The 144,179-nt window shown below is 47.3% G+C and overlaps 3 protein-coding genes and 1 pseudogene across 5 annotated transcripts; all 4 read left to right on the top strand.

Annotated features, from left to right (window-relative positions):
• Nucleotides 1–44,180: 44,180 nt before the first annotated feature.
• On the top strand, nt 44,181–82,414 carry LOC149342895 (uncharacterized). 2 transcript variants are annotated; one of them, XM_089545401.1, is made up of 4 exons: nt 44,181–44,622; nt 75,509–75,637; nt 78,364–78,585; nt 80,361–82,414. In XM_089545401.1, the coding sequence occupies exons 2-4, from the start codon at nt 75,525–75,527 to the stop codon at nt 80,944–80,946; spliced, it is 921 nt and encodes a 306-aa protein (XP_089401527.1). In that variant the 5' UTR covers nt 44,181–44,622; nt 75,509–75,524; the 3' UTR covers nt 80,947–82,414. The 2 variants fall into 2 exon arrangements, with proteins under 2 accessions (XP_089401527.1, XP_089401528.1); XM_089545402.1 differs by lacking the exon at nt 44,181–44,622 and adding an exon at nt 70,908–71,044.
• LOC149342896 (zinc transporter ZIP3-like) lies at nt 54,400–59,199 on the top strand (annotated as a pseudogene). The gene is made up of 3 exons (XR_016283082.1): nt 54,400–54,547; nt 56,823–57,352; nt 58,370–59,199. The product of XR_016283082.1 is annotated as a zinc transporter ZIP3-like (transcript).
• Nucleotides 82,415–86,847: 4,433 nt separating the features above from the next.
• LOC149342894 (uncharacterized) lies at nt 86,848–92,403 on the top strand. The gene is made up of 4 exons (XM_089542255.1): nt 86,848–86,908; nt 87,607–87,777; nt 88,472–88,696; nt 91,087–92,403. Exons 2-4 carry the CDS (start codon nt 87,632–87,634, stop codon nt 91,880–91,882), a joined length of 1,167 nt encoding a protein of 388 aa, XP_089398381.1. The 5' UTR covers nt 86,848–86,908; nt 87,607–87,631; the 3' UTR covers nt 91,883–92,403.
• Nucleotides 92,404–96,687: 4,284 nt separating this feature from the next.
• On the top strand, nt 96,688–110,882 carry LOC149342893 (uncharacterized). The gene is made up of 5 exons (XM_089542254.1): nt 96,688–97,029; nt 103,619–103,670; nt 105,898–106,068; nt 106,758–106,982; nt 108,532–110,882. Exons 3-5 carry the CDS (start codon nt 105,923–105,925, stop codon nt 109,199–109,201), a joined length of 1,041 nt encoding a protein of 346 aa, XP_089398380.1. The 5' UTR covers nt 96,688–97,029; nt 103,619–103,670; nt 105,898–105,922; the 3' UTR covers nt 109,202–110,882.
• Nucleotides 110,883–144,179: the final 33,297 nt, after the last annotated feature.

Genomic DNA, 144,179 nt, shown 5'->3' with positions numbered 1-144,179 from the left:
AAATGAGCTTGGGCAGGGCACGTAATGCGAAGGCCAGATAACCGGTGGTCTATAAGAGTAACGGAGTGGATTCCGAGAGAAGGAAAGCATAGCAGGGAGCGGAAGAAAGTTAAGAGGGCGGATGAGATGGGTGCGGGCAGCAGCTGGCAAAGGACAGGATTAATTTGAAAGGCATGGGAGAGGCTTTGCCCGGCAGTGGGCGTAGTCAGACTGATGATGATGATGATGATGGTGCAGGTGGTGGTTCAGGTGGTGGTTCAGGTGGTGGTGCTGATGATAGTGATCTTTCTTTTATTTTTATTCTGTCGAAAGAACACAGGAGGTAGGGTATTGAATTGTGTTCACCGGCATAAAAGTATTTTTGACTCTTGGCCAGTTTTATTTTCAGTCGTCAACAATCTCGAATAGCGTGATTCTGATGTATTCTTTTCTTATGTGTTTCAGTTTAACTTTTCAGGCTATTCTTTTTGCTGGCCGACAGTTATCGGAAGTTTCTATGATGGACTGATGTGTTTTCTGTTCAGTTCTTGAAAATTTTACCACAGTATAAACTACACTACTGTTGAGAAATTCTTACCGATTGCTTTCCATTTATGCTTCTAATAATTTTGCGCATATTGGTTGCTTTATTTAGTAACGCAAATCTGCAACTCTTGTTTCAACGGAATAGAAAGCTAATTTCAGAGACTGAGTACAACATGGAGAGAGTGCACTCCCCTCCCTGCATTACCCATGCCAACACCGACGGTGAGGCTAGGGAAAGTTAGATGTAAGAAGATTCGTTATAAGCGTGTGAGTGCATATAAAGTAGTATAAAGTAGTCAGTGATGGGGTATGCTCTGTGCCCCCCCCCCCTCCCTCTTAAAAAAATATAAAAGAGATGCCCCCTTGAGCAACACCACTTAAACTTCATATATATATCTGCCCTTCCTGCCCTGCCCATGCATCCAACTCGATTTTTGTGGTTTGCATGACTTCGGAGTAATTGGTTAAGTAGGCAGTATTCACCACTTCTTCCTGCCGGTCGCGGTTATTGTTTCTTTTTTTTTTTGGTATTTCACAAGATCTTCACCGCCACCACAGTTCGTGCAGTGGGCTAAATCTTGACCGCCGCACGTTTCATCTCAAAGTGATTGCTGCAATGAAGTCGGAGTAATTTCATCTCACAACCGGCTTTTCGCTCAAATGAACACTGCGTAATATAGTACCATACGATTACACTCGCTGTCTTTCGTACTGCTGAATTTGCGATTTGTGCCCTTCCACACTAAAATCCCTCCTATAATTGAGAGTAGAAATAATGTGCGGTTCTCTACGGTTGGATTTGGTAGAGGGTGAAGTGGTAATGGCAGCGTTACTTAGATTTCAAAGAGGACACCAGTGGAGTGCTTGAACGCCTTCAGAGCCAGCAGCGACATCCGTGGCACGGCTCACCGGTGAGCGCTCGTAATTCCGTTATTAAGTGCCACAGGCCGGAACGCTTTATTTGTGATTCTTTTCCATATGTCACACCCCTTAGCAAAAAGTATGCGACACAATAGTAAAAAAGGTAGGAAGTTCCTTAAAGTCGGTTTCAGAAAATGAGCAACCAGAATTTTGGCAGCTCTTCCGATTCTACACCACGTCGTGCCAACTAGCTTCTAACCAAGCTTCGTTAAGCGATCTATACAGCCCAGCGACTGCAGAAACATACACAAGTGAAACATTCGCGTCACGTATTCGCTTCTTCCCCCTGTCCCTCTCTTTTTCTCTTACCCGTTGCAACGTACGAACGTTGCGGTCTGTATGCATTCAAACATTCTGTACGCGCAGTAACATTCGTTGTGCCGTCGTGTTCCTAAGGCATTCTTTCTCCTGCTCGCCATTTTCCAGGCCCGGGCAGGGACCCAGCTGAGATGAGGAAGGAGCTCTATATGGACCGAGAGATCAACGCTCCCGGCGCAATAGCGAGAGAGAGAGAGAGAGAGAGAGAGGGGAAGGGAGCAGAAGGAAAATCATCAGGCCAGGCGTTGAGCCACCGTGCGAAGAGCGGCCATTGCGACGCGCGGTCCCCAAGCGGCACCCGAAAGCGTTCAAGCCAGTAGTGGAACAGACAGGCCTCGTTTGTATCAATAGCGTGTGTTCGTTTTGAACGCCGCCGCCGGTGGCGCTACTGCTGTGCCGCGTGGCAAGTCTCGCTAGCGCCTTGACCGTGCGCTCGTGTGGCCGCATCCGGACGCCCGGCCGGCATTTGTCTTGATAACAGCGAGCACCCGAGACGATGATCAGTCGCAGCAGCCGGCTGGCCGTTTGCGAGGACTCTTTTTAAACGAGCCGATGGGGCCACCAACCGAAGGAGATGGGATGGCTCCCGAGAGGAGATTCCTGAGCCGCGGGAGGATTCATGCATGGAAAAGGGAGCTTTAAAGAGAAGGTTTATCACTGAAGCCAGTACCGTTTCTGTCCGATGTTCATATGTACGATACATCTATGCGCGCGTTTATTAGGTGCGTGCAGAATTGCGGGGTGACCAAAGTGTTCAAAACGTGTCGAGGCACCTGCAGGCACGATGAGGTCGCGACAGAAAAGCCACTAATTGGAATGGAGGAAGAAAAAGAGAGTAGAAGCTCCTCCAAATACCACGGCCCGGGGTGGAAAGCGTGGCGGAAGTCACGTGGTTCTAGAGGCCATCTTGTTCGGGCGCTCTTGGCAACGGGCGCAAACCGCGTTGTAGTAATAGCCGGAGTAATCGCAGACCTTTTAGAAGACGGAGCGACGTCAAGCTGAACAGCGATGCAAGGTCCGAAATGACGGCTTCACAGGACAAAAATGGAGGTGGTATGGGGGAGGCTAGAGTAGAAGGGGGGTGGGTGGGTTGCGCTGTTACTTAGTCATAGATGTCAATTGAGACAATACCGAATGAGGGGGTCACGCGAATTGAAGCAAGCAAAGGATGTGGAAGAATCGCTTGACCGTCGGCAGTACCCGCCTTATAAAATTTTCTCGTTTCGTAGTTTCGCTTCTCTAAGCAGGCCCTAAGATGCAGATGAAACGTGACAGAGCCGCATAGCTAATTCTATGTTAAAACTGTATACTACCCAAAAGACGAAAATCGCTTCTATGCAGCCCATTCGTTTAAAAGCAGTTCGAAGTTGCGCGCCAACTTTGGGTCACGATGATCTTCTCAACCGTGACTTCGTTCCCTTATTCAGGCGCTTAGAAGCACGAATCGCACGCAACGCAAACGCCTTGCCTCGTAGGCACAGAAGCGCTCACTCCTCCTGCTCTAACAAAAACGCGGGACGCTCACACTCAAGTGGCTCCACGCAACAATTCATCGTGCCCGGAAGGCGCTGTCACGTCTTGGGTAAACACCAACCACCTGTTCATTACCGCCGTCGGTCCACATCGATTGTCAGGACCCCGCACGCAAAGGAACTTCGTCCCTAGAAAAGCGGTGACACCATGTCACGCTCGGCTTGTTCTCGAGCGCCGGGAAGAGCAGTCACGTATGGAATGCGCCGCCACGCCAGCTCGCCTGCTAGCCAGCTTCCGCCCAGCGCGGATCGTCGGCATGCCGCCGTCCCTCGGAAGAAAGATCGATGCAAGAAGGCGACCCCCCGGCACCGGGGCTCTCCTCTGGCCATTCTTGATTAGCGGCGCCGCGACCCCCGAGGTCCATCCCCTGGAATGCTGTCAAGATCTGCACGTTCCTGGCACACCAGTCTCGGACTCTGCCGTCTTCCCGGCGATCGCCGCTGCGAGGGCGACGACGGGCGAGACGAAATAGAACAAAACGTCAAGTCAAGCAAAAGTGCGAGCAGACGGACGCATGGCCACGGAGCGAAGCACGATGGTCCTTCCGAAGATGGCTGTTCAATGGCTCGTGGCGAGTGACTCTGCCTACGTGTCTATATGGGTGGAGAAGAGAGCAGAAGAAGAAGCAGAAGAAGCGGGGACCTCCGATTCAGCGGCCGGTCGCGTAATTCTACGTCTGCGAATAAATCTATCGCGCTGTGTGATGCCGCGCGGCTAAGCGAATCACGCGGCATCAGCTTAAGTGAGGCACTTGTGAGTGGCAGTGAGTGTGAAGAAACGAGAGGAGGAGGAGATGAAGAGAAGAAAGAGGCAAGAATTTGTCGACACACTCCGGCGATAGCCGACTAGCTCCATTCCCTATTTCTTCTTGTCGTGGTATGATTTTGTGCTTGATACACAATGCACAGCTCCGAAACATGTGGCTCATACAAGCGTTATGTACAGGATAATTTCCGCAAGGCTGCTAATTACTTCTGCTTTTCCAATTATAGTGCCGATGTAAGGGAGCGAATGAGGTTTAGTCATCAATACTCTGGTAAGAACAGCACGTGATCCACTACAGGTTTTCAGGCAGCTGACATGATGATGACAGGCCAATAGCGGACGACATCTTTGTAAGGACATAGCGAAGAGTAGTCTTTGGATCAGTAGATTTCGAGTGTTTGCAGTGTGCGGCGCTGGCAAACAGGGAAATAATGTAGTTTTGCTTATCGGCTAGGATTACAAGCGCTCAATCATTCATTCCGCCTTCTTAGCTTACAATGATGCCTTTTCGCCTCAAGTTGTTCGATTGCATTTGATCACTGGCATGTGTCCTGCAAGTAGCTGACATCCACGACAAATAAAATAGCTGTATTATTCTTTTTCTGGTCTGGTTCCGGACTGTTCACCGTTTGAGCAAAAGCCGCTCGTGTAATTGTTTCTTAGATGTTTTGAGTGCGTTCAAGATAGCATTAACGTAGTGTTTGTGCGTGATTATTGCATTCAGCATATGGCATTTAGCAAAATGCATCGAGCACATTTGTTTTACCAAAATACTAGTTTGAATGCATCGTAAACCATGCACAAATGCATCATAAACTTAGGATGTGTTCACCAAACATTAGAGTTTTATCAAAATATAACACGTCATGTCTTAATCAGCAACGCGAGGGGGAATTTTCATCAGTAATACTTCAGACACTAAACTAAAAAGTCATTGTAAAAATGCCTGATACGTGTTATGTCTAAATTCACTGACTTAAAATCAAAACCTCGTGACACATTCTGTAAGGGGCAACTTCAGTACGACAATCCCTTAATTCATTCCTCCTTTGGTTGAGGACGCTGTCCACATCTGTAGCAAAAAAGTAGAGCGGTGTCCTTGAAACAACGTCAAAACGAGTGAGGTCTTCTAGTCGTTGAGCAAATGTCAGGTTCCCCAGTTGGTGGTCCCAAAAACGCAGGAATCTGAACCAGACGGAACAGGGAAGTCTGTACAAACAAGGACCACCGAGCTTGCGGAAACGCCTGGGAACTGGCCGTCAGGTTTAGACAAAGGTAAACAAAGACCTGCCACCGCAGCTGAGACCGCGGAGGGAACAAAAGGAAAAACATCGGCAGGAAGTGTTCGAGAGCAACCAAAGACAAAAGGAACCACAAGAAAACGTTGTCCTTAGTTCCCGCGTACAAGCTTGCCCGCGGGCTTCTTTAGATCCCCATCCTGCCTCTTGTCTTAGCAATGCCGGCTTCAAAATCTGCTCGGTATGCAGTGCACGGCACTCTACAAAGGAAGAAAAATGTATTTTGCCCGCCTTTTTAGATCTGTTCAAGATCAGTATTCATTTTATCTCGTGACCAATTTGTTCTTTTTTTATGAATTTTGCAGCCATGTTGTTAAATTTTAGTTGTTAATGCGCGATCACAAGTCCTGCTGGAAGTGCGCAGTCTATCGCTTTCCTTTCGTGAAAGCAATGAGAATGTTCTCATTATTTGTGACACGTTTACAGAACCGTCAAAAAGGAATCAGCGGTCGTTTCGGTAAACAAGACCTTGCGAGATATACGGGTCGTAGGACGAACGTCTAAACAGTGTCTTTGAGCTAGTACACGAAGTTGCGGAAAAGCTCTGTTTGGAAGAACCAGGCTGCCTCGCTTTCGAGATGCTGATGATAGCCCTTTTCATTTTGGTTACTTTGTATTCTCGCAGAAAACTATAGCTTTTGGAATAAAAAGCTGGTTTCAGACATAAATAGGCTCTCATTTCGGCCTTACGGTCATGTGGCTCGTCAGTTCAAAAGCAGGCGGCAGGCACCAATGTGATGCACGGGAAATAAAAGTAAAGAATTAAAAAAAAGGACGACAGCGGACTGGTCAAAAGCAACGGCGAACGAAGGTGTTATGTTTACGCTGGCGGGTGTTTGAATTCCGCTTTCAGCTGAAGATTTTTTTCTACTTGGTGTCAAAGACGCCTGCCAGTGCTGCAACGAGGGACCCACAGAATACCACGTGACTTAAGAGAACATAATGCTGGGCTAGTTGGTAATTCATTGTAATATCAAGGCGCCAAAAAACCAAACACACTCACACAACACACTGACCCTGTCCCGTTCTCTTGTCTTGTGTGTGTGTGTGATTTTTTGGCGCCTTTATATTACATTATCACGTGATGTGGGGCTGCAGGGGCGACAAGCCAGACAACTTGCAAACACACTACACGAAGGAGCAGTGAGGGGCCACTCTCTCCAGCTCTAAAACATGACGATCCAGCGTAACCTGGTGTCCCAGGCAAGAGAAACAGCCATGGCCATTGGAGTCCTGAAATAAGGACTCCACTCGTAGCATATGCCTTCGTCTTTGTTTTGATTTACCAATAAATGTTTCTACTAGACTACTTCGGAGATTTTCGGTTAGGTTCAGTTTCTTGTACGACCTGCGGTTCGGCGTCAAGTTCTTAATGTTCGGTTTCAGGTTCAGAGGATGTTGGCAATAAGTTTCTGAGAACGATAGCTACAAGCATTCCATGCTTTAAAAAAAACGCTAAAGACGCCGCTCTAACCTTTGAAAGTTCATCCAGCAAACTGAATAACCCACAAAGAATGTTTGACTGCACTCGCATTTCTTGTACGAAAAGCCACAGCAATCCTCAAAGTTTGATCTTGTCAACCGAAGCAAGCTAAAAATGGACGAAAGAAGTACGTGGGAACTCTCATATTCAGTTCTTTTATTATGCGCCGGAGTCTGTCTCACCAACGCGTAAGACACTTGTGCAGTCTTAGGAAGCAGTTTAAGCCTGGGTTGGCTTGAGAGCAATAAAGTGCAAATTGAAAAGACCGGACAGGAGGGGTGTGGCGCACACTTCTCGCTAATATATATGGTATCGCAACCGCGTGCTGCGCAACCGGCGGTCATGCAGTCCTGTTATTAAAACGCGGCGCGAGTTGCTTTGATGGGAAAGTAGACAACACATTTTGGCCCTTCAGTGCGAGCTCTTTTTGTTATGTTGCTATTTCCTGCGCAGGTTCAAACACAAATGTAAACGGGGCAAGCGACTTCGTTCGAAATGTACACTCATACGTTGCTCGAAGAAAATGAGGCGTACGTTGTGCGCATATGCGACAGCGTGGACAGCGAAGCAGCTCATGAGCGCACCATGAAAATTTTGTTGCGGATAGTACAGCTGAACTCAGGTAGGACTGCAGGACCCCCTGCGTTTACTTCTCTTACCATTGATACCAATTCACCCAGGTTCGCGCGTCGCCGCTCTTTTCTCAACTATGAGCATTGTGGCGGCAGAAAACGGACCTAACAGTAAAGCGTAAGCGATTATGGCCAGCAGAAATCTTTTTTTTTAATAATGTCATGGTTCGCAATAATAATTTTGCAAAACAAGGCAGCTGACGAGAAACGCAGAACCCAAAATTTCCAATAGTGCTGCGGACATGCCCAGAGGGATGACCAGAGCGGCCTGCCAGCAGTTTGTATGTGTGCAGCCCCCATGGTGTCAGAGCCTTCCTAAGAACTACGACTAGTTGAGTAGCCGGAATAGGGGAGTAGTGCGTCCAAAAATGTCCGCATGAGGTCACCACAGAATATCACTGGAGCATCCAGCTACAGCCGCTGGCCAGCTTTATGTGTTTCCTTCGTCGGTTCTTGGTCGTTCGTGGTTGTTCACTTAGGGCTCTTCCACCGCCTATTCGTCGTCATTCCGTGTTCGCGTAGAGGGGTGTCTTGCTTCAGTTTGTTTTCCCGGCGGGGCTTCGAAAGCGGCCCTGCGCTGCACGTGAATAATTTGGAGTGGTTCGCTCAAGCCACCTTTGCGACAAACATTTTTATTATTACCAGCGACAATGAGTCATGCGTTGTTTTTTGAGGGACAGTGGAAGCACAGGGGACGCGTCTGTGAAATGCTCGCCAAACGTCTGCTGATTTCCGTACGGACGATCGCCAAACTTTAATGTATGACAGTGGAGACGCTGGTAATCGTGTGGGAACTTCCACAAAAGCTGGAAAAGAAAGACGCCGAGACATGCACAGGACACTGCAAGGCTTATGCGTACGTCGCATGATGATATTCCTGCAGCGAAAGGGTATTGGCTGCCTGAGTTCCATCGCTTCGTAATGGAGGCCGGAATGATTGCTGCACCTATTTGCGCATAACGCTCGGTGTAGTGTAGACAGCCGACTGGGGTGCATAAGATTCTGAGTTCCTCGCGCACAACGGAACATACATGATCCTTCAAAACATTCGTCTCGCTCCAGTAAACTTGTAACACGTCGGATAACGAAACAGTGGGCACTCTGCTGGAGCTCTTTCATCAATGGTTGTAAACCACGGTTTTTAATGACTTCTGCCATGGTAAGCAAAGAGCTGTTCTTCGATGCCAGGCATGAGGTCGCATAGCTTTTTCCCGTCCGTGACAGTGAGATCGGCACGCTTTAAGAGGCGCGCCATAGCTTACACGACTAGCTTAGCTTACGGGACATTACGCGACTTGAGAGGTGCTCTGCCCGCTCACGACAATCACTGCTAATGTAGCTTCCATGAGTCGACGCTGGAACCCGCACCACAAGGACAACAGCTCATCGATGTTTTAGAACCACATTCGTGTGTCGTTTTCAAGACTGAACGCCGCAACTTTGCGGCGACATTCCACTGATGTAACATGGCAACTCTTTCGTAGTGCAGCAACCAATCTTCCTTCCACACCTTCAAGGATGCCGACATGGAAGGACCTTCGGAAGGGCGGTGGGGGGAGGGGGCAATGCAGCATTACTTCAGTGAGCGTCAAGCTTTGCATCGTGTCAGTATCTGTCCTTGCCGTGGATGCTTCAGGTGGGAAAAACTCGGTGGTAGGCCTCGTTGTCTTAGGCTCGCATGGTGAATATGTGTGTCCGCGGTCCCAGGGCTTGTGTTCTCGTTAACGGTGGAGGGACGATGCATAAGGTGCCGTCAACCCAGCACCTCCGCCAGTTAGGCACGATGTTGGTTATAATAAAAGACTTCCCTTTATCTATAACAACCGAGGCAGTTTTAGCGCACGTTGTCGAGAAGCAGAGCAGAACATCAACGCTGCTTGTCCAAGCATCACGTGACAATAACACATTTTGCAGTATTCTACACAGCCACTGCGGTGGCTCATGAGTTATGGCTCTCGGCTGCTGACCAGAAAGACGCGGGTTCGATCCCGACCGCGGGGGTCACATTTCGATGGAGGCGATAATGCCAGAGGGCCATGTACTGTGCGATGTCAGTGCACGTTAAAGAACCTTGGGTGGTCGAAACTGCCCGGAGCCCTCCATTACGGCGTTCCTCATAGCCTGAGTTGCTTTGGGACGTTAAACCTCAATAAACCAATCAGGTATTATGCACGGCTTCCGCACGGTATGGTATTCCGCATGTAATCCTGCCCGGCAGGCACCACCCCGTGTCAGGGAGCCGTTTCAATGGGCTATTCGCACTAGGATTCAAGAAGTTGACTGGATTGTGAGTGCTTTTGTCAAGTATCTACGGCCTTGGTCTCTTCAAACTGAAGTTCTTTTTTTTTTTTTTGTTCACCGGTGACGAGTTTCCTTCTAAAGTTAACACTCAGACAACGGTACCCACTTACGCGACGTATTTCATTCACCTCTGCTGCGTTCCAAAGGTAAGGCGGAGCAAGGGGGCCCGACATTATGCGAAGTCTCAAACAGCTAGGGCTGCAGACACAGTTCGCGGCGATGCGCCTCCAAAACGTGGGGAGAAGCGAGTCTCGCAGTAGCAGGAGGCGCAGTTCGCGAGGCACAGAAGGAGCGAACAAATCTGGTCCGACACGGCGAAAACCGATTGAGCGGGCGGGCCCCGAGAGCGACGCATCAGATTGGCAACTCGAATACATCTCAGGGAGAGACACAATGGCTCCAAGAAGGGGTCGGGGGACCGCGGGTGGGGAAGGAGGAAGCTGAGGGAAGTCCCTTCCGGAGGTGGCCGAGAGCAGAGCGGAGAGCTAGCGAGCACAATAGGCTACGGGCAAGGCGAACCTCAGTGCTCGCGCTACAGGGTGGAGTGGGCTGGAGTTCTATACGGCCCGCGATGGGCCATGCTAGGAGAACGGGAGGGGAGAAAGGGAAGGAAAGGGTGCCAGAGGCGCGCAGCTCCATTTACATTCCAAGAGCGCAATCACCAACGTTCGATCGGCCGAGGAGGGACCAGAGCAAAGCCAAAACGACGGCGACCGGCCCGGAATCCAGAGAAGGTCAAAACAAAACGGGCGCTCCGCCACCGCCGCCGCCGCCGCGGGAACTGCGGGAACGAGCTGGAAGAATAAAGAAAGGGTGGTGGGGAGGTTTCAGTGTAAAGAGAGAACCAACGAGGGAAGTGGCGACTCACAACTAGCCTGCTAATCCAGTTAAGCCACGCCTGCGACCCTATAAGGCCCTAATTCAATTCCGGATGCGAGGGACCCCTCCCTTTCGGCGCCGCCGCTGCCGCCTCCGCAACGCGTTCTCCCACTTTTTCCCATACTTCCTTTCTTTCCCCTTTCTTGGTTCTTGTGGTGTCCGCCTTCCTATTTTTCCTGCTCCTTTTTTTTCCCTATGTCTTTCCCCCTTTTTGAAGCTCCTTTCGCCGCGTGTGTGGGGGGCTGTGTGCCACTCCGCGGCTCCATGCAGTGAAGCTCGCTTCTCTTCTCCGATTGTGCGCGGCCGCTTGCTCCTGCGGACGGACGACTCCGGTGGCTACGGGTCGCTCTATTCGAACACACACGCACACACGCACGCACGCATGGAGCGCCGCCACTTCGCTCATCGACGTGTTTGCAGAGCTAACTGCGCGAGCGTTTGCATTTCTCAGCGCTGGAGGAAAACCCGCCCGTTTGCTAGGCGGAGAGCGCCGAGGGCTCCCGGAGACCGAAGCGGCGTTGGTGCTCAAGAGAAAGAAATCAGAGATTGCTCCTTTCCCTCCGGCCGTCTCTCCCGCGTCCCCACGCCTGTCTGTCCGTCTGTGTGCGCGCGGGAGACAAATTTCCCGCTTTCCCGAAGAACGTTCCCGGTTGCGCGCTCTCTTAGCTCTCCTGGGTGTTTTCCTTCCCGTGCGTATCTATGCGTGTTGCGTGAAAAGCGTTGAAAATCGGAGACAGTTCACGTTGCGAGAGTGTCGTCTGCTTAGCCGCTTTCGGTGCCCGGGGCTCTTCGAATTGGTGAGCACCGCGTGTTAGACGAAGCTGCTTCCGCGTCTTCACCCCGCTTCTAGAGGACGAGTCAACATCCTTCTTTACTTTCCTTCTTTTTTTCTTCTTCTTTGCCAAGTGTATGCGTCCTCCTCAACTTGTTTCAAAACACGGCGGAGTTGTGACGGTGAGTGGCTGTGCGGTACTGTTGACTTTCCGCCCTTCGTTAGTCTAGGGGTTGGCCCCCTCTCTGTGTCTATATCTTGCTTCGGATGGCGAGTGTCCGAAACCAAATTATACACGAAACAGGGGGAAGAAGGATACCATGGCCATTGATCTTTACAGGGAAGAATTCCTGGTGCAGCGAGTCCTTCACGCTTCCCTCAACACCCTACTCTACTTGTATTCACGTGCATGCAGAAACAAAGGACACTTTCTGGCTGAATAAGCGAACATTGACTGGTGTATTGATTTCTGTAAAGCAGCCTATTTTTATCCCCCCCCCCCCCCCCCAACTTGTCATCCCATGCACCCGACGGGCTCACTGTTTTTATACGTTCATCCCAGCGAGAACAGTTGCGAAGTGTTTATCGCATGCACGTGCAATACCGATAGCGAAGTAGTAACTCCTCGGCATTAAGGATGAATCCTACAGAAAATTGCGTCCGCCTTGCTTGTGCGGGAGAAACAACGAACACGTCTCGCTCGCTTCTCTCGATACACACGCGCAGGATCTTCCCTTGCGATGCAAAACGGGTGAAGAAAAGGGGGGTTGGCGAATAAGCAGAGCGGAGACACAATTCTCGGCACCAAAATCGCGACACAGAGCGTCCTAAACAGCACAAGATGAAGGCAAGTGAGAATAAAAAAGGGAGGAGTATTGAGCTACCGGAGGAGCCGGAATAAGCGACGGGAAAGCACCGGCGCGCGTTCAGGAATCCCCTTCCTTGATCCTCCGGTACACACACACACCGGAGGGCATGGGTGTCAAACAGCCTCGTTGTCGGCGCACGCCAGCGCCGCCCTCCTTCTCTGTGTCGCCGCAGCGCAAGCAGCGTGGGAAACGTTACCAGGGAGCGCGAAGCGTCCGACGCTTTGAGACAGCATCTGCGAGCGCGTGCCGATCCGTGGGGACGACTAGACTCGTGTTTTGGGGGCGCCGGCGCCTCGCACTGAGCGTGGCAAGGGGAGGAGTGGAGAAGCGGGTGGAAGCGGCAGGCGCAGCTTCGGATGCTTTCTCTTTCAGAGAATTAATCTCTCCGCCAGCAGAATACCAGGCGCGGCAGCCATTCGTTCTCCCACATCTCGCTTTCCCACCTTTTCTGCATTGCCTTTTCTATATTATACCCTTTCTCTCTCCCCATCAGCTGGATGTAGCTTCATAACTCACCGGCCGTATGTTCCACGCTGATTTGCGATTGAGGGACAGGCTTGACTCGTTTCCGCGTGCCGCTCAGTTGCATGCTTCTTGTGCAAGCGTTCTGGTAAGAGAAGTACAGGTTTGCTGCGTGGTGCACGTGCTTTCAGCAGCTTAAAGCGACACAGAGAACAAATTGAAGTTGGCTTGCGTCGATACACTGCAACATTCTAATGACAATGGGATCACTCTCGCCGGAAACGATGCTATTATAAGATGTAAAAGAAAAAAAAAACGAAATGAATACAGGTGCCGCCATCACCGGCCGATTTCGCAAGTAAACTGCGTGCGTCGAAACCGAATTCATGGGCGGATCCCAGAGGCAATGCTATGCCGTCATTTACAAACTAGGCAACGGCGGCAACTAGCCTTTCTTGATTTGGATGTCTCGTGTTTGAATCAAGTGGCGGGAAACATTTTAATTCAGCTTTTTCTGTTGAAATGCCCTGAAAGAGCCAAAGATATATTTAGTGAGAACAATAAGCATGCTGTGAGGCGCCGGTGTGGGCCCTGTTTTCGAAATAGTCATCGAAAGAAAACTACGACGCGCCCTTTTACAGCTTCGTTAGAATTTTTTAGCTAAATTTTCTTTTAGTTAACATCCATGCCTTCCCTCTCCCTCTTTATCTCTCTCTCTATATTCGAAAACTTCAGGACAGATTTTATTGTTTTCAAATAATTTTTAACGTGCATTATTTCAATCGTTAGGGAATCGAATAGAAGGGTATTCGATTCACTATTTGAATATTTCGAATATTCGCACACCCCTACCTGGAAGGCTTCGTCAGAGTGCAGGAAATAGCATGGAGTTTCCGTGGGACTTTCAGCAGTGCTTCCTCGGCGCCAAAGAACATGACATGCTTTCCAAGCAGAGCTACAACCCAGCATACTAACGATACTAGAAATGCCGCGAGGTAGCATTCACACATACCGCCTTAATTTGAAAAGGCCGCAGTTCCAAAATAATAACGCGGGTATTTTAATGTTCATGGTTGACCTTGTAGTCTAGATATCGGCTGCGAACCTTCACCATGCATTAGTTATGTACTGGTGTAAGCCTAAATATGAGCTTCGGGCGGTGCAAGCGATGTGCTTACCTGTCAAAACCGAGTGGGCAGGTGTATTGTGACCCTATAAAAGAAGAGTGCAAGCAACGTCACCCGAACAAAATAAAAACAAAATCCACAGGATACCACTGAATTTTACAGGTGTGCTTTGTTCCTTGTTCGCTTATTTCTAACTGTAAGAGGCGCGTCATTTCTGACTAGTCGTAGCCGCTCAGTGGAAACGTTCAGCAACTGATCACGACGTCACAATCTCGATCCGAGCCGCAGAGGTCTCATTACGGAGTTCGAAATGCAGCAACATTCATCAAAGTTCATTATTGAGTACCTCACATTACAACAGTAAATCCGGAGCCTTTTAATATAGCGCATGCCTTACAGGCGCTTCCTTGGGGTTTATAGCTACTATTAATTTTTGGTCATTTTCTCTCTGCCTTGGACACGCCCGGGTATTCCCTATTGATAGCTCTTGTGATTATATTTTAGGGTGCTAAGGTGTATGAGGTGTATGAGGGACAACTTACAGCAGCTGCCTTGACTTGGCGTTCGTTTCTCGATGCCTTATCAGCGATGTACGGTGGTTTTCGGATATTGAAACCCGCGGCAGTGACCATATCCCTACATATCTGACCATTACTGGCCTTTCCACATGCACCTCTGCCACACGCATGCGACGCATCGATTGGTCAGTGTTTCAAGCACTTATGGAAGATGCATCAAGAGAAGGTTCATCCGCAAGTTTTGAAGGGAAAGTTAAGGAGGCCATGGAGAACGCGACACGGTTATTCACCCCAATTAAAAAGTACACGGAATTCGATATGGAATTGCAGCGCCTGCGATCACTGCGGCGTAGGGCCGAGCGTAGGTACCGACGCACAAAGTCGAGTCTTGACCTCAGAGATGCGAGGCGCATGCAAAAGAAAATTCAGCGCAGAATTCAAGCAGTACAGGCACAACGTTGGAGGTCATTCTGTGAAACGCTTGATCCACGGAAACCGTTGTCACGCATCTGGAATGTAGTTCGTGGCCTTCGAACATCCCCACACCAGCTGCACCCTTTCAAGTCTCTTTCACTCTTCCAACGACGTGGCGAGGTCGAGGTAGCTGAGGATTTCTGCGCTAGGGTAGCAGGACCATCTTCCCCATCTGCGACGCTGCATTGCAGCGATGTTCCTGCTTCTCGGGATTCTCGGATGGACCTTCCCTTCTCCGTGGAGGAACTTGATTCTGCGCTGGCTTGTTGCAGACGATCATCATCGCCGGGACCCGACGGTGTGCCATACACTGCACTTGCGAACCTTGGACAAGAAGCTAGGCGTGTCCTTCTGGAGCATTACAACAAATCTTGGAATGAGGGCACAGTCCCAGACGATTGGAAGTCCAGTCGTCTAGTTCCGCTCCTGAAACCAGGGAAATCGCCTCTTGACCTGACATCATACCGTCCAATTGCGCTGGCTAGTTGTGTTGGCAAAGTACTGGAAAGGATGGTACTTACACGCATTGAGTGGTACCTGGAGCGCTACCGCATATATCCGGATATAATGTCCGGGTTTCGACGTGGACGCTCTTCAATCGACAGCGTGGTCGACCTAGTGTCATTCGTCCAGCGCCAAAAACATTTGAAGCGCTTGACCGCGGCGTTGTTCCTGGATGTAAAGGGCGCATACGACAATGTAACCCACCAGGCTATTTTGGACGCTCTGGAAACTGCCGAGCTTGGTGGCCGCGTATTATGCTGGATACGTAGTTATTTATCCAACAGATCTCTCTTTGTGCAGACAGAGGAAGGCCCAACATCTTCTCATTTCACTTCCCGTGGAGTCCCGCAGGGTGGAGTGCTCAGCCCAACGCTGTTCAACCTTACACTTGTCGGGCTTGTCGATATACTACCACAGTCGGCGCAACTCTCAATATATGCGGATGACATCTGTATCTGGGCATCTGGAGTTACGCGCCCACAAGTTCGAGCGAGACTTCAAAAGGCGTCAAGTATTCTTGCTGCCTACCTTCGCCAGCAAGGCCTACAGATTTCAACCGAAAAGTGCTCGCTGGTTGCCTTTACACGAAAGAACATGTCTCCTTATACCGTATGCATAAACGGCACAGCAATACCCTACGTAAAGAGCCATCGGTTTCTGGGAGTAATCATCGACCGAAATCTATCATGGACCCCTCATATTTCATACATGAAAAAGAGACTGACAGCGATTTCTCACGTTCTCGCCTTTCTTGGGGGAAAGTCGTGGGGAGCATCGGTGCGGTCGATGATGCAGCTCTACAACGCCTTATTCATGGGATTTCTTCGCTACAGCCTCCATGTACTTGGAAATATTCGAAAAACAAACATACGAAGTCTGCAGAGCGCTCAAGCTCAAGCTCTCCGGACTTGCCTAGGATTGCCAAAATGTGCCTCTACGGCCGCATCTGTACTTATCGCCCAGGAGCATCCAATCCCTACCTACTTAACAGTTGACGCACTGAGGGCACATTTCCGGCACATTTCCCGGGTTCCCTCTCACCATCTTGCCAGTCTTCCTATTACCAGGCCGCGCACATCGTTTACAGACGTCACTGACGCACATCCCGCCATTCTGCCGTCCCAGTTTACACCTGCCTCTAGACCGTCCTCGCCACTTTGGAGCCTGCATAATCCCCGTGTGCTTCTTTCGATACCTGGCATCAGGAAGAAGATAGACTTATCGCCGACAGAACTACAACAAGTCACCCTTGAATATTTACATGAGCACCATGCAAACCGGGTGCACGTTTACACCGACGGCTCAGTGAACCCTATATCTTCTTCTGGCTCCGTCGTCATACCCGCAAGCACTACAGAAATTAGAGTTAGGACAGGTCACCGCACTTCTTCGACGGGTGCAGAACTCACCGCTCTTCGTGTCGCCATTGAATGCATCAGTCAGCAGCGCCCTCAGCGGTGGTCTATTTTCACCGATTCGAAAGCTGCCCTCCAAGGCTTACAAGCTGCTCTTCGCCGTGGAGCCCATGAACAACTGGTCGCAGAAATTCGACAGCTACATCACTCTGCCATCAACAAAGGGCATGACATTATCTACCAATGGCTACCGGGGCACAGCGGCATAGCAGGTAATCACCGCGCGGATGAGGTCGCGCGAACTGCGCACGACGACGGCGATTTTGTATCGATCCCCATTTCGAGATCGGATGCAGCGAGCAGGCTTCGCGCACTTGCGCGGGACATCACGCTTGCCGCGTGGAATTCCGGCCAATTTTGCAATTCCCGTTTACAATCCTTGGACCCAGACCTGAAGCTCCGGCTACCATCAGGCCTACCATGACGAGAAGAAACTTTGCTGTGTCGCCTCTGGCTTGGTGTAGCGTTCACCAATCACTACTCATTCTTAATCGGTATGGCTGATAGTCCTGCATGTTCCATCTGCGGGCAAGACGAGACCATAACCCACATTCTTTGTGACTGCCCTGCCTACACCACCGAAAGGCAGTCTCTCAGCCGTGCGCTGGAGCGCCTAGATACACGCCCTTTCACGGAAATGAAGATTCTCGGCCCCTGGCCGCGGCGGTCGTCGGCGGAGAAGGCCTGCAAGGCACTGCTCCGCTTCTTGAGAACTTCTGGCCTGCACGATAGGCTGTGATTTTAACGAACAGTGACGTTTTATAGTGACTTCAATTTTCTGTTACTCTCCTTTCTCTTTCTTTTTTTTATCCCCTCACTCCCTTCCCCCCGTGTAGGGTAGCAAACCGATTATTATTTCGGTTAACCTCCCTGCCTTTCCTCTTCTATATCCTCCTCCTCCTCCTCCTTGGCTGCTTTCGTTACGTTGAGCGTCCGCTCAGCTGTGCATGTCCACCTGTGCATAGCATACATACAAAGAGCCCATGAAGGGTTGATTGACCTTTGAGCCCTTCCCATGGCTCCCGCGATCCCCTTATATAACGCTACGCCGCACTCGCCATAATGCTCCCACTTCTACCATGGCTCCGTCGTCAGTCGATTGCATGGTGGCCCGTGATCGCGCTATCTGTCACACGGTCGCTTATTCTGAACAAGATGGGTGCTCGAAGCGAGTACTCGTGGCTTCTTTGAAGGCCGTCCGGTAATTTTTTAACGCGATGACATTAAAGGCCTCGTTCTCCAAAAAATCCTGTGTCGGGTGGTCGGAATCGGCGTTGCGAGAGAAAAATCACGAGCATGGTTCTGGCAGGTGGTCCCCAGAGAGCAACCTAGGAGGCAGGTGGGTCACCTGGGTCACGTGACATTGCGGCATTATCACAACCTGCCCACCATGGCAAATGGCAGTTAAATTAGCGATTGGTCGCCCGAGAAGAGCAACCAGGGCCGCACAAAGCCCACCGCTGGGAGCACCTGCCATCGCAGGGCAGTGGCGCATCGCTTAACCTCTGCACCACTGCGCGAAGAGGGGTATGAGGACTCCTAGGTATATATTAATATAAAGTCGAGAATGACCTTCTACATAAATGGGAACTAACTCATTACGCTATCACGTCCTACGCTTAAGGAGGAGCTCAAGTTCCCCCTCCAATTTTTATTCTTTTTATGGGCACTTTCTTTGACAATGTGACAAGTTCTGTGACTGTTATTAAACCCTCATTTCCGAGTCAGCGCTTAAGGTGCCTTAATCCTCCTTGCTTCATTCGCTTGTTTACGCAGTTTTTTAAAAAAAAAACACATAGTGACCTACCTCGTACAACGAGGCTAAACTGGCTTCCCTCTCCACACTCTGCCGTAATAGCGGTGTCAGCAGGCCATCAGTAGGACGGGGTAAAGTGTAAGGGTATGCGAATAGTGCTTTTTCGAAACCAAATCGAATACGAATAGGCTATAGATTTGCTACCGAATAGTATATGACTAATGTATTTAGAAAACGAATCGAATACGAATCGAATATTCGTGTGATTGTTCGCTACTTGAGCGATTATTCGTACAAAAGGAATATTCATCCTATATAAGGAAGCACTACCGGCGACGTCATCAGTCGAGAAATTACAGCTATAGCTGTCTAAAGACGCAACACGAATGTCCACTAAGGGACACACAAGACGAAGTTTGTGTATTAACTCTTACCTTCATGTAATACGCATAAGAAAACTACCTTTTCCTACAGATGACAACAGCGAACAAAGTGGTGCTAAATCGCAGTTGATGGGAGGGACGAGGGTTTGAGTCATGACCTCCGAGATCAGGCACGCCAGCAGGGTTTCTCATACCTGGTTGAACCTTGGTCCATCACTCAAGCTTAAAGGCCATATGTGTGAGCCCTATGAATGTCACCATACGTATGGACTGTCGGGGTGATTAAACCCTCCTTTCTGCACAGACCGCGGCAACATGCTATGCGGTGTCAGAATGGGCCTGCTTTGGTAGCAGTGGTCGAAAAACTAGGCATGTCCTATTAGAGCTTAGTGCGAAGTATCCGAAAACTAGAGAACTAATTCTTTTCGATTCAAATAATTTTCGGCATTCACCATTCGATTCTTTCAACAAACGAATACAAGAATATTTGTTTCGATATCCGAAAATTTTGAACATTCACACACCCCTAATAAACTCCAGTAGATGCGTGCTCATTCTTGATGCGTGCACGTAGTTTCCTATGAGAACAACGTTCAATTGTGTCGCTTCACACAAATACAGATCGAGGGCATAAAATAAATAACGTTCTTCAATAAATCAGCCAATATACGCACTACCTACGGCTATCTAGTTTGATTTAGGAATTTGATGTTTCGCCCTAAAGATGGCGTACAACATTAAAGTGAACCCCGCCTACTAATTACGAAAAGGGCAGACAACATTACCACTAGCCTGTAGACGATCCTCAGTGTGATCTCGTGTGTGAGCCCCAAATGATGAACCACAGAGGGTGAGGCTCAGTGGTGTATACCTCAAAAGCGAATCTCGGAATGTGAACCTCAGCGAGTGAATCACAGTAAATGAACGTCAGTTAGCGGACCTCAATGAATGTGCACCTCAGTGGATAAACCTCAGCACGCTAATGACAGCAGGTGAACTTCAGGAATGAATGTCAGCGAATAAACCACAGCCCGCTAACCCCAACAGTTGAACCATAGCATGTAAACCTTTCTGTGTGAACCAGAGCCGACGAATCCAGCAAATTTTCCTCAGCGGGTCAGTCTCAGAGGGTCGGAACCAAAGCTGCAATTTATGACATGTTGACGCAGCTTACTGTGCAGAAAGTCTGCTACTGTTAGTTTAAAGGGTGAAGCTCGTCTTAAAAAATTTTATTAATCAAGTGACATTTATGAAAGCATCAGGTAATATGTATGTTTGTGTGCTCAGTACAAATATGTTATTTAATTTTATGTAAAGCAAGTGCTTGTGCACTTATTAATATGTTAAGCAACCTTTTGCCGCCAGCTTTCAGAAACGTTTGCTGCTGCGAACTTTTAGAATGCAATCAAGGCGGAAAGCTGGGCTAGTTGGTTTGACATAGTTAATTAAAAGACTAGCGCATAAAACTAGGACAAAGACAGAGAAGGAGACAGGACGAGCGCTAAACATCAACTAAAGGTTTACTACACCAAACATGTACTTAAAACACTTCAGTGGCACATGCGCACACTGAGTTACAAAAAACTAATCAAGAAGTGGCAAACTGTTTCGCAGATACAAGGTTTCTTTCATGAAAGTTAGAATGCATGCCATTGGATTTTCTTGACATCAAGATATACAATGACGGCAAAATTATTATTCTGCCTGTCATACAGGTTCAGTTACAGAATTTTGAAATTGCCACGTCGCAAGCGGGAAAACAAATTTGTATTCCTGTTCCTGAAGTGACAACTTCAAAATCCGATAACTCAGCGTCTATGACAGGCAGGGTGATAACTTTACCTCATTGCGTAGCTTGATGTCAACAGAAGCCAATGGCTTACATTAGCAAGTTTGCTACCGCAAAATTTCATGAAAGTTCGCGAAAAGTTCCATTTCTATAACTTATAGCTTTAGTGACAAGCACTTGTTGTACACAAACTTAAATAACATATTTGGAATCAGCACGCAAAAACACATGTTCCCCGAAGACTTCATAATTGTGACTACATTAAGCAAAGTTTTTTTCTGACGCCCTCTTCAACCTTAAATTTAATTTTTTTAGTATGTTTCTTCATTGATAAAAGTTTTTGCTGAGACCCTCTTCTACCTTAAATTTATTTTTTTTTCTGTATGCTACACTCACGAACACAAAGAGGAGAGTCCAATTGTGCTCGTAAGACCCCCTCTCCCGGCTTATAGCACGTGCGAAGCGTACAGTCACCCCAGTAACTTCTAAAGAACAAAGCTTGCTGTTCTCCCTCAGCAAAATATGGTCATTGCGCGAGTTAGGTTAACACCGATATGCTAATACACAGATCTTCACAAATTAAGAAAAAAAAGGAAAAAATGCGCCGCAGTGAAAGGTTGCAGCACGAAGATTAAAAATTCAGAGGTGGTCAATTTGATTGATGCAGAGAAAATGCGAGAGCATTCTTCGCTGCCTTCTCTCCCTTTGGGCTATCGTTCCGCAGCCTGGAGCATGAACTGTACTACTGCGACCACTAGCGCGGTACTTGTATCTTCGCTAAGCCCCAGTCCTCATTAGAACCCCATCACTGTCGCGTGTACTTACCAAATCGCTGTCGTCAGTTTTCGTTACAGCCAGTGTTTTATTATAGCAGGCGGCAAGTAAGCAGGTGATACACCGGCATTATAGCCGGCGTATCATTAGAACCAGTATCTCATTTTAGCCAGTGTTATAGCAGGCGGAGAGGTGGCAGGTAAAGTGTGGGAAACCCCCCTGAATTCCACCTGCGACTTTTGGCAGGTTGAGGCTTCACGCAGACACATACGCCTTACAATTATCGCTGTCATGGCCCTCCCAGTTCTCGCGCATTCAAATAAATTTCGGGGAACAAGGCGCTACTGTCGGGGAATGGTCTTGGACCTAAAGCTATTTCGATAATTTCACTGAATGACAAGACTGAAAGCGAAGACAATGTTAAAAGAGCGTTTACGGACATCACTTCTACACCCTATAGTACCAGGTAAACAACTGGGGTCCGCTAGAGCAGCTTCTAATAACCTACCACCTGACAGCGCCTGTCTAGGGACTCACCATTTTATAACGACAAGATGTTGAGATCTCTGCGTTCACATCTTTTTTTTTTATATCTACTCAAATATGTCGGTCGATAATCGGCAAAATCTCAAAAACGAGAAGAATAAACTTGTCTTTTTTCATATAAGTACCAACGCAGCAATGATTGGTTTAAACTTATTGTAATTAGGTCGTCTTAATGTCGTCGCAAGATCATCACATAGCTTTATTTCCTTCTTGATACCTGCATGCCACAGCAGTAGCATGTGAGTAGCGCCTGCGTTCGTGACTGAAGAATGACCGAAAGCCCAGCAGACCCTGGGTGAACAATTAAGTTCCTGTCGTTCGTGCGTAGCGTCAGATAAACTTTTAGCCCAGCATAATTCACGAGCATACTGTGAAAAGTATTCAGCATTTCTCAATTAACTTCCGCCGAAAAACGCTGGCCCTTAGTTCGCACTTCCGTACTTTTCGTGTAATGCCAATACAGCAGTGCACAGATCTGTTGTTGCATAACTTCCGCCCTTTCTGAAGAAATCTCAAATGGGAACGCGCAGAACATCCCATTTTTCTCTGCCGTAACAGGAGTCTCCACGCAAAGTGCCAAGTGGAAAAAACGACGTTATTCTTCTTGTTAAATGCTCGAATCGTATTGTCTTCCGCCGCCACCTCGTCCGTCGTCTTGGCGTTGTTCATCTTCCGCACTGCGCATCGGCCGTTCGTCAACAAGCGCGGCGGACAAGCGGAGCCATGCGGGTCCGACTCGGCGAGCCCTAAATGGCCGGCGGCAGCGAGCAGCGGGCGTAAACCTGATCACACGCTGCGTTGAGCGGCGCACGCTCAAAGCACGGGCCGCTCATTCGGCCGCGCGCTTGGACGAAAATTAACTCAGAAGGCAGCGGCACGTCCGTCGCCGGGCTTCCCAAACTCGCTGCAACTCGCCGGAACAGTTCCGCTCGCTGCCGCTCCGACCTCTACCACCAGAGGCCAAGTTCGCTCCCTTCGCCTCCACTGTTTCCACCAGCCTTCTTCGTACTTTTTCTTCCTCTCTCTCTCTCTCTCTCTCTCTGTCTGTTCCTTTTCTTCTTTTATTGCTCCTTTCCAAGCGGAACTTTTCTTTCCCCGTCGGTCACTTTTGCTCCTTTTTCTTTTTTTATTATTATTATTCTACTCGTGAGAATACACGGCAGCAGTAGTGTCCGCAGACTAACCCTCTTTTCCCGCACACTCGTTTGGCCCTACTTGGTCCCGCCTTGTTCCGTGCCTCTGACCGGTTGGCCTTTCCCGCAACGCTCGCTTGTGCGCGCGTCTGTGCGTGCGTTGGCACCCAGCGCCTGCTAGTAGTGGTGGTGGTCGCGGTGGTGGTGGTTTCTTTTGCTGCTTATCTCCTTTCGCGCCGCTGCTCCGCCGACCAAACCTCTGCGGCGGCTCTCGACTTTACCTACACACGGTTCTTCTTCTTCTCATTCTTCTCGCCGCCGCCGCCGAGGTGCTGGCGTCGCCGCTCGTGGGACCACTGAGCCAATAGCGGACAGAGGTTGGAGCGCGATGCCTCCGGAATACAAAACAATCGCGTCGATGAACCACTGCCAGCACTCTTGCGCCTCAGTCTGCTGCTTTCTCTTTTCCTTTCCTTCCCCTCCGTGCCGCTCGGGTAAACCTAGGCACGAAGCAGACGCGGGGAAAGGAAAAGACCGGATGCCTCGACGCCTCATATATATATACACACTGTCTTTGCTGCGTTGCCCGTTGTTTTTCTTGCTCTCATCTTCACCGCGAAGACAAATCTGGCACGGATTTCTGTATATAGCAGGAAGAGGGAAGAGAAGGCATGCCTTGTTTCCATGTCGTTCAACGAGATTTGAAACGTCCAGGCGGATGATGAAGTGACGAATCGCAGCTACTTAGTACAGCAAGCACTGCCTGTAAGATGTGAACGTAGTTGACATTAGTACACTCGTGCCTCGTTTATACGACCCCCGTTAATATGGACGACTCGAATTATGGACAATTATTCTGGGGACAAAACTTTTTGAATGCACTTATGCTGCGTTAATACGGAAACTCGCTGTCCGAACAATGTACAGGGTGAAAATGCACAGACCCAATTTGAGGCCCACGTATTTCTGTCGCGTTAATATGGACAGCAATGTGGACAAAACCCGGACTGACCAAACCAGATATTTATGTTCCTATATTTTGAAGGCAGGAAACCAGATAAAGGCGAAGTGAAAGTGCAAATTTGCCTTAGTGATGAACCTTTATTGTGCTTTCGTGATTTACATTGCAAAGAAGTACAGTTTACGTGCCTTGCGGTTTGCCATATTGCATGAATTTATTTGGAGAAAACTATGCAGCTCGTACTGCTTTGCCAACCGCTTGAAGAGCTGTCAGCAACTGAGTACAGATGTGTACAGTGGTGAGCAGCCTTGTCTAGAGCGCTCGGGCGGTGCACTTCCTTGCAAACAAATCCAGATTTTGTGGCAGCCTCTAGGGTCCAGCTGCAACGCTTGCACGGAAGTAGCGCCAGATAGCCTCGTAAACAAAGCAGGCACGAAAACTTTGCCCTGTAATGAGGGGCTGCTCTCTAATTTCGGTTTTTGTTACCAAGTGCGCACTGCTCAAGCGCTCTAGACAAGGCTGCTCACCACTGTACATACTCATGGTTCATGGGACCTTAACAGTTGTAGCACGAGATAAGCCATCATATTATGAGACACCATCACGCATGTGATATAGAACTAGGGGCTTCGAATAACGCCGCATTATTTGAAACATAATAGTTACAGGAATAATGCGTTTGGAATTCTGAAGGTTTCGTCTAATTTCCACTTCACTGCCTACCACTGCAGAAGCAGAACTTTATTACAAAGTTTTTTCTTACTATTTTTAACGATTCGTTTTTACGGACGAGTCGCCTTATGGACAGTTTTCCTCGGGAACCAAAGTGTTCCTATTAACGAGGCATAAGCATATCTGGATTGGTTTGATCTTACTGAAGACCGAATTCACCCCGCTTCCTTTAGCAAAAAGTCAAATCAAGGCTTAATAAATTCATAACTGCTACAGCATGTAAACGTGTTAAAATATGGTTTGTAATAAAAGTTAAGAAGATGCAATTGGATACCGAGTAACAAGCAATGAAAATGTTGTGGCTTTTCACGTATTAGCCAAAATGGATGGCATGATTTCGTTCGGTTAGGGTGAAAATATTCGTCGTTCCAGACTGAGAACTTATGCGATGCAACGCTAAACTGTCCTTCTCTCACTCACTATTAATGCTCATCTACAGAAATACTTTTCTTCTGCAGCTTGCAACTATAATGAACAGCAATAAATGCATCGCAAATTTTCATTAGAATGGCACTCAAGGGCAAACCCGCACAACACTTTTACAACATCTAATGCCACACTGTACTCTGCGGCTAAACAAAGAAAGCTAGAAAACGGGAATAGAACTAAGTCCCCTCATTATATTATAGCATGTTCTCTGAGCACAATGATATAAATGTATTCAGGTTCAGCAAGGGGCATCGTCGAAATTTCTGCCCCCCCCCCCCCCCCCCCCTCTTTCGCCCTCCTATGTTTTTTCCTTTGTGTCCATCTTTCGAAGTGCCTCGACTTCCCCACCCTTCAATTCCATAATGCTCAAAGCACTATTTGTTACACCCTTCAGAGAACTTCCGACTTGAATATCAGGCTTTCAGCAGAATTCTGATGAAACTATCTTCGTCCCCGAGTAAACGCGGCTGCACTATTACACACCCGGGGAACGAGATGACACTCCAAATTTGATTACGTGTATTGCTCAGTCAACAGAACTATAACTCGGTTACTCATCGGAACTCCGTTTTGCGGCCAGCGAAGACTCGGGCTAAATGGTTCCTTCGCCACGTGTCGTCGTCCTGCAGTAGCTCTATATGAAGTCCTCGAGAACCGAAACACCCTGTACCAAAAAAGCGTTCACTTTTTTTATTTTTATTTTACTGCTCCTGCTTTTCATATTCTTGTCATGTTAGCTCTAAGCCAGGCCAGTGACAGTAATGACAAGTGTATATCCTTCATGAAGAGAAAGTAAACACCGTGGGCGAGAACACACTGCTACGGTTTTTGTTCAGTGCACTGAAAGTTTTGTTCGCTGAGTTTTCCTTTCACATACTGCGCTTTAGCATATCTTACTTTACCACAGCGTGCCTAATTAATTTCTTGCTTTTGCTTTTTTCCAGATAAGTCATACATTGTGGCAGCCCAACTTTCGGCGAAATGGTTTGCTGGTTGTGTGATATGTCCTGTTCATTAAACAAACGGAACATGGATCTTAGGTTTATTACGCAGACTATGAAACTTGCCGTCCTAAGTTAGCTCTTCCTCACTGAAAGCTTCTGGAGTGATGTGCCTTACAACAAAGGTGAAAAGTGATAGTTAATAGGACGATGAACATCGTAACTGTTTGTCCTCACTGCACATCGTGGACTCAAGACGCCTGCTAGATATCTGCAAGATCTATGCGTCGAATTTCTCATTCTATGCCGTAACGGGAATTGAGCACCCGTGGATTGTCCATACAGGTGACAGTACCCGTTCGACGACGCTTCCATTCAGTTATGACGGGTAACCTTGGTGCAAGGTTCATATATTTCCCAAAGCTGACACGTTTTGTTGTCCACGTCGAAAAACTGCGACAGGGGTATACTCCAGCCGAGACGGAACTATATGGAGGCAAAATAAACTTGATGCGAAGATATACTGATTCTGTACTAACATTATTACGTCATAAAACGGTATACAGAACGTTGAAAAGCAAATAATCGATCTGGCTAAACTGAAAGAGGCTGTGGGTCTTGGCAAGGGCGAAGGTGCCCAACGCTTATCAATAGCACAGAACAACATGGTTTAATGTATATTTAAACTATGTTTTGCTGGAAGCTACCAACCGCTAGCCACGAGCTTCATGGTTGTTTGTGAACAAGTATCTACTTCGCCCAATGCCATATTACCAGCTTTCACTATGCACTGACACAGAAGGGGATGTACAACAAAAATATACCAGGTGTTTCAGAGAAGCCGGCAACAATTTTTAAAAATAGAACTTTTCATTTGTATTGAAGCTTTCTGTGGCATAGTAGTACCGGTCTTGGTGGCCGTCAAAAAACAACTGAATGATATTGTCTACTAAAGTGTTAATAAATTCCAATAGTTAATTTTTAACTATTATCGATCGGCGCCTGATTGCACTTAGCGACTTGTAGCCGGCCGTTATCAGTAACCATATGTCGCTCCATTCGAAATTCGCGCGCCGGCAATAAGGCCTAGAGCGACATCAGTGAACGCGTCACTCTGCGACGAACGCACCACGCGACGATCTCTGGCCAGCCCGTGCAGCAGTGCTATATTGTACAAGATAGCGGTGCTCCCCACTCCTCGCCATTTCGCTGCTTGAGCGCGGGCTGGGGCAGAGAATATCACGTGACGCTTGCGTCATGGTGTGTCGCCATTTGATGGACGTCGCTTTGCACTCGCCGCAGGCACACTGGTTTTCGAATGGCGCAAGGTATGGCCGAAATTTGTTGAGCCATAGCGGCGAGAGTAACCACGTTTTTGAAAATTTTAAAGACTGATATGGCTATTACTAACGGCCGGCTATAAGTCACTAATTCTGAAGAGGCGCCTACCAGTAATAGCTGAAAAGTTAAGTTTAGAATTTAGTTAACCACTTTAGTGGTTAGCATCATTCGCTCGTTTTCTGGCGTACGCGAACACTGGTATCGCTATGTCACAGAACGCTGCTCTTTACCTCAAAAATCTTATATTTAAAAATGATGACGTGCTTCCTCTCGACCGTGCTCTGGAGGAATTAATTCATTAGTGCGTACGTCATATCACAATGTGTCTTCTGTAGTCTATTGTATCTCGCTAAAGTATGGCAATAACCAAGGATTGGCACAATATGCATCAGTTAGCCCCGGCAAAACGAGTGAAGTGGCCCGCGCGATGGGCGAAACCTCTTGCAAGCCTCTGGCACGATTTCGATGGAAAGAGAGTCCAAAATGCTTGAAGATTGCATTGCTCCAAAAAGAGCAAACTGGATAAAATTTCCTTCGTTATGGGACTGGCTTGTGGAAATTATTCAAGATAACACCGACCAGGACACCGCCTTCAGTAGGGTGCCCTTATGATTTAAAAATGTCTCTTACTCTTAAGGAACTTAGAGCCTTTTCGTCTTTCCCCAGTAAAGGTGCTACAAATAAAACATCAGTGGAGCGGTGCTGACGATAGTTTATCGAGCTCTTGTTTTCCAGAGCTGTTTGAATTCTTCCCATCGAATCTGACTGACACATACGAGCCACCCACCAAGATCTGACAGTACGGTGCTCTGCAAGCTTCATTTTCAGAAATATTGTCATGAAATATGTCAGATCGTTGAGGCGATATCGACACCTGATTGTAACTAGCTCGTATGTTGTATAAAAGAGAGAGAGAGAGAAAGGATAGGATGTAACGTCAAATCACTCGGCACAATACACCAAGGGTTAACCTTCTGCTCAGCGTCGTTATTTCGGAAAGAATTTTTCGGCATCTGTAATTGCAAACATACAGGCACGCAGTGGTGCTAGAGTACTTGGGAAAATTGTGAAAGAGGCGTGTAAGAAGCGATGGTTCAGTATTCAGGCGAAAGCCTTTAAGGGCTCATCCTGTCGTCCGTTAACAAAGCGTGTCACACGCGTTTAACTCGGGAACTAAAAAAGATAGAAGAAAACCAATGGTAGCTTCAGATAGAGTAGGAAAAAATGAACCTAGAAGCCAAGTTTCATGACTGTAGACTAATTAGTTAAAAATTATAGGCCGAAATATCGAAATTGCGTTGAAATAGCGCGGACGTCAATATAGCCACGGGAACGGTGTGCCGTCACATCCACTGGAAGCCGTCACGACATAGTGAAAATGTTTACAGAATTGTGGGAAAAACGTCGGATTTGTGTCAAATTAGATGGAAAAAATGTGTAATTAAGCGTAGTTAACAGTTAAGATCCCCGAAATATTTATAATTTGGGTATCGATATAGCCACGGGAACGTTGTGACGTCACATCTACCGGAAGCCGTCACGGCATAGTGTCCTCGGCTTTCGCCTCTCAACACTTTAGTTGCCAAAGTGTTGAGAGGCGCAATTTTTTGGCCTCCGTGCTTGTGTATCATACTAGGATACTGTACCGACTTTGCTATCAGTGCCGCTTATCAGTCCTCATGCAACGTCGAAGCCTATCTTCTTTTTCCCTGGTTCACTCCAGAACCGATTACCTGTCCTACTCAAATTTGGCGCGGAAAGACCTTGCCGGTGATTTGACATGCCAGCGCCGAGTAGCGGGCCGCCCCCTGTCGGCTCCATTTTGCACGGCGGAAGCGATCGTGCGGCCACCTACCACGCGATGGTGCCACAGCAGACCGGATCCCATTCGCGACCATTATCGATGCTGCCGCCGGAGCATTGCTCACCGGTGCATTCATAGCAAGCAAGGGACAGTCCATCGCTTTTCAGACTCGCAACAAAAAAAACTAGAAAAAATTCTGCTCAAAAATGTCAAGCGATTCCCAAATTTCCTCTTCACGTTGCAGTTTCGGTCCACATAGCCTAACGCGCTAAACTGGTTAACGGGTGATAATTTATTTCGTACTTTTTGTTTTTTTTTTCGCTTTCAGGCTCAGTCATCATATATGTTGGGCTAACACCCTAGTGAAGACTGAAAGCTGTGGTCTGATTATGCGAGCTCTTCTCTGTCCTCTGAGTTTTTCGCGCTCCTCCTTTTTACAATGCTAGCACACTGTCGAAGAACACTCAATTCTTACTCATTTAAGTAGTCCAATGGGTCATGATGATCTGTTTTTTTTTTTTTACTAGCGCAAGGGCAGCTTTGGCCAAAGAACGCCACAGCAGAAAGTATTTTGGTTCTATTTTCTACTTTTGCAGGAATTTCACTTCAAAGAAGCCGAGCACCAGGCCGGTGGAAGGCTTGTACGAACTGGAAACCGGTGGGTGACCGGCGGCACTAAGGTTCCAACCCAGCACCTCCAGCATACGAGGCGGATGCCCAAACCACTGGGAAACAGCTGCAGTCGAGAAGGTGTAAACTCTTTTACCCGTCATTCAAGGACGTGGAGCTTTACAGCATGAAGTAACCTTTAAAGCTAAGAAGCGGGCATTAAAGTTTTTATATATTTTTTTAATTCAATGGATTTTTTTCGGTGAACGTTTCCGAATTATTCCCAGTATTATTCCGATGTTATTATTATTCCCAATATTATTTCACGTGCTTTTGTCTGGTGGCGGATATATCCTCCTTTCCAGTTTAAACTGATTGGTGTATTCGTGAAATGATATGAATGCATCTCTCGTGAAATTCGGGGACTCAACCCGGCTCACTGCTCGGCTGACATAACCTCGAGCCAACTCGTTTCCCCACTTCCTGGGGTGTGCCGGCCCCCATATTAGCTCCACCTCTCAGTGATAACCCAGTCTTGATGTCTCAGGATCAATTTCGTCTCCTTGGAGATCATACCTCGCGCGAAATTGTTTATAGCGACTTTGGAGTCGTAAATTATGGTGACTGCTTTGGTACTGACCATTGCCGTGGCGACAGCCGCCCCCTCGGCTGTCCTTGAGTTATTTGTTTTCACCGAACCAGCCGTTAACGTTTCACCCGAGTCGTTCACACCCACGGCCAAAAAGGAGTCGCCTCCTTCGTATTTAGCCGCGTCTTTGTAGGCTGTGTATTCCGAGCCGTCTAGCTTGGCTTCAAGGGCCTTTGCTCTTGCTCTCCTCCTGCCTTCGTGAAAAGCAGAGTGAATGTTTTTTTTTTTTTTCAATTGGCTTAATAGTGAGTAATTTCCTCACTTCGGTCCGTAGTTTTGCCTGCGCGTTTCTTTTAGGGATTCTATCATCTAGACCCAGGTTGCTCAGGATCTTCCACGGTCCACCCCGCGGGTGCGGGGTGGAAGATCATTGTGCAAGATCCCTCATTGTGCAAATGTATGTGCCTCGCAAAGTTCCGTGGTGGTGTTGTAGACACCAGTTTTAAGAAGTCTTTCGGTAGGGGAGCAGTGGGGTGGCCCCAAGGCTGCTTTATATGCCTGCCTAATGATCCCCTCCAGTTTGTCATTTTCCGCCAGCCCTAGCTTGAGGTAGGGCATGACGTATACTATTCTGTTTATCACAAAAGCCCCAACCATTCGGAACAGATTTCTCCTCGTCTTTTGTTAGCTGCTCACATTATGAGCGTGGTTGTCATGTTAATTGTCGACTTAAGTCTTTTTATTGTCTCTGTATTGTTTCTGTTGCCTTGCATTGTCAGCCCCAAGGCCCTTATTTTGTCCGCTCTGGATACCGGTGTCGTATTTATCTTTACCAGAATATCTCCTGCGTTGGTATCGCGTTTGCTCTGCCTTCCGGGTCACCAGAAATTCGGGCTTGCTTGGCGAGCATTTTAATCCTGCCCATTCCGCGTATTTCTCGACAATGTAGGTCGCCTGTTAGAGATTTTTTTTTCAATTTCACCATCGTTGCCTGTGTGCGTCCATATTGTTATGTCGCCCGCATATAGCGTATGTTTTATCCCTTTGACAGTGTTCAATAGTGGAGGTAGGTTCCTTAACGCCAGGTTGAATAAGAAAGAAAACTTGTAGTCCTTTCTGGGCCAGGAGACTTTACGGCATTTCTGCCCTTTCATTTCCGGAAAATTCACTACCGCAAACTGTCAAGCGAGTTGGTGATCAACAGAGGAAAAAAAAAGGGGGAGATTTCCTCTAGCGCACTTGCTTGGATGGAGAAGTTAAACTTTAGGTGAGAGTATTTTATGTCTCTCACCACACTTTTGGGCTTCTTAACTTCTTGCGGAGTCATTATTTTAATTACCTCAGACAAAAGCAAGTTAGATGCATGGGCTCTAAAACGCAGCATTGTGGCGTTGGATAATGCCGTTTTATGATCACCCAGGTGCATACAGCTTTCAAGTTCGCATCGTCTGTGACAATGTAGCAAGCACTTTCTCAATGTCAAGTCCTCCAGTAAACTTATGAAATCTCTGCAGATATTTATTGTCCTCTTGGCAGGCGATCGTGAGTTTCCATGGTAGTGTAGATGATTAGCCCGACTTACCCACAAGAAAGTTCATCACACTCTCTCCGAGCGCACTAGTCCAGCAGCTGGTGACCAGCAAACGAAAATTCCCAAGGCGCGGGGATTTTTTATGCTTTCCTCATCACCCTAACTGTTAAATTCAACCACCAGGAGTGGCCTGCCTTGCGAATGCCTTGACGGCGACAAGAATAGGACCCTTCAAAGCATCAAAGCTTCCAGCTCCTATCGATTCTAAAGAATATAGCTTTCCCATTGGTGTACATTCTTAATGGAAGCGCTTCTTCATACTTTTTCTGGCAGTTCATTGCAATTCGATCGCCATACGTTTCAATACAGGTATACTGGTCGTCTTGTTCGTAAGTTTCTTTCTTATCCTTCGTGCCATCAGCTTTCTACAGCATACCCTCGGATGTCACAGTTTCATTGCTTTGGCCCTTGGAGCGATGATAAACAGAATAAATCCTTGAAGCGCTGTCTTGTATAGACTGAGCAGGTTGCCTAATATCCAGTGGGAACCTCTTACACCAACAGTGTTTCATCGAAAGCGCATTCCTAACCTCACCATGGCTGTGAGTTCAGACGCACCTGCCGCCGACGCCATAACCGAGGAAGCATCTGTCAGTGGGAAGGCAAAGCAACACGCAATATCAAACGCATGTGGACAAGAATTCGCACAAATGTATTTTCTATTCAAATTCCAACCATGCCTGGATAATAAATTTTGAACATATTACTGTTTCGAAACTATTTCCAATATTTCCGAAATTTCTGGGCAAAAAATTTCTCTCTTTCATCGTTTTTTTTTTTCCTTCGTTAAACATTTCCGCAAATTTTACATCCCTACATGCTGCTGCGCTTGCGAAGCAAGGACGTAGTTGGTCCGGTATGCGTTCACGCTAGTATGTGTCCGCTGTGCCGCAACTCTCTGCTTAACCCTTGTCATATTTGTCAGGCAGATTTTTTTTCCCAGCCGTTATGTCCAAGGCTGCAGCTTCATGGGTGTTTTGCTCGCCTCCTTAAAACGCGTACCGTGTTTTCGCTCAAAGGGCATGTGAGCTATAAATATGTCCCCCGCGTGCTCTCGGCAGTTATGTGAGCGTTGTCGAGGGTCGAGAGCAATCTCAAATTGTTTTCCTCGTCACCCTCCGTGAGAAAAAGGAACGTTATCTTCACAGCTGTCAAAACACCGCAAGTCCTGGTGATTTCCTCGCATCTTTCGAATATTGTCCCAAAATGGGCGTCCTGGTTGCCGACCTGGATGCACCTGGAGCGTGCGTCGACTTGAGTGTGTCTTCCTTACGTATGTTGTTTTTTTTTGTTGTTTTTTTTAGGAAGGAAATGTCTTCTTCAGAACTGGCATCATTATAAGGCATGTCTATCTTTTACGGCGTTATTTTTTTTTTAAGCATGAATCCTGTAGCATAAATGACGTCGGAAGTAAGAGAGTTACTGACTGCGCTCCCTCGAACGTTGCCACCTTTCGTGAATTGTGTAGCAACAGGGACACTATGGGCTTCTTTCCAAGTTGATTGGTTTATCTAAATCAGCGACCTGATCCCAGCGGCCACAAAGCTTTCAGTTTCTCACTCTTTACGATTAGATTTGCAACTTCGATTTAAGTACGTATTGTGTCCGGTATGTACATACTTAACTATAAATGCCTCATATGACACAGCTGCACTCGCCGCGACGGGTGAGGGGCTTTGGCGCTTGGGTTACTGATCCCAAGGTAGCGGGTTCGATCGCAGCCGCGGCAGACGTATTTTAATGTAGATGAAGTACGAAAACACCCAGGTGCCGTGCGATGTCAGCGCACATTAAATGACCCAAGGAGGTCTAAATTACGGCGTCCCTCTCAGTCACAGTCCAGAGTCGCTTCGGTACGCTAAGACCCACAATTCGCAATTTGCGTAGTTGCAATCCTGAAGGCTTGGAGACACCTTTGCATAAAGCTTGACGAAAGGTCAGAGAAAGAAGTGTTGGACATGCGCCTGCAACTTTCTTTTGTCTATGTTCATCTGAACACGAACACTTGAGAACTATATTTCAATCAACGAAGACAAATCTAATGTTTGCTCAGGTCTGAAGAGGCTATAATAAACGTCTATAAAAGAGAGTTACGATACTACTCAACTAACAGCATGCTTCTTTCTAACTCGCTACTCCCTTTGATAGCACAACTGCTCGTTGGGTTGAAAATATACATTCACTGTTACCAGAAAAGGGGGTATGCGGAAACAAAATGTTCTGCTATTTGAAACAGAGCGCATTAAATTAGGGGTGTGCGAATATTCGTAATTTTCAAACAGCGATTCGAATTTCCTCCTATTCGATTCGTCGAACGAATCATGCATTCGAAATGAATCGAATGGGTTCGCAAGTTTTTGAACATTTATCGAATAACTGGCACAAAGTTCTAATAAGGCACGCCTAAGTTGTCTTCGATAACCGTTTCAAGAACAGGCCCACTCCAGCGCGCACAGAATACAGCCGTGGTCGTTCTGCGTGCGATGGAGGGTTCAGCTTTGCGAGGCGGGCATTGCGGTCGAGGCGTTCGTAATGCTCCTACATGGCTTCGAAGTTTGGGCGACGCGACAACGTCCAGGCAGGATCAGTAACCCTTACTTTGATGCTCGATCCTGGAGGCCATTGTTCAGACATTTCTTTCGCCCCTCTCACTACGCTAAAAGTTCGCGTTAGATTGTTCGCTGTTGTTATCCGTACAAAAAGACATTTTCCTGTCCATAGAACTAACATGAGGGTCAAAGTGTTAAATACTGACTTCGTGTTATTTGCACCATACAGTATATCTGTTTTTCTTCGCGTCTTTTGACAGCTGCAGCTATAACTCCATAAGGTATAGCGCCATACCGCAGCGCCGCCGCTAGCACTTCACTGTTTTATACGATTATTTGTTCATAACGCATACTCGCACAACTAGCCAACATTGGAAAACGTATATTCTTCTCGTTTTTGACCTTCGTATTCGATCTTAAATTTATCTTCGAATAATTTGCTCAGATATTGCGGTTTTCACAGCCGTATTTGTGGAAGTCGGCGGTAATCGGCCACTGCCAAATATTCAGATATTTCGCAGTATCTATGTTCCTAATCGAATTTTAATCCCAATAACGAAACATTTTCTATTCGTATTCAAAATATAGAATATTCCCAATCCCCGATAAGCCTTTGTTATGCATAAACGCACACAAACGAAGACAGACAACGACGTTGGGGTTTGCTTAATTCTATTGATTGCTTCCGACAATCAGCTGGTTCTTCAAGCATATATTGACCTTTATTGGTCACTTTTTATTCGTGAACACACTCACGAAACGCCTTTTTTCACTGCTTTAGAATGTTCCGAGAAAGTACCTCAGCATGTCAGTCAGACGAAGTCTGGGCGCTCTGCTAATCGTTCATGGTGATCTCAAAAAGATCATCGTACCTTTGAAGTACCTCGTGATGATGTGCTAAGGACGTATCTACACTGTAAACACAAAGGAGTAAAAACTGTGTAAGCTATCCTCTAGCGCACTCCCTTTCATAAAAGGAAGTAATCTAGAGGCCAACTTACGCACTTTTCACTCCAATATTGGCGAATCCGCGTTTAGAGTTCATACTGTCCTTCGGCTGTGCACTCTTGTCGCGGCCATGTACTCTTCACGTGAAGGGATGCGTTCAGCGTGCCCTTGGCCTGACGCCGCCTTGGAGTTTTTCTACTGTTTTCTTTGTCTCCTATTTCTCCTGTTATTATTTTTTTTCTCATGGATGACTCAGTCAAGAGACGTCGTCTCGTGTCACGTCTGCACAAAGTGTGTCGACATAAGCTGCACCTGTACTTGCCTGCTATCTTTCTTGTCCACGCTGATAGCGAGAAGCTTCCGGGAACCCATGCCTCGCCGTCTTGGCATCACAAACAGGGCATCCCGATTCGCATGGCATGCCGCGCGTATCGCAGCAAGGTCAACGCGGAAATTCTGCATATGCAGAAATGGTTCCTTATTATTATTTGCGCAAGCTTACAGTCATACGCAAGTTTGTACAAACTACGCACGCAACCTCTATATCTGGCTAGAAGCCAGACTGTATGATAGCGTTCAGGTCTTTGGACCCGTTGCTCTGTGGAGCGATTGGCAAATGCTTTGATCTTCCGTGACGCATGTGCTAGACACTCCACAGGTGGTATAAAAAAGTATTCATGGACATGAAAAAGGTTACTATTATTTGATCATGACGTTTTCCAAAATGCTCTCCAAGGAATTACGGGAACTTTTACATTTTTGCCGGGCATTTCTCTAAAAAAAATTCTTTTCATTCGTTTCTTTTTTTCGGGTGCTGTAAAGATTACTATCCTAAGGAGTGACCCGCTCCTTCACTGCCTTAGGTCTTGCCAATTTTGCGAGAGTGAAATGAACGTTCATTAGAATGCGGACTCCAGCAATGGAGACGATGACTACCGAAACTTGTGAACAGCTGCGAAAGAAACATGGACAACATAAGAAAGCATGCACAGTGTAGTAAAGTTAAACGAAATACTTATATTATTCGCTTAAGTGCATATACTGTAATTTACGCTATGCTATGCGGTGTTTCATTGGCGGTGTTGGTCGGCTGCTGGCCCAAGGTCGCAGGATCGAATACCTGCCAGTCGGTAGAGGCGAAATGCAGAAATTCATGCAGCCCTAAACCACACCGCATCTTACCATGCCATACCGATCAAGCACGTTAGTAAAAACACTTATAATGCCTCGCATGCTATGCGTAGACAGTCCATCAGCCTACGAACCACTCAGTAAATACTAGAAATTATTTAGACATGCAGCAGATTTTTGAGTGCATATGATGGCTTAGTCTGCGCATGCGCATTTAAGGTCGTGTTGAAGAAGTTACGAGAGTTGGTGCAGCAGTTCCTTTCCACTGAGCGAGCTCTCATTTCCGTAGGTATATGACATTCAAGGTTCTGGAAGGGTTTCATGCCAGGGTGAGAGGGGAGAATGATGGGGACGGAGTGGCCAGTTGATTTCTTCCGTCCGATACGGTGTCTGAATGACAAGCAGGTAACAACAATCGTAGCCCAGGTGCAGGACCAGTAACGAAAAGGAAATTTTTCAACTTGCATCGTTTTGTCCTATTAGAAACATGTCCTCCTTCAATGTTACGTGGATAAAACTTTCAGTTTGCAGTGAAGTTAGAGTGACCGCAACTATATTCAATATGTTGCAATTATAAATCCGCAGTTCCCTCGTCGCAAATTTGCCGCAATGAAAGCGGCGAAACTAGATGCTCGTTGACTTACGAAGAAAGGTACGGCCAATAAAACAAATCTGTAACAAATGGCACCTCAAGGTCATGTGAGAGCACAATTCAAATGAAGCGCCAAATATTTTCATACTAGCTTTCGGACGCTCTCCATCAGTCTTCCATGATGAAAGACTGAAAGGGGCCAGAATAAAAATCATGCAGAGAAAAGCGAAGTGGTAAGGAAAATTATTTGATTGCTATAAGTGCTGCCTGGCAACAGCCACATTAAAAAAAAAAATTGCTGCTGGAGCACTCAATAAGCACGCTGCTTGATGTTTTACGGTTGCATCATTATCTAAGGAACCCATCCCTTGCGCGTGTACAATAAATTTTCAATTACCTCGTGCCGTTCAATCAACAGTTGCGTTTGCGCAAACGTTTTGTTGCTTCATGGCCTTTCTTTTTCCACTCTGTCCTGAAAGAAAAATTTTCTTCTCAGACCCCCCTTCCATCAGAGTGCGGGAAAGTGTTCCAACTTAACCCCAATAAATCAATGCGCCTTCACGCATTTTCTGCCCAGCAAACAAGCTCTGGAGCTTGAAGCTTGAAGAGTTCATAGACCCCTGCACTTACCTCACACTTCTTCATGCGCACTATATGGAAATGTCCCGCCATAATTTAGTGCTTAATCACTAGCCCTTGTTAGCGATTGGCATACTTAAACATTTCCGTGGCATTGGGTATCACTCGCTTAGCTCTGAGACCTGGAAGTGAAAGAAACATGGCGTAATATGAGGTGCCATACTCTACTCGTTCTAGCGCTTGAAACTTATCTCTTGCACAAAAAAAAAAAACAATGGTGGGCTCCGAAGAAATTTTAAGGTTCCAAGGGTGGTCAAGCCTAACGTTTCTTCAAGGGCGACGGGTTATTCAACTCTCAGTGTCAAAAAGACACTGACCGGAGACGACTACATGGTATGCCTTCACACTCACTAGAACAGCGAACAAAATACACAGCGTAGCTGAACGGAGGGCAAGTTTGTAAGCTGTTGTGTGACTGACGCTGGAAAAATGTAGCCTATTCTAGTATAGTGGAAATAACAATGCTTGCACAGTTGGTAAACCGTGGTTTTAGGGACTGCTGGAACGTCAGGAAAGGCAAAGGCCCTCTAAAGCACGTGGGACCATTCTTCCCCCCCCCCCCCCCCTTCCCCCATATTTTTCGTAAAGCGCACGGTTTCCATATTTTCACCTCCTTTTGTATCCTGCTATACAGGTTAACAATAAGCGTGACGATGTGTTTCTATTTACGCTGCTATATTTCTTTGTTTTCAACCTCAGAAATTGATTCAGAACGAGAGGCAAGTTCATCGCATGGGTCGAGCTATGCACTTCAATTCCCCTGCACAATACTGCAATGTTTCCAGCTTGTTCTCTCAGTCAAGGAAAAAGACATCTTTTCTACATGATCCTCTTGGCGTAGCCTCATTTCAAAAAGACAATGTTTCTCTGTAAGTGCGGCACAGACTTCCTAGAGCGTCTGTCGGCTACCACGCTGCAAATAACGTCGCTGTATTCACAGCAACACGGCCTAGAACGAAAAGCATGTGTTCAGGGATAGAAAGAGCCACGAAACGTGACGTGTCACACCTGACGTATCAATGGAGCAGAACAAAATGAGTCAGCTTGTGAATTCGCAAAGTACGGGATAACCGTAAAATGAATAACGGAACATCCGCTCAAGAATCCCACGCACACGTGGACAAAGGGGTAGTGGCTTCGTCTGTCTTTAATATCATTTAGTTCTGTTATGCTTATGCTTATAAATCAAAATCTTGGATTTATACCAATACCGACTGAGTGTTCGTTTTAAACTAGAAACCAAAAATAACATAAGTCATATTCGACGTCTGGAAAATCTGAAAGAAAAAGAAGCGAGTTACCCTTTTAGAGAGCCTCAAACCTGGTTGGTGCCTACACCACGCATAAATACCGGTAAACAGCGCCTGCAATATAGACTTCCTTCTCTTCTAAACACATACAAATCTGCCAATTTCAACTTGCTTACCTGCACTCTGCGTGAGCTGCGTTGCTTATACATAGACTGCGTTACAAAATGATTTTTTTTCTTTAAACTGCACTAAGTGATGTTTTTTTTGTTTTCTTTAATTTGTATTGTTTGATTCATTGTGCTTTTGTTGTACTGCTAAAAGATACTTAACTTATGCAATGATGTTTGGATGACCATGTAAATTGCACACATGTACAAACTAGAGGTAAGATTTTTCTTGGTGTTAATAATGTGTTTTGCTCTGAATTGTTTTCTTTTGTTTTTTGTGTTATTTTTTGTCGCCTGTCACTGCTGCCCGGTATAAGGGGGCTGCGGCTCAGTCAAGCTGTCTATGACAGCTTTTTCTGCAGCTCCTCTGCCACTTTTTGAGGCAGAAATAAATTGATTGATTGATTGATTGATTGATTGATTGATTGATTGATTGATTGATTGATTGATTGATTGATTGATTGATTGATTGATTGATTGATTGATTGATTGATTGATTGATTGATTGATTGATTGATTGATTGATTGATTGATTGATTGATTGATTGATTGAAGTCGTAAACCGAAACCCCGGCCACTTCGCGCTGCGTGCCATATATGAATACACTCTTCATTCCAGCCCGTACAGGAGCGTTAGAACTGTGATTATAACCAAGGAAGGGCACACAGAGAGCCAGCAACGAAGTCGCAATGGAGCTTCTTCGTATTCGTGCCACACTTACTTCTGAGGACCTCTTTCCTTCGGCAGCACTCCAGAGTAGATAAAGGGAACTTAGATGTCAAGTACGCCCTTTATCTCAATGACCGCGCGTCCCAGTGGCCAGCGAAGCTAACCATTCTTTAATCCCTTTATCATCGCGTTATCACATCCCTGACCAGTGACGCACCCTACGCGCCCCCGCAGACCTGAGCGGCGGCGACGATGCCTGAAAAGCAGCAAAGAGAGCAACCCATCTCTTTACCCTTGTGCTGGAGAAAGCGTCAGCACACTGATAAGCGCAGCATGCTGCTGACTTCGGTCGCCTTGAGAATGGCGTCCTACTCGAAGTGATAACCGCGGCACCTGAATAAACCGGAACAGGCGAATGGGTCGGCGCTTACGCAGAGGCGAAGAAACCGCTTTCGTACAGTATGTTTTCAAATAAACTAATTCCTTCAGCTGACTATGCGATCCTCGGCAGGGTTCGTGTCGAATGCAAATTCGCTCTTGAAATGTGTGTCGATATGCGTCAGTTTACATCGACTGGAACCGCCGCTCATCTGCTGACTCGAAAGACGTGGGTTCGATCCCGGCAGCGGCGGTCGCATTTCGATAAAGCCGAAATGCTAGAGGACCGTGTGCTGTGCGATGTCAGTTTACGTTAAAGAGCCCCAGGTGGTCGAAATTTCCGGAGCCCTTCACAGCGGCGTCCCCCGTAGCCTGAGTCGCTTTGGGACGTTAAACCCCCATAAACCAAGCCATCATCGATCATTCTCATTAACATAGCCATATCTATGCTTCAATGTTCCTTACCTTCACCATGTTCATAATTTCCGTTTTCAGCTTGGTCTACCTGCACGTGGCACTGGTCAGACTGTGAACAAGTGACGTAGTTGCCAAAATTTTGTCAAGGAAAGGCACAGTCAGTGCGGCTGACTGCAATTCTTTATTTCTGTGCAAAGCGAAAAAAAAAACAGCTCTAAACAACAACACAGCACATATATCTACGCATCGTTTTCTAATCACCGATAGATTAAAAATATTACTTTCAACTTACCTCATGCACAGTAATAACTCGAAATAACTGTGCTAATAATAGCATGCCCCTTGGAAGGCTGTGAACACTTCAGACACAAGACAATAGCTGTGCTTGCTTTTTGACGTCTTAGCATATCCAGGCACCACCGGGAACCCACAGCTTGAAAAAGTTTTGTTCGGGGCAATAGGTGGTACTCCGTCCAGGCTATATTTAGAGACTCGAGCAGCAGGCCGGAGTGACCGTTGCATCCATAGAAAATTCAGTGCCTTCTCGGCGACATTTAGCATACCCTTGCGACCTACATGGCTTATCTACCACTAGGGCATCTTCACGCTTTAACAAACGTTAGTCACTGTATATCTTATTATCATCGTTATCATTTCTGATTTGGTATCGCAAGATTAACTGTACAGTCTGCCTGCGTTGCCGCCCTTATTCTCTTAAGACAACCTCCGCGTGACCACGGGACCAGATAAACTGCACTGGTGAGCGTTTAATGTGCTAAACTGCGAAGAAAACATTGGAGCGTGCCAGGCAGTATATTCCCCTTTGTCGTGTCTTAGCTTTTGCCCGGGGTAACAAGCGAGGACAAAGGCTTAATGTGTATCAAAGTGCTGGCGGCAGCAACTATTTGCCGTATTCAGCATAGGCTGTCTCACAATTTATCACCACCGTTTAGATACTGACAAAGTTCAGAGGCATACATGAGTAAACCAAAAATCGCTGCAAAACACGCACAAAAGTAACTTGGGAGTCCGTTGCCTGACTTCGCGGGCGGGTTTTAATCTGCTTGCCCTTCTAAAACGTGTCCGCTTATCAGTTTACGCATGACTGCTGATATGAGTCACAAAGTACTCGCTGTAAACGTACGCCCACTACACATTGTCATGGTCTTGTCGCTCAAGCCTTGCCTTTGGCGAGCTTCGGCGATAGACCTGCCGGCATACATACGCAGATTCCGAATCGTCCCACGAGCGTTACCGGTGAGGCAGACTGCTTAAGATGGTATACACGCCTCACTGTAAGAACGATTGGTGAACGCTACAGATGCGCGCCCTGTCCCTAAATTTCAGTCCAGGCGCAAAACGGGCACGAAATGTGAAAAACAAGCAGCCGTTTGCTTTCATGTCGGCTTTCAGAAGCGGCATGCCTTTCGTCAATACTGTAGCTCTTCTGTCATGAAGAAGCAAAGCTATAGGTGCTACCATTGCTCTTGTCCGCTATATGAGGTATCTCCACGATACGTCACTGGCGCCATTTTGGTATTCAACGCCCAGCCTCAGCGCTGCAAGCCAAGGATGGGGGATAAGCCTTATTAGACACGAACCTTAGCCTTTCGCCGTGCTGCATGGACCCCGAAATGTCGGCCACTATGGCTTGAGTGAATACCACCTCCTATAGAAGCCGGAGAACCCGCAACGTAGCTCTTTCATAAACCCGCTCCTACGCTTTCTCATATCAGGGTTTCGAAAGAAACTATTGAGCTTAGCCGCTTGGAAAAGATACCAAGCGGCAGAGACGTGCAGAGTGATAATAATGGCTTAATTACGAATAAGCCCTACCATGCTGCTGCTAAAAATTAGGAGCGTCATTATACGCCGTGGAAGCTTATCTGTTCCTGCAGGTCCAGTTTTCTTAAACATTACTTTTAACTGTGAGGCAACTGTGCAATATTGAGGGATACTATTATGAACACATTGATGGATAGGTCTAACATTCCGATGCGTAGCAAAATATTGCTTTCAGATTTTTTTTCGGTGCTCGCACCGAGCAGCTAAGAATGTCATAGAAAGACAATTGGGTGCGTGTTTGACAGTAAATAGCAGAAATGTGCAGGCGCCCCAAGAAGAGATCTGCGGATATATTTGATTGTTATGGCGCACTCTTACGATATTGTGTTCAGAAAAAACTTCCCGTCGAAAAAAATACGCTTCTCTAGAATTTCTTGGTATGGAAAACTTCCGGCGCTGTCATCAGTGATAAAATTTCGCTGACGGCAGAAAGTACCGCCCACGATGGTATCTCGGTATGTAGGTCGCACAAGTCGGCGTTCGTGAGCTGCCAATTTAGCCGAGACTACTATCTACGATTGTTTCGAGACCACAGCAGAAAGCGACGTAATCGCTTCCGAAGCGTAAAGCGATAATGTGACCTTTCATAACCTCTGCACTTTTGTTCGCAGCGAACTGACGGATGGCAAAAATGTCGACCACAGGATATAGGGTAGCCCCGTGCAGCAGACTACCTTCTAATAGGTTTCATCCCTTGCCAATGGGTGTCCCTGAATTCATCTGTTTTTGGTGGTACTGTTTATTCGGTTCATCATTAGCCAGGCTTCAAGCAGAAAATCCTGCCTTCTGTTGCCACTGCTTAGGCACAATTAATCAGATTAAATCGGCAAGTGACGAGGACTATATAATCTGAAGGTGACGATTGAAACTGGAGTGAAAATGCTACTTCTTGAAATTTGGCCTTCATAGTACGACAATGAAAAGGCGGCGGCTTCCGTCAAATTAGTTGATATCATCCGGCAAGTCATCAGTAAATACCTACCCTGTTTTAAACTTCAGCTTACAGACCGCCTCCGTACATCTTTATTATCTGGACATTTCTAAACTAACAGCCAAAATCTGATCTTGTATTTCTCCTAACAAGTGTCGATCTTGATCTAACCACGTAAACAACGAAAAAGCTCGGTATAAAACTCCTAAACTGACCAGCCACAAAGAACAAGACGTATGACATCTACGTCAAAGTTTCTTTCTTTTTTAGTTTTATGGTTGAAAGCCATGCACCTCTAAATGAACGTGGCTGCCCTAATTTTTGAACGCGCGACTATGCCGTACCACGATAACACTCCGCCAGCTACAAGGAAGCCGTGTCATCGACCGCTCTCGGTGCCGTACATCCTGCGCCATGGACACGACACAGACGCTCGTAATTTCATCGACGCGGGCAGGAGCCGCAGCACGCGCTCGAACGCCAGCTGACGTACTTCCCGGCGAACACGAACGTGAGCGGCCGCGAGACCCGCCACCTTTCACGCCGCCACTCCCCCCTGCGGTGTCCAGTTGAGTATTCGCGCTCGCCGAACAAGCGGACGTCTCTTCAGGACACAATGGCGGCGTCCGAAACCTCCCTCCCGAGACAGCAGCAGCAGCAGCAGGGGCGTTGAAGAGACAAGCGACGAGCATCAAATCTGGAGGACTCTGTGATGACGAGCACGAAGGAGGAGAAGGAAAGAAGCGGCGTGCGATAACGGAAGGCCTCTTCCCTCTCCCCGGCAGCCAGCCTTCCTCCTCCGTCATTCCACGCGCCCGATAAGCCACCGACGAAACCGTGCCTGCCGGCAGCGGCGATCTCTAAATACGCCCCGACAAGCTTTGCAGACGGCACGCAACCTCGCTCCGGGGAGAGACCGCTACATATACGGGTAAGAGCACTTCGTCTTCTATCGCATGTACCGCATGGAACGGGGCTCGCCGTCGAGCCACTCCGTAGCTACGACGCTACGCCCTACGCCGCCGCCGCCGAGGCAGCTTGCGCACGCCGTCGGCTGGCGCGCAGCCAGCCTCTCCAGCGAGGCGCGCACCTGGCGCGACCGGCGCAGCAGCAGTTGGCCGTTTATATAGGCGGTTTGTGCGGACGGAACGCAAGTTGGGGCTGTGCGCAAAAGGCTCACCTCCTTGCTCGCTCGTTGAGGCGCGCGTTATCTCGAACGTGGGGTCGGCCGCGCTTAGGCTGGCGAGGCCTAGCTAGCTGGCCGCGGCGACGCGCTGTCGATGATATACGCCCCCTCATGGCCCGACGAGTGTCCAAATGCGCCCCCACTTAAAAGCGTGCTGTGAGGTAACGCGGTGAAGAAATTCCGAGCGCTGTTGGACCGCTTCCGAGCTGCGCTGACCGTTCGCGGCTTTCGTAATTTAAGCGTTCGCAAGGTCTTTTAAAGAATACCGAACGAGTCCACATCTACCCAGCGAGATAAAAAAGCAAGGAATAATGCCGCCTTTCGTCCTTAAGGCTAGGTTTAAAAAGAAAAGGTAAGATAAGTAACCTTGAAGAACCTCACCGTGAATTATAATTAATTTGGAGACGAATCGAACCTCACAGTGGAAAACTTTCCTCAGTTTTAGATTCTGGAAACACGTCTCACTCGTAGTGCAGTGACCAGACAGACAATATATTTTTGCCCAGAGATATACAGTGCGCAGTCACGTGGCTCAACTCGTACGTCGTCCGCCGCGCTCAGACAGCTGCTCTGTTGCTGTGGCGAGCTGTGTGAGGACTTGTTTTCTCGGTCTTCAGTCGGAAGTGCATTCAGTCAGTGCCTTTTAGATGAGATAGACGCGACTTACCAACGACATTTACCAGAAATATAGAAATGACAACGAAGTCGAAGAGTATCGGGCGCTTAAAAACCACAGCCGCACCAAATATCTGTTTGCTCTTTTGTACCCGCAATAACGTGCTTCACAGGGGAGAATCTTGGGGGAAAATGTCGCCCAGAGGAAAGGACGGCTTTCCGAGCTGCAGAACATGCCCTTAATGTAGCGCGATGTAGTCTTTCAAATGAAATAGCTGGCTGGAGGAGTCAGGAAGATGAGTCATTTCTGAGAGTCATTGAGAAGGACAGGGTGGAATGAAGTTTTATAGACCTTCGAACATATTTCCATGCGTTGGGTCACGCGCACTTAGTGCCGTTCGCGTCTCCATTACCCGTTCTTTTACTACGTTATATGCTGTCTGTTCAATGTGGCGCTTCCTATTAGGCTACGGCCTCGGTACGTGTTTAGAGATGCTACTGAAGTTGCCTACTGCAAGTAAAGTAACAAGGTCAGTCCTCTTCTTGAAACGCGCGTTTAATATTTAAGTGCCGCGTAGAATGCCATCAACCATTTTACAGTTATTAATTTCTTGAAGTTCTGCTAGTGAAGGTCAAGCTTTCGCTTGACCTTCATGTAACGCTTCATGTAACGCGTAGTGCGCGATGCCTAGCTATGAAATTTCACCATCAGTATATCAATGTCAACGTTCATAATTTTTACCAATATAGCCAAGTGTAGGCAAATTTTTACTACCTTTTTTTCTTTCCTGAAGTTGACTGCTCTCTACTTTAGTAGTACAAGCGACAAAAATTTTGACCACGAGAAAATTGAACAGCTTGGTTAAGGGAACTAGCGAACATTTTTGAAGCCCCTTGCTGCGCCCGTTTCTTCATCGTCGTGGTCAGTGTTTCATATGACGAAAGCCCAAGGCGGGAGATAACAGGAACGAACAATTTAAGCAAAAAAAACAAAAGCTGTTTAGAAAATAACGCTGGTAGGAACAGTTGCATAAGCAGAAAGCAGTGGTTCACGATAAATACGAAAGACGGTGCGAAGATGAAAGGCCTCTTACGAAAGTCAACTGCGCAGCAGTTCCAGGAAGGGAAAATTAAGGGATTGTGGAAGAGCGTTCAAAAGGGAAGGGGAGGGGGGCGTTGTAGCTGCCGGGGTAAGGCGTAGTAGGGGGGGGGGTCTTTAATTTTCAGTGCCGAGCTTTGGATTCGTCATCTGTCCATTACTGGGTGACCTAGTTCTGCAGCGTTACGTTTATCGTCGAAAATCAGTCATCACTAGTTGATGTGACAGTCATCGAACCGGCACTTCAGAATGGAGTGACGTTATCGGTTAGGGGATTGGCGTGGGGCCAGTGCGCACGACAAAAGCGCCGCCCCTCCTTCTAGTTATTGTCCTGCGCCTGCCCGCTGGGCCTCGCTATTCTCCTATGCCCCTAACCGATAGCGCCACCCTATTTTAAAACTCCCCAGCGTTCATGTTCACATATACAAAACGAAGTTGGATCAGCTCTTTTCAACTTTAAATGTGGCGCGAATATATGCATCTCGAATAGCCAGATTATTGTTGAACTCCCCCATATCAAATCATCGCCGCTGACAAAGGCACTGAAATCAGCGCATATTTCTGCTGTTCGTGTCTTATTAGAGCGCGCTATTCGTATTTTAATTAAAATAATGTAGGAGATCAGTTAAACTAATCGGCCTCCAAATGACAGGGCTATATGTAAATCGCTGACAACAGCCTTTGTACTGCTGTGTACCTAATCTGCCTCATAACTACAATCATCGTCATAATTTTATGATACTTTCTATATTTTTTCTCTTTTTACAGCTGCACAACTCAGTTATTTTTGTACTGCGAATTGCTTTTTCATACAACAGTATAGCGTATGTAATAAGCTAGAATCGCCCCGCTAGTTTCTTCTGACAAGCGTATTAAAATACCGGAACGAAGCCTGGTCGGCTGAACATCGCTCATTTAATGCGGTTCACAGCTTGCCGAAGATGCGAGGACGATGAACGACACACAGGGGTGGAACAAACATCGAGTACGGAATCGGGCAATTTGTCTTGTATACATGGTAATGGAGGACTTCATACACGAAGAGACGATGCATAGCGATATACACCGGAAACATACAATAAAGAAATACGAACACAATTTTTTTAGTTACTGCATTTATTGATTTTTTTCGTTATACAAACAAAACTAAAGTATATTTTATACATCTGATTTTTCAGCCTCTCGCACCAAGGAATAAGAACCAATTAATATGATCGAATCCACTCTGCACTTTTTGGCCGTATTACAACATCGACTTTCTCTACAGACGTCTATAGGATATCACTGCTGAAAACCGCTAGAAGAAACTAATCCAACCCTCCATTCCGCGTAGCTAGTCGGCCAGTCTGATCCGAGTACATAGTACAGGTCAACCGCAGACGGTACGAAGTTGATTTTAATGGCAAACCCTTACTATATAGAGACAGCAGCATGGCGTAGAGCTGTGCGCTGCGGATCTGTTTTCGTCGCGATGAATGCCTGCGAACATAGTTAGGTTACCATTGAATGAGGTCAATTTCCGCGAAGAATACTATCTGGCTTGTTCAGGGGCCGCATGCATAATTTCCTGTCTTGCACCAGCCAGGCAAGCTGCGTGGATTGCCATTACACGAGGCACATTTCCGGCCGCCGTCGTTTTACCGGAAGCATGCACAAAAGCCGGGACAGCATCAGCCACACGCAGCTGCAGCGACTCTTTCCACCAGCTGAAAATGATATTTCGCCATTTTAGCACTCGGAAGAAAAAAAAAGAGAAAAGTACAGCTTAACAGAGTGGGCCCTGTGAGATATCTTACATTGTGGGAGGTTTTGTCATTAAAAAAAAAGGAACTATGCGGAGTTCCAGCTTCGGTTCAACGCACATGTGCTTGGATCTCGTAGAAGTATTGAGAAAGAAGCTCTGAATTCAATGCGCTGCCTATGTGGCTTATGCGCCGTTGGCTGACACTGTGATAGCAACAGCCGGGGAGGAAGTCGCTCACGATGCTCACCTGCCGCGAACTGTTACTAAGGGTAATAATGAGTGCGACGTCTTTGAATAACTGCGCATGAAAGATGATAAACTGTAGCTTAAACACTAAATCCTCAATAGAACTTCGAAGAGACTCTTTTCTGTGTGCAGTTCTCTTACTGCAGCACACTCAACGCCACTCAGCTGCATGAGAATTCCATATACAAAGAAGTTAAAAGCGTTCTCAAATCACTACCGCAGCGGTGGTCTAGTCGTTTGAACATCAGCCTCGCATGCGGGAGGTGCGGGGTTCGATCCCCTGTTCCGCCGGGTACCCACCGGTGATACAATGGGTACAAGCTTTCCCTTGGCCTGGTGCTCGGCGTCTTTAGGGTTAACTGCTTGGGAATTGGGTCTTTAACCCTACCTTGAGTATAAGAAAAACCTTGTGTCATGGCGCTCTATGACTATTGACGCCCTTGCGCCATAAAAATTAATCATCATCAGCGTTTTCAAACCTAGGACTATAGCCTAGGACTATATCAAAAAAACGCAAGTTAGAGAAGGTGCATAAATTAAATGCAGAAATCATCTGCTTGCTCTGCAAGTATTCGCGAGCTGTATAAACTGTACACCATTGACGTCACATGGCCATACCTACTCTTAGCAAAACAACACGGATGAGCCTTGTTGGTGTATAAAGCATTTGGAAGACGGACTTGTCAAGCGGAAAGCACGTGCTGAGTTCGAGGGCTGTTTTCATCTATCTGCCTACGTCAAGTACGATATACTCACCTTGTTATATGTGCACAATGCATGCATAAGCCATCAGGTGAGCTTGTTTTACATATATTTATGTATAAATACTTTATAAAGAGCTGCAGTGACCCTTATTACGCTGATTCAGAATGCACTTCTGATGTTTCTGTGCATAAATTTAACTTCGTAATACCCATGAGAAATATTGCAAATACATGCTATCAGGGTTCCACATAGAGCGAGTAAACAGAAACATGCGCAGGAAGATTCCGACGCCTGAGGATGCCGTTCGCTATGGAATCGCAGCCGCTGTCTCTTGTATACGTGCGGAAAAAAAAGTACAAAAGCTGATTTTCTCACCAAAATAAAAGTTTGCCTGGCACCGCGCAGAACGAAGGATTGTCGAATCGCCGTATCGTATTACTACCGAATCACCGCGTCGCCCAACTTCAGTGTGGGCGCTCAACAAGGAATGATCTTTCGCTTTGAGAGAAAACGTGTACCTTTTACCGTAATTCAGAAAACTGGCTGCTCTAATGAACGCAGTAAAAAGTACTTCACTTCATATGGGCTATTGTGTACAAATAGATAACCCTTCCTCCTGAATGCAAGCGCCACAGTGCACAGGCCCCTTCTCCGTCGAAAAAGAACCCCTGCGCTGGTCTCTACCACTCTGGCTTCAACTAAACCAGGCAAAAAGTTTTTAAAGGCTTTCAAAAGAAATGGAGTTTTTTCCTTTACTCGAGTGCTTCTATCGATCATTATGCAAGAAGTCAGGTGTAAGTGTATAAGGAAATACCGAAACTGAAACTTCCGCTCTTGTGTTTACCTCCCCTTTTGTAGGACCTCTTTCTTCTACACATAGATAGCAAAAATACGGAGTCACGGTGCTTTTAATTCTGCATCCGAAAACTAGGCTTTCTTGTTTATTACTGGCCTCTGCGGCTGCGTTTCGGGGAAGCGGCTGACACAAAATAGTTACTGAACCTTTACTCAAAAACCAATTTACCATTTAACTCAGAATTTTTCGCGGCTTGTAAACTACAAGTATGTACCGCAATAGGAATATGAATTTTTCCGGAGCGCTTCATTGTGCATAGCCATGTCTCGTGGCCCCGAGTGCCTCAATACCGAATAACGGTCCCGTTCCCTCGAATCGTGAACTATGAAGGCAAAACCGCATGCATGCAATAATGCTTTGAGGCGAGCCGTCTCCCGCCCACGTGACATACTACGTCCTTTAATTTTTTTTTGTCTTTCTGTTTATATACGCCCGGACAACTTGCTGTGCCTCTGCAGCCAAGGCTGCAGGCGGGAAAAGGAAAAGGGCGGGTCTTTGTGTCCCTGACGCGGTGAGCGGTCTACCTCAGCCCTACAGCGTCCCCACACCGTCTCTCCAGCTTCTCCCTTCATCCCTCCGGTGTATAGACTGTCTATAGACTTCTTATAGACCTACTGCCTTCCGATAGAAATTTCCTTTTGTCTATTCGTAGTCTATAAATCGTCTATACACAAACGTTTTAAGTGTATGGCCATAAATCTATGGATTGTCTATAGTGTTTGTATTGCCTATAGACTAGTCTATAGGATTTGTCTATAGAAAGTCTTAATAGACTTAATAAACAAAAATATGTGTACAGTCTACAGACTATCTAAAGATATTTTTGTAAGGGCTAGCCTGAACAATGAGCAAACCATTCCCCACAGTACGGGAAAAAAGGTCTGTCTCTTTCCATTTCCTGCCTAGCCTTGGCTGCAGAAGGAGGAGGTAGAAGAGGAAACTGATGCGGGTTAACGCATGCGAGCACTCTTTTTTCCTGAGATATTACGCTCCCTACACGTCTCTTCTCTCCTTTAGGCCTTCGTCCCCTTCCCCACTTATTTTATTGCCGTAACAACTTCGCTCACACGTGCAACTCCGTTGTTCACTGGTCCACTGCATGAAGCGCTTTACGCTAATATGTTTTCCTTTTGCACTTTTCCTTTATCCGAACATTCCTACTTCCTTTTGTAGTCTCGTGCATTGTTCTATCCGTGCTCGTTGGACGAATTGTTTTCAGCCTTATTGTATTGTCGGCACCGCCAAGGAGCGTTAAGAACAAGTGCGGGCGTCTGACTTTCTATCTTCCTTTTTATCGCAAGAGCTCCCAGTTTTCTCGAGTATAGAACGAACGCAGCTGTTCCTGCTTTCGCGGCCTCCGGCAAAGAACGCCTTCGAATCTTTATCTAACAGTGACCCGATCCGCACGGCTGCCAGCAGTATGTCGTTGCCCGGCGCGAAAGAACACAGTAAGGGGATGTCCCAAGTGAAGAGCTGAGAACATTGAACTTTTCGTATCTGTGTGAAAGAAAAGCAGTACTGGGCATGAAATGGCGATGAAACACGGTGTGGACTCTCATCCTCTCCACTCGACCACTGCCGTCTTTGTCAGTTCAAATATATGAGGGCTCTATTCGTTCAACAAGAACAGAAGGCTACATCCATTATAGCGCCTCCATTACCTAGTGTGACCGGGCTGGCCGCTAATGACCGTATCGTTACTGTATTAGGGTGAATTTAACGAGTCTTCTTTCTTTAAGAAATGAAAAAATGTCTGAATTGCAAACAATATCTAGCGCGTTTTGTTGGTTCAAACATAATGCGCGGTGTTCGAGTTGGCGTCCACTTTTGACTGCCAGTGGCGTACGGGTAAGCAGATTACAGGCTCTATTATAATCCACAGTAGCAGCCTCACGCACGGCTAGATATTCGATAGTTTTGTTGGCACTGCCTATTTGGCCAAGCCAGTCAGCACTGTCTTTTTGAGGCTTGTAACCAGTCATGGTAGCGATTCGATTATTTCAATGTAATGAATTGATCTGTTGTAGTTATTTGTCAGTATAATTAACTAATTACTTTCGAAATTTTTATTATTACGAATGCACCGCTTCCTTTTGCCGCAAGAAAGCTCTATTCACTCGATTAGCGGGTTGGGCCTCGAAAGGAGGACTGACGTGATCAAAACCTGCGCCGCCAAGCCAACAAAGTCGCTCAGGTGGAAAAGTGTCGATGCGCGCGCAGGCGTGAGTCGCCATATTGACGGTGTGAAAAGAGAAAGCTATTCAGCTTCTTGCGCTGCGTACGCCCACAGACACACCGAAAGGCGATTTTACGAGTTTCGAGTCGTACTCAAGGCTGAAAAAGCTTTTCATCGCGTACAAACGCTGGCATCGATAGCGTCTGCGAAGCAGCTATTCAGCTCGGCAAAAAACGCCTGTTTTTCAAATCAGGGCAAATATCCCACTCTCTTTGAAACTGAGCTCCTCCTGCTTGTAGCAGCTCTGATCTGTCTACTCCTTTGTATGGATGAAAACTACAAAGTCATTCAAAAGTACTTTGTATCACTCACTCTTCGAAGTATTGATGTAATGTCATTGCTTTTTGCGAGCAATAATTGGTAATTTTTTAAAGCCATTGCACTTTTACGATTTTAGGAAAGTAGTTAGGCAATTTTGCCACGTATGCTTATAAAACATATTTGAAAGTTCGTCAGCGTTGTTTGAAAGTCCAGTGGCAGCTTGTGGCTGATTGTTGTCCTTTGTCGCCGCCAGTGAATCCTTGATTTGTCGTCGAGACGACCGACCCGGCTTGAGCCAGAGCGGAACTCGTCGGCAATTCAGCTGCTGTGGTCCGGATGGCTCGATGGTTTCCACTTCTTTCGTTACGGATGAAATTTAAAAAAAAAATTATTAGGATTGCTGACCTTCCCAAGGTAGACTTATGGGTGATTGTAGCGCATCTTTCAATGAAGGCGTTCTGTAGTCGCCGATGACTGAGCCATGCAGTGCATGGTCGAAACAGTGAAGTGGCTGACCGCCGGAGGTCACCGTCTTTTTCACGTACCTTGATGAACTAACTGCAGCTGACCACGGTTAATATATGACGTCAAGCCTGCTTGGCTTCCCTCATTTACTGCAGATATGGCGATGATGATGACATAAGAGACGATATGAGTGATATATCATATGACTGCATACGCACATACGTGCTGATGAACGCTCAGATATACTTTTTTATCTCTTAGATATGAATGATGAAATGGCACAAGCACGCAGTGCCGTCATGAAGCATTGCATGCTGTAGATAATTTCACGTTCCTCTATTTTAATGCGGATTTTATACGAAAAAGACAAACAAGTGGAATACATGCGGGCACCAGGTTGGCAACGGATCAAACGGCGTGGTCATCGCTGTACTGTCAGTACATATCAAAAGCATGTCTAAAGCCAGGCTGCTCTTAAAGGAACACTGATGATAGCTCCACCCATTTTTTTTCCGTAAAAATTGATTCTCAGGGTGGTTCTTGCTTTCTACGGGGGTGCTTGTTAGGCAGAAAAAGATGCACTTTGGGTGACTAAATGGGACTTCAAAATGGAACATCTCTTTCCCCGCCTCTTGATTCGATCTCGTGACACCAATGTCCGAGATGACTCCGTGATCACAGTTCAGAAACTAGTGGCTGTGTAGCCAAGCCTCAGGGATCCGTGACTTAAAAACTTCATTATATCGCTGTGCTTGCGAAAATGGCCGGTGGTTGCGACACTTGTATCTTCTTTCTTTTTTTTACCTTTTCGAGCTCACAAATTTTGTTTTTTTTTTCTGTAAGTGGCTTTTTTTTTTTTTTAAAACGCGATGCTGCACCGACTTCATGCTTTGTGCGGAGTAACTTATATAAATTTGTCCACATTGCCTTCGCGACCGAGTCGAAATAGTACCCTCGCTGTGGCCCTTCAATTGCGCTATCTAATAAAGCTGAGGACATCATGTTTTTCTTTTATTCAGCTAATTCTGCTCAGATTAGGAGCTTCCCAAAATCTTTTAACATGTCCCACCAGAGCACAAAACCAATTTTAAAAAAAAAAAAACGGAACTCCCACTGCCGATTAGGGTATTATTTCCAGAAAGTAGGTAGGGCATTCACATCGTCCGCCGTTTCGTCCGCACATTCCCGTGCTGAAAGAAGGCGTATGCGGGGCGTGTTTACTTCAAACGTGCCGCATGAGCAAAAGCAATTCCGATCGGCGCAGTCAAGACTACGCTACACAATGCTTTAATCTGGCGCGTGGAGATAACCTGGCCGGCAGAGCAAACGATACGCCCCGCTCTTTCCGCTCTCCTGTTTTTACTACCACCGCACTCTGAGCTCACTGTCAGAAACGCACTCGGAGCTCCACACAACCCGCTCGCCCCGTCATGCACTATAAAGGTATTTCACCGTTTCGGAGTCTGCTTTTCTGATCTAGCGCATTTGTTACCTCATAGTTTTAACGAACAAAAAATGGTTACCGAATTCTAAAGGGGTGTATATAAAAACGCCGGAACTGCAAAGGAGGTTGCGTAAAGAGTCATTCAAGCACGGAATTAGTTGTTGCTCATGATATTGCTCATGATATTGCTCATGCTCATGATTCAGTATGGTACCCGGCATTGCACTCACTGAGCGTGGCAGCTAAACATTCATCTGAATGCTAAACGGTGACGACGACCCACATCCTATCTTCTTGTCAGAAAACTTGGGCTTCTGGTTGCGATTCATTGCACTCCATTTATTTCATTATGCACTTTAGCAAAGTGAGTAAAATTTAAAAAAATTACCTGCTTGTGCTAGTCGTAAATACGCCCTATTTTGTGTATAAATGCAGTATTTTAGGCTCTGCATTTAGATCCACGAATAAAATAGCGAATAAGCCCCGCCGGGGTGGCTCAGTGGTTACGGCGCTCGGCTGCTGACCCGAAAGTCGAGGGTTCGATCCCGGCCGTGGCGGCTGAATTTCGATGAAGGCGAAATTCTAGAGGCCCGTGTACTGTGCGATGTCAGTGCACGTTAATGATCCCCAGGTGGTCAAAATTTCCGGAGCCCTTCACTACGGCGTCCCTCATAGCCTTAGTTGCTTTGGGACGTTCAACCCAAATAAACCAAAATAGCGAATAAAATAGCGGCCTCGCATTTTCCATGCCGTGATACGTTGAAACTACGCGTGACTATCTAGTGACTAGTATCATGGTTTGTACAGAGAGAAGTTGGTTGTTTCAATTCTAAGCTGGAGGTGTTGGTCTCGATTGAATATGCAGCTGAACAATTTTTCTAGTGTATGGTTGGAAATGCGTCCCTCACTGCCATTATTCACTGAGTAGATGCTTGACTGTTGTTTACCCAGACTTGAAACAAAGCTGCATGTGTATTCCAACTGCGCATGCGCAACTTTAGCAGACGGCGAATCCGTCATAGCACCCTCAGTTTCATGCAAACGGTTTACCTAGACTTTGCTTGTCAAGTCTAGGAAAACAGATTGCTTGAAACTGAGGGTGATATTACGGATTCGCCGTCTGCTAAAGTTGCGCATGCGCAGTTGGAATACAAGTGCAGCTTTGTTTAACAACGTGGGGACTATTCTCTCTCTGCAAGTAATTCGCCTTCGTTGCGCAGCGCGGGCACGGGCTTGCTCTCTAATCACCGATTAACAATTCCTCCCCAATTTTCTTCGGTTTGTCTGTTTTTTTTTCACATTCTATCGTGATGGCTTTTCGATGGACACATAACCTATGATTTCCGTTTCCTTCTCTTTACTTCGTTTCGTTAAATTATTTCGATATCACGAAATTTATTTTGTTAGTCCAGAGCATGTTCCTTTCGTTGCAAATTTTAATAGTAATACATCTGCACTTAGGTGGTTAAACTGCATGGGCATATTGGCGCGGGTGCTGCTTTTGTGTAACACGAGCTGTCACATCCAAGTCCACTATTTTCAAGTCAATACACTGGCAGTACAAGCCTAATGCGCAGGTGTCGCGGAGGGACTTATTTTGTAGCGAGAGCTACATTACCCGCAGTCTCGCTGTTTCGCTGTGGGCCTTCGGCGCCACTTGTGCGCATGTGCGAGGAGCCGAATGACGTCACAGCTGCCGGCGCCGCGCACCGACGCCGCTCGCCTCCGACCGAGATAGAGAGACTGCGCATGCTCGACACGCAGCTGGCGCGCCGTGCTCTACTGCGCATGCGCGGCAAGGGGAAGAGGAGGAGGGTCGCGGTGTATAAATGATGTGATGCGGCGGTGGCAAAAAAAATGGCGACCAAGGAGAGCGAGGCCGACGCTGTGCGGCGTAGGAGACGGGAGAAACTCCCGAGTCGTAGGACCATGACGATAGGCAAACAATCTAAACGTAACCAGGGTTGTACCGTGCCTATCGCTACGTATATCCTGGCATAGCTCAGCTAAGCCACTGCCAATTTTTTTCTCAGTCGGATTTTTTTTTTTAAATCACGCCGTGAAAACTACACAAGACTGCATAAAATTGCGTAACCCCCGACTGCGCCTACCAAGCCGCCTGAATCTTCTTTGCTCCTGTCCGTCTGGGGATTTTTCCTGATCCGTAATGGAAGAACGGTGTCCAAGGTCAGTCCTGGCAGCTTGTCTAGCTCTAGTCATGCCCACAGTGTTGTAGGCGCTACCTGACGCGCACGTCTCCCCTCTTTTTCGCAGATCAACCAGATCGGAAGTACCTCTGACGGACATCGCATTTCTTATTTTGGACCAGAAGACCAGACGGACGTCTCCTGAAGAAAACTCTGCCCGAAGACACTAGTCACCGACACCTACTACTGCGAACGCGGCGGGGACTTACGAAATCAGCGAAATATGGCGTTTCAGTGGGCTCAAGTTGTGGCTCCTCTCCTGCTATTGTTCGGGACGCTGGTCTCTGGTCTACTTCCCATCTGGCTCATCAAGAGACTCAGCGTGGCCAGGTGGGGCAACAGAGCCTTCTCCTTTCTCGTCTGCATTGGAGGAGGCGTACTCTTCGCCACGAGCTTTTTGCATCTCCTGCCGGAAGTGCGCGAGGGCTTCGAGAAATTGTCCACGGAGTTTCCGGTCACTGAAGCTGTCGTCTGCTTGGGCTTCCTCGCTGTCTACGCGCTGGAGGAAATAGTCCACGCCTGCCTAGGCCACAGTCACCACGCGTCCGACCATGGTCACTCGCATACAGGGACAGTAATGACTTGCAGGTAAACAAAGTTATTGTCTTTCTGCGTTACGTGTTCAATAACTATGTATTAAATAGCGAGTTTTAAGTATTGGCCATAGTCATGGTAGAAATTGTGTTCATTACTTCGATGGTATATAAGCTTCACTGTCTCCCAAATTTTTCGTGCTTCATTGTAATTTTGCTCAAAAACAAGACAGCCGTATACCCAGTACAAGCTGAACATTTTAATTAAGTAGGCGTTGTTCGAAGTGTTATCGTATAGATCACACTGTTCCTTGCAGATCAGCGCTTGTTGCAACGGCCCTAATAAAACGCAGGGGAATAAAAAAGATGCGATTTTCAGGTGCTAAATCCGTTTCGGTAACTTCAAAACCGCGAAGTCTCATTCTTCTTTTTGTTAATATGTATCGCAACTACTATATGACCGTCAATGTAAAAAGAATCTTACTTGTGATCCTAGGTCCAATACTCCAGTTACGTGTATGCCAGAGAACATTATGTGGCGCTTTTCCAAAACCATGGACCAGCGAAACGAGTGTAATGTACGAACTAAGTGATTAAAAGTTTTGCCGCCTCCTCCTCTTAAATGTAAGATGAACAATTTCAAAATATATTCCGCCTATTGGCATCTGTCTCCACGAATATGCAAACAAAATTTTAAGGCAAAGAATAACCGCAAAGACTTGCGGGAAATTTCCTTTTGTTTAGCTCTAGCCAAGACCCCAGAAGTGCCGTGAGACAGCGCATCTAAGGAGGCGGCGTGATTACGCACGGCTATCGTTGAAATGAGTGTCACATCACGTTCTCGCCCCTTAATAAGCGATGGAAAAGATAGAAAAGTGATAGTGCAAAAAATTCGAGCGTCTGGCTTTCAGTTGCTGCATCTCGTTGATTAAACGTGTATTTGCTTCATGGAGCGCATTAAATCTAACAATTCAAGAGTTTAAGGTGTTCGCTTAATCGATGCCTGAGAGACCAGTCGAGAAGCTTATACAACGCGCTTATACCACGCCCTTTTTTTGTTTTCTGTTTTCTCAACCTGCAGTCAAGACGCTGAGCAGCCTCCCCCGGCGCAGGAAAACAGTGCAGAGCGCAAGCAGAGCTTTTCATCCGACGTCATCGGCAATCAGGACACCCGGACTGCGGAGCGCGTTTCGCTCGGAAGCGTCCTCATCGTAGTGGCACTTTCATTTCACTCCATCTTCGAGGGTCTCTCGCTGGGACTGCAGTCCACGAACCAGGCGACCTGGATCATGTTTCTCGCCATCTCCATCCACAAGTTCGTCATCGCGTTCGTTGTGGGCTTCGACATGAGCGCGTGTAACATGAAGCGCCGCAACATCTTCATCTACATCGCCATCTTCTCGATCATGTCACCGCTGGGCGCCCTGATTGGGGCCGTCACCAAGAACAAACTGGACGATTCGCCTGTGGTCGCCGGACTTAATGGTGTCGCCACGGGCACGCTTCTATACGTCACCTTCTTCGAGGTCCTGCAAAGGGACAAGAACAGGCAGCTGACCGGAGTGATGCAACTGCTGGCGGTGCTCCTCGGATTCTCCATCATGTTGACGCTAGTCCTGGTTTTACCTCACGACTGAGTTGAAGACCATCCCATTGTTTGTTTTCTCTTGTAGGTTTTGTTGTTGCACATATATGCCAAGTGGCAATCCATCGGCCGGACCAGATGGTTGACGCGTACCTGCTGTTAAAAATGATCGCCATCGAACAACTTTTACACATTGTGATATAAGATGTCAACGAAAATGCAGCTCATTTTTTTTTTCTTTTGGACTAACGTGATCGCGTGCAATAAATAATGCATCTCTTGGAACTATCGTGATCGCGCGCAATAAATAACTGTGAACCTTTGAACGAGTCATTGTGCTTGATTTCTGCCCACTGTTGGCATTTCAAACGTTATTCCCTGCACTGTGGCCTCTTTCTAAGGGAGTCGTTTCAAGTATCTTTTATTGCAGTACCAGATTTTCTGGTACTGCCAGGTACCCCTGTTCGCTATTCTATTTGTCAGGACAGCTTTTCCAGCCGTTCCGAAACGTATTCTTTTTGAACAACGTATAGTCACCGAGGAACTCGGGGCATCTCCTCAGCTACTCCCGAATTTTCGGCCTGGCTGAATCGAACATGGAACAGACGGCGACGAAGTATACGCTGCTTGCGGCGATTTTGAGATAGAGTCGAAACTTAAACATTTCTCGCGGCGTTAAATCCCTTTCCAATTAAGGTCCGACTGTAATTTGGAGTGAATACAGGAACGTTTACATCGTTCAACGACGCTCTCGCAAATATGGCACCACAGAAAGCGAGTCAGATTCTCGCTGATTTCTTTTCTGGTTGTCGTCTGCTTCGGTTCCATGTCGATCAAAGAACGGTCTGCAATGAGTGGCGACGCATGGATGGGAGTTTCCTGTTCGTCGATGAGTAAGGAGTGTGTGTTCTCGACTAGATAAGGCAGGTTTATATCGCACAACGTACATGGCGCTTCGTGAATGGCCCGTAACAGTCTAGCGAGTGCCAATTTTCACTGTCGAGACAATGGCGAGAATTTTCTCGAAGTTCCTTCGTGCTTCGGATACGAGATTTCACGGAACATGCTGTATCTTCCTGCGCACGTCATTCTCGATTTTTGTTTCCGGATCGTGCATATCCCAGAGCTGCCCGGTGATATTTCTGAGCTAGGCAAATCGAAGAAACCAGTTATGTTGGTATAAGCTGCAGGAGAGAAATTTATGGGCCTATAATAGAGGCAACATGCACGATACGTAGCTCAGCCACTCTGTTCTGTGTGACAGCAAATTCGAAATCATTAACCTTGCTTTAATGTCTTTTTTTTTTTACAGCGCAGATGTTAAACGCCCGTTTCCGGGTTGAGTGGCGTCAGATGATGCAACGTAAGAGATGGAGGAGAGAAACCAGGGAGAAGGGGAAAAGTAAGAGAGGAGGAGAGAGGTGGGCGTGGGAGAGTGTAGCCCCGATTGGACAGCAAAAACTCATAGGGTCCGGAGATAACGGATACGGCAGCTTCCGGCGATACCCACATACACACATACACAAACTTTATTGACCTATCTGTGGGAAAAAAGTAGTTTGTGCCCGCAGAACCACAAACGCTTGCGAGCGGGACAACATTGAGTGGTGACTACTAATAAACGAACAATAAGGAAAGACCATCTTTATTCAATGGACATGATACTGCAAAGCGAAAACAGTAAGCATAATTCCCATTCTTGAACCAATCAATAACCAAACTGATAGTAGTAGTAGTAAAAAGACTTTTAATCAACCATAATTTACAGGCCGAGCATTTCGACCGCCTGGGCGACCAGAAGCCGCTGTTCTTCTTCCCCTTCAGCGCCAAGCCAGTCGAGCCAGGTGGTGATGGATAGAGAGGGTGGGGGGAAGGAACCCGACTGCTGAGCAGCCGGGCAATAGAATAGGCAATGGGCCAGGTCCGCATAGATACAGGGGCAGTTGGGACAGGAAGGGTCCGATCGATAGCGATAGAGGAAGAGGCGGGACGGGGTGATAACTGCATTCATCTGAATGTGCCGAAGAAGGCGAGACTCCGGCACCGTGAGTGATGGATGAGGGGGAGGGTAAAGGCGTTTGTCGAGGCGGAGCTCAAGGTAGACCTCTTTTATGGTGCGGCGAAGGGTGAGTCTCCCACCGTCCTCCGAGGGCTTGGGCCAGGGGATCAACGGTGCCCGGAAAAGTGTGTCGCGGGCGAGCTGATGGGCCAGCTCATTGCCGTCAATCCCTGAATGCCCAGGGACCCAGCGGAGGAAAACGATGGAAGGCTGCAGTGCGGAGACCGCTCGTTCGACCTCCTGTTGGAGAGAAGGGGTCAGGGTGCGTTTCTGTATGTGGTGTATAGCGGCTTGTGAGTCCGAATAGACTGTGTACTCTTGGAGAGAGGGAAGGAGGGAAAATGACTGGAGGGCATGCGCAATGGCGAGGACCTCGAGGGACAATGCGTCTGGAGGGTGTAGATACGGCCCGCTGGTGTGGGTTTCAGGAGCAGGGAGGTGTGGATGGTACAGGGCGTAGCCGCAGGAACCTCGAGGAGCCACGAAGGAGGCATCCGTGTAAGCTACACCCTGGGTATCAAAGAGAGGGGAATGGTGCTGTGCGGCCGCATGACGACGTCCGGCGTGCAGGACGGGGGACATGTTGGTCGGGAGGGGAAGGATACGAAGATTGGGGGCGGGGGTGGGAATAGGAGAGGTAAACGGGGAGATTGGAATGGGCGAGATACCCGCTTGAGTCAATAACCACTGACCCTGACGGGTAAGGGAAAGCCGGGCAAGCTGCGAGTCACGATGGAGACTGAGAAGAGAACGAAGAGGATGGAAGAGGCCTGTGGCAAAGAGCTTAGTGGTAGAGGTAGTGATAGGAAGGTTGAGAGCTGCCTTGTAGAGGCCCACAAGAGCAGTCTCGAGAGCGTTAAGTTGAGTCTGAGTGAAGGAAGCGTAGGGTGCAAAGTACAAGACCTTGTTGAGGGCCAGCGCGTGGGCAACTCGGCACGCGTGAGCCTCGTGGAGACCTGAGCGTCGAGTGACCACGCGCCGCAGGAGGTGAGTTACAGAGTGGCAGGTGGTCTCAGCGCGGTGAAGGGATTGCACATTCTTAGCCGCATGCAAAGGGAAGCCAAGAACTTTGCACTGTGTGACGACAGGAATGGGAGAGCCAGAAAGGTGGAGAGAGACGAAGTGGTTGTGTGAGCGCTGGTAGGAGGAATGGCTGAGAAGGAGAAGCTCGGATTTCTCAGGAGCAGGAGAGAGGCCAGCGGTGGTGAGAAAGGAGTCGATGAGATCTAGGCCACGTTGCAGGGTGTCCTGTACGTGACCGGGAGATCCAGATGAACACCAGAGAGTGATGTCATCGGCGTAAAATATATGATGCAGGTCGGGAATTTCAGCTAGCTGGGAGGCGAGAGGGGCCATAGCAAGATTGAAAAGGGTAGGAGAGAGAACCGCACCTTGAGGAGTGCCTCGGGTGAGGTTGTGGGGGTCGGACAGATAGGTGTCGACTCGAAAGCGAGCGACACGTTTAGAGAGGAATGAGCGGATATAACAGTACATGCGGGAGCCACAGTCTAGGGAGGCGAGTTGGGAAAGGATGTGGTCGTGGCAAACACCGTCGAAGGCTTTGCGAACATCGACGGTCACAAGGGCGTGAATTTGAGAGGGGGTAGGTGACAGAAACGTGTGCTGGAGAACCAGAAACATGTCCTGTGCACAGACGTGGCGTCGGAAGCCGATGAGAGAATGAGGGAAGAACTCCCTCGTCTCGAGAAAATTAGAGAGGCGAGTCAGGGCCATTCGCTCAAGGGTCTTACCAACACATGATGTCAGGGAGATTGGGCGGAGGTTAGAGAGAGAGGGAGGCTTGCCCGGCTTTGGAATCATAGAAATGAGGGAGGAGGTCCAGGAGCTGGGCAGGCAGCCGCTGTCCCATGCATCATTGTAGGTTTTAAGGAGGAATTCTTTGGCGCAGTCAGGAAGGTTGCGAAGTGTGGTGTATGTAATGGCATCCTCACCGGGAGCCGAGCGTGTAGCATTAGCAGCCAGAGCCGATTCGAGCTCCCGGAGAGTGAAGGATTGGTCCAGATCGGGGTTAGGTCCACCGCAGTACACCGGGTAGGAGGGTGCCAGAGGGGGCGGGAGATAGAGAGAGGCGAGCTGATCAAAAACATCGGAGGGAGTTCCTTGAGTGAGGGCTTTAGCTAGAGTGGGAGCAAGGGCAGGCTTAGTGCCAAGGAGGGATTTGAAGAGAGACCATGTGGATCGCGAGTGCAATGCAGAGTCAAGACGGTCACAAAGAGCACTCCAACGAGAGTGCTCGAGGGAGGCGCAGTGGGCGACGATCTCGGCCCGCAAAGCAGTGATGCGGGAGGAAAGTTGGGCATTGTGTGGTTGGGAGCGAAAGGAGCGTTGAAGACGTTTACGGCGACGCCATAAACGGAGAAGGTGAGGATCTGGGTCTTGGATTGGGTAACGAGAGCGAACGCGACGGCTACTGGACGTGAGCGCTGCAGAGATGCGCGACGTCCAGTCGTCGTAGGATTGAAAGGAGTCGGAGGCGAGATTAGTGCGAAAAGCATGCCAGTCAGTGTGAATAATCGGATGACAGCGAGGGATGTGGGAGAGAGAGGTGGTGATATGGATGAGAAAGTGGTCACTTAGAAGAGTTTCGGCTGTCACCTGCCAGTGAAAGGAAAGTGAACCCCGAGAGAAAGTGAGGTCGGGTGTCGTAGGGCGTTGTGAGGCAGTGCCCGCTCGAGTAGGAGAGCCAGGAGTATTAAGAAGGGTGAGGTGGCGTTCCTGGGCCAGACAATGGAGGAGGCGGCCGGGTTTGAGGGTTTTTGGGTAGCCCCAGAGTGTGTGAGGGGCATTAAAGTCACCACCAAAGAGGAGATGGGAGGTAGAAGAAAGAGAGTGAAGGAATTTGCCCAGAGCAGAGAATAAAGAGGAAGTGACAGGGGGGTTGTAAAAAGACAAAAGGACGAGTGAGATGCGGGAAGAAGGGTGGTAATAAACCACACCAACTAAATATTTAAGGAGGGTGGAGGGGATGTCAATTTGCTCTACGAGCACGTCACTGCGTACATAAATAGACGCAAGTGGTGTGGCCGTAGTGGCATGGTAGGCGCGGTAGCCTGGGACATTGCGGGCCGTCCGGGTCTCCTGGAGAAGGAGAAAATGAGGTAGGGAGGGGCGGGTGAGTAGATACTGGTGGAGGGGGGTCTTATTGTGACAAAGATTTCGGCAGTTCCACTGCACAATCTCGAGGTCCTCGCCAAACGCCATTATGATAGAGGAGAGGAACGCGATGGTACGCGTTCCTTCTTTTTTGCCGGGGGCAGTGACTCATGGACGGATTGAAGCATAGATGCAAAGGATTCCAATTGCTTTGATTGTGCTTGGAGGGTGGTAAGGATCTGGAGAACCGAAGTTTCCAGCTGAACCAAGCGAGTGTGATGTGCCTGTGTGGTGGTTTCTACAAGGTCAGCCAAAGGGGCGACCTGGGCGCTGGAGGAAGGAGTGGTGAACGTGGCAAGGTGCTCATTTAGCTTGCTAAGCTGGGAGGTAAGAGAGGAGGTGGTTGTCTGGAGGGTTTGAGTCAAGGCATGTATCTGCTGTTGTAGATCGTGGGAAATGCGCTGCTGCTCTCGCTGCTGGCGTTCCAGCATTGCGAGCCGGAGGTCGAAGGAGCGGTTCTCGTCAGTCAAGGATGGAGAGGGTGGTGTAGTGGAAGAGAGGGACGCTGGCACCGAGGATCCTTTAACTATGGCGGCATAGGAGCCTGGTGGTGACGTGATCGGAGATGATGGAGATTCATGATTAGAGGAGGAGGAGGAGGAGGAGGAGGGGGGAGGGTTGGTGGGTTGAGTGGCCCGGCGCAAAGCTAGGCGTCGGAGGTATGCAGCTTTAGCACACTCGCGTTGCTTAGCAAGGATGAAGGGGCAAGTGGGGTCGAGGGAGGGGTGGGTGTTCACCTGGCAATGAACGCACCAGGGCTGGGCACACACATGAGCGGAAGGGTCAGCGGGTAGAGGAGCAGCACAGCGACGGCACTTGGCCGGAACGCTGTGCTGGGGGCACTGGTGGGCGCGATGGCCTAGAGTGAGACAACGGGTGCAGGTGGGAGGCTTAGGTTTATGAGGACGGCACCGGAAGGCAACGCGTTTGAAATAAACAAAGTGGGGGATGACGGTGCCAGCGAACGTTATGAGCACTGATTGAGTGGATCCCATCATGCGAGCAGCGAGAATATCTGTTTTGAAAGATTCCAGGTCATGCATGAGGTCATCAGGAGTGAAGTGGCCCCCGACGTTATGGATGACGCCGAGGCATGAGATGGGAGGATGGGGGGTGTAAGTTTTGATGGTGACAGGCTTACCATGAATCTGAAGATGCGTGACAGAGAGTAGGAGGTGGGCGGTGAGAGGAGAATGAGTCTTTAGAAACACAAGGCTTTGGGCTGGCTTGGCCTGAAGGGTGATGTCGGCACTGGTCTTCGAGGAAAGTTGAGCAGCGGAGGCGACTGCGGCGAGTACGTCGTAGAGAGGTAGCTTGGGGGTGAGGGTTCCAGGGGGAAGCTGGATGGCAACTGTGATGAGCTCGGCGCGGGGTCGGGCTGCGGTGGCAGGCTTACGGTTTGCACCGATGGTGGTCCAGCCGATTTCCTGGGAAGGAGTGTCGTCTGCCGGGGACGTCGTAAGGTCCATGTCTGAGTCCTCAGCCGGAGTCTCAGTGTGCGACGCGGGTGTCGGGCTTGAGGTCTTGGTGTCAGTGGGACCTTTGGCTGGAGTAGGTGCAGCGGCTCCAGCGGCGGCGACGAACGCAGCCGGCTGCGACGCGTCTATGGCCCCGAAGCCCTTGGCGTCCCTTGTAGCGTGGAGTTGGCTAGGTGTGGACGCTGCGCCGCCGACGAACGCTGCCGGCTGCGCCGCGGCCGTCGATCCGGTGCTCCCAGCGTCGCTCAAGGCGTGCAGTGCGGCAGGAATGTGATCGGTTGCGTGGGCGGCGTTGAACGTACCCGTTTGAGAGACGGCTGTCGACGTGGTTGGAACAGGACCCGCGGTGGCGGCATCGGTGGGTCTGGGCTGCAGGGGCTTGGTCAGACGCTGCATTGCGGCGGTGGAGGCGCGGCGCGTTAGGTTTAGCGAGGCGCCGCGCCGCTTCACAGTTTTGGAGACGCTTGGAGGGCCAGTTCGGCAGCGGGCCGTGATGCCGATGGTTTTCACGTGCTCCGGGAGCTTTCCTGGAGCGATGGAGTGTAAATCCAGGGGCGGGCGAGGCCCTGGACCAGGCCAGGGGCAGGTTAAAGCAGAGCGCGGTAGGCAGCCAGCTAACCAGGGCGGCGCCACCTAGCGGAATCCCACCAAACTGATAATTATACAATCAAAAGAAAGGAACTATGTGGTCACTGAAAAGAAGAAAACGTGGTAAATATAGTATGCAGGTCACAAGAGAACTGCAATAAATTTATTCAAAGGGATTCATAAACCAAGTTATCTATGCGAATTCTTCAGCCTTACTAAAATCAAATCGCGGAACTTCTTTAGGCAGCTGGTTAAAATAATAAGGAATACAAACGCATAATACTATAACAGAGCTTATAAACCCTTCCGTGCTGGCGTACCTATATATATATATGGCATGACCACGCCAAACTAAGGTAGTAAACACGAAGACCTTCGTTGACTTTGAACTTTGGTGCTCATTTTGACAGGTCTTTCGATCTGCAAAACGCGCAGTGCCGTAAACTCATGGCCAGCACTACAATAGCGTGTCACACGAGTATCAAGAGGACCAGTAGCGTGAACTGCCCAAACATGACTGCACGCGGTGCGTTTTAATTTCTTAGCCGCCGGTGCTTTTACAGCCCAGCTGTTCATGCTCCAATCTGTAGGTTGAGTGACGACCGTCACTGAAGCCTCGAAGACGAGGATGAGAGGAGGGGAGAAGGGGAGGGGATGAATGATGCCGCATAGAGTGTGACTCCGATTGGACAGGTGGCGCTCAGGAAGTGGCTTTCGCAGTTGCTGACTTGGAGCTAGCTCAGCCTTTGTGCTTCGTGATTGCAGTCGGTGACTTAAGCCAACATACCGCATTCGCCGACGAGCAATAGTTTTATTTATTTATTATTTACCTATTTAGTAATACTGTGAGCCTTCTTCGGGCTCGTACGGAAGTGGGTCAAGTAACGTGTACATATAAACAGCATGAATAAAAGCAACAACAGGAACACAGTGGAACTGGCGATAATAATCGGAGTCAAGTGACTTCATTTTCTTGCGCGAAAAAAACGTTCAACTTTCCCTAAGGAGTGTGCGAATATTCGAATACCTTCAATATCGAATCGGATGTTCTCCTGTTTGATGCGCTGGACGAATCGAATATTGCATATTCAAGATTGTTCGAAACAAACTGAATACGATATCAAGCTTTCTAACAGCTTTCGAATAAGTGACACGAAGTTCGGGTCGGGCATATCGTAATTTATTCGACAGCAGTTCTAAAACCAAGACCCACTCCTACGTCACAGAGAAGGCTGCCGCGATTGGTCAGCGCTTTAAGCGCCGCCACGCGGTCCATTCGTGTCCCTCAGACACATGACTTCCAAGCCTGTTGACCTCCATGACCTCCAAAAGGGTTGAGCCAGGTTCTGCAACCGTCGCCTTCATGCCAGATATCGGAGGTCATAGCTCGTAACTCTCGTCTCTGTCATCAACTGAGATGTGGCGGTAGTTTGCTCGTAACGAAAGGCAATTTTTCGATGCGTAGGGTATGACGGCCGCAGAGTTAATATTCTGGCTTCGGACTACATCGGGAGAACACTATTGCATCTTTCGACAGCTAAACCTTTACCTCCACGTGTTATAGCACCGCCGATAGCGCTTCGCTGTTTCGCGTGATTTTTTTTATCCGAATATTCAGTCATTCGCCAAGTAGCGAATAATAATGTAATTATTCGAATCGTATTTTATTCGGGTCTTTCATTATTCGATTCATATTCGATTCAGTTTTTACCTGCACTGTATTCGTAATCGATTCAGTACCGAAGCTAGACTATTCGTATTCGATTTGGTTTCGTAAAAGTACCCCTAAATATCCCCACCCAACTGCGCTCTCTATTCGTATTACTGAGAATCATAATCGTTGTCAATTTCGCGTACCTTTCTCAATCGGACGAATTTATTACTATGCTGCACGCGTATGGAACGATATAAACTCGCGCACAGTGGTCCATACACTGAAAAATTGATTTAGAGACGTAAGTGAAGCCATTAAAGGCGTACGATGTACTATGAGGGCTATTTTTAAAGCGGTGTATAGTGGTATGTTTACAAACCATGTCAGTACAGAAAAAAAAATGAAATTTTTCGCTATCACCACACGCACCGTGAAACCTTCCACGCAACTTCCTTTTTGGCATAGTTCAAGTATAGTGCAGCAGGTCTAGTTCAATTATAGTGTATGCAGAATACAGTTAACCACAGGCTTCGCCAGTAAACAATAAACAAGGCGAGCAAGTAGACTGCGTCATTGTATGAATTTATTTCTTTTCGTTTACTTCTTAACGGTACTGAGTTGCTGCCGCAGACATTAAATAACAGCGTTTCAAGTCGCGCCCTCTGAGAATTATTCTCAGCTTGCAAGCATACGAAGTCGCTGTACAAAGGTCAGCGGCAACTACAAACATGCACCCACATCACCCGAACAAAACAGCCATGTTACAACGAAAATAAAAATTCACTTACTGCCGAGGTGGAATATCCGGCTGGGAATTACCGGTGATAAAGACGTGAATATCTGTCCAAAGCAACGCAACAGAAAAGTAGCAAGAACAGTAAAGAACTGGTACAGTTATCTCCGTGTCGGGTTTTTTCACTACTGATAAGCCCAACCAACATTGTGCTGCTACCTGCGATAACCAAGGGGTAAAGTCGAAGTTTAGCCATAGCCTATATGCTAGGATATATACTATACAAAGTCGCTGCGTACGTAGTGCGTGCCAGCTCGGGTCATGATTATGAGCGCGATGTGCGACCTCATGCCTGACCGAATATGACATCTGTTTGCAAACACACGTCATTTTGTGCGTGCAAGAAAAATTTACAGAAATTTCTTTCTTCGCGATTACAATGAGCCATCCAAAACTGTACAGTCCATCGTATGCTGTAGGTACCCTGCGTTCAGACATACGGGAACAGCATGCGTGCGGTAAACGTTTTTAGCATACCGGAGGCGTTTTAGCAGAGACGTGTACCGGTTTACCGCATGCCTCCAGCGCACGCGCCGTGACATGGGTGGGGCCAGGCGGGGCGCCAATCCGCGTGCGCCGGAGGCATGCGGTAAAACGGTACCCGTCTCCGCTAAAACGTCTCCGCTAAAACGACTCCGGCATGCTAAAAACGTCTACTGTCTGGAAACGTATCCATGCAAAGGGGATCGTGTGTGACGCGTACAGGGTGCCTAACATGTGCCTATCGCCTTCGTCACGTGACGCTCATTCCGATGTAACAGTTTAGGTCGAGTTTAGCTGTATGGTTTAGTTCTTGAGGTGGATGCTAGTGGCGAAAATTTGAGTTGAGCATTTCGTCGTGTCACTGCTTACTTGTTTCCTTTTCAGTGACTGGACCTTCATTTTTTTCTGACGTTCCTCCGGCGCCAATTTTTAATCTTGCGGACAAGGGCGGGGAGCGACCACGCTATTGTTATACAACAGTTTCTGTCGATTTTCTTGTCGCAGAGAGATAGATATTGCTCCCATTTATTTATTTCCCCGCTACCGCATAACGGAGCACGCTGAAATGCTGGAGGCGAGCAGAAAACCGATGTCTGATCAGTATCCTTCAAGTCAGCTGCCTGCTAAACCATGTTGTGCCTTGAAAGACCAGCTTATGAGGTAAAATCTAAAAAAACAAAGGGTCATCTCTTTTTCGTTCCAGCTGGCGGTGACTTCCAGCCGCCATTGTGTCCCCCGTTCCCGTTCGTTCTGGGATCACTTTCTTATGACACTTGCTGTACCATGATGCCATTCACGGCTCGCAGCTATGGACAACCGGGAAAGCACACGATTGTCCTCTAGCTCATGTGTTTTGAGTCATTCTTGTAGGAGAAGCCAAGACGAGAGTACGGTGTCTATTTCAGCCGGAAGGGTAGAGTATCATGATTCAATCTCTATGTCACATTTTTCCTTATTTTCTAGGGAAAGGCCCAATGTAGTGTCTTGTACGGGGGGGTCTCGTCCTCTGCTTGGATACATGCCTCACCCACACTACTGCCTACCTACCGCTCCCTGCCTTGCATGGTTCCTTCCACACGAAGATCCTCATATCTCTGTCACTTGGGCGTCAACAGGCACTCTTTGCGCAGCTTATTACACTAGCCTATTGTGCACGCTTTGCACTTTATCACTCAATGCCGTTCCTGCGAGAAGGTTTGCCATTTCGTTCTTTGTTTCGAAAGCAGTCTCGGTGTTAGTTTCAACGTGCTGTGTTTGGAAACGCAATACGGTCAAAGCAACACGAGTTGCCAATACTGACCAAACCGGCAGAACTAAAAGTTGAAGGCAAAGAAAAACAGCTTTTAATTTTCTTCCTTATTTTAGCATTTGGCCAAATCACTAACCGCTATTTCTCCAGCGTCGTCTTCGCGGGAACTTTTTCTTTCTTCCTTTCATAATAATAATAACTTTATTCACATCATGCATGCATGATGCCGGAGGCCTGCGGAAAAAGCTGTCACAACGGCAGCTTGACAAGGCCACAGGCCCCCGCACTCTCCAGTACTCCAGTACTAGATATTTCATCACTGTTGCATGCGACCTAAAGATTAGATAAGATCTTATTCAACAGGCCATGCTTGTGAAGCAGCTACTTGCCTTTTACCTTTTTTATGGCAATCGATATCGGGACGTGTGGGCGCACTTGTCTCTGAGGCCATTGTCTATTCAGCTTATTCAACGACGTGCACAGAGTCGCAACGCGCTGCTGGTATACTGATAATGGCCGTGTTCGGCGCAAGAAGACAGCTGGCGTGATGCCTCCAGAAGCTTTGTGTACAAGCAGGCGGTCCGATCCCGTTTATCGTTGAAGGCAGTAAGCGACATCACAAGCTGCTTGCAAGAGTGTGCATCAGTGAAAGACTAGTCTCCGCCGTTGTGCTCTGTGCGTCCTGAACCTGCGGTGAGTGCGAATTTATTCACGCAGTAAGCATACTTACTCGATCGACCACTGAACTACCGTAACTTTTTGTTCTGCCACTGGGCTGGATGCCTGCTAAAAATTGCTTCTTTCCGTTTTAAGGGACACGGTACACTGCATAAATGGGAAATTTTCGTTTAATTTGCGCACGAGAAACTGGGCACAAATAAAGGGAGAAGCAAACCAAGACCAGGAGCCGGTTTATAGAGGTGGAGTTGTAATCGCAACTCCCTCCCCCTCCTCAAACGAGAAATTGTACGGCGAAAACCGTGTTGAACCTCATATTTCGGCGAAAGAGTGCAAGAAGTACATGGTTCAAGAGAGACCACACCCCTCCAAGTGGCCCACAAATCCGCCCGTGACCAATACCTCTTCTTTCCTTCAGCGATAAGGGATGGCGATATTGATCCCCTCGCAACAGGCTTATTTCAGGGTTGAAGAGCAGAAATCAGGAACACGAAATAGGGTCCCTAACAGGTTTAATCTCGAACTGGACGTTCCCACTCACCGGACGTCTCGATAACTATCAATAGCTATCATTATCACTATCATTACCATCTCTATCATTATCTATCCGTAGCACTATCGGTATCGCCAGCTATCACTGCCATCACTACCACTATCTATCTCTAGCACTAACTGACACTATCAGTACTATCATCAACGCTATCTATCAATATCTTTTACTATCAATTTATTAATTAACTATCGCTACCATCATTACATATCTGTTGCTTATCAACTGCTGCTTAATCAGCTTTTACATTTCATTTTAATACCATACAACTTACGGTTGGCTTTTGCGGACAACTTCCGCCTACAACTTCCGTCCATGCCACTCGAGCCAAGAAAGTCTTACGCCTTAAAACATCCCGAAGCGACTCAGGCTACGAGGGGCGCTGCAGTGGAGGGCTCCGGATTAACTTAATGTTTTTCGAAGCGCAGCACACGGGCATTTTTGTGTTCCACCTTCGTCAAAATACGGCCGCCGCGGCCAGGATCGAGCCCACGGCCTTGGGATCCACAACCGAATGTCAAAAACCACTGAGCCACCGGGAAGGGTGTCTCGGGAGGCGAAGCTGAGTGGACCTCTTCTGGCGATGTCTCTCGCTCCTCTGCTCCCCCACCGTTCGGTCTCGTGCCTGATCGGTCTGGATCGTCACTCTTTCTCTTCTTTCATCCTTTGAGTGACTCGTCCTTTTGTAAGCGTCGTCAGCACGTCCTCCTCTAAACGTCGTTCTTCAACCCCCGCTTTCGGGACGAGGTAGACAGTTCAGGTAATTGTAGAGGTCACTTACGGTTGCCACAAAAAACGTCGACAACGGACACCGCCAGAAAAACATGCATGGTACCCATGGCACGAAGCCATATGATGCCATCCGCTCTCTGCACCTTGGCCTTGTGTTTGAAAAGTAGACTGCGCCCATTATGAGGGCGCACCTACCTGCCAACACAGTTCGGTGCGAACAAAGGCTAAGCTCACAAACCCAAAGGAACGCACCTCCTCAATGAGAGAGTTGTTGAAGGCTTCCATCGCCGCACTGGCCCTGCCGAAAATATCTTGAACGTCCTCCAACCCTCTTGGGACTATGGTATTTCGGCTAGACCAACCAGAATAGCATTAAAGTTTTTTACTCTTTAGTTCTTACAGCACGCATGGGGACAATGAAGCAGATCCTGATAAAAACGCCTTATGACCACGCCGGCACACATGTTTCATGATGCATCATAAAAACCACTGATGGATTATGGATGCTCTTGCTAGTGCATCTACGGATAGCGGAAGCTTCAGTAGCGTGGATTTTTGGGCTTGTCACGTGCCCTGCGTCACGTGCGATGAAGGGGTTGTGTATAAAATTCCCTTGTCATGCGGGAAACACTACATCGGCGAGACGGGGAGATGTCTGAGCGAGCGCCTAATGGAACACGCTCTCAACGTCAGAAACGGGCAAGGCGGATTGCTGGTTGGCCACATTCGCGCATGTGCAAGTCAAAAACCTGTAAGCCTTTCTTTGATAAAAATGTGGTAATAGGAAAAAGGAGAGGCAGGGTAACGCGCGAAATCATTGAAGCTGAAACGATAAATAGGTCAGGATGCGCGTGCGTAAGCATACCTTCCATTCTTCTCTCAGATAAAGAGCTCGCTTTTCTAAAGAATTGATACTGTTGGCACATGTGATTCCTCTTTTCTGGCGTATAAATGTGATGCTTCAGGAGAATAAAATTTGTTGGAAGTTAACGCTCGTGGTGTTTGTTTCTCGTCTCTTGTGCCCTCGTCTTTTGCTGCGCTATAGTGTATCGGAAGCTTCACTCTGCGATGGCTAAGTTTTCGCTGGATAATATTAAGGAAGAGAGGCTGTCTGTCACATGCTGCCGAACCATGTCTCCACAGGTCTGCAAGAAGAAAATCATCACAAAATAGAGTTACGAGTGATAAACTCGATAAAATTGTCACGTGAGGGCATGTCACACGACAAAAGATCTTGTGAAATTCGCTTGTGTTCTTGCTAATACGGATTTCTAACAACTGCATACACAAGACAGGTTCAGACTCTAAGTTTATCAAGCGATTTTTTTCACGGGTTTCAATGTCGGTTTTTTGTCATATTTTGATCTGTTAGCCTTGATCTGTTAGCCTTGAACAATCAATCAGTATTCATGTGCCCCGTAATTTAGAAAATCATTTATGCATTAAGTATGCCCAGCTCATCTATATCTCGCATTCATATGTTACCGCTCTACGTGAAAACTATAGAAGGGCAACAGGCTTGCGTTTTTTGTGTGATGATGACGCCATGCAAGCTGCGGCGAATAATGCATCTATGCACTTTGATCACTGGCCTCGAGCCCTGGAGACCCGTAGCTATAATAGCTGATTAAATCGAACGTACTGCACTGCGTTTGAGTTAATTTTGCTGGTCTGCACACAGTACGGCGCAGTCGGCTAATGGCTTTTTACATTCCAAAACATCTCGTCATATTGACCGCGCGGAGAAAAGCATGCAGGATCAAAGAGCACGAACGATATGAAAAGCAGCACTGTAGACCACGAGCCATGCGTATTTGCACCCCTCTTGTGACGCTATGCACATTGCCAAAATATTGATTTATGATATTGAATAACTTATACTAGATCAGATAATGGTCAAGTAGGTGACCACTAGTTGTTTACTTTGTGAGGTCGTAGTAACGGTTGTCCACGCGGGCAGCGTATAGCAAGCGTGAACTTATCTGTTTTAGGTTAGCTTATCGCACAACTTCGACACTGCTGATAAGATCACATCCACTTCAGCACTGTTATTCGCGGTTGTTTTCGGAGAAAGCCTGGAAATTCTATGCTAGATAATCCGACTGCCGTTGATACGTATTCTTGTTTGCACACAAGTGACACTCCAAAGATGAGCTCAGACGCGTATGACCAGTGAGTAGTTACAGGGTCTGGAAGAACGGTGAGTTGTGCTCAATACGGACGCATGTTTTGTTTGGGTCATTAATTTGAGATATCGCATAACATGAGCGGAAGTACATCGCTCACTGTTTATCTATTGTTGTAATTATAGTAAGCTACATTTGAATTCAGCAGTCAGTATTTTTTATTCTGGGGGCAGTGCTAGATCCTGCGCAGGATTGCATGATAGTACGTGCGTAGTGTGACGGTGTAGGTGAAGCAAAGTGTTCTCGAACACGCCATGTCGAGTTTTTGTAGCGCCGTAATGATTTTATTATTTGGCCAGCACATCTTGGCACTTGTCTTGGCCGAGGCATTCTCGCGACAAGCCATGGCTGGCCGTCCTGCAAGGAATAAACTAGATGTTAGCTTCCTCTTTAAAATACTCTCTCCGAAAACAAACTGTTCACGATCCTCAGAATCATTGTGCAAATATAAAGTGTTGTGTCCCCTTATTGCTTTTGTGTGTGTGCGCCCTCGCATCCTCCTCCTAACGACCACTCGCATCCTCCTCCTAACGACCACTCGCATCCTCCTCCTAACGACCACTCGCATCCTCCTCCTAACGACCACTTGCCCCTCGTCGCACGCTGTCGCCAGATGCCCCCCCATGGTGCGCCCCCGCGTCCTCCTCCTGTTTTGTGAAGCCACTCCCTCCCGTGGACGCTTCTCCGCTCCCTCCTTTCTTCGGGCGGCCAGTTCGGCTCCTGCCTCGGTCGACGCTGGTCGCACCCTCATCGGCTTTAAATAAACGAAGTCTTAAAGTACCGTGTGCGTCTTTCGCTGCATTCAACACAGCGACCGGACACGACATAAAGATACCCTGTGCGGACGGTGCAGTAAACCGGTAAACGTCGCTAGACAAGCTCGCGGTACGACCTCGGTGTAACTGCATGATACACGATTTATAATGGAACTTAAACTGCAGTCTGCCTTATGTTCTGTGAGCTACCATCACCGCTGCTTCGGTTACTGCAAGCGTACGATGTCTGATGCAGTGCTGCAGGTGCTACCATGGACACCACGTCGATGCTGCGAACACTGCTTTTGCTGGGAGGCAACCTGATAGCTGGACCGTTTGTCTACTGGATACACATCCGGGCAGATGTGCGGCAAAACTCTCCGAAGTAAGTTCTTTTAATTCGAGCCATGTTACTAGCATGATACACCTTCAGAAGAATTTTTTGGACTGTTCACTGGAGACAACCAGTTTATCCGTGCCAAAGAATTGTTTACAAGTAGGGGTGTGCGAATATTCGAAATTTTCGAATATAATTCGAATATTATATTTTTAGTATTCGTATTCGATTCGAAATCCAGGTATTCGTGTTGTCTCGAATATTCGACCCGACGCGAATATTCGTATCTAGCCGAATATACATTGTGAGCACCGGCGTTCATTTCGGTCCGCAAGCCCTATAGACAGAGACATAACAGCAAGGCGGCGCCCAGAGCAATGCGCGAAAATTCTTCCTTCCTCCAAGGGCCATGCCGTAGCTGACTGCGCTGGTGAGCTCCTTTGTGGGTAAAACTGCGAAGCTGGTATAGTCACGGCTGTGCACGAAGTACCTCGTAATACGTGCCAGTTCAGTGCCAAGTGAGAGGGGATTTTCTGTGGCTGGAGAAGTCGTTTCAGCTAGAAGGGAACTACTTCTGCCTGACCATGTGGGGCAGCTGGTTTTCCTTCATTACAACCTTTTATGTTCATCACGCGTTTGTGCTGATGGTAAGCTAGCCTTAATTAATGCTGTGATACCAGCCATCTTCTCTGGTATTTTCATTCTTCTAAGAATAATGTTCGAGTCTGATAATTTTTGTGCAGCCACACACACCTTTTGTGTTCATTTAATCATCGATAGTTTAACTGTGATGTTCTTGGGTGCTCAAATAATGTTTTGTAGTGGTCAAATGCGTCTGTCCTTGATTATTCGATATTCGATTCGATATTCGGAACCAAGTATTCGTATTCGATTCGTATTCGAAAAATTTGATATTCGCACACCCCTATTTACAAGTTAAATTTGACGCGTCATTAAACGCGGAACGCATAGGTTTCCGCTTTTAACCAGAAAACGTGATCGTTTATCTTCACCCGCCGAACTGATAGTCGACAACCGAGTACCGGATTCCGTCCTTATGCTCTAAGCTTCTTTGGATTTTTTGTACTTTTCAAAAATACGTCTGATAGCAGTGCCTGCCGAAAAAAATAAATTTATCCGCATGTTTCTTGCAAATTTCTTCTATTCGGAGTTGTCGGCTGGCCAAGAATTTTGAGACATACACTGCGCTCTTGCATTCTTTCGTCTCCACGATTGGTCGACATCAAGGCGACGAGATAAATTCTCGGAAGACAATCGCCACAGAAGTTGAATCGCTCTCCGTTCAACATATAAAGTTTGGAAAAGTTCATTATCAAAATTTTCACATACTAAAAGAAAAAGTCATAGTGGAGGCCACGGAAGGTGATACTCACCGAAAAGTGGAATTAATAGTATCGGAGTGATGGATATTAGCAAGTATCATTTTCAACCGCCGCCGCGGTGGCTCAGTGGTTATGGTGCTCGGCTGCTCACCTGAAAGACGCGGGTTCGATCCCAACCATTTTCAACCGTGTACAATACTGAGGCCTGTCTGGATTGCATCTCCAGCATCTGTTTCCAGCAGAACGTTAGCAGTTCACCAGTACGACAGAAGAGGCAAATTTTGGGTGGCTTCTTGCACGTGCTACAATGGTTGTCTAAACCGCGTAGAGTATTGCTCGGTATCAAGATAGTTGGTTAAATGCTGATTTTTTTTCTGCATAGTAGCTGCATAGTGACATTTTTCTTTCCCAGAGGTTAGGAAGGAACGAGCCATACATTTGTTGGTAGAACGCGCCTAAGCGTGTTGTTCGTCCCTTGATGTCTTCTGAAAAAAAAAAAATCATGGTACTACGCAGCTCCCGGATATACGTCCAGTTGTCTGAACTTTCGCATACGCATACATAATGTCCACTGGCCAATAATTAGCCGAAAAATTTTCCTGCGTGAACCAATTAGAAGAATTCTGCTGCGTGAACCAATTAGAAGAAGACGGAAAAGTACTGTGAAGAAGGAGGAACAAGGGTGGAGTTTTTACAGCCCACAGTGTTTCTTCATTCCACGCAGTTAAGCTTTCCAAGTAGCTGAAGAAAGCACGCAGCCTGTGCTACTTTTGCTTCATGCTTCAGGGTCAAATAGTATATAAGAGGATTACATTTGAGGTTTAAATTAACTTTCCTAATGCACTAGCAATTTTCTTAGTTCAGGAACTAGGGATGCATCATTCGTCCAGAATGCATCCATAGTAAACAATTATTCACATTCATTCTCGGAGAGAATATAACCATTCAGTTCATACAAATAGGTTCCCTCATTCATATTGCTTGCAGCTGTATGTACAATTGACCATCACAGTTTAAGTGATGTGGATGTGAAAGAAAAATTTTATTTCGACACAGTCACGCATGCCAATCGTCTGAAGTGTCTGAATGTGTATATAGGAACGTGGATGCTTCATCAAGCTAGTAACATTACCCAGCAGCAGGTATTGCTACAATTTTTTTTCTCGCACACGCATCACGCAAACTTTTGTGGCCGATAGTACGTGGCGCCCAAGGCTGCCCCCATCCTTGGGACAGGCTGGGCCACTGTAAAGATTATTACACGTGACGCAGCTGGTTCGCTGTACCGTATTCTTGACTAGCTTGTGCTAGTGCTAGTGCTAGTGAAATTTCGGTGCTTTTCGGTCGTTGGGCGCCCGTGTGCACCATACACCTAATCACTTGCCATGCCATGCTAAGTGTGGTGTCACCGGCATTCCTTCTGCCCTGCAGGTACCACCGCGTCGCTCTACTCTTCAGCGGAGGCATCTTGTTCGGTGTGTCGTTCGTCAGCATGCTGTACACGGGCTCCCGGACCCTGGGCCAGGTCGTGTCGCATGAAGTGCCGGCAGCAGAAATAGTGGTGTGCATAGGATTCGGAGTCGGCCTGTGCCTCCGGCAGCTAGGCCTCGTCATGTCTGACTGGGCCACGCATAGGGCATCGACACGGCGCCAGTGAGTTTGAGAGCGTGATAATGCTACTGCCGCAAAAATCGCTTTGAATCTGTTTCTTTGGAATGCACTGATGATGATGTGTCTTTGTAAGGACACTGAAAAGTCGTTGCTTCAGCTGCATGAGTAACTGAATCTCAGACGTTATGTAATGTTTTGGAGACTGTTATGGCTTTTAGTGAAGTAAAGCGTGCCAGTCTGTGTGGAGCCCATTACATGACAAAAAAAAAATTGGAGGGGCATTTAAGCTGTGCCTTAAGGTTATGACGCGATAGATTTCGTGGGTGAACGCCCATATATGCGGAACTGGTTAATCTCGACGCTACATTCATAGAGCACCGCTCCTAGAGCAGTGGTGCAGTGTTTAAGGAATGGCCTTGTGATGGAAGGTGCTGCCATCGTTCGATGGGGCTTGTCGACCCAGATTGTCCCTCCTGGGCAACTTCTCGCAAATAATCATTAACTGCCACCTGCCACGGTGATCAGTTTGCTCACAATCCGGTGGGCAGGTTATGATGACGCAACAAGGTCACGTGGCCTATATTGCCCATTTAGGTTGTTTCTGCGGGATTTTTCGCTCACAACGACGACAACGACGCCGTCGACGATGACGCCGGATTTTCCGCACAGCGGGAGCCTTTACGCTGTCGCGATAAAAAAGGTCGCACTATGTGTTGCAGGTTACTGTAGAATTATGGAGACGTCTAACAGATGCCGCTGTGTAACTGCTGTCAGAGGCTCCTGAAGCATGCATGCATGCATGATACAACACACACGATCAGCTAAAGAGTGTGGCTGTAGTAGCAAGTCGAGATAGCCACGGGCAGTGTTAATGAATCCGACTGGCGCAAAGGAACGAACACGGGAAGACAGAAAGATAGAAAGAACGCCTATTACTCGGAGTCAGTATTACTCGGAGTACACCTCCTATGTACTTTGCATATAGACCCACGCGACGCACTTGAGTGTTATACAAGTATGTACCCCGTTGCTAGCCATCTTATACGCAGTCCGGACGTGTCAGAACTTAGCATGCAGCAAATCGCATCTGATGCTACGCGCTTACCACCTAGCTGCTGTGGCGCATGCTGCATTAATGTTGTATTCGGGTATTGTACCGCTTTTGTATTGACTGAAGTATTGTAATTTTCGTATTCCAGCTGCATTTCCAAGAGAAATGTAGATGCATATTTTGTGTACCTATTAATACCCATATGATATTTGGATGCACAGTGAAGCCTGTCAGTTTAGATATTAAATATTCCAGTCTATATTAGTCACCGTTATTATTGTATGTTATTCTATCTCTCGACTTAAAAACGACATAACGAAAAACGACATCGCATTGGCGGCATCTAGTTGTTTTTTTTTTCGATTACTAATGAGTAATCTTTCCGTCATACAATGATTCCAGTACTAATTTTCCACTGATCAATAGCACAAATTTAAAAGCAGTTCACCGTGCTTTCCTCGGTTTCTGTGATTGGTGGCTTCGTTCATATGGATACTATATGTTTGTCACATTCAGGCTTGGTTTCGTCAGTACGCCTAGTAGAGGGCGAGAGATTGTGAAAACTTAAAAAAACATTTTAAGCAAGTTACAAGCACTAAAACCTGCAAACATCGTCAAATGGTCACGAGTTCCATATCTGTAGACATTAATGCTTTTCACAACCTCTGCAGCGAAGAACTTATCAGTACTGTCACGAAACTCACAGAATAGCTCAACATAATCATTTATGCTTTGCTGTGGGGCTCAACGGACTGTTTCTCGGCAGGTCGCGTACCGAGAGCACCATGCTGTCGTCCTACTCAGAAAGTGTCGACTACGGAGCCACCGAATCAACCCGTGCGCGTTCGGACCTGCCCCCAACGGACAAGCCCCCAACGGACAAGCCGCTTCCACGTGTCGACGTCTGGGTCTCCCTGGCAGCTGTAGGCTTCCTCAGCATCTACTACATACTGCAATGCTTCACGCTTGGACAAATTCCGGATCAGCTGTCAGAAGTAGCCAGCAACGGTTTCAAGGCCACCATAGGGAACACGATCTTGGTCTCCGTCGCCCTCGCCGTGGTGTTGTACTCGTCAGGGCCTCGGCCAACTGTTCTTCTGGTCGGGTCTCTCCTCTTCGCCTTGCTACCTGCGCTGGCCTTCGTGGTCGGTGCTGAGACTCACTGGAACGTATCCAGATTCTACGAGGGCATCGTTGACACATTCTCCTGCGGCGTCCTCATGTGCGCGAGTGCGCTTGGTGTCCTGTGCCCCTACAGTCGATCAGCTTCCAGCTGCTGCTCGTTTCCGCCCGCTGCGGCGGGATTAGTATGCACAATCCTCCTAGGTTTCAGTCTACCCGACGTATGGTGACCTGTGTAGAGTGCGCATCGTTGCTGGTCACTCGCTTGACGCCTACACCGCGCGGACACTGCAAAAGCCAGTCGGACTGGGCTGTTAGGGCTCTCTATGTGGCTTGTTGGGCAAGTCGCCTGTGTATTGTGTTCACTGTGAAGTTTTTCCAAGACAAGGTGCTATACCACAAGGGCATGGGCCGTGCATGCCAAGGGCAGTAGTCAAATGCCCGCTCGTGGTGAGTGTTGTTCCTATGCATATGAAATGTACTTCTGTATGCTGCATCTTTATATCGCAGCTGAGACAAAGAATTGTTATGCGTGTCAAAGTAAAGACGAGTGCAAAAAGCCAAGGTAACGAATAGATGTGATGAAAGACTACCTTTAACAAAGATGAAATATTAATTTGAAGGATATCAATGCTATCAGTTCTATGCCATTACAATGTTTCTTCCGTTGTTGTGTCTCGGCTGTGTTAAACGGCCGTAGTTGCTCGTGTGAAGCAGTGCCAATGAAAATAGGGAAGTTCTTGCATGAAAAAAAAAGAAATTGAAGTCTTAATATACAGTACCTGCATCTTGGAAGTGTTTCTTCTCAAGCAGGAAAATTCAACAAAGGTTTAGAGTATTCGTGGATGTGTCGCAAGAAAAGTAAATGCTGCTTCGTCAAGCGTGCAAATTGCCTGAAATACCTACAAGTACTAAGGAAAGGGCATGCTCCCTCCTCTGGTATCAATGCTAGGCAACTGGGTCGCGAGGTGACACTGCAGTAAATTTGTTGGCATTGCCGGATATGACGCTTTCAGTGGAGCGCTAGCTAATCCATAACTGCTCTTCCTTTTTCTTATCCTCTTTGTAGGTAGGTTAAACTATGAAAAGTGGTCATAGATAAGGTACAAGTATGCCATGTATTATATTTACGAATGACTGTTCACATCCACATTGTCGCCATGTAGTTGTTGTGTTCAGTGTTGTTACGTTATGTTACATTAGGTAATTTATCCTTGTAGCATATAAGCCAAGCATTTATTCCTCGTGATAAAATACTCTGCCACGTGTGTATCCAAAGACATATCATATTCGTTTGGTTGTTTTTCTCGAGAAGTGCCGTCTAAACGCCAGCAGTTCCTTCGAGGTGTCAAAATTCGGTCCATGAAATATTCACATCTAGTTTCTTTCACACTTTGTGGGCCTCTTTCCTTCCGGGGTGTATTATTCGTGCGGCGTACTGTATGCACGAATATGCCGACAGATGACCTCGAGTGTTGCATTTGCTCATTCATGTCAATAAAACAATTCTCACCTCCCAAACTGAGGAAACGGTTTTTTTTTCTTTCATTCTAGTTTACATTACAACAAAAAACTAGCAGTCTAAAGGTGTAACTATACGCCTGACTGAGGACAGCCTTCGTATATAGCAATTCAAAGCATTTGAGAACTGCTGATTATAACACAAAATGGAGTAAGAATGTTTTATGGAAGATTAATAACAAAGACCGAAGACGTCTCATGATTGCGGTACATAATAACACACTGCAAACAGAACGACAAATGAATGCCATGGTATTTGCTCAGAACCCCATCATGCACACGGATTTTCTGCCATTGGTCACTCTCGTTTTCGATACTGTGGAGTGTACTTGAGCTGTTAAAAAGCCACGATGACAGAGGCGCAAGCTTTTGGTAACTATACTTCCCACGAGCTCCGAAAGCTATAAATTGGCACTTAATATGCTAGACTCCAGAAATGTCAAGACTAACCATTTTTAATATTTATTTGCTGTGATTTTGTTCTTCACGTGGAAGAGAAAATTTTTTATTGCACAAATGACCTACTTGTTTTGAAAGACCATGTCTTGGCTGAGAGTGAGCATCAGTACAGCACGGACAAATTATTCTTGTAGTGCCATTCATTTTACCATAACAGATGCGTGGACAATGTTCGGCGAACTGACTGCGTCGTCGTAGGCACAAGCTGCACGCCGGACAACCCACTATCTATCCTCACTGCCACACCCCATAACTCTACGAGCACTTGCTGCTGGGCTAGTTGGTTTTGGTTCATAATTAAATAGGTTTTAGGTGCAAAAAACAGACGAGACACATAGGAAGGTAACAGGACGAAGCGCCAACTTCCAACTGATTTTATTGCATGCATGAAATGTACTTATAAAGCTTGTGGTCACATGCGCAGGAGGGTCACCTAAAGGTCAAGAACGACATGATAAGGCGCGCTCCAGGAATTTCTTTTCACAGTTAAACAATACAACTGATGTGTCGCTTACGCATATGTCGCCTTTCCTTTTGATAAAAAACGCTTCTATCAAGTCCCTAGCAGTAGTGTCATTGCTTTTGCCCAGAATGCGCACATCAGTGAAGCATGGCTCACAATTTCGGGACGGGCACTTACTAATGTGCTTAGTTGGATGTGTTCCTTCCTTCTGCTCTACGTTTCTCTCATGCTCCCTCGTTCGCTCATTCAGGCACCTGCCTGTCTGACCTATGTAGGAGTGCCCGCAAGAAAGGGGGATTTCGTAGACAACCCCTTCAGCACATGGCGCCAGAATCACCTTTTTTATGACCTTCTGCGTGTCGCCTGCTTCGCACAAAGTCCTGCATGTGTCGCTGAGAACACTTTTCGGTCCATCACCAAGTTGGCCTCAAATATGACTGAGCAACAGTGGATGTGCATGCTCAACTGTTTCCTGGGGGAAGCAAGAAAGGACAAGAAGAAGAAAGGTGGTGAAGGATTGGTGGTAATGGGTGATGCGCATCTGCCATAGAAGATGACATCTGTTTTTGGAAAAAGGACTGAAGTACGCAGTGGAGCCAAAAGTGCCGTCTCAAAAAGCCATCAACCGACAAATTGCAAGAAAAGCCACAGCGGAAATGCGAGAAAAATGCCTGCTGGAAGGCGTTGAATCCCTTCTAAAGTCAGGTTATCCAAACACCACAAGAAACATGGGAATGTCGACGGAAGCCATTGTGTCGTACTGCAGAAGGAATCAACTGCGTCTACTACAAGCTGATAAGGAGGGCGGATGTCCTCTCGGATGATAACTTCTCAGCGAGAGCAACTCAGGCGGTCAGAAAGAATTTTGTTCCAATTTCTAAAAAAAATCTACAAAAGTGAAATCGGCAGCGATGGCCTTATGTGATCGTCTGGGGTTGAGCACCCTTACTAACCAGATTAGAGATAGCAAAAAGAGCACGCTCAAAGTTTTCTTTTCTGTCAAAACTCACAAGCAAAGCATGCCGTTTAGAACTATTGTAACTGAAAAAGGCACGTGGCAGAAAAATCTTAGCATGTATTTGGCTAAGCACTTGTCTAAGATGCATGTAAATGATCCTATTTTGACGAAACGGTCAAATGAAATTTGTGACTTTTTTGAAACCAACCCTGATGTTGGGAGTGCTTTTTCAGTGGACGTTGTAGATTTGCTCTATTCAGTTTCTCATGGCCCCTTGTTCTCCGCTGTTAGGGAGTGCATTGAAGAAAATGACCCGATTTCTTTTCAGAACTCAGCCGGTATTTCCATAGATGACTTTTTAACCTTATTACATGTTTACCTGGAATCTACTTTTATCACTTTTGACCAGCAGTTTTTTCTACAGAAGTCAGGCATATGCATTGGGTCCTGTGTGGCACCGGTGCTATGTCACAGATTTTTATCTCATATTGACCAAGCTCTGCAGCAAGTTTTACCCATTGACAAGGTTTTTAAAGTTTTTAGGTATGTTGATGATTTTATGATTGTTTTAACTAAAGAAGGTCTTTACAACCTTAAGGAAACAGTGGACAGTGTTTTATCTGCCTTTGGAGAGCATGTAAAAGGTCTGGAGTTCACAGACGAACTATCTAATCATGATTCGTTACAGTTTTTAGACTTGAAAATTTAGTTCTGTGGTTATCGGGTCTGTTGGTCGTATTTTCCGCGTGCGAAGAAGCAGCTGCTACCTTTTGACTCCTGCCATTCTAAACTTCTGAAATACGGGATTGCTTCGCTTTGCCTTTAATCGCCACTCAAAAAGTCATGCCCTCACAAAATGCGGGACAGTTTTAATCACCAATTGGCGCTTCCCTCATGAAAGATGGTGGCAAGAAAAGAAACTATTGTGCATAATTTCGTTTAGCAAACGCGGTCAATTCAAACCGATTGTTCACAACTGTGTTTAGGTCCTGTGCTCAAAGAGCAAGGGCGAGCCTTTTTTATCAGTGATACTGCTGACATGATTAGCCTCATCCATGCATATCGTATTGTTCTCCTACGATTGTTTTCATCGGAGAAGTTAAAAATAATGATGGTCATGAAGACCTGAGCACTGAGGGAACAATCTTTCGAAATGATGCGGTCAATGGGGCCTGGCATAGGCCGTCATCGTAAAGCACCGAACAACTATCAGGTGACTGTGGCATTGGGTGCTTACAAGTATTCTAGGCTCGTACACCCATGTTGAAAAGTGTGACTTTTGCGACTGAACTAAATTTATTCGTGCGAAAGGTCTATTCCGATGGGCAAACCCTGAGCAAGATATTGCGATGTTTGTGGGTTTTTGCCAAGTGAAATGAATGAATAAAAATAAATCAAACAAATATTCGCGACAGGGATTCAAACACGCGGTGTCGCGGACAGATTAGCTTCACTAGCCACTGCGCAAGAGCACTAGGCTATCGCCGCAGCCGAACACGCCCCGTGCTAAACTGCAACGTACAGTCTTTGTCAAAAGTAACCATTGCTCCATGGTTTGGTTCTCATTCGTATAATAGAGCCCTCACGGCTTCCCTAAAGAACAAAAAGTTCGTTGTAGGTGAGAACAGGGGTTCTTATTACCATTCAGAGATTTAGAGCTCGAGGCCTTTCATAATAGCTTTAATATACGACTGAGAAAAAAAAACGTGCAGTCTTGTTACTTTTGACAAAGACTGTACTTTCGCGCTGTGCATTGAACACCGTCGTCTTCGTCAACTGATACTACTATCAAACTAATATTCGCGTTTTTAGGTATGAGGTGGTAGTGACAAACAGATGTGCGCTTCATGAGTTGGCGTTGATAACATTGCTGCAGAAACGCGGCACTGGAACATAAGAGGCCGGCGTACATTGGTTAAATTGGCACTGAAGATGTCGAAGACGCGCGTAACTGGCTCCCCGGCTCAGTGGACACCTCAATCGCGCTTTCAGGTACATGGCGGTGGTGTCCGCCTGCACAAAGCTGCTCTCTCGCACAATATTTCGTGCTTAGCAATGTTAAACCTTCATATATTAATTTTTATTCAGCGAGCATTGGACGAATTTCAACGGTCCGCAACGTAATTTGTGCGCTCAGGACACAAAGCACAGAATTTACTTGACGCTGACTACATAGATAACGATGAACCAGACATTACCCGCAGATATTGCTCACGTATTACAGCTCTTCGCTGGCGCAGGCTATCGCCTTGTTTTGTGCCACCGAAGCACGGCCTTCAAAAGAGAAGAAAGTATATTTAAAACAAACTAAAAGCAGAGTCACATGTTCATACGAAATAAGGGCACGCCGTTTGGCTGACTCGGTTTGCGCCTTCTTTCCGATAAGCCCTCTATTGCTCACACCGTGTTTGAAGTGAGCAATGTGACATGCTTGCGCTTCGAATCAGTTCCGGTTCACAAAGGAACCAAAAACTGCAATATATAAAAATTAGTCCGAATGCTCGGTACACACTATAACACGGCTTATCAAAAATCTGCGGCATGCGAAGCTTTCGCTTGACCAACTGCGTGTCACTTTCAACTTATCGAAATTCAACAAAACTTCTGGCATGTGAAATGCGATCTTACCCTGCACGGACTATTACAACTGATGTTATAGATGGCGCGCGAACTCCTGTCGAAAATACAGGGTGGCCAACAGACAGGGCAACGAACGCGCTATCCGTTAGGTGGCCGGTCAGCAAGTGCAGAGTGCATCCGCCAACAGCAGTGAGCACAGCGCTTCCCTGGCGTGAGTATTTCGTGAGGTGTTTCCGTAGGACTTTTGAACTGCCTTTTTCTTAGTTTGACTGACAGACGAGTTCGCTTCTTTCTTTGTATTTCTTCGCGCTTCCTTTCGGAACAAGGTGTTTCTGCTGGTAGAGACACCGAGAGCAGCGTTCTCAAGTTCGCGTTGATCCCCTTATCGCTTTCAGCAGCTCGCAACTATACTTAACCACTTTTTTCAGAATAGTTGCCAGTTTGTTCTGTATTTCTAGTCCTTAACTTCATGTGATTGTGTTCGAGTGTAATCACCGCAGCGGGCTGCACGGCCTTCTTTCGTAATCAGTATTACAGTGTCTGGGTGGGCGTTTTTTTTTTTTTTTTGCTTGAACCTATACGGTGACGTTTGGTGTAAGGTCATAAAATTTATGAGCTTGAACAGGGAGCGCGTGCCCGATATCTTCGAATTCTACTCGGGGCGATACGCGGCGGTCGCTTTTATAAACAAAGTGAAAAAGGTGCTTTCTTCCGTTTGCGAGAAGCAGGCAAGGCGGCGTATAAGTTTCCACCGTATAGCGAAAAGCAGCCGCCGCGTATCGCCGCAAGTATAGAGCTCGAGGCTATATATGCCATGGGCTCCCGTGTTCACGCTCATGAATTCCATGACTGTTCGTGCTTGAAAATTTTAAGGCTTGCCTCACGGTTTTCTTCTTCTTTCTTTTTCAGAATCGCGCAGCTGACGGCTGTCAACATGGACCTTTTTTATTTGCCTAGACTGATTCTCGACACGGAACCGCGAGCGTTAATAGGAGCGTACTGCCTCATTGTGGTGAATGCCGCTTGCATTTTAATCTTCGCAGAAATCTCCGATGCATATGACTTGAACCAGTCCCCAGAGTAAGTTGGCATACCTTTCTCCACCTTCCTCAGGTGTAGTACTTTCGCTGTCACTCCACATCCGTTGTCGACGTGAGCTCCCGCCGCTGTACTTGCCTTGTTATGCAAAATACCACTCATCGCAGAACTCTCGCTGTAATCGATGGCACGTGTATTCATTGCGACTTTATGTAACAGATTTTCTTCAGTTTGTACACGTTTGTTGGTGCAGAGTTCGCAATGCGAGGGCGTATAGTTGGATGGTTTTTAGATATCGCGTCGTTTACTATAAGCTCGAAGGAACCACGCCGATTTCAACTTGGAAAAAAAAAGTTACGTGATTATTTCTCAACTTGCTCTGCAACTTTTACACCGCAAATTTCGTGCTAAATTTAACGAGTAAAGAGTTAGCTCGTCTATCTTTTTAAGGATAAAGTGCCGTCCACGTCTTCTCTTAGTCCTGGGGTTTCCATTGTTTCATATTCTTCGAAGACTTACTTACCAAGTTGCCCAAGTTTACGCTTTAACACAGTTAATATCCGTTTTAACTACTAAATCACGAGCATTTAAAAATTATTCTGTCCTTTTCAAGAAGATTGCCTATAGCCCTGCACTAATGGAATCCTCGCAGTGCGCGTTGTCGTTCTTTAAAGCTTGGCACAAGTTTGGAAGATGTTTTCTTATGCATATCATTTTCTTTTTCTTTTTTTTTCAGCCTTCAGCCCTACCTGTTCTTCGGCGGCTACATCCTGCACACGATTGCAATCTTCGTAATTCCGACGGCGAACACCTTCGCATGGCGCATTCACAAGTTTCTTAGCCCGCGGTGGGGCTTATTGTTCTGGGCAGTCGGTGCGCTGTTTGGCTTCCTCTGCGCACACACCTGGTTGAGGATTTCACGGCCATCAGAGAAGGAGAACCTTCTGCAACAGCCCGGATTGTAAGTATATATAGATCTTCAAAATCTCGATATCATCACTGACATTCTAACCACTCGCTGCACTTCTGGAATCAAGTACATTATGATTGTGTTCAAAAAGCATTTCAAAATAATAGCGTTTTTATTCATATTGTGGACACTATAGTCGGATACAACTAAAAACAACGCAGCATTTCCCCCGTCAAAGGGCCTCCTTCCAGCCAATGGCGTCGGGCTATTCTCATGAACCTGCTAGCGTGACAATGGAGGAGGGAGGCTATCTCTGACTATGGAGTGAGGGGACTCCGCTTTCATCTGCCACTCGCTGCATTGTCACGCTAAAAGGCTCGTGAGAATCGGCCATGGAAAGTGGCAGTTAAATTAATGATTGGTCTCTGGGGGACAGCAACCTGCCCTTATAAAAATGGTCTATAGACAGTCTATAGACTTCTTATTGACTCTATTGACTTCCTATAGATATTGATTTTTGTCTGTTCAGTCTATAGACTGTCTATAGACGAAAGTCTACTAAAAGTGTATGGCCATAAATCTATAAGTTGTCTATAGACTGTCTATGGCATTTGTATTGCCTATAGGCTGTTGTCTATAGACAGTCTATAGAATTTATAGACAGAAGTCTATAGACACTCTATAGACTGTCTAAAACTTTTTTGTAAGGGTGGGCCGCACAAGGCCCACCGCTGGGAGCACCTGCCGTCGCCGGGCAGTGGAGCATCGTTTAACCGCTGCACCACTGCGCCAGGAGGGTTTATGAGGCCTACCAGGGATCTATGAATGCAAACTAGACAATGACATTCTGTATTTCGAGGAATTAACCTATTATGCTATCGCGTCATACCCTGAAGACTGAGCTTAAGTTTCCATGCAATCTTTTTTTCTCGGTGAAGAATGCGTCTTTTGCTACCGGACAAACGTGAACATACCTAGAAAGATCCAAAAATTCAATTTACACCGAGAACAATAATTGTATGAAGTGTCCCTTTAAGAAGTCTGATGCCTCCGCGCCGCGTGTAGTGGAGCAAAATCTGCACCTTCAGTGAAGACGCGGGCGGCGGCGTCAGCTTCAGCACAGCGTGTGTTGTTCGCTGCCAGGACAGGAACGGGTGCGCATTTTGTCAAGTCAAATTCAAGTATAATTTTGTGACTTTTTTGTGTTTGCCGTGGTCTACTGCGAACAGGTCGCACTTGCGCACTGTCTTTTTTATTTATTTACGGCGTTCGTGCTCACGTGGAAAACATTAATGTGCGAAGGATGACGGTACGTAATTAAGAAGCTGGTTTAAACTTATGGTAGACGTTTCCTTTGCATTATTATTACTATTATCAGCCTCCTATGCTTAATTTGCGCCTTATGCCCATTGTCGGAAAATAATTCTTGCGTACTATACAGCTGTGGCTAGTGAGTGAACTACACTGGGAAAATTTTGTTCCTCGCACGCATGTATACAGCCTGCCGGGTTTTTAATAACGTCGCACGATGGTCGACTGCCCGGTCTGCCCGGTGCAGTGGCGCCGAGGGTGAAGTAGCGTGCATATTGGGGGAGGGAACATGCAAGCGTATGTACTAATCATACTGCTGGAGTGAGCGTCTGCTTGGCTGTTTATCTTCGTGCAGAGCAGCCCCTCCCCCTTCCACACCCCAACCTCACCCCCCGCCCTCGAAGCAAGTTTTAGGCCCAGTCCTGAAAACTCTGGTTCAGTGTTCTCGTAACGTGACGTTTAGTACCTGTCCTTCCCGACCCTTGCCCCTTTATACTTCTCCCCCCGTGGTGCTGATGTTTTTTTGATGTTGTCCCCTTTTTTTTCACGCCATGACTGCGATTCTTATTGTGAATATCCTGTATCTATGCATAGTGTATATCGCCCACACTACCCCTATCCTTTCTTATATCGCTCCACCCTTCCTCTCTCCCTGTTCTCTCCCTGTCACTTAGCCGCAGCTCAGGTGCTTCAGGTTTCGATAGCAGATGCCGCCGCTAGCAACATCTTTTCCTTCCGTTTTTTATTTTTTTTTCTTATAATTAGCCACTACTAACATGTGAATTCTATCGACCGTCGATACCAGTACAGAAACTCTGTACATACAGAGATCCCGAAGAGCGTTACGGTGTGCACACTAGCAGGACCTTCGCAAGGCAGATGGCCTGTTGAGTTTGAAAAACTTTGCATTAGCAAGAAACACAATGCGTGCGAAGCAGTTCCAGACCAAATAATAATCAACGAAATACTATTCTGAAGAGTTCATATCTGCGAATATGAAATACCGTTACTGCACTAATTGACTTTGTACCTGAAGTCGCATGACCTCATTGCTTGCTGTAGCTTTGGCTGGTTCCGTGTAACCTTTGTGTGATATTATTTCTTAATACAACGTTTCTTCCATCTCTCAGGCGGCTCGAGGCAGACTCGAATGAGGGCGCTGAAGGCTCCAGCGACGGCGCTGAAGGCTCCAGCGACGGCGCTGAAGGCTCCTGCGACGGCGCTGAAAGCTCCAGCGACGGCGCTACAGGCTCCAGCGACGGTGCTACAGGCTCCAGCGACGGCGCTACAGGCTCCAGTGGGGGCGCTGGCCCTGAGCCTGAATCGGACGTAACTGTGGACAGTGAAGACGGAGACCTCTGGCGAACCATGGTCCAACCTGCACACAAGTCCAAGCCGGTGCAGGAGTTCGCCAAATTTCCTCTCGCAGTGCTTCTGTTCTCGCTCTCACTTCTAAACGTTTTGCATGGCGTTGACGCCGGCATCTGGGACTTGATGAACGGTGTCTACGCCTGGGGTCTTTTCCGTCTCGTGGTGCTGTCGGTAATGTCCTCGTACGTCGCCGCCGTTACGACCGACACGATCGAACTAAATCTCATCCAGAGCTCTGCGTTATCGTGGCCGTTCGTACTGCTGCCAGCCGCTGCATATTTAGCCGGATACCGTGTGGACATAAGTTTGAACCCTGCCGTCCTTACCGCCATGGACGGTATATTTTTTGGTGTCTTGGTGTATGTCAACTTCTTGGAGATCATGGGTCGCTACCTGCCACTTTCGGGGGAGTACTGCAAGGCGACTGTGCTAGACGTGACGGTCATCTCGTTGCTATTTCTCTTGGTATCGCACTACGCCGAGCCGACTGTTGCTGTGGTTTATAACTTAGTGAAATTTGTAATGGAGATGCCGAAGTGCTCGCTCGCAAGATAGTGACGCTCTGCCAACCCGTGCATACTCTAAGGGTTTCGTATAGGGAAGATGGGCTTTGTTTTCGGTGCGACAAAGAAAGGGGAGTTAGGCATGCAGCTTATGGGGGAGAATTCGTCAGCATGCCCAGGTTACACCGGATATCGAATGTTCAGAAGCGGTTTCCGGAAGAGACGTTGGTGACCGAAAGAGGCAATGCCGAAGCTCGGACAATTGTGTCAGCCCGCAATTTTAACAATCATGAAAAGAAAACCCTTCTACCGCTACTCCGCTACTATTTGGGAACAATTTTTGAAAGACTGTAGCCGTTAAATGGTATGTTTTTCATCCCATCTGTACAGAAGGTTTGTTGCTATTTCCTGCTCACCATGAAGTCTGTAACGCATGCGTGCGTGCCTGAGTTTTCTGTACTTCGAGAAAGACCTGCACAAAGAAAACAGTTTGAATGTCTAGCAGTGCCGAACATTATAGGTTATTTACGTTCTTGTCATTGTGTGTTTGTGAAATAAAATAACTTGAACATATCTGGCGTGGCTGTTTTGATCATACTGTTGCGTAAGCTTGATTTCTCTCCATGATGCTCCGATATCTATATGTTCGAGTGCACTTCCATAAAGACCAAGAACCGGAGGACCTGGTAAATCTTTGACAGGGGAAATTCCTTACTCTGTCACAGGTGTGCAGATATGTGCTGTTCGCCCTCCGACACTACAGCGAGACAAGATGTTATAAGGTCTGAACGATTTATTCTTCACGCATTTGTGTTGCATGCGAGCTGATGTGATCACTACCGTCAGTTGCCGAAACAGCGACGCCGGACACAGCGGGGTTTTGTTGCCTGACGCTGCAGGTCGCAATGTCAAATTATGTTTACGAGCACTTGCTGGCTTTATAAATTGTTATGAGAACTTTTTTGCTAAGATCGGGCCCAAACTGAGATGCATGTTTTCAGCAGCAGACCAATCGAATGAGCTCACAGCAAGTGTGGAGAAATTATGACCAAAGTGCTATGTTAATGTTCCCTATTCGTGTGCACCCGCATGGTGCAGTTACGTTTCTTCGTGGCCTGTGTGGGGAGAGGGAGGGTGAAAGACAGGGTGTTTGCATTAGAAAGTGATCAGGATTATTTACCGCCAATCTTTTCATATTAAGTTAAATAGTTACGAAAAACTTCTTTCGAATAACATATAATTTCAAGAAATGTATAGCAGCCAACATTCTGGTTGCTTTCAACCTTTCAATGTACAACACGTAGGAGAGCTAACATCTGAGACAAATGTTAGAAAATTGAATTGTTGTTCTGCAGCAAAGCATAATTTGCTAGTCGCTGGTGTTGAACATGCATGTGAAGTCAGTAAATGTCTACATCTATGGCTTACATGTGATGCATTCCATATTTGCATAGCACTAAACGCTTTCAATGTTTTTTCCCGTGGTTTTTTCTCATTTCAAAGATCTCCTGTACGTGCTTCAGGACGGAAACCGAGTTCTGGCAGAAAGACGCCGGCTTCCTTCTTCATGGAGTGTTCTTGAGGTTCATCATGCCTTCTTTCGGAACTGCAAGGCAGCAGCTTTTAGAAATTGAGGTTACAAAGCCCAAGAACATATTGTCACCTAGACTCATCACTGAAAGGGCCGTTGGCGATTTCAAGAAGTGCAAGATGCTACAAGGAAGGCAGAGGCTGGTCAAGTGGCCGTTGGGTCCATATGGACATGAGTAATAATTATGCTACAACATTTCTAGCTTCAAAAGGCCAAGAAAAACATTGTGCTCACAGACATTCCAGGCTTTTTGGTATCACAAGTGCCTTAGGAATGGCTTACCAGATTCTATGAACATACAAGCTATGCCATAGTGTTAACGCCAAAACTACAACTCGATGAAAATGCTTTTGGTTGGACGTTCTGCAATAGTAGGCAATGGAACTTGTAAAAAAATGATGAAATAAACTCGGATGTAGCTTTGGTGTGTGCTGGAAAAGCCAAAGCAAGATTTTGGTGCACTGTACCATAATATATACTATAACTTGCTATTTTTCACTCAGATCTCCTGCATTAAACGCGTATGTTACATGCTGCAGAAAATTAGCTGCAAAAGTTTTTGAAAGACAGAGGTTACATCAGATGTTGAGGCGCGACGCGACGCGCAGACGCGACGGTGTCCTCTTCTTGTATCCCTTTGGGTCAGCTTATTATGGTTTTCTAAATTTATTTTTGTTACTGCTTTGAAAGTAAAATTCTTATTTAAAGGACTAGATACAGCTAATTTTCGCTATTTCCGCTCTTTAAAATGATGCGCAACACACTAGAAATTATTGACAGCCACGTGAATTACGCCACCAAACGGTAAAATAACTTACAATTCAATATTTTTCGTTCATGCCATTTTGGTTTCAACAGCCACGCGAAGGGTGTGACGTAAAGACCCGTTTAAAGTCACGTGAAGCATGCAAAAATAGCAGTATGGTTGCTAAATTTTCGTTTTAATTCGCAATAACTTTTACGCAAACATGCCCAAGAGTTAGAATGACAAAAACTGAAGCGGCGATTTTATCGCAGTTCTTGCACGCCTCACGTGACCTCACATCGTATGTGACGCCACAACCGTCATTCGGCTTTTGAAACCGACACGACACGCGAAAAAAAAAATCAGTTATAGATTATTCATCTAGTGTAGGTCAACTGCCCGTCGTGATTCATGTATACCATTGTCCAGCACATCGCTCCAAAGAGAAAGCATCCATCCAAAAATTTGGTCCGTCTACTCCTTGACAGAACACCGACACAAAAAACTTCGTGTCTACACCAATTAAATCTGCACTTTTTAATCATAGGTGCCGATACTAATGGCTCTAAAGCTGACCTTCGGGGCATGCCACGCGGAGGTTGGCGGAGCTTTGGCCAGCGTTAAACTGTAATGACGGCAACGCCTCGAGGCAACAAGGATTCCCGCATCCACTGAGAATGCGGCAGAAGGGGCGACACGAGACAAACGAATACCTTACTGCCGGGTCAGTGATCACAGCTGTCACCTTCGCGTACATCGATGACAGTGACAACAAACAGAAATCGTTTATGTTAGAGTTGCATAAGGTCTTACGAATGATCGAGTTTCGCTGGAACTTGATTTTTAAGCAACTTTTCGCCCATCCACATCAAGCGTTCAAATGCCCTGCTCAGATATGTGAGCAAAACAGCTATGAAGATTTTCTTTTTAAGCGGTATTCAGACTGGATAGCCCGATGCTGATGAAAGTGAAAAGGAGGTGCACTAAGTCCGCCCCTGCTCATGTATTCACTATTGACATGGGCAGCGGAGAGCCGGTGAGAGAGACGAGCAAAGAGCCCAGGTCGTGGGGGCAGAGAGGAAAGGTTGAAGAGTTACCGCTACCTAAGGAGCAACAGCATAGCCACCTTGCGCGGTTGTACCATTAGACACCTTTATCATACCGTGTACCGTGTTACCGGTACCGGAGTACCGGGAGGCCGCGCGCGGCCAGATGCCTGCCGCCTGCAGCATCGCGACGATCGGGACCAATCAGCGCGTGTTGACCGGTGGCGGGCGGGCTCTCGGTATTCAGGTAGCGGTAACGGTACCACGGTACACGGTACGCTAAAGGTGTCTGATAGACATAATTAGATTAGCATGCCGTGTACCATGCTACCGTTACCGGAGTACCGGGAGCAGATACCAATAGCATATAGTGTACCGTGCAACCGTTACGGGAGTACCAGGAGCCCGCCCACCACCGGTGAGCACGCGCTCATTGGTCCCTATGCCTCAGGCGCGCGCCCAGGATGGATGGATGGAAGATAGGAGCGTCTCCTTTGAAACAGGGTGATGGCAGTTGCCACCATGCTCGCTTTTTTATTTTTGTTTAACAGTGTTGTAAAATGTTATCAAAATTCGACATTTTTCTTTCAATGCGGTTTCCTATACTTTTAACCTTATGTCACCTCTCTACTTTTGAGCCACCAATCTTCCGATCACTTTTTGCTAACTTCCACCGCAGATTCATTTGCATGACCTTTGTTGTCTATAAATACTAGGGCCTCAGGAAGAGTGTTTGTGCCTGCATCGACATCCGGATGGATACCATCACATCTGAGTATAATATGTTCAATTGTTTCTGCAGATCTACCACACACAGCACATGTGCCTCTTCGTTGAATATTTTTTTGTAGCTGCGCGTTCTAAGACACCCTGACCAAGCTTCAAAAAGTAGGGCACTGTCTCTAGAGTTATCATAGAACGATTCCTTCCTGATCTGCCTTTTCCAGTATCGATATAGTTCTACACTACGCTTCGTTTCCATTGAATTAATACAATTCTTTCCTTCCACGTTTTTAACCTGTCATTTAATGTTATTTCTTTCTCCGTCTTCGTTTCCGGCATACTTACTGGTTAGTTTCCTAGTTCTTTTCTGCCACTGTGAGTCAACGCTCTTTCTGTATAAGTATTTAAGTACCTCAGCTGCCCAGCTGTTATCGTCCAATTTCTTCAGGCGTTATTTATATATTAGTTTACTATGAGCTTTCCGTGCTTCGATGGATGCACAGAACAGAAACAGAAAAGTATAGAGAATTCTCGTACCTAAAACAAACCAGCAAAAGTCCGGGGAGGGGCATAGCGCACAGAGCGGGCGCATCTCCCCTATGCCCCAGGGTGCCTCGATGCGCGCGCTCCCCAACCTCCCGCCCGCCACTGAGGCACCCTAATAACCCCTGAAGCCCGACCGTGCCCCTCTCTCATTCTCTCTCTCTCTCTCTCCCTCTCTCTGCGTTTGGCACAGGCCCCCGACTGCGAATCTCCCGCACGCAAATCGCTCTCTGCTTTCCCGACGGAAGCCCTCTCCACAGCGTTTCGGGCCGACCAGAGGTGCCAGAGGGGGCTTCAGCCCCCTTCTTCCTCGCACAAAGGAGCAGCACCCACAGAAAGGAACGCCACCGCCGCAGCCGCTCGCATCCTCGGATGGACGCAGGAGCGGCAGGCTTCGCTCGTGCCGGAGAATATCGGTGGCGCGGCGGTGTAGTCTGTATTTGTGCACATGGGATGTATTGCAGCGGTCGCTTAGAGACCTGACACTCGCAACTCTGACTCGCATCGGATGAACAAAGCATCGCAACGGCATTGGACACAAAGTCGAGCCGGTAAGTTGTTCTCTGCCCACCGCGTGCGCTCTACCGCCTGCTCGAGACGAAGAAAAGGCTTGCATTCAAAGGCGCGTCAGTGGGGGATACTGTGGGCGCGGAGGAGTTTTTCGTCACTGGCTTTTCTTTCACGGTATACGCTGCATTCGCTGTCTAAACAAGGCACAGATGTGCTGCTATTCATGAGTGGCCGAACAAAAAGAATTAGGGTAATCGTAAGGGCCCGTCTTCACTCGAGAGCAGGCCCCTGGTTTGATTACTTGCTTCAGTTTGGCACCGGCGCCCGCTATGAATGACAGAATGTGTCATCATCCTATCGGTAAAATTGCGCGACGCGCGTTTGGCATCCGCATTGTCAAGTGAATGCTGTTGCGTCACACTTCTGTGCCTAACTTCCCACTTTACACCTCCTTTGGTTTTGTTTTTTTTCGTTTGTTGTGAGAATTGCATTTCATTGGAGCACTGAAGAGAATAGAGCGTTTTCAACGATTTTGCGCTTGTAAAACGCAAACGCGCAGGTTTCTTGAGAAAGTGTCGCCATCTAGGGGTTTCTCAGCCAACGAAACGATAACTCTCTAAAGGCGCGCTTATTTGAAATTTTCGAATAACGATGGGTATATCCGTCTGTTCGATTCGCAGAAATAATCAAATTTTGTACACTTAAAATTATCCTGAGCGGATCAAATCCATTCTCAAGTTTTAGAAAAGTTTTCGAATAGTTGGCACTAAGAGAAGCACGCTGTAGTTTTCTTTGACGACTGTTCAAAAGCGGAGACCATTCCGACGCCGTGCAGCATGCTGCCGCGACGGGATCCATTCGCGTGGCAGCGTTCTTAATTCTAATACATATGACCTTCAAGACTCGACGACGCGACTTGTTTCAGCCAGGCTTAACAAACCCTGCCGGCATGCCCCGTACTGAAGGACATAGTTCTATCATCGCTCTCAACTCAAATTTTTATATCTATGGTTTGTTGGCTGTCGTCATCAGATGCAAAGGTAATTGGCTGCTGTTGTGCAGAAAATCCGGCTTCGTCGTCAGCGTTGGGAGTGAAAAATAACCGAAGAAGCATGACGAGGGGGGGGGGGGGGGGGGCACCTAGGTCACGTGACCATGCGGCCCCATTTCAACCTGCCTACCGAACTGTGAGTGAACTGTCCACCGCGACAGTTGGCTGTTAAATTAATGGTAGTTCGCTAGAGGTTGCTCAAGAAGAGCAACTTGGATCGCACAAACCAACCGGTGGCAGCACCGGTCATCGCAGGGCAGTGGCGCATCGCTTAACTGCTGCACCAGGAGTGTTATGAGGACTCCCAGGGATCTATGAATGTTAAGTAGAGGATGACGAATCCCCTATATGTGAGCATTAATGCTTTCGTGTCATGGCCTTAAGGCAAGACTTAAGTGTCCCTTGAAATTCTTCCCATGAATATGACGGTCATGCAGTTAATATACTGACTTCATGTTCCGTGCACGGTAGCGGATATCTATGTTGCATTTTTGGACACCTACGGCTTGAACTCCAAGAGCAGGGGCCTCAAACACACGGCCTGCGGAGCCTTCACATGCGGCCCGCCGGCAGCAAAAATTTTAGCCTTCCCGAAGCACTAGCTGGCATCTCGCACGGTGCCATGCCTCATACCCCATCTATTGACAGGTGTTGACAGTCTGACCAGGGCGGGTTGTTCATACTTGGAAGTCAGCGGCTATTCATGACATTTATGAAAACTGAGAGGCAGTAATCTTGTATCTTCGCATATTCCCTACTGCGAGTCATCGTTTAACTTTCATCTCGTCCGAGGCGGCAGAAAAAATGAAGCGATAATATATAACGGCAAGATGAGTGCACATGTTCACAGGTGAGGGTGCAGGTACTTCGTAAATGGTCCTATTACCCGCCTTGTAAGACCGTTCTAATAACAGTGTCATTTGTCATTTGTTCTTTGGGTGCAAAAGCATGCCACATGTGGGACTGGCAACTAACGAGGGAAATGAGGCCGCTGCGGGCGCACCTTCCTTAGCACACATATCATGTCTGTGCTAGCCAGACACAGGTCGGCAGTGCTAGGTGCAGTTTTTATTAATGCGAGAGCATTGTATGACTCTGTCGCGTCAGCAAAAAGTGCCCGCAAAACGTTGCCGCAAATTTTGTCCGCACGTTTACGTCATTCTCTGAAGATACATGTGTGAAAGTGTGATTGTGACATATAATGTGGATAAAATGTTGCCGTGGTAAAAATTTGGTTGATGAGGTGTAATTAGTTAATTATTTAAATGCGAAAAATACACTTATACGTCAAAATAGCCACGTATGTCGATATAGTACATGGACGTCAGAACAGCAATGAACGTCGATATAGTATGTGGCGTTTTGCTTTCGCACTGCTCCAATAGGGGTCGCCGCAGGGATCTCAATTTTTTTTTTTTCATCGAAGAAGGTCGCAGTGCCTCCAACCCTTCCCAAGCTGTCACCCCCTTGAGGCGAGTTCACACAAGGAATGATGTAGCGTACGGATCCGTGACGCCACGTTAAGTCAAAGGACCATCTGCGCGCCGAAAGCATTCACATGACGGATGAAAATGGCAGATCTTAAAGCGAAAAAGCGCCCTCCTTTTTTTCCGTACGCGTCGCCCGCAGACACGAGTTCACCATCATCATCATCATCATCAGCCTGACTACGCCCACTGCAGGGCAAAGGCCTTTCCCATGTCTCTCCAATTAACCCTGATGATCCTTTGCCAGCTGCGGCCACCGTTTCCCGACAAACTTCTTAATCTCATTCGCCCACCAAACTTTCTGCCGCCCCCTGCTACGATTGCCTTGTCTTGGAATCCTTTCCGTTACCCTTAAAGGACCAGCCGTTATCTTGTCTTTGCATCCCACGCCCTGCCCAAGCCCACTTCTTCCTCTTGATTTCGACTACGATGTCATTAACCCGCGTTTGTTCCCCCTCTTACTCCGCCCGCTTCCGATCTCTTAACGTTACACCTATCATTTTTCTTTCCATAGCTCGCTGCGTTGTCCTTAACTTAAGCTGAACCCTTTCCGTTAGCCTCCACGTTTTTTATTGCCGATGAAGAGCATTGATGCAGCAGCGGGCAAAACTTCAGTGCTCGAAGGAGTGGTTGAACATGCCAGCTTCCAGTGGAGGGGAGCGTTCTTGACTAATGTCCAACATTCCTGGACGAAGATTTTCAACATTGGAAAACTGCAAGGTTCTGGTATAAAAATATTGACGGTTGTGACCCATTCTTCCGTTCGCCGCCAGTTTTGTTCACTTCCTTCCAATCATTGTTCACACCTGTCCCATCTGAGCTGTTGTGAGGAACACTCACGCCGTATTTCAGCTGCGCTTTTGTTTAGTTTAGTGCATTCTTTCCTTGCCTTCGGCTCTCCTGCAGCACTGCCATGTTTTCTTCCCCTTATTTGCCCTGGGAGTCAGTGCTTAACGGCCCCTACCTTTTTAACGTTTTTCAGGACACAGCCATCACTTGCGAGCGGCTTTCGACATTCAGTAGAAAAACTTGGTTTGGTTCGGTTTGGTTTGGTTTGGTTTGGTTTGATGTGGTTTGGTTTGGTTTGGTTTGGTTTGGTTTGGTTTGGTTTGGTGTGGTGTTGTGTGGTGTGGTGTGGTGTGGTGTGGTGTGGTGTGGTGTGGTGTGGTGTGGTGTGGTGTGGTGTGGTGTGGTGTGGTGTGGTGTGGTGTGGTGTGGTGTGGTGTCGTGTCGTGTCGTGTGGTGTGGTGTGGTGTGAAATACGACCGCTGCGGCCGGGATCCGAGCACTATAAACACTGAGCCACCACGGTGGCTGTAGGAAAGCTTGGGCCGAAAGTATATGCACAGCATTTTTGCACGGTTAGGCGCTGGCTGGACAGAACTAAATAATTTGTAATGATCTTTCTGTTACAGGTTTCGTGGAATATTTACTTGTTTCCTGAAGAAAAAAGATAGGCAGGTATAAGCTTCACTGCCTAGCACATAAAGCGCGCGCGCGCTACCCTCGAGACGGGTCGCGGTCAGCCACAGCTCTGTACAGTCGGAGACAAAAGTGTCCGGACCACGTGTTCCTCAAACGAAGCTTATAGCTCTACTATCAGATAGCGGTTGGAGACCGCACTTGTGGAGGTGAAAGAACAAAAATTTAACTTTTTCCTGCACAAGTGTGGTCTCCAACCACCGACAAATAGCAGAGCTATCGGCTTCGTTAGAGGAACACGTGGTCCGGAGACTTTTGTCCCCGACTGTACATATCTGTTCTACTCTCCTGCAAGCTTTGTACAGATGGACAGATGCCATGGCGTGCGTGACGTGACCTATAGTGACTCTAGCGCAACCACCTGCTTCTCTTATCTCTAAATTAGGTATCGTGGAGGTTCTAGCGTCGCGCAAACTCAGGCTCCTACCATCTGCTTCTCCTTTTTTCTTATGTTTTATCGCACGATATCTCTGGCGTGAAGCCGCGCGAAAGTTTTGGCCTCGCCTCAAGTCTCGCTCCCACCACCTGCTTCTTCTAAGTTCTGTCTCATCTCAGACTGCGTTATGGCTCTGGCGACGCGCTGGCTGTGTCATCGGATTATATTGTAGCTCAGGGCCAGGGTTGCCGTTGGGAATTTTTCAAAAAGAACCAGAACTGAAGCTAAAAGTAGCCAAAAGTAGCCACGCCACCTGATCTTGGCGCCAAATTTGTAGCCAAGTAGAAAAGAACCATTATTATAAGCAACTTTTATTAGTGAACAATAAATATTATCATTTTGAATCAACACAGAAACAGAGTAAATAAAGAGCACGGAATTTTGGGCCTCATGCTGGGCCGTCAAGTATCAGGTACGTTGCAAATAAATAAAAGTTCAGTCCGCGTAGTTTATCTAGAGTAGATAGTGTTCTTGCCGGAGTAATTTTGGCACATTCTATTCAATCCGTCAGCAGGAACGTTAAACGATGATGCTGTTTTTTCTTGGAGTCGTAGCCCAAATTTGATTCGCAGAATCGCCATAAGCAAGTCCAGCTTTATTTTGTTACGGATCTCTGTTTTCGTCAAGTTCACGCCAGGGAACACACGCTCTGCATCAGCATTAGAAATTGGAAGGGTCAAAATTTTCAGTGCTCCTTGCGCCAGGTGTTGAAAAGGGCATTCGCCGCAAGTGTCCTTGTACGATGCCGCTGCGTGCCAGGAAGTCAAACATGATGCGCGATCAAGTGCACCGCTAATTCTCTGCTCCTGGCGTGTTTAAGACTCCAGTTCGTTGGAGGAATATATGCGTCGAGGACGCGCGCGCCCATCAAGGCGACCAGGACAGCAATGAGTACAGCAAAGCTTGGAAATAATTGTTCTTTTCTGTTCTTGCTTCCTATTGTATATGCAATTGCAAAAAAAAAATGACTAGTAAATGCGCCAAAATAGAAGTTCAAAGTAGCCAGAAAGTAGCCAAGGAGCCAGCGTGAAATTTTCATCGCCAGACGGGGTTGAAAAGTAGCCAATTTGGCGCAAAGTAGCCACCAACGGCAACCCTGCTCAGGGCGTACTCCGTAAAACGCCTCTCGCATGGCCGCCGCGGTGGCTCAGTGGTTATGGTGTTCGGCTGCTGACCCCAAAGACGCGGGTTCGATCCCGGCCGCGGCGGTCGAATTTCTTTGGAGGAGAAATTCTAGAGGCCCGTGTACTGTGCGATGTCAGTGCACGTTAAAGAACCACAGGCGGCCGAAATTTCCGGAGCCCTCCACTACGGCGTCTCTCATAGCCTTAGTCGATTTGGGACGTTAAACCCCATAAACCAACCAACCAAACCATGCCTCTCGCCGTAAAAAAAAAAAAAAAAGAAAAAGAAATTGTGACTCGTGCGTGAGCACATGCTGCCTTTGCCGGATGACCATCAGTTTCCAATGCGTGTACAAGTTTTCACCTTGCCTCGACTTCTCTTGGATGAAATGCAAATGGGTCTTCGACCTCACCTTGTGTAAAGAAAAATTCCTTGTGCCGTGGCGCTGTTCGGTCAAAGTTGCCCTTGCACCATCAGAAATGCATCATCATCGTCACGTGCCTTCTTTGTTTTTCTTTTACATGGTTTCTTTTTTCTTGGATCTCTTTTTCACGGCGACAGTTACAGCCTTTATATAAAGCCCGCTCATGGACCTGCTAGCATCTATAAGCATACGGTGGCACGATGTTCTACAAAACCGTTTTCAGGACCGCCGCGGTATCCTGGTCGTTTGAGCATCCGCCTCGCCTGCGGGAGATGCGAGGTTCAATCCCCAGTGCCGCCGGATACCCACCGGTGATACAGTGGGTACAAGCTTTCCCCTAGTCTGGTGCTCGGCTTGTTTAGGGGGAGATGCTTGGAAAAAGGGTCATTGACCCCATCTTGCATAGAACAACAAAAAAAGGCATTGTTCCGTGGCTCTCTTTGGCCACAGATGCCCTTGTGCAATAAAAATTATTCATCATCATAAAAAACCGTTTTCAGGCCGTGTTCTAGTTGGCGGTGCCGGCGATTTTTTTTTTTTTGCATGTTTTTCTTCCAACGGCTCTCAATGTACGTGCTTAAAATATTAATTCGGAGTTTACGCCGACGTTCCCCTTTTTTTTCAGAATCACGCACCTGCTGTCGGCTGTAAAGCAGTGAGCACAGCGCATCTCTGACGTGAGTATCTCGGGATTAATGCTCTTTCCCTCGGACTTTTGAAGTGACTTTTAAGGCGAAAGCCTTTAATGGCTCACACTGTCGTCCTTCCGTTAACAAAGCGTGTCACACGCGTTTAACACGGGAACTAAAAAAAGATAGAAGAAAACCAATGGTTGCCTGAAATAGAGGAGGAAAAAATGAACCCAGAATCCAAGTTTGATTATTGTAGAGCAATTAGTTAATTAATTATAGGTAAAAATGTCGAAATTGTGTCTAAATCGCGCGGACTTCGATATAGCCACGAGAACAACGTGACGTCACATCCACCGGAAGTCGTCACGGCATAGTAAAGATTTTCACAGAATGGTCGGAAAAACGTCGGATTTGTGTCAAATTAGATGGAAAAATGTCTAATTAAGCGTAATTAACACTTAAGATCCCCGAAAGATGTATAATTTAGGTATCGATACAGCCATGAGAACGGTGCGACATCACATCCACCGCAAGTCATCACGGCATAGTGTCCTCGGCTTTCGCCTCTCAACACTTTAGTTGCCAAAGTGTCCTCGCAATTTTTTCCTTGTTTGACTGACAGAGGAGTTCGCTTCTTTCTTTGTATTTCTTCGAGTTTCCTTTCGGAACGAGGTGTATCTGCTGGTAGAGACAACGACAATAGCGTTCTCAAGTTCGCGTTGATCCCCTTATCGCTTTCAGCAGCTCCCAGCTATACTTAACCACCGTTTCCATAACAATTGATAGTTTGTTCTTTGTTTCTAGTCTATAACTCCAAGTGATCGTAATCGAGTGTAATCACCGCAGCGGGCTGCACGGCCCTCTTTCGTAACCAGTATTAAGCCCGACCCACATGGAGCGATTTTCTCGCGAAAAACCTGCGAACGGCCGCCGCCGGCGGCCGTTCGCCGCCGACCAAGCAGTGCTAGATACGTTCGCCCGGCGGTCAGCCGCTCACCGGAAGCGGCGAATGCGAGCTCGGTGCAAGAAAATGTATAAGCGATAAATTTGGTTTATTTTTTTATTTAGAGTGAAAGTTCTCCCACTTCTAGGCTTACGAGGAGAGTCGGTTTGTTTACAGTATCAAGACGGCTGCTGTCTGGCGGCGGTCGCCTGTTTTTCGCCGTATGTGGTGCAGCACGGCGAACGCGCGTCGGCGTCCCGCCGCGCCGCATGAAATTCGCAGCGTCTGTTCGCTCCATGTGGGTCGGCCTTCACTGTGTCCGGGTGGGCGCCGCTGGCGTTTTTTTTTTTTCGCTTGAAGCTATACGTTGACGTTCGGTGTACACCCTTCCAATTTTTTAATCTGAACACGCGAGCGTCGACTGAAGAAGAAGAGAAAGCTTGCAAGGGCAACGGCACGCCCACAATTCATGCTGCTGGAGTAAGGTTCGTCTGCTAGGCTGTTCTGATTAGTGCGAAGCAACCCCTGCCCATCATCGGCTGTTGCATCGGAGCCCCAAGAAGCTGCGAGCAATTGATTTTATTCGCTCCATGCAGCGTGGGTGATTCTGAAAAGAGGATAGATTTGGGAACAGCCTAATATTCCCAAGAAACCAGTTGCAATCGTTGCTTACAAAAAACTGACTGAAGAGGACCCTCGCTATTGACGCTTTAATTTCGCTGTTTAAAGCAAATGCTTTCGAGACGCTACCCGAAAATGCAACCGGAGCCTAGAGTCGTGCCTTGAACGCTACGCGTTTGCGCCATCCCACGACCACAACCATGCATCAGAACACGAAACAAACGCTCTCAGAACTCGGCCATAAAAATTGCTTCGCACGAAACAGAACAGCCAAGCAGACGACGATAGCTGCAGCGACATGACCGGCGCGCTTGCACGTCCCCTCTCCCGATTTCCGCTCTGCTTCGACTGTGCACCGCTGCACCGGGCAGTCGACGCTCGCGCGTTCAGGTTAATGAAATTTATGAGCGTGAACGCGGGAACGCGTGTCCGATAGCCTCGAATTCTACTTGCCGCGATACGCGGCGGCCACTTTCATAAACTAAGTGAAAAGAGGTGTGTTCTTCCGTTTGCGAAAAGCAGGCGTGGCGGCACGTAAGCTTCCACCACGTAGCGAAAAGCATCCGCCGCGTATCGCCACAAGTAGGGCTCGAGGCTATCTGTTCCGAGCTCCCGTGTCCACGCTCATAAATTCCACGACTGTACGTGCTTAAAATTTTGGAGGTTAGCCTTATGAGTTTTGTTTGTTTGTTTTCTTTCTTTTTTCAGAATCACGCAACTGACGGCTGTCGACATGGACCTTTTTTATTCGCCTCGACTAATTCTCGACACGGAACCGCGGGCGTTAATAGGAGCGTTCTGCCTCATTCTGGTGAATGCCTTTTGCTCTATAATCTTCTCGGAAATCTCCGATGCATATGACTTGAAACAGTCCCCACGGTAAGTTGGCATACCTTTCTCTACCTTCCTCAGGCGTGGTACTTTCGCTGTCACTCCACATCTGGGGTCGACGTGAGCTCCCGCCGCTGTACTTGCCGCGTTATGCATGGTACCACTCATCGCAGAACTATCGCTGTAATCGATGGCACGTGTATTCATTCCGGCTTTATGCAGCGGGTTTTCTTCAGTTCGTACACGTTTGTGGGTGCAGAGTTCGCGATGCGAGGGCGTATAGTTCCGTGGTTTTTGAATATCAAGTCCTTTATTATGAGCTCAAAAGAACCACACCGATTTCAACTTGGAAAAAAAGAAGTTATGATTATTTCTCAACTTGCTCTGCAACTTTTACATGGAAAATTTCGTGCTAAATTTAGCGAGTAAAGAGTTAGCTCTTCTATCTTTGTTAAGGATAAAGTGCCGCCCATGTGTTCTCCTAATCCTGTGGTTTGCGCTGTTTTCTATTCTTCAAAGACGTACTTGCAAAGTTGCTCAAGTTTTTGCCTTAAGACAGTTAATATCCTTGATAACAAGTAAATCATGAGCGTTTAAAAATTATTCTGACCTATTCGAGACGACTGCCCATAACCCTGCACTAGTCGAATCAGTGCGAGTTGTTGTTCTTTATAACTTGGCACACGTTCGACAGATGTTTTGTTATTCACATCATTTCCTCTTCTTTTTTTTTTCAGCCTTCACCCCTACCTGTTCTTCGGCGGCTACATCCTGCACATGATTGCCATCTTCGGCATTCCGACGGCGAACACCTTCGCATGGCGCATTCACAAGTTTCTTAGCCCGCAGTGGGGCTTACTGTTCTGGGCAGTCGGTGCGCTCTTTGGCTTCCTCTGCGCACACACCTGGTTGATGATTTCACGGCCATCAGACAAGGGGAACCTTCTGCAACAGCCCGAATTGTAAGTATATATAGATCTTCAAAATCTCGATATGATCACTGACATTCTGACCGCTCGCTTTACTTTCTCTTAGAATCTAGTACGTTATGATCGTGTTCAAAACAGCTTTTCAAAATACTAACATTTTTATTAATGTTGCTGACACTAAAGTCGGATGCAACTCAACAAGGACACAGAATTTTCCATGTCAAAGGACCCTCTTCCATCCAATGGTGTCGGGCTATTCTCATGAACCTGCTAGCGTCACAATGGAGAAGGGAGGCTATCCCCGTCCATGGAGGGAGGGAACTATCCCCTTTCATCTGCCACTAGCTGCATTGTCACGCCAGCAGGGTCATGAGAATCGGCCGACGCCAGTGGCTGGAAGGGGTTCCTTTGAGAGGCAGAAACCGCTTTGTTCTTGAGTTGTACCCGACTACACTGATGCTCAGTGGCAGATTCTGGCACTCGCACGTTGCACTGGCTACTCATTTGTTTTGCACTTGAGAAAAAGAAAACGAAGGGAGCAGTTTTTGAGCTACTATAGCTATTGTCCGCAGGCCCAACGCCAAAACGCACCCCTGTACACCAGTTCCTCGGCCAAAATCGCTACCTGGAGAGCATCATTGCGAAAAGGCGAAGCTGAAAACACAACCGAATTTCCGCACTACTTCCTTCAACTTAGTCGGTTACCGCCAGTTCTCCACCCTCGTTGTGCGTCAGTCATGTCGTCATGCGCGGGGCGGAACCGCCGAACGGGGTTACCGCTGCCGACTTTAAAGGGACGCTGAGGGTAAATGAAAGTTGGCGTGTATGAAGTGGGTAGCTCATTCTAATCCCAAAGAGACGACTCGCACAGAAAACCGGGCGTTTAAAAGCGTGCAAAGACCAAAAAACGAAATTCAGGCGCGGCTATCACCGACCGATTTCATGAGTAAAATGCGTGCGCCGCCGGATTTTAGTACGAAAGCATTACTTCGAGATCAAACCGGCTCGCGAGTTTTTCTGAAGCTTCAGAGGGTGACTTGGGCAAAACATAAATAAAATATATACTGCCGTGACTTGCATTCGAACCCGCGGAGGCACGGACAGATCAGCTTCGCTGGTCACTGCACGAGAGGACTATGCTATCAACGCAGCCGATCACGCCTCATGGTAACCAACTCTCGCGTTGTGCGTTGCACATCGTCGTATTCTTCAACTAATGCTACTGTGGAACTAATAAACACACGCTGCCGCAGTGCATTGAACATAGTCGTCCACATCAGCTGATATTACTGGAATAAATGTGACCATGCGCCGACGCCAACAAAGACGAAACTCTTGAGGCGGCCGACTGACGCTCGTGCTGAAGAACTGCTCCTTGGTACCCTGCAGTTTCGGACCTAATAATAATCAACAAAATACTATTTTGAAGAGTTCATATCTGCGGATACGAAATACCGTTACTGCACTAATTACACTTTGTACCTGACGTCGCATGACCTCATTGCTTGCTGTAGCTCTGGCTGGTTCCTTGTAACCGTTCTGTGATATTTTTTCTTAGTACAACGTTTCTTCCATCTCTCAGGCGCCTCGAGGCAGGCTCCAACGAGGGCGCTGCAGGCTCCAGTGGGGGCGCTGGCCCTGAGTCTGAACCGGACGCAGCTGTGGACGGTGAAGACGGAGGGCTCTGGAGATCCATGGTCCAGCCTGCAGACAAGTCCAAGCCGCCGCAGGAGTTCGCCGAATTTCCTCTCGCAGTGCTTCTGTTCTTGCTCTCGCTTCTAAACGTTTTGCATGGCGTTGACGCCGGCATTTGGGACTTGATGAACGGTGTCTACGCCTGGGGTCTTTTCCGTCTCGTGGTGCTGTCGGTAATGTCCTCGTACGTCGCCGCCGTTACGACCGACACGGTCGAACTAAACATCTTCCAGAGCTTTGCGTTAACGTTGCCGTTCGTGCTGCTGCCACCCGCTGCGTATTTGGCCGGATACCGTGTGGACATAAGTTTGAACCCTGCCGTCCTTACCGCCATGGATGGTATTTCTTTTGGTGTCTTGGTGTATGTCAACTTCTTGGAGATCATGGGCCGCTACTTGCCGCTTTCGAGGGAGCGCTGCAAGGAGACTGTGCTAAACGTGGCGGGCATGTCGTTGCTATTTCTCTTGGTATCGCACTACGCCGAGCCGGCGATGGCCGTGCTTAATCACTTAGCGAAATTCGTGATGGAGATTAAAATGTGCTCTCCCAGAAGATAGTGACGCCTTGTCAACCCGTGCATACTCAAAGGGTTTCGTATAGGGAAGATGGGCTTTGTTTTCGGTGCGACAAAGAAAGGGGAGTTAGGCATGAAGCTTCGGGGGGAGAATTGGTCAGCATGCCCAGGTTGCACAGGATATCGAATGTTCAGAAGCGGTTCCCTGAAGAGACGTTGGTGACCGAAAAAAGCAATGTATAAGCTCGGACAATTGCGTCGGCCCGCAATTTTAAAAATCATGAGAAAAAAAAACCCCTTCTACCGCTGCTCTTTGGGAACAAGCTTCGAAAGGCTGTAGCCGTTAAACGGCCTGTTTTTCATCCCATCTGTACAGAAGGTTTGTTCCTATTTCCCGCTTACCACGAAGTCCGAAACGTATCCGTGCGCGTCTGAGTTTCTGTACTTCGAGAAAGACCTGTGCAAAGCAAACAGTTTGAATGTCTAGCAGTGCCGAACAATATCGGTTATTTACGTTATCTTGTCATTGTGTGTTTGTGAAATGAAATAACTTCAAGATATCTGGCGTAGCTGTTTTGATCATGCAGTTACGTAAGCTTGATTTCTCGCCATGATGCTCCGATATCTATATTTTCGACTGCACTCGCATAAAGGCCAAGAACCGGAGGACCTGGCAAATCTTTGATAGGGCAAATTCCTGTACTGTTCCCTTACTCAGTCACAGGTGTGCAGATATGTGCTGTTCGCCCTCCGACACTACAGCGAGACAAGATGTTATAAGGATTGAACGATTTATTCTTCACGCATTTGTGCTGCATGCGAGCTGATGTGATCACTACCGTCAGCTGCCGAAACAGTGACGCCGGACACAGCGGGGTTTGGATGCCTGACGCTGCAAGTCGCAATGTCAATGTATGATTGCGAGCACTAGCTGATTTTATAAATTGTTATGAAAACTTTTTTGCTAACATCACGCCCAAACTGAGATACATGTTTTCAGCAGCAGACCAATCGAATGAGCTCGCAGCAAGTGCGGAGTAATTATGACCGAAGTGCTACTTTAATGTTCCTTGTTTGTGTGTACCTGCATGGTGCAGCTACGCTTCTTCGTGCCGTGTGTAGAGAGGGAGGGTGAAAGACACAAGGTGATCGCATTAGAAAGTGATAGGAATTATTTACCATCCATCCTTTCATACTAAGTCAATGAGTTCTGAAAAACTTCTTCAGCATAACATATAATTTAAAAATTTATATATAGCAGCCAACATAGTCTGGTTCCTTTCAATGTACAGCACGTAGGAGAGCTAAAATCTGAGACAAATGTTATAAAATTGAATTCTTGTTCTGCAGCAAAGCATAATTTGCTAGTCGCTGGTGTTGAACATGCATGTGAAGTCAGTAAATGTCTACATCTATAGCTTACATGTGATGCATTGCATATTTGCATAGCACTAAATGTTTTCAATGTTTTTCTCATTTCAAAGATCTCCTGGATGTGTTTCAGGACGGAAACCGAGTTCTGGCAGAAAGAGACTGGCTTCTCTCTTCATGGAGTGTTCTTGAGGTTCATCATGCCTTCTTTCGGAACTGCAAGGCAGCAGCTTTTAGAAATGGAGGTAACAATGCCGAATAGCATATTGTCACGTTGTTGCTGTATTGAACATGTGTTCAAGATGTGTAACCAACAAGCCAGCCACTATATATTAAACATATTGTCATCTAGACTCATCACTGAAAGGGCCATTGGTGATTTCAAGAAGTGCAAGATGCTACAAGGGAGGCAGAGGCTGGTCAAGTGGCCGTTGAGTCCATATGAACAAGAGTAATAATTATGCTACAAAATTTCTAGTTTTAAAAGGCAAAGAAAAACATTGTGTTCACAGACATTCCACTTTTTTTTTGGTATCACCAGTGCCTTACGAATGGTTTACCAAATTCTATGAACATAGAATTGAGCTATGCCGCAGTGTTAACGTCAAAACTACAACTCGATGAGAATGCCTTTGGTTCAATCATCTGCAAGATTTGGGCAATGAAACTTGTAAAAAATGAAGAAATCAACTCGAATCAAGCTTCTGTGAGTGCTGGAGAAGCCAAAGCAAGATTTTTGTACACTGTAGCATACTATTTTCTGTAATTTGCTATTTCTCACTCAGATCCCCTGTATTAAACTCGTATGATACATGCTGCAACAAATTTGTTGCAAAAGATTTTGAAAGAAACAGGTTATATCAGATGTTGAGACGCGATGCGCAGACGCGACGGCGCCCTCTTCTGGTATTCCTTAGACATCTCATTATGGATTTCCTAATTTATTTTTGTTATTACTTCACCAGTAAAATTTTTGTTCTTTAGAATGATGCGCAGCACACTAGAAATTGACAGCCACGTGGATTACGCCAACAAACGGTAAGTACTGTTTAATTGAATATTTTTCTCTCATGCTGTTTCGGTTTCAACAGCCACATGATGGTTGTGACGTAAAAAGCAATTTGAAGTCACGTGAAGCATACAAAAATAACAGTATGGTTGCTAAATTTTCGTTTTAACTCACAGTAACTTTTACGCAAACATGTGCAAGATTTGGAATGACAAAAACTGAATAAGCGGCGATTTTATCGCAGTTTTTGCACGCTTCAAGTGACCTCATATCGTTTGTGACGCCGCAGCCGTCGTTCGGCTTTTGAAACCGAAACGACACGCGAAAAAAAAATCAGTTATAAATTTTTCAGCTGACGTAGAGCAATTCCATGTCATGACTCATGTATGCGGTATACCACTGTCCAGCGCATCTCTCCAAAGAAAAAGCATCCATACAAAATTTGAAGCGTCTACTCCTTAAAGGTGCACTGAAGAGGATCCTGAACTTGTCTTTTTGCCGCGGGAACTCGATCTACACGTTCCTAGCATTCTTAGAAACTGCGACTTATTGCCCTCTGTGGCCGATTTCCGCAATTAAATCGAATTAACGTCCGGCTCCCGCCTTTATTTTTTGAATTCTCCGCGTACGGTGGGCGGAGTCGACCAACGCGTGAAGTGCCTTTAAGCCAGCTGCGTGGAGGCTTTGCTTCCGCTTTATTTTGTTTTTTAGGTTTCCATGAATAAATAGTTTCATTCGCAGATAATATAGCCGCAAAATAAGCCCGCAGAAATAAAAATACGCGCGGACTATTTGCTACTACGGACTACTACGTATTACTCCGCCGATGGCAGAGCGGCAGGCCGCCACGGGACTGGGTGAAAGGCGCTCCTCGCGTTGGTCGACTCCGCCCACCGTACGCGGGAGAATTAAAAAAAAAAAGGCGGGAGCCGGACGCTAATTCGATTTAATTACGGAAATCGGCCACACAGGGCAATAAATCGAAGTTCCTAAGAAAGCTCGAAACGTGTAGATCGAGTTTCCGCGGCAAAAAGACAAGTTCAGATTCCTCTTCAGTGCACCTTTAACAGAACACCGGCATACAAAACTTTGTGTCGACACCCATTAAACCTGTACTTCTTAATCACAGGTGCCAATACTAATGGCTCTGCAGCTCATTTTTGGGGCATGGTCTGTAGTTTGCTGCTCCACTCCGTTCGTGGTGCCAGCGACGTAATGAGCAGCATCAGCAGCGCTTGGCCCGTAGGCATTTGGGAGAGCCTGTAGTATAGGTCGATTAAGTGGGCTTCAGTTAGCTCGTCTAACGTATTGTGGATGCCAAGTTAGCAAAATTTGGTTGTAGATGTAGTAATGGGTATATGCAAAGCAGTTTAAGCGCTGCTTACCATGCGGTCTACCTGGCCCCGTTCCGTGTCTAGGCGGTGGAGGTCAGGCAGCGTGTAAAAGATTCTGCTGGGGCAGAAGGCTCGAACGAGCGGTCGCGTGTCGACTTCTCTCATGCCTCGGTATTTGTTGGAAATTCTCTGTATAATGCCTATTGTATCCTTCACAGTGCGTTTTGGGGTTTTGATAACATTCGCATTTGCACCGTTTTTGGAAATCTAGAGGCGTAAGATTCTGAGGATTTGGACTTCTGGGATGGGTGCCCCATCGATGTCGATCAAGATAGGGGGTAAGTGGGGGTCCGTCGGTTTGGGCCGAATGAGCAGTAATTCGGATTTGGATGGACAGCAGGTTAAGCCGATGCTGAGAGCATGCGCTTGGACTCTGTCGGTGGCTTCCTGTAGGGTGGCTTCTAGATCTATTATCCCCCCTCGGTTGCCCGTCGTGTTCCACAGCGTGATGTCAGCGTATACTGAATGATGAAGAGAGGGTATGGCTGAGAGTTGGTATGCCAGAGAGATGAAAGTAACGTTAAAAAGGAACGGGGAAAGTGCCGCTCCTTGTGGCGTTCCTCTGCTTCTCAGCTTCAAGGAGATTTGGGAGAGAAATGAACCGAGGTGTTGTTCAGCGGTGCGGTTAATACGGAAGGCTGACACATATGCGTGCATCCGTTCGCCTACATTCAGCTGATTTAGTGTCTGCAGGACGGCCACATGGAGCATATTATCAAAAGCCTCGGTGGGGTGTAACGCCAGTAATATTGGCTTGATAGGTGAGGAAAACTGGGATCTAGAAGGAAATGAGAATTTGGCTGCCAGCACAAAACTCCAAGAAATATACCAAAATCCGCGGTTTTTTCCGCAGTCATGGGAAACTATTGGCCTTAACCATGTGAGGGTACCGTAATACGCTACGGGACAAATGGATGGCACGATAAGGGAAATGTTAAATGTCAGTTGCGTACGGCAAAACAACAGAATAGCCTTTCACGCATGCACGGTGCCCTCAAGAAATGGAACAGATAAAAGTCACTTCCTTATTCTCACGAAGTAATTCTAACCGTCGTTACGTGAAGGGAAGCATTTGTATCGAGGCAGCTTACATTTGCGTACGCGGTCATCGAGCCACCCGGGCCTACACTTGTTGTGTGAACCACGGTAGCGTCCGGCGCAATCCTTCAATATTGGTTAAAAGTTCCTCAACACGTACCCAGATGGCGCCACACTTCTTACCGCCCTCTAGTTGCGCGGTTTTTGAGCGCCTTCAGCGTGCAACAAAAACCGTGAGCGTGTAACCAGAGTAACATCGAGAAAACGTCAACAAAGATGTCATGTGTGACAGCAGCCAGCCATGCTCCACTCTTTCGCCCTGGTTCCCGTTATGGCAGTGGTGGCAAAGCCTGAGGAAGCTGTCCGCACTGACGAGCAGCTGTTTGCCTGCGCAGCCCTGGACACGCGCTTGAAGCTCGCGGCCTGTGTTTGCTCAGTGCGGTCGGGGCAAAGTGCAGAGCCGTGTTACGTCGGGCGGCGTGCCTCGCTTTCGGCCGACGACAGCTGCTTTCATCTCGCGTCGGGGCAGCGGACGAAGACAGGATCCAGAAGGCCGTCTCGCGCGATGTGTGCTGCCGCTACTGCGGCACCGACCACGCATCGCTGGTTCCACTGTTTTCCCAAGGGCCTGACGTAATTCTCTTCCAGGCATCTTCTAGGCAGGCAGTCTTGAGCGGCGCCGCGCTGTCCCGCCTTTAACTGCCTCGTAGCAGACAGCTAGTCGCCTTTGTAAGCTTTCACACCGGCGTGCTGATACTCTGTGCGGGAAAGTTATCCGCGCCGCTTTCGGGAATCGCGGTGCCTCGTTTTGTGCGTCTCCAAGTGCTACGTGATGAAACTGAAGTTTGATAGCTTTATAGCACTTGTAGTTTTATAAGCTTTGAATTTTTTTGGAGTTTTGCAGAAGTGTGACGTTCGGAGTCTCAAGACAGAAGAATGGAGCAGGCAAAAAGTAAAGCTACGTACATCTTATTATTTCGCTCTAGCACAGAAAATTGTGTCATATTCGTACTCCTTTCCACCCACACGTAGTTGTTCCTCGTTCTCTTTCTTTCTTTCTTTCTTTCTTTCTTTCTTTCTTTCTTTCTTTCTTTCTTTCTTTCTTTCTTTCTTTCTTTCTTTCTTTCTTTCTTTCTTTCTTTCTTTCTTTCTTTCTTTCGTTGCAGCGTTCTTCCACCAGCGCACTGAGGCTATGGCAGCCCGAGCTCGGCAAGACCCCTTTAATAATTTTGAGCACTTGCTGTGGGGCTTGTTGGTCTGTCATACTTCCATGAACCAGCGCATGGGTTTGCCATACCAGCGTAGAAAATACCTCTGTCAAGAAAAAGAGCGACTATTGTTCTTATCCGTGGTGTTTATCTACGCTGCTTCTTGTAAGTTTGGAACGCCTCAAAGTCGTCGTTTCTTACATATTTCCACTTACTATTTGTAATAAATAAACATTCGTCGTAATTTACGTCTAGCTTTACCAGCAGTTAAATTACTAATTTATAAAACATTAATTCGGCCAAAGTTAGAATACGCATCTGCCATCTGGGACCCCGCTCAACTTAACCTAACTAACTGTATTGAACTTGCCCAAAATCGCGCCGTTCGATTCATCTACTCAAACTACTCATACTCCACCAGTGTTACTTCCCTCAAAAATAATACATGCCTACCTAACCTCAAGCAACGTCGCACAGTTGCAAGGCTGTGCTTGTACCACAAAATGTATCATAACTTTTCTTACAACTGTCCTATCCAGCCTGCTCGTCGTTCTTCAGCCCGCACAAGCTACCAAAATGCCGTTTACCCACCCCCTGCTCGCACCGAGACCCATTTTCATTCCTTCTTCATCCAAACAGCGCGTAACTGGAACAGTCTTCCCACAAGTACCAGCCTGCATACAAACCCGGACCATTTCAAGAAAGCCATCGAAAAAATCTGTTATTAACACCAGGTTGCTAGCCCACCCCTCATGTAAAGCCCTCACCCGAGGGCCCTTGAGGTATTTGCAATAAATAAATAAATTTCCGAAGAAAAATATGACGCAGTAACGACGGAGCTGGCGTGGGAATGATATCGCCGGGAAATTGTCTCTGTGAAATCGCCGCGAGGTTGGGCTAAAAAGATGGCAGCTCGTCTGTGAAGACCGACACACTGTAGAATGCGCGTGCTTGCGAGCGTACGTGAGAAAATTAAAAAACATGGGCAGTGGCTTAGCTCCGCTATGCCAGGATATACGTAGCCTGAGCTGTGACGTCACGTAGCTCTGCGCCGGCGGCAGCAGCGGCGAGGGGAACGCGCGCCGCGAGGCGCGCAGCTGTGCGTAGTGACGTCACTCGCGCATACGCAGTATGGTCGACGGAGGGAGCACGCGAAACGGCGAGACTGGCCAAAGCTCAAGCTACAAAACTGAAAATTGGTTTGGTTTGGTTTATTGGGGTTTAACGTCCCAAAGCAACTGAGGCTATGAGAGACGCCGTAGTGAAGGGCTCCGGAAATTTCAACCACCTGGGGTTCTTTAACGTGCACTGACATCGCACAGCACACGGGCCTCTAGATTTTCGCCTTCAAGAAATTCAGCCGCCGCGGCCGGGATCGAACCCGCGTCTTTCGGGCCAGCAGCCGAGCACCATAACCGCTGAGCCACCGCGGCGGGTCAGCGTAAGTGTGCTTGCGGGGATTTGTGCGCGTCAAGTAACGGCATTCGTTTTAGGAAAAAAATTCTGCCTATAGCCGAATATTAGCGCAAGATGTAAATTATCGGCGTTTTTTCGCGAGACTTGCTGGCTGCGTGCGACGCAGACGGAATGAATGTTATCTCAATCGCCCTCTACGAAACAGCTGCAGAGTTACCGCGAATGGTGTTAAATATTTTACGTAGAAATTCCCATCACTTTTATTTTTTGCCAAGCATATCCGTTCTGTGCAAGAGCGAGTAATTTCCAAAAGTACATCACACTCTTGCCAACACTGTAACACCGTCACTTCTGCAACTTCACCCGCCGCGGTGGTTCATTCGCTTCGCCTTTCAGCTCCTGATCTCAAGGTCATGGGATCGAATCTCGGTTGCGGCGGCCGCATTTCGATGCAGCAGAAGTGCATACGCGTCCATGTGTTGCGCGATGTCAGTGCGCGTAAAAAAAAAACCATGTAGCCTAAATAAATACGGAGTCCTCCACTACGGTGTCCCTCACAGCCCACTTGACCGGTTGGGACGTCAAACCCCACATGCCACTACTTCTGAAACTCCAGAAGAATGTCGTTATTTTGATCTCGCTTAACTCGAACTTCCGGTTTATTCGAACACGAGCTTCGGTTCCGCCAAATTGGTTGTGCGAGTTCTCCATGAGCTCCAGGCAAGCCCAGTTCCGAATAACGGCTTCAAAATTGCGCTTACGTGCACTTAAGAACGATTTCTAGCCATGTGGCTGAGATCTAGCACTGCCATCCATCGATGGGGCAAGTGACAGTGGGCCAGACGAGTTTCGTGAGCAAACCTACTTGTGATGTTTGCCGTGTTTTATTTTGAAGCGAAAGTTTCACTACGGGACCTTGGGCTTCAATCGCAGACCGTGTAAATTTGACCTTCAGCTCAGTTAGAGGTCAAATCATGAAAAAGTGAAAAATAAATGAAAACAACATATCCCAAAAGAAAAATATGCCCTCCTTTTTCTGTCCACGTATGCGGTTTTTTCCTGAAGGATAAAGGTGCCTCCATCCTATATCCCATTCGGACAAAAGCTCAGACTCGCACACAGGTGGCGTTCGAGCAAGGTTGATGTTTTGGGGATAACAAAAAAAAGGGGGGTTTCATCATGCCCAGCCAGACACTAGTCATTTCTCTATCACTACTTCCTCAGCACGTCACACACTACCTGGATCAGGAGCGGCAGATTTGACGAACAGAATCCGCTCCTACGACAACACTAAAAGGAAAGCCGTAATATCTGTGGACATATACATTGCACTGCTGCAGAGTTACAATGGAAGCATTTAATATAATAACCCTGTCGGTAGCAGAGATTTCTATTCTTCAGAGCAGATTTGTAAGCAGAGCTAATAAACTCCTGCAGTTACATACCTTTATTTCTTTCTCGAGAAGTTCCTTCTTTTCTAAAACAAATCTCTCTATAGCCATCATTGTCGAGAAGGGAGTGTTTTATCCTGGCAGAAACTTAATTAGAAATTGTGAGGAAGCATCTCTAGGCAGCCAATTCATCACTAAGATCATCATCATAGCCTAACTACGTCCACAACAGGGCAACAGCCTCTCCCATACCCCTCCAATCAGCCCTGTCCTGCGCCTGCTGCAGCCACTTTATTCCTGCAATATTCCTGATCTCTTCCGGTCCACCAACCCGACTTCCTGCCACTTCCTGCCACGCTTTTCCTCTCTTGGCCATGACTTCGCCGCAAGCTTTTTACTAACTCCCTTTTCTCCTTCACATTTACATCCCCTCATCCCCTTTCCTCCATGCAGGGCAGCAAACCGGCTTCTTCTCCCTGTTAACCGCCCTGCCTTTCGTTCTCCTGTACTCCCGCCTCCTCCTCTAAACGTTACCCTTAAAGACCTCTGGTTATACCTTGCATTCACATAACATGTATTGGCCACGTCCATTTCTTCCTCGTGATTTGGATTACGATGTCACTAACCCGCGTTTGATCCCTGACCCACTCTGCTCTCTTACGTTACACCTATCATCTTCCTTTCCATAGCGGTGCACTCCTCAATTTAAGTTCAACCCCATTCGTTAGTCTCTACCTTTCTGCCCCATAAGTGAGCACCGGTAAATTACAGCTGTTATATGCTTTTCTGTTGAGGAGTACTGGTAAACTGCCGTTCATGATCAGAGGGTACCTGCCAAATGCACTCCGCCTCATTCTTATTCTCTTGGTTATTTCCTTCTCGTTGTCTGGATCTTCGGTCAATATACTGCCCTAAGTAGGTGTATTACCTTACCACTTCCAATGCTTTGCTGCCTGTCGTAAACTGCTGTTCTGTTCCGATAGTGTTGAACGCCTGAATATTAACTTTGAGACCCACCGTACGGCTTTGAATGTCCAGGTCACTGATCATGCTTTGCAATTCGTCCCGTGAGTTATACTTGGCAAGGCAATGTCGTCAGCGAATCGCAGATTACTGAAGTACTCGCTTACGTACTCATTCGCTTAGGGATCATACTGCTTGGGAAACTCCGCTTCAATATGTAACTAGTCCCAGCGGCTCATTGCGGAGGTTTACAAATGGCGGCGTCATCTGGAAGCGGCCCATAGAAGTTGTCGCCAGTTGTCGTCATTAAGTTTTGAAGGGCTGAGATTTTTTTTTTTGCTTATTTTACCGCGTAATTTATCTCACGGGCTGTTATATCTGTGCAGTTTTACTGTATCTGTTTCACGAATTTCGATGCCAGGCGCTTGTGCGTTTGTCAAAAACATCCTCGCAGCAAGTTGAAATCTCCGCTCTGTTAGGGCATATGCTGCACTAGGTTCAAAATGGATAGACGTCGGTCGTTTTCTCTGTCCTTAAATATGTGCAGTTGCTGCGGCGATGATAAGATTTTAGGAGGGACCGGTATAATAAGAAGTTATGTACAGCCTTTGTCAAAAGTTTAGAGTCCAGGGCGTTTGCTTCTGAGCTACACTATCATTCGTAATGCATCCCCAGTGTTCCGAATTTCCTGAAGGTGAGAAGATATATCTGGTCTTGCCCCCTCTAGAGGGTAAGATTTCCAGAAATGCTACAGGAGCCCCACTACATGGCCCCTGGTCTCTAAGCTTTTGACAAAGGCTGTACTTTAATCTTGAGGGTATAGGTAAACTCATTCATGATCTGAGAGTACCTGCTAAATGCGCTGGACCCGATTCTTTTTCTTCTGGTTATTTCACTCTCGTGGTCCGGGCCTAAGATCGCAATACCTGCCCTAAGTAGATGAATTCTCTTTCCAGTTACAACGTTTCGCTGGCTATCGTAGACTGCTGTTCGATCGCTTCTGTGACTGTTGAGAGTTTTTAAAGTCACCATTCTTCTTTGCCTGCCTGTGTCCTCGATAGTGCTTCGGAATTCGTCCCCTGAGTTACTTAGCAGTTAGGGCAACGTCATCAGCGAATCGCGGATTGTTAAATTATTCTCCATTAGCTTTCATCCTCAGCTCTTCTCAATACAGAAATACCTCCTGTAAACAAGCAGTGAATAGTGCCGGAGAGATCGTGCCTCCCTGCCTGACACGCTTATTGATTGGGAGATTATTACTTTCTCTACAGAGGACTATGGTGGCTTCGATGCCGCTATATTTTCCAGCACTTTATATGTGCCTCTTCTACGCCCTGGTTCCGCAATGCCTGAACGAGGGCTGACGTTTCAACTGAGTCAACTGCTTTCTCGTAATCAACGAACTATGTAGAAGGTTGTTGATATTCGGTGGACAATTCAAGCCATGCCAAAGAGTGAGTCACATGCTGGTACGCTTTGCCAAAGCTTTTTTTGCCAGCTGACTGTTGGCGAACACCAGCACATAGAGCGAAATGTATCGTATCAGGTACAAGAATGAATCGCTCTCGGTGGGCATGTGTACACTTCGTGATTCGGGGCAGACCGTAAGCTAAGTCACTCCGAATGATGATGCCCACGCACGGGGACTGCGGCGTCATTAGAATACCTAGAGTACACGTTCAAAGCAGGTCGTATGCAAAGGTGATGCGCTGTCCAATGTTCGCGGTTTGACGTTTCGAGGCTGCACGCGGACTGTGAGGAAAGGCATTGGGTTCCGGATTCATGTCGGCCACCTGTGTGCCTTTAACGTTGTTAAGAGTGGACAACGAGACCTGGCGCCGGCGGCAGAAGCATAGACGACGACGGACGGGGGTTGTTGCTCTCCAAATCACCGAACCTCCGAACCGATCGAAGGACGCTGTCTCCCACGGGCCTGGGAGAAATTACTGTCAAACGAGTGTCGTCGTTAGGCAACGATGCGGCGAGAACTTGGGACAGCAGCAGCAACGCTGGAAGCAGAGATGCACATGAAGCACGGCGGACAGCGGTATACGTTGGCCGAGTCGGCCTTCGGGTCACCGAACGGGATGATGCTACGCAAGGTCACGCTGAGCGAGGCTGCTAATTGAAAGACGCTGTGTCGAAGGGGTCTCGTGCTTCGGCCATCCGGCGGGGGAGTTCGAGAAGGTTCAACCACCTGCGAGGAGACTGCGGGATTCTGCTTTCCCACGGAGGCAACGCACAGAACACTTGCGGCAGTGGTTAAGGTGACGCATCTGTGTTTGATGACTGTCTTCCCCTTCTCATCCCCCAAGCTGTGAGAGAGCGAGAGAGCTTCAGCACCGCCCCGTGCCGGGGGTGGTACCGCCAGCGTCATCAATGGCCCATCCGATTGGACAACGTTATTCGAACTAAGTTCCCCAGTCAGGGATCTGGGGAACGCGAACCGTATTTAACGGGATGTTGTGTGATCGGAGCATTGCATTCGATTCGATTCTCATCTGTAAATATGTAGAATAAACCCTTCTGTACAGTTTCCTCGATAACGCAGTCCGACATCGTCATTCGGAGCCGGTACCTGCGGGGCTAAACGAGTTAGTCATCTCCAGGACCCCTCCGTCTTCAACTCTGGTTCCAGCGGTGGGATAGAAGCCCCATCTTTAACACTGGTTCCAGCGGTGGCCGTGTGGGCCCCCACTCCTAACACTGGTGGCAGCGGTGGGATAGAAGCCCAATCTTTAACACTGGTTCCAGCGGTGGCCTGTGTAGCCTCCGTTCTCAACAACGTGCACTGACATCGCAGAACACGCATGCGTTTTTGTACTTTGCCCACATCGAAATGTGGCTGCCTCGGCGGTGATTTGTTCGCGCAACTTTGGGCTTAACAGCTGAAAGTCAAATAAAGCCACTGAGCCACAGTGGCTACGACTTTCATGCTGCTATACACCATTTTAGTCATGGAGGAAGGAAAAAAAGAGGAGAGGCCGTCACGTGACATTTTGTGAAGCCGGAAACAAGCTGGGCGCCATCTTGTCCGGGCTGACGTCACGCCGCCGCGCCGATTGCGCGCGCGTTTCAAAGCCAACGAAGGAGCGTGCTACCGCATGGGCACAGGCCTCCGCAGGTTTGCATGTATGGGGTAGAAGTTTTGAAAAATGCCATTTGTTTGCAGTTGATGACTTTTTGTAGAGCAGAAGCTTTTGTGTTGTTGTATATGATGCGAAAATATTGTAAATAGCCACGTTTTTCCGTATGAGTTGTTTTTGTGAGAAAATCAATGCTTTTTGTGAATGGAGTTCTTCGGATCCTGTGTGCATTCGTATCTTTATGTAGATATTACAGTGAAGAAAACTAACCCTTCGCCTTCATTAAAGAAGAAAAATCTCTATGGTATTGTTTAAGCGCAGGATATTTTTCTTTTTACCGGCGGCGTATAAAACTCCCCGAAAAATATTTCTGCGTACGCCACTGGTAGTGGCTGTATTGTGAAAATAACAAAAATTTACTCATCTGCTTTGGCTCACGTGTCTACCTTGAGTTTAGGCTAACCTAAGGGCGCGTGTGATCAATGAATACATTAAGTCGGGATCGAATTAATCGCAGGTATAACCAAGATGCCGGTAGAAACTACAGCGAGTGCATAAAGGTATACACAAAAATAGTCGCATATAAAATCAACGGTAAATTTCACATTCGACTGAACGAGCCCTTGCATTCTTTACTGAGTATTTCATGCAATAGTCACCGGTAGCTCAGGTTTTTTGAGTCATTTCTGGAAAAATATTTTATCAAATTTTAAAAGAGCTTTGGGAAATGTTCTAAAATTAAGAGATTTCACATACCGATTGCCTGAAAGCACTTTTTTTTCTTTTTTTAATGCTGTGTGTCTTGGATCTCACAGCGTGTTTCATGAAGCTTCCAAACAAACTGTCCTGTCTTAATGCAGTGTAAAGTACTCCCTTTAAACTTAAGCCTCCTGAAATGTTTTAGTATATTGCTACCCTGGAGGCCTTTCATGTCCAGCTTGCTGGCACGAGGCTTATATTTGAATGGTACTCTGCAACAGTTTCTATTTGAGAGCATAATGATTTTTGAGTGGACAGCTGTCAAATGTGCTCATGAGGTTGTAAAAAAAAAATCCTTCTTTGCTAGAATGAGTTTACAGGTTCATGCATGAGATCTCTGAGCAAGGTTATTGATATTGGGTTGTTTGCATGCTATGCTCGCTTAAAAGTGTTCCATATACTGGCCACACTTTAATTGCGCTCTCTGGTGGATAGCACAAACCTCTCAGTTTTATGCTGAATGAGTGTGCACTTGTCTGCTTTCGGCTGAGTCGTGAACAATGCTGCCATGCATGGTCACACCCCACCTTAGTGTTCAACCTGCCTTTTAATGCAGCTCTTGTTGCTGAATGTTGCAATCTGCTTCCATTGCATATGTTTGGGAAGCTGGCTGTGTCAACAGTGCCTTGTGCTGCAGAACTAAGGGTAAGAAAAATTCTGCAGTACTTTGTTGTTGGTCTTAAATACTATACTTATCTTCATAGCATGTTTTCGTGCGGCTGGTGATGCAAGGAATGCTTTCTCGTATACAGCAGTGAGGATGGGCAAGTATACTAAAAAGTTTGAGTTCTTGACCCTGAACGCAAAACGTAATATCATAACGTGTTGTAATGGTGGCCGTGCCTGCAATGACTTTTGATTCACAACTCCAAGAGCCACTCACACAGGTGAGAGAAACGGAGAGGGCCAAAGTGCATATAGTAGACGGCAGGGGAGGATTTATCTGAAATTTTACACAGGATAACCATCGTGAACATCTTTTTCTCAATGAAAAAAGTCCAGGAAATACATGTTTAAATTGTGACTGCCCCCCTCCATAACTCCACCCTTTGTAGCATGGCAACATAGCATGTTTCACATATTCACAGATCTAGTATTGTGCATAATATATATTACCGTAGCTTTTCAGACTTCTAGAAGTTTAGGAGTATCCAGTGGCTGCAGTATAAGTTTCACGGTGTTGTGCATCATTTCAATGCTGTGTTTCATGTTGAATGTGCAGAGCTGCAGCTGTACGCACCACTTTTTGCTAGATTAAATACTAGCGTGTAATGTCACTGCATAGTAGCACACTTTACTTGCGACTGACAATACATAAAATGAAAGTCGATCTACTGTAGGTAAGAATGCATCCAATTATTTTTCTTCAACATAACCACAGGCATCAATGAAATTGAGCGCACATGTGGATCCTCATTTCACTAAGTACTTTTTACCCAAAATAACACTATCGCAGGACACGAGCACAATAATCACGTGAGAAAAGGTCTCCTAATTCAGTTAGAGCATCGCCTTTTCCGCACTTCTTGACCATGACATCAGATAGAAAAGCAATTGCAAACCTGCAACAGGAAACCGGTCTAAACATAGCGCGCGACCAGAAACACAGACTTGGCCACAATATGAACGAATACACTTGAGCCCGGCACGTCCCAGAAGCTAGAGCTCGCCAGACGCTTCAAACGTTACACACTTGAAACGGGCGTGTAACGAAGTTGCTGCAGTATACTAAGAGCAAAGCGAGCGCAGCTGCTTCCTTTAAAATATCGCCCTCCGCCCATGTCATGGCCCCCGCGGCTCACAAAATCGCAATCCCTAAAAATGAAAATGACAGTTAAACTAACAGCAGCGACGATCACTGGACCGTTGCAAGAACAATAGCAACGAGGTTTCACTGCCGATGGAAACGGGAGCGCGAATGGCACACGCACACTGCACGCACAGGACGCGAAACGTCCGCACAATACGCCGACGATCTCTCTAGCGCACGGCGTATCGAATCACTGGTGAACGAACAGCGCGAGTGCTCCTCAGTGTGCAGCGGTGGTGTCCCGACAGCTCCGAGCAATGACGCAGTAGACGAAATGCCCGTGCGATCGTCGCCGAGCACGTTGAAGTCAATGCACGCAACAACGAGAGTTTTGCAGCGAATTCCGCCTGAGATATGAGTGAACGGCGCCAACGTCAGCCCGTGAGCACGATCAAAAACAAATTCGAGCAGTTGAGAAAAGTACGCCTACGCCTCACCGCAATTGCTACGCCGCGGCCGTCTGCTACCGCTCGGTTTGCAAGCAGCAACTACGACGCCGTTGCTAAGCTGCCCGGACAAAATGGCCTCCCGATCGTTGAAAAGCCACGTGATTTCCTCCACACTTTTCTCCCAGGGCGTCGTGTGGAAAGGGCCTCTCCTCTTTTTTTCCTTCCTCCATGATTTTAGTGAAGGCAAGCTGGGGAGGAGGAAAATACTCTCTAACCGCATACCTTGGCTTCAAAACCCATTTCCGTTTCCGCCGCTACATTGTTGCCAGTCTCGAGTGGGCTGTGCAGTCGCGCGCTTTCTGCATTGCAGAGCAGCCTTTTTCGTCAGACTTTTGTCTATCCCTTTATCAATGCCGTTGTCGGCTGCAAGGTCGTCGGGACAGCACTGCGTGACTATGTACTGCTCAAACAACCAAAGAAATTGGAAGCGGATTGCCGAAAGCATGTGCGGGAAGCATGCAAAATCAGTCCCAATGCAGTTCCGACATATTTCTGTTACACCAATATCCCGCCGACCAGGAACTAAATTGCCAGTAGACGTCTTACGCAAATGGGAAAGTCTTCGTACCAATTACAAACCCTCGGATATGTTCAACCTATTTCGGGAATGATAGGCGAACTAAAGAAAGTCCGGTACTGGTGTTGAACCGGGGATACAAGCGCTGGACAACTGAATTTTGAATTTTTATCGCGTCACGCATTGTTTAATAAGTCCTTTTCGTTACCGTGAAATTAGTGAGACCATGTCGTAACAGCGATAGTAAATTTACCTCCGTTTTGTGTTAAATTTCACCTGGTTAATTATCTCTAGTATGACCGTGGTGCCTCGCCATCACTTTAACGTACTATGGGCAGGTCCTTCAACGCGAACTCGGTTTGTACGTTGTAATTGCAATATCGCCACAATACAGTGCGCTGCAAATTTCTGGCCACTCCTTGGCTTTATCCAGCAATTCGACGAATTCCAGCGCTGTGTGTATACGAGCAATCTCTGAAAAAATAATTAAAGAGAGAGGATCGTGAAAATAGCAATATCTTTCGGCACAAAACACAAGCAACATCTCGGCACTAGTGACCGTTCCCACAGTGCACACAAAAGTTAGCAACCTGAATTCGGTGCTAAATCCCAATGCTAGTTTTTCCCCAACGTCTGTTAAATGGAAGAGCTCTTGCGGCTGCCGCTCAGCACGATCATCGACTTCGATCAGAACGAGTTGCGAAAATACTTTTCGGCGCGCATTCAATACCCCGAGATGAACGAGGCAAATCAGCAGCCCAATACCACGGCATAGCCCAGCAGGTAAAAGAGACGACGTATGATTTCATGTAGACCGGGACAGGATGACAAACTGCATAACAGTGAACGATACGCATGTGACTTGTTCTACTGAACTTAAAATTCTTTCATGCGATATGAAGGTAGCACACTTTTAAGTCGTGACAGGCCCCATCGGGAGATACATACATGAAACAAGCCTCACTACGCGATGATCAGTGCGCGATGCAGCTGTACTGCGGAAAACCCTAGTACACCTGCATCGCGCGATCGGTCGCTACGCATGAAGTTCCCGCGCTGTGCACTTGTATGCACCGCACTTGCAGTTGCAGTCAGTTACAATTCATAATTGGAAATATGGGCTCTACAATAGATAAAGCAAGTCATCTGGGTAGTAAGCCCTTCGGCGTCGCTCTGGTCGCTACTGCTGCTTACAATTTCTTCCGGCGTGCAGCAGTGACGATCTCTTACTCGGAATATGTGGTTTGTTGGCTCACTTAAACAAATACAGTCATGTTCTGATTTCACGAACACCGAAAAACACCAAGCTGCCGGGCAGCGTTCACAAGCATCGCGCAGTAGCCGCTGCATTATCACCGTACGCACAGCCCAAGATGGCGTCGGTGCTGGCTTTTAGGCTCGGCTCATACGGGGCGCCACCAGCAAAGTAAGATGGTGGCGTCCAGGCATCGAAACTAAAATCGTCTATACCTCGTGCGTGAAACTGCTGATTTAGAAAAAAATATTCGCTCAATCAAAGACACTAAGGAGGAGAGGGGCTTAGTACTTTGCTGTAAAACGTACTTTGTATGCCTCCCCACATTTCGTAAGTGGAGGTCTGCATTAATTGAGCGTACCTGCGGTTTTTAGCCTGCACTGACATGTTCTTGCACAATAGTTACGGCGGAGATGGCATACGAGACCCCGTTTTCAAGAAACGCGAAGTGTTTCTACAGGCTTCGCACACTTGCTGGCATCGCTATAGAATGGTCGGCATTGCCGGCGTTATTCTTCATTGTGACTTTTAAGAACCACGCACTGAAAGGCATTTTATTTGTTGTTGTTGCTATATCCACGCCCGCATTTGAGCGCCTTGCGCACTCCGCATCCTGCAGCAAATGGACAGATCGTGCTCGCTCAGCCAGCACTGCCAGAGCGAGCCGCGTATCGTTAGAGAGATCGGTAAGTGCCGAACCGCGCAAAATGTGGCTGCTTTCTATGAAAACAGGCCGACTTTATGCTGCAGTTCTCCCTGCGCACTTGCCCCTTCCGCCTATCAAGCGACGAATGCGTCGAACAAAGGCCCTCGCCAGACCACCCACTGCCTTTGGGAAAGTCGGCCGAAGGCTGCCAAGTTTCTTTTCTTCGTCTTTTTTTTTTTTGCTTTCCTGCTGCTCTTTAGGTGCCCTCGTTGGCGCACACACGCATATCTGCGCTTCGCGCACATAATCGCTGCAGGTTTAGCTCCGATGTGGCGGCGCCGTGCTCGCGGAGCAGTCCGTGATTGCGATCCCCCAGATCCGACCTCGCCGCCTGATGATGTCACGGCCGCTCCCACCCGAGGACATCCTGCATTGAATCGGGGCCAGTTTGTCAGCCACGCAAGGTCGTTCGTGAACGTCGAACTCGTCATTTTTTCTTTTTCATTCTTGCGTACGCGTGCATGACGGCTCGGTCGTCGCAGGCTTTCAGTTCGTAAAGTTCGCGGACACAATGACAGGAAAATTGAGCCTCTTGTTTGATGACGCCACGACAGGCGAAGGCTGGTTGTGTGCTCTCACTAGTGGTTGCTTCAAGGTCCACTTGAAGTTTACCTATTCTAAAAATTGTAAATTTTTGGGATGCCGTAATGAGGGACGCCATAATGAAGGCCAGTGCTTTCCCATAAAAAAGAAATGGAGCTGTTATAACTTAGAGCAGATCCCCCCCCCCCCCCCCAAAAAAAAAAAAAGATGAAATGAAATGAGATGAATGTCGGTATCGTTGCCACACTTCGTTTTCATAAAGTAGTTGCGGTGATGTCAAGTGCTGTATACGTCACGTATTCCTGAGCCACGGCACCGCCAACCATTTCCTACCAAATACACGTTCGAGGAGCGGAAAGGAATAGCACAACTCTTAATTTTTCAGCAACGAGTTCGTCTTACTGTTTCCGATATAGCCATTAAAACCTAAGTTATCGAATTTTGTTCAGAGCGGAAATTCAGTAGTGCATTCACTGTACATTCGAACTGTAGTGTGCCCCGCCGCGGTGGCTCAGGGGTTACGGCGCTCGGCTGTTGACCCGAAAGACGCGGGTTCAATCCCGGCCGCGGCGGCCAAATTTCGACGGAGGCGAAATTCTAAAGGCCCGTGTACTCTACGATGTCATTGCACGTTAAAGAACCCCAGGTGGTCGAAATTTCCGGAGCCCTTCAATACGGCGTCCCTCATAGCCTGAGTTGCTTTCGGACGTTAAACCCCAATAAACCAACCAAACAAAACTGCAGTGTGGTTCAGGTTCCAGAAATTAACCGACCCTAGCTTGAGATGGAAAGGTCCCTATGTAAATTTGCTTTACTTGGGCTATGTTGCGACAACAACTTTAAGAAGAAAGAAAGATAAGAAACGCCGCCATGTAAAGTACAACCGGACGCTTGCTCCTAACAATGTTAATACTACATCGCATGCACCTCGTAACATGAAGCAGAAAGAAAAACACAGTGCACATTTTGCAAGTTCGTATGCGCAAAAGTATTGCAGGCGGTAGCTTGACACTAAATAACTTCTTAATTGCCTATCTAGGCAATTGGACCATTTCAACAATTCAATTTTTGGCCTTTTTAATTACATAGCAACAATCAGTTTTATTGTTATCGTAAAGACAGATTTATCATGAGCAAAAAAATTAAAGAATTTTCAGGGCTGACCGAGAAAATTACATTTGACGAAAGAATTAATTCGCCCGCTTTCAAAACACCTAGCCTTGCAATCCGGCGCTGCGCCTTGGAGCGATCGTAAATATCCTTGGTTTCGCCCGCTTCATTCAACGTGCAGAGGAAGACTTTCAGAATAAAGCTACTTTCTTTTCGCAGTTTCGTTATTTTCAGTTTTTCCTGACACTATACAACTTTCCAGTAGCAACGCCTAACGCATCGTCAGCCGTTCAAGCTTTAGTTAAACTCACCGAAGTCATTTCGAACTACATCCATGTCAGTTGAAACACAATCCAGGCTGAGTCACAGGCACGATCTGTGTGCATTCTTCTATGTTGTTCGGTCAGCCGATATGAAAACATTCCCTGCCCTGAAGGTTTCCTCGCGTAGCTTTTGGGCTGTACACCAGACGATCAGATCAGGTTTCAGCACAGCTAAAAGCTGAAAACGTGCTGGCTACAGGGCTAAACCGACTAAACAAACACGCAGAACGGTGTTCGGCTTGATCATAATTTCATCGAGAACCAAACTTCTAGGAGCTCGCAGCCACGGCTTACCTCACGCGGAACTAATTGTGTATCACGAAGCTGGCTGAGACAACGTTTCTCTCAAGTAGAGGTTCATTCGTTCGTTTGTTTGTTTGTTTGTCTGTTTGTTTGTTTCGGCTCAGTCGGCAATGGGTTAAAATATCATCATCATCAGCCGAGATAAGTCTAGGAAGGATGAGGATATGTCCCCTGCCTCGCGCCAACAGCGGACACGCTGCGCCTAGAAAATTGCTAAGTTTTAATAAGATCCCATAAACAACAATCTAGGTTCGTTCGAGCCATATAAGGACAACAAAAAAATTAATACCGGTGGTGAAACAAGTAATGGAAAGATGCCAGCGCGGCTGTCCCCAGCATGCCACATTCATCATTAGCGCGCTGATTGGGAGCGACAGCTGTAGCCGCGCCCTTCGGCAGCGTGTGGCGCGGTGCGTCGAGGCGCGGTTCATCGACTCCCGATAGCCTCGGTCCTCAGCGGCCTGTCAGCGACGATCGAGGCCGCCCCTTCCGCGGACACGCGTCAACAACAGCAGCGCCGTCGGCGTCGACCGGGGATACTGTGTGACAGCTCGACGCTGGCCACGGACAACGTCACGGTGCTTCTATAGTGCTATTTTGTGTTCCCTTCCACGGCCCGCGGAGGCGGCCTCGTAGCACCAAACGAAACGCTAAGGCGAAGTCTGTCCTGATAGACAGCAACTTAGCTTCTATATCAGCCTTCATCCTTGTCCATGCGAGCAGGAGAAATACCAGTTCTCTGTACGTGCAGGAATTTCGCCCGAAATATAAACGGCAGAATCGAGAGCAGTCTTTTTTTATATATATAGCAGAGAGAGTAGCAGACAGCGCCTGCTCATAAAGCTCCACATAACTGAAGATTTTTTTTTTCTTAACGGATGAAATGTCATACTAAGATAAGTTTTTCTCAGTCGTGATAATTTGTTATGATTTTCTGGCGCGGCATGTGCTCCAAAAGTTAAGCGTTGTTAGTAAGCAGCCGTTCTGTTCGCTTCTTTTCCTTAACGACATGTTTGTTTCCCTTCCTCTACTTTAGTAAGTGCCCGCCTAAAGCACAAAAACGATGCACATACACTGCGCTCTCACGACCCAGATGGGTCGTCAACAAAGCTCTTGATAATTCCAGCATAGTGTTTATTTCGTCTTCAAGCCTGCCAGGTTATCCTGCGTGAGCCAGCGCTGGCTTGTTCTATAACAAAATTAATAAACAGTGCAATGGCTGAGATAATCACAAGGTTTCATTGCTGGCGGAAAAGGTTCAATAAATCTTCTTTTTGGGCTAGTTGGTGCATTTTGAATAGCAGAAAAAGAGCAGCGCCAAAGTATGCAACCACAGACGAAAAAAGGAGAAGTTACAAGAGTTAAAAAAAAAAAGGTCGGAATGGCCGGTTGGTCTGATCGTTTGCTGGGCACTTCACGTCTTCGTCCACTCGTCCGGCGACACGTTGCCGGTTGGGGCAGCAACTCCAAACTTCTTGACCGAAAAAACTGATTTATTGAAGACGAGAAAAGGTTAGAAAAGGCGGTTTGAAAAAAGGCTGTAGAAAAGCGGCCGAGACTGAGACTCGGCGCGCTCGTCCCTGCTCTTTGTTCGCAGCGGGTTTTAACCCTTCGATAATTGGGCGGAGCTTTATTAAATCCACTCTCGCCCGATTTCAACCAATCCCGCTGCAATGGCACTGTAGGTACAAGCAGGTGGAGCCCAGTGCTCGCCAGAGCCCGACTCTTGAGGACCGCGCACTTTTCCCAAAACATCCGCACTTTCCGAGGCGCCAGCAAAGTCGACTCCTTAGGTAGACAATCGGGGGTTTAAGAAGTCGCCGACCTCACTGTCCCCCACCCCCACTTGACAGCTCATCTCTCTTCAACGGGAGACGGTCGCCGACCCTTGCTCCCTGTTTCCCGCGGCCTTGGGCAGCGTCCGAGGCGCGCGACCCGCTGTCACCATTCTCGACCCCTCCAGACTTCAGACGACACGGTACGGGAGGTGGGGGGGAATTACCTACTGGCGCCGTAAGCTTCTACCTTAACAACAAGGTTCGCTGGAAAAATGCAACTTTCGGTCTGTTTTCTAGTATCGTTAGTTGAGTCGAATCAGCGCCACGCACAATCGTAATTACGAAAGATAAACTCCGCTGTTTAACTTGACGTAGCGGTAGTGCCGGTTTAGAAACAAGACTGCCTGCTTGCTTCGAACAAGCTGTCTCGGTTCTGTCTTTTCTTTTTGTTACATTATATGGAAATTTTTCATGGTGAGAAAGCAAGCATGACCGTGCTTCGTGGACTCGAATAGGCGTTTTCTTGTCCTCGCCGCTAACCAACAAGAATGCAACATTAACAGATTGGTTATCGTACCGATAGAGTTTTTTTTATCTTTTTTCAAAACAAAGTTTTTCAGACCACTTATACAGACCCCCCAAAAAATAAGATAAAGTAGGGCTGCTGATGATTCATAACTGTACAGGCAACCTATAACCTATATAGCATTGTTTTGCACTATGAGCCGTTTTGCTAGTAATAGCTCCGAGACGATCTACGCTCATGGATTCCTTTGTCCTCTCCCAAAAAATATTCCATAAAACACTTCATTTCAATTCATTTAAGGTTAAGTTGGTCCCCATTACATCAATTCAAATCGTACTTTGTTCCAGTCACGGAAATTAACCTAACCCTTGGCACAAATCCAAGCCAACGGCAGAGGGTGCACCATCACCAATATACAGGAACACAAATCCGACACAAAGGACGGGGGTGACGCCATTTCACTACCAGCCCTGTCTCATGGATAAATCCAACAGACCACAAATAGGGGCTAAGAAAGGTTTTAACCCGAAGGTTTTAACCCAATATAACCCGAAACGCGGTCGCAATACATAGGGTGCAAGCGCTTTCAGTTGCGCGGTAGTTTGCTCAGGAGCACAACACGCAAAGCCCTCGAGCGGCGCCTCAACAATAACCAAAAACATTGTCGTCAATGCCACACTGGACTCAGAGAACAGTTTCGTACTTTTTTAATCTTGGTCCACTGGCAGATAAAGGGAGCGTCGCAAGCAGTTTCACAGTTCACTAGAGGAAGGGAAAGATGAGTTTTTCTTTCTTGCTTTTCAAATCTCCGTGATCCGTTAGCGAATAAAGGCAACGTCGCAACGAGTGTCACTGGAGCAAGGAATTTAAGAGTATATGTTTGTTTTTTTGTTTTCTGCTCTTAAAATCCCTCTTTTTTTTCCTTTCCTCCAGCACAAAGTAGCCAGCCGGAACCCTATCATGATTAACCATATCCTGCCTTTCCTCTATTCTCAATCTCTCTCACCCACACAGGGAGATCATTGTCCCTTTCGCAATCGACCACAAAGTCGCCACCCTCCACGGAAGTAATCGATTTCATGCCGACGAACTTATTATTGCATCCGTTGTCTCCGGCGCATCCGCCCCTCCCCTCCTAGCCAAGCCAACTCTCTTTTAGTTCTACCCCTCCCTCCTTTCCTGCCATCAGTGGAGCATGAAGATAAACGCGAGACCCGCGCATAGCGCACTCAGTCATCTTCGTTGTGCGCCCTGCGTTAAACCGCGAGCTATAGCTGAACCCACGCGAAGCGCGGCGCCATATCACTGCCACTATAAAGCACCGACAACGAGAAGAACGAGAAATAAAGAAAGAAAACAGCAATAAAACACGTCGCCCAATGCACGAGTTTCTTTTTGTGGAGCGGACCCATATTTATTCGTCCCTCGGGTTTTGCATCCTTGCTTGCTGCATGTGAACACTGAGGTATGTGCGTTGTGCGGTAAGCTCACAAATGCACCATTTATTAGCGAGAAGCCAACACAAGCGGACGAACACAAAGGAACCGTACGCGAACGTGCGCACAAACAACAATAACACCACGTGCGCTTGCGTCTGGCCAAGCGCTCCGGTCGCTGGCACATCACTCTCAATCAAGCGTGGAGAGAACCGAGTGGCTATCCCGACCACGTTCCCTGTGCCTTTTCGCCTGCCGTCCGGCTTTTCATAGCGATCCCTATATGACGCTTATTTTGGGTCCCGAAAACGGGACGCAGCCTGCCACGGGTGCACATAAATCTGGGCCCGCCACCGCCGTAGTACATATATATGGCAGGCACAATCAGGGAGAACCGTGGCGCGGGGTGAGGACCAATATAAAGGAACGGCCTCCAAAGCGGACGCTGTTAGTTGGACCTCCGTAGCTGGACATATCGTATTGCAGCGCCCCCACATGCGCGCATGGGGAAGCGCGGACCACCTCCGTGCAGAGAGCACAGGCAGAGCTTGCGGAATTCCGGGACTCCCCCCTCCTTGAAGAGGAAATATGGGCTCCGATTATTGAGCCGCCTCCTGGGACTCGATCTTGTGAGAGGTCAGGTTGCAGACCCCGAATGGGCGTTCTTTCGTTCCGATATGTGCACCCCTGTTCCAGGTTTCTTCGTGAATGGTCCGGTAACTCGATTCAAAATGTTTGCGGGTGCACGTAGTATGTTGTGGTGGTCATGCGGTATGTTTGGTGTTGCATCTTGGTTGCTTTCTTTTCTTCTGCGACGTTCTTTGAGACGTCGATGCATGAGAAATAAATCGCGACCAACCCTGGGCCTTCGTGCTGTAACCCAAGCCCATATAGACGCAATACTGAAATGCGCGCAATGTGTGTTGGCTGGAAGCATGTCTGGAAATGCTCGCCGTATATAGCAAGCTGCAGGGAAAACCGGGCGCAACTGGGCAGATGCATAAAGTAAATGGTTTCGCTCACGCTAAGCGAGCCGAAAAGCAAGAGGCTTGGGTTCGAAGAAAGTTTGAAGGAATGTGTTTCTTTCCGTGTGGGTATCATGCTAGGCGCGAGCGCTGATTTTGAGAGCGGTAAGAACCAGGGCTATTTTCCCGGCTTGTTCTTATACAGCCACATGGAAACAGCTTCCCAAACTGGAAAGAACTGTATGCCTGAAGGTAATATATTATGCCCAATACGAGTCAAATTGGAGTATATTTATATTTTTTGTAAATGCTTCTTCGAAAAGCAAGTGACATATTTCATGTTGTTTTCTGGCTCAAGAAAAGGGAAAAGAAAACGAGAAATTGTTCGGATCTGCATGGATGCACGAATATAAGATAATTTCCTATAACGAATCGAATATCCTCTTATACGATTCGCAAAACAAATCAAATGGCGCATGTTCGAAATTATTCCAAGCGGATTGAATACGTTCTCAAGTTTCCGTATAATTTGCAAAAAAAAATGAATAATTAGCGCAGAGATTGTTTCGGAAACAGGGCCCACAGCCCAGAAACTGCCCTGTTCGTCGGAGACTGTTAGTCGGTGAACACTCGCACTTATTTATTGAACGTAACGAGCTCATAGCTACAAAACACGAAAGCGATTTAAACCAAAACTTTTGGCAACATAGAGGAGCTGAAAAATCAGTAGGGACAGATACAAGGAGACAAGTATGGGCTGCAATTCAAAGAAAATGAAAAGGTCGAAGTAAATTTAATGATGGTTCGTTCCCTTTCTTCGGAGGGGCTCAGACCTCTCCAAACGTAGTGATTCAGCGGTGATGAAGAAGGAGGCGATGATGCAGGTAATGAACTTGGAAATGCATTTACAAAAATATACAAAGGCAAACTGTAAGTTCTAAAGTGAAGACACGCAGACAAGTTCAACAACTGTAACAAACAGGAACTATGTCACACAGAGAAACAACTCTACAGGTCCTTACTTTTCGCCTAAATATTTCAGTCTAGGTGCTGTAAAATTACTTACTAAACACGGGGCATCTACCTAGACTGCTGCTGATGTTTTTGCATCCGTTTTTAAAGGTTACTTAATAAAGACGTTGAGAAGGTTATTCCCCCCCCCCCCCCCCCCCCCCCCCCCCGGACTTCAATAAGTCAATGAAATCCTTATACATTCCCTGGGGGTTGGCCACAACCTCGAACTCAGGACCTTCGCGATAAAAACAAGCATACAACCACAAAATATTTGAAACTCCTCTCCACACGTGTGTTTCACCCTTTCCATTTTGCTGTTGTCTGCCCTTGTCTCTGACATGCAGTCGCTGCATTCCCGGGTGTAGGAAGAAAAGTGCCCGGAAGATACGTCCCCGGAAAGAGCCTCCCCAGAGAAAATGTCTCCCTAGTAAAAAAAGGTCCTCAAGCGAAAAATCGTCCAAAAGATTGAATTCGTTGGGAATTAGACTTAAAGTAAACTGCCGGTAATTGCTCCGCCTGAGTCACTGATTTACACTATTGTCGCTCTACCACTGTTCCATAAGGGCAGTGTCTTCTAAAAACTTCAAGAGTGATTGTGACACTGATCGCCGCTTATATTGAGCGGCGATCAGATTGAGCGGCGATCGGGGTTCTCGATGACAGCCATTAAGTTTGTCTCAGCACCATCAAAGGTATGAACGCCCGGAATCTCTTCGTTGTTTAGTCACTTCCAAGCCGATGGGTGGAATCGCTGTTGCGTACAATGTTGCATTGTTGGCCCTGTGTCCTCCATAAAGAGTGGCCGAGTGGACGTTTCACACAGCTGAGGGATAAGTGGAAGGCGTTCGCCGGAAAGTTAATATGTTTTAGCTCTGTTTGTCCGCCTGTATAGGTGCCGGAAACATATCATGCACCAAAAGAGTCTAGTATGTCTCGGGCAGCTTCCGGCATTAACGCACTTCTGCAGCCATTGCGTTTACCCCAGTGCCAGAGGGAACAAGAATCTAGCTTAGAGCGCACTGCATACGGCACCGGGCCACGGGAAAGCTTGTGCCCATTATCAAACCGGTGGGTACTCGGCAGTAATGTAAATCTGACACCCCCCCCCCCCCCCTGCCGCCTGTGACGTGGATGCTCAAATCTCGCGTTCAAAACATCCATGATCTCACATTTTTTATCGCAATTTTTTATCGCACCTTTTTTTTCGATTTTTTCTCTTCGGTCAGCGCATGCGCTACTTTCGCTCAGGTTCCGTTCACTTGGTTGGGTTTGGCTTTCTTCGTCAGTCGGAAGTTAGCGCCTGTGTTGTTGGTGTGTGTTCTCTCCCCTTGTGTCCGTCGTCCTGGTCTTGCGCTACTCTTATGTTATGCTCAAATCACACGGAGTTACGTGACGTTTGGTGATCCGTTTAAGGGCATTTTTTCGTACTTCGAAAATCGAGACGTTTCTTCCGGGGATATTTTTTTCCGGAACCCCTGCATTCCCACCACCCTTGAGCGCTGGATATTGACGGCGTACATTTTCTTTCGCTGAGGCCCTCTCGGTTGTCAGCGTGTTTGCGCACCTGAGACTTGCGGGAACCAAATATGAAAGCCAATTTTAAAAGCGTACGTTGTTGGGCTATTCACCATTCACCATGAAAGCCAATCAGTTACTTTGGCGCCGTCGGCCGCGGCTCCATGGAAGAAGCTCCCGCGAGGCGGCGGGGTCGCGGCATGCCGGACAGGAGAGACGTTGCTGGAACGCCACAAATGAAAAGGGAAAGCCTTGCATACCTCGCAGTTTTCGTTGTTCCACGACGGAGCCACCGACAAGTGGTTTGGAAGGGGGTAGTGCGTTCGTTCGGACAGAGATGACGGTCAACAGACACCTTTCGTTACTCGTCGTGCACGCTCCTTCCTTGATGCTAACGATGCACCCGCTTCCACCGTACAACAAGCGCACTCCGTCATAGCGGCGCCGCTAAGCCGATAACCACTTCGGTATGCGCCACTATTTTGAGTATGCCTAGCTGCGCGGGCCATAGGGAGGGGGGGGGGGGGGGGGGGGGGAATTCGATAAAGTTCTGCGAAGTCCGGATGAGTACAGTGACCTCTAGCCAATGTAAGAAAACTGACGAGACGGTAAACGAGGCGCGGCCTTAGAGAAAATTATTGAAAGACATTAACCTCATGAGGTCTACTCGGCAAGGTGTTCCTGGCTTCACTCGGTACTTATTGCGTGCTCATCAGTAACCACTACGTCCCGGCAATCATCTGGCGTTCAGTAAAGATGGTAATGTGTAAGCACGAGCATTTTTGCTTCAGTTTATTCGTTAGGTGGTGGCCCCTGCGCAGCTTTTCGGCTTGTCAGATCTCGTTCGAGGAGCCGTTGCCTGACCAACTCTTCACTGAAGCCGATGACAACAACGTCTTTAATAATATCGGCTTTCGCAGGGCAATCAGCATTCGCAACGGCAATCAACACATCCTTGTCTTCTTCCGTCGTATTAAGAATGCAGAGAGAGAGAGAGAGACACTGAATAAATTTCATTGTGTTTATTTACATGGACGTAAAATAACAGGTTGGTGCGTGCTAGCGGCACCAGCTGCTCTTTTTCACATACTGAAAAAGGCCACCCATGCTGACGATATAAAGCTCTACAAAACACAATTCTGTTGCGTGTATTTGAGGTAAAAAGATACCCCAATGATAAAAACCCGTAGTCCAGGGTCCCTACTGACGAGGCTGTGACCGAGTCCGATGCTTCTCGCTGCATCGCCTGAGAGCATTTCATCTCTAAGTGAATTCATCATTCCGTTCGCATTACTTTAAATAAATATATTTAAGGTACTTGCAATCTGTCTTTGGGACGTGCCACGCGGTGAAATGGTGACGTCACGTGGAAGAGAGAGGAGGGAGGGGGAGGGGGAGGAGACATGCTTGGAGCTGCGCAAAAGTCAGTAGTACATGTTTATTCTATTTTACTTATTTCTCAGAGCAAGAAAAACAGCAGACGCAAAGAAGCTGCTTCGGTGAGCAGCTTGGCGATTTGGCTTCCCCCAGGGTTTAACAATGGACAATATTCGAACTTCGGCGAGAAATAACAAACGAATCTTAATTTAGGGAATGGTGGTTGTCGGGCAAGCATGGGAGAGGCATTTTTGGCGTAACAAAGTTATTCACATCAGGCGATCATACAGTTTGTCAGGTGGCGCCGATGGTGCAAGCTGCCTTCTTGAACCACAAAATGTTTGTTATGTCAGCGGCAGAAAGCGCAATGTACAGCTTTGTCTGAATGCAACAAACACTTGGCTTGCATTATTTGACCCAGCAAGGAAGAAGAGGGCCTTCCCGCGAAACGCTAATAATGTTCAAACATGGCGCTAAAAGCAGTCAACAATCTTCAACATGTACCGCGTCTGGCATACAGCGGTAATCATTTCTGGTGTGTGTGTGTGTGGGGGGGGGGGGGGGGGGGGGGGTTATTGGTACGATTCACTTCTAGAACTTTTTGCCGCCGAAAAAAAATCCGGGCCTCCCGGTTCTCAACGTCACATCCGCTCCTGGCCTGTTCTCATTGAAAACAAAGAAGCAAAATGTAGAAAGTCGCTGAGGCACTTCCTTGCAGTTTATTCAATGCTGGGTTAATATTCCTAACCCACGAGGTGAGTGACGAAACTAATTCCGGTTTCTTTGTTTGAACAACCTAGACGGGGGAGCAGATCCCTCGAACACAATAGGCGCGTTGGTTTCAGACAAACTGTCGGCAGTGCATTCACAAAGTTGGACCTCGCACGTGTGCCATTGATTAAACTTCCGAGCTCGCGCAGAGCCTCGCGTTAAACTCCCACGCGATTCTCGCCGCGTCCGCGCCACTGAGACAAAGCCGCCCCTCAGTGTAGGCCCTGAATGGCCTCTTTTCAAAGCTAGCCTGGTGCGTCCCGCTTCCGCATTTCGAAAGCCAGCACTGCGGACGCGGCCACATGCACTCTGATAGCCAGCTGAATAGCTTCCCACTACGCCTCAAATAAATCTGTTCAGTACAGCGAAAACTTACACCCCGTGCCTGTACAAAGCTGCAGACCAGGGCTGAGAAAACTCGCTATTCACGTCTCGCGTTGCGACTGGTCATCAATCTTCTTCTACTCTGGCGGTAGCGCTGCCAACACGTACGCGCATATCTAAGATAATGTGGTGCGCTGTGCCTTGGGCTGCTGCGTGTATCACGCGACTGCGCGATTTGGGACTTATACTTCATGAAGTAAAGAGTTGGACGAAATCTCGTCTGATCGGAGGCAATCATGATAAAACTTTAAAAAAGCATTAAGAAACTTAAAAAATGACGCCGACTAAGAGAAGAAACAACAAACAAACCAATTAACGACGTTTCGCTCCCGTACAGGAGCCCACAATGAGATGAATTAGGTAGTTTGGACGAAATCTCGTCTGGTCGAGGGCAATCATAATAAAACTTTAAAGAACTTAAAAAGGACGCCCACAAAGAGGAAAAAACAAAAAAGAAACAAACAAAAACCGCCGTTTCGACTCCCGTACGGGAGGCTTGTTCACAATGAGATGCATTAGGTAGTGCATTGGGATTAAATTGTTGTTTCTCCTTTTGGTCGCCGTCCTTTTTCAAGTTTTTTTTTTAGTTTTATTACTTGTACTCCGTATTAGAAGAATACGAGTGTTAGGACTGTTTTCTTTTTATAGCACTTTATTCTCTGCGCAAAGCCAACTGACAACAGTCGCAATAAATTTTGGTTCACACGCGGGTGGCTCTTTCAATTGTGCCTATCTCCTGCCTGTATACAAGAAGTCTTCAAACTTTCAGCGTGCTTGCGTTGAAGATAACTAATTTTAAATTTAATTTAAGACACAAATACCCTAGACTCGCTGGGGTCTCGCGCTTTTCACGGTCTTTCCCTTCACGCCAGCTTTCAGGCTGCATGGCTGATGTCTTTCGCTGACAGACTTGCGACCGCAGAGCTGCACAGAATTTGAGAGACGGGAATATCTCTGCCGCCGAGAGCGAGCCAGCGCCCGGGACATTCTTTGAGCACGGACATCCGCGAGAGGCCCTTTTCACCACCGCCTTTTCGACGGGCGCCCGCACTCGAATAAGGCGAGGAAAACAAACCAATCAAAGCGGTGCACACACACACGGCTTCTACGCCTGCTCGAAAATCCTGCCGCTATCGAAATTAGACAGTGCCTTGCATAGAAAGATCGCGCACGCATGTACATATGGCTTCCACGAATACCAAGGGAACTTTCTTTCAAGATATATGCTTATACGTTACAGCCACACTGTATACGCTTTCATTTTTGTTGTTTTTGTATTTATATGCATATTTCTATTGACTTCGTAGTGGCGCGTCATAATAGAGAGACCTGCCTTTAACCTGCTTGCTGGTTGAAATGTATATATGTTGGCGGTTGTTTCAAGAATGTGCTTGGCGCCGTGACCGCCGGTCTCTTGGTGAACACTTGCTCTGAAGGCAGAGGTGAACCTGGAAGGGAAGGGAAAGAAAAAAATTACCCCCAAAGGTGGACACTTAATCGCTGAGTACGTATGACAAAGTGTTTGCATAGCCGCTACCCATAGACACCCATGCCATAGACACCCGCGCACGCGTTGGTTGACGGTTCGACTACCGACCGATGGCAGGCTCAAGTTGCAACTAGCAATTCTGAGCTAGACGAAGCATATTAGTGCGAAAGTATTATTCCGATGCGCAAACCCCGAGCAAGATCTTGTGATGCTTGTCAGTTTGTGCCAAGTATCTTGCAATGCTGGTGGGTTTGTACCGAGTGAAATAAATGAATGAAAATAAATCAAACAAATATTGCCGTGACTGGGACTCCAACCCAAGCCGCCGAGAACAGATCAGCTTCGCTGGCAAGTGCTCGAGCACAACGCTATCGCCATAGCTGAGCATGCCTCGTGGTAAACTGCAACTCTCTCTCAGACAGAGAATGCTCTGTCTTCACCGTCGTCTCGTCGTCTTGAGCGTTCATCCAATCCTGCTTTCGCGCGTTTACAGAATGTAGGCAAAAATTTTTTGTATTTTTTTTTCGTACGCGGTCAGTACCGTACCTGCCCAACAATTTGGGGGCCCACAATATTTGTCCCAGAAACCGCTGCTGCAGCGAGTGTGACGGCGACACAAATACGCCGGGAAAACGCCTCAACTGAATTCTTGTGCTGTCGCATAAAGAGGAGAAAAAGAAGAGCAGGTAAGTGCCACACAAGGTATACGAAGCTCGTGTATGGATGCAATGCAAATTACGAAAAGTTGACATTAGGTTTAGGAGGGTTTTCCCGTTGTGCAACCTCGAAGTATCTTCTCTGCCCAAAGTAGGCCGAGAATTCCGGGATTTGTTTATAGTTATCCTTTCTTTTACTGCGATGCCAGCGCCTTCCATGTGAGCCCTCCACTTCCCAGAGCCCTCCACCTTCCATCAGTGGCGGTCCTAAAGAAGGGGGGGTCACCCCTAAAAAAAATCCTTTGCACATTTTCCCAAACGTCCGTTTTCGAGCTCTCATAGGGCGAGATGTGATTTTTTATGTGGAACTGGAAACCTTTTTCGTCTGTGATGCGCTAAGTCGTCCCCTATTTTCTACGTTCACCGTGTTAGCGGCTGTATTGTTTCACACAATTCTACGTTCTACAGGTTGGTAGTTATACGAGTACAATTCGTAGTGATTGTCGAAGTATCCTGGTCCTGCCGTGCCCCCACCGTTGTCTTGACTTGGCGCCGGCGCGGCGACGACGCCGGCGGCGCGCGGTGCCATTCACCTGCGGTTGCGGCGGCTAACAACCTCGTCGGGGCGGCGAGGAGCCACCCATTCATGTCCTTATCCCACCATTGGACGCAATGACGCCAGCGAGGGGATCATCTCTTCTGTTGGCTTGACAAGGAGCGCCGACCAGCAGCCTTGTCGGAGTGGACCGAGGGCGGAACAAAGCCCCGTCCCCGAACTGAGTAATGAAGGCCGCTAATCCCGCTCGTGAAATGCCCGGACAGAGGTGCTTTGACCTTCCTGGACACGCCGTGGCGGGATATCTCAGCCGTCGACCTGTTTTCTCCTGGTATCTAAATGAATATTGCACATGCAACCGTTAGCATTCAAAGCATGAGTTTATTCTGCAACATCAAAGCGCACAAAAATTGTTGTGCAAATAAAATGTAAATAAAGATCGTTGTTTCTATTTTTTTTCTTTTTTGGTATACAGAAGTCCACCCCCTGTTCCCCATCCAAGAAAAAAATCCCTGGAACCGCCAATGCCTGCCATGAAGTTCATGAATACGATGGAACCAGATGACGAAAAAAAAGTTATACACCTGGCAAGGTCACAGCGAGCATTTCAGTGCTGGACCCCTTAATTGATACTTAATTGTTGCTCGTAGGCGTGGCGACTTTTGGGCTGATTTTGGCCGAATAGAACCTTTTTGGTAGAGACTAGGTCCACTAGTTGCTATAGCCTTAGGCTGAATAGCACTGCATACTTGCCCACATGGGGCATTGTATTATAAAATTAAGCTTTAGTCTCTGTTTCTTTTCTTCTTTCTTTTTCTGCACAAAATCTTGACCACAGAGAAAGATAGCATATCATTAAGGAAAATAGCCGCAGCCAAAAGAAGACGTACACAGGAAACTGGGAAGAAGACAGGACAATGCAATGCAATGCTTGGAGCTATTCCGTTCGTATCCCTGATTATACTCTTATATTCTTTGCATAGTTTTTGGCCATTGGTTTGGCTGTTCTCAAAATTCCGAGGCATATAGCACGGGTTCTTATCCTTGCAGGCTGTCTTTCAGTTTTAGTCTCTCTCCAAATTTCCGAAAAATCTCTATTGAATCGTTCCCTTGGGTTTTTTGTTCCGCGCACAGTGAGCAAGGTCCGTTTTGTCTGGGTACCTGGTCATTCGGTTGTCTATTTTAACGAAGTGGCTGATTTATTGGTAAGGTCAGCTCTCACTGCCCCTGTAATCTGTCCCGTACCTCACCTCATTCTGTTGGAGATTTCCCGTTTCCAGCGGTTCAAACATGTATCAGCCAGCTTGAGTGATCCGTTGCTGAATACCGATGATTTTAAGCACTTTAAGTACCAATGAAATGTCCGGTCCTGTAAATCAAGGCTAAGTGAGGTGTCAATGACGCTTCTGCGAAGCAGAATCTCCCACCTAAATTTGTGCTCATGCAGATGCGGGTTCGCTACGACAAACATTTGTGACTCATGTGGAGAAGTCGAAACAATAGAACATTTTCTCCTCTCTTGCCGACGTATCGCATTTTAGAGAAAGCAGTATTTGAAGGTCCCTCTTTCGAGGTTAGGACTCCCTGTGTCTCTTCTGTTTATCTCGTTTGGTGCGAGCGCCAAGGGATTGTCATTAAATAGTGTTTGAGGCTACCTTCATGATTACATTATTGCAGCTGATAGGTTACCTTGTTAACTGTATATAAATATAAATATCTCCCGCATGTCCAAACAGTTCATTTTATTCTGTTCCTGGAATTTGAAATTTACTTAATTTATTTGATTTCTTCAACAATTATTATTATTATTTTCTAGTTTAAGTCATTCCACTCTTCTACTTCGCCGCCCCACGCATTTTTTTTTTTTTTCCTGCGAAAATACTACCTTGGCATTCACCACCGT

Source organism: Amblyomma mixtum, chromosome 5, assembly GCF_055824585.1.
Source record: "Amblyomma mixtum isolate Tamu chromosome 5, ASM5582458v1, whole genome shotgun sequence".
NCBI lineage: Eukaryota > Metazoa > Arthropoda > Arachnida > Ixodida > Ixodidae > Amblyomma > Amblyomma mixtum.
Note: the sequence above shows the minus strand (reverse complement) of the source record. Positions and strands in the feature narration are given on the sequence as shown.

Coding starts and splice junctions, on each gene's coding strand:
- LOC149342895 (XM_089545401.1), top strand. CDS start 75,525: ATGGACACCACGTCGATGCTGCGAACACTGCTTTTGCTGGGAGGCAAC. Junction 75,638..78,363: donor GTGCGGCAAAACTCTCCGAA/GTAAGTTCTTTT, acceptor TCTGCCCTGCAG/GTACCACCGCGTCGCTCTAC. Junction 78,586..80,360: donor AGGGCATCGACACGGCGCCA/GTGAGTTTGAGA, acceptor GTTTCTCGGCAG/GTCGCGTACCGAGAGCACCA.
- LOC149342894 (XM_089542255.1), top strand. CDS start 87,632: ATGGACCTTTTTTATTTGCCTAGACTGATTCTCGACACGGAACCGCGA. Junction 87,778..88,471: donor GACTTGAACCAGTCCCCAGA/GTAAGTTGGCAT, acceptor TTTTTTTTTCAG/CCTTCAGCCCTACCTGTTCT. Junction 88,697..91,086: donor CTTCTGCAACAGCCCGGATT/GTAAGTATATAT, acceptor TCCATCTCTCAG/GCGGCTCGAGGCAGACTCGA.
- LOC149342893 (XM_089542254.1), top strand. CDS start 105,923: ATGGACCTTTTTTATTCGCCTCGACTAATTCTCGACACGGAACCGCGG. Junction 106,069..106,757: donor GACTTGAAACAGTCCCCACG/GTAAGTTGGCAT, acceptor TTTTTTTTTCAG/CCTTCACCCCTACCTGTTCT. Junction 106,983..108,531: donor CTTCTGCAACAGCCCGAATT/GTAAGTATATAT, acceptor TCCATCTCTCAG/GCGCCTCGAGGCAGGCTCCA.